The 138,750-nt window shown below is 35.4% G+C and overlaps 20 protein-coding genes, 2 long non-coding RNA genes and 1 pseudogene across 39 annotated transcripts; 8 read left to right on the top strand and 15 right to left on the bottom strand.

The window, feature by feature from the left end:
* Positions 1–5,851: 5,851 nt before the first annotated feature.
* Positions 5,852–11,484, bottom strand: LOC110011853 (uncharacterized). 3 transcript variants are annotated; one of them, XR_002286901.2, is made up of 5 exons: positions 11,078–11,484; positions 10,577–10,990; positions 10,399–10,492; positions 9,723–9,783; positions 5,852–6,087 (listed from the first exon to the last, which is right to left on the bottom strand). It is a non-coding gene; the product is annotated as an uncharacterized LOC110011853 (long non-coding RNA). The 3 variants fall into 3 exon arrangements; XR_002286900.2 differs by having other exon boundaries at positions 10,399–10,990; positions 11,078–11,483; XR_002286903.2 differs by having other exon boundaries at positions 10,399–10,982; positions 11,078–11,483.
* A 1,944-nt stretch (positions 11,485–13,428) lies between these two features.
* LOC148788470 (uncharacterized) lies at positions 13,429–19,511 on the bottom strand. Of its 3 annotated transcripts, none has more exons than XR_016065081.1 (4): positions 18,433–19,506; positions 17,781–17,893; positions 17,147–17,238; positions 13,429–13,775 (listed from the first exon to the last, which is right to left on the bottom strand). XR_016065081.1 is itself a non-coding variant. In XM_088879387.1 (4 exons), exons 3-4 carry the CDS (start codon positions 17,324–17,326, stop codon positions 13,587–13,589), a joined length of 369 nt encoding a protein of 122 aa, XP_088735513.1. In that variant the 5' UTR covers positions 17,327–17,893; positions 18,433–18,495; positions 18,947–19,511; the 3' UTR covers positions 13,429–13,586. The 3 variants fall into 3 exon arrangements, 1 of the variants encoding a protein (XP_088735513.1); XM_088879387.1 differs by having other exon boundaries at positions 17,147–17,893; positions 18,433–18,495; positions 18,947–19,511; XR_016065082.1 differs by having other exon boundaries at positions 13,429–17,893; positions 18,433–18,495; positions 19,100–19,509.
* Positions 19,512–20,587: 1,076 nt separating this feature from the next.
* LOC105160351 (pentatricopeptide repeat-containing protein At2g13600-like) lies at positions 20,588–24,176 on the top strand. Its single transcript, XM_011077681.3, has one exon. The coding sequence runs from the start codon at positions 20,707–20,709 to the stop codon at positions 23,263–23,265; it is 2,559 nt and encodes an 852-aa protein (XP_011075983.1). The 5' UTR covers positions 20,588–20,706; the 3' UTR covers positions 23,266–24,176.
* On the bottom strand, positions 23,105–26,215 carry ISI1 (binding protein). Its single transcript, XM_020693286.2, has 5 exons — positions 25,782–26,215; positions 24,728–24,933; positions 24,339–24,437; positions 23,787–23,860; positions 23,105–23,628 (listed from the first exon to the last, which is right to left on the bottom strand). The coding sequence occupies exons 1-5, from the start codon at positions 26,059–26,061 to the stop codon at positions 23,403–23,405; spliced, it is 885 nt and encodes a 294-aa protein (XP_020548945.1). The 5' UTR covers positions 26,062–26,215; the 3' UTR covers positions 23,105–23,402.
* Positions 26,216–26,829: 614 nt separating this feature from the next.
* On the bottom strand, positions 26,830–28,698 carry LOC105160315 (Yippee family putative zinc-binding protein). Of its 6 annotated transcripts, none has more exons than XM_011077640.3 (5): positions 28,609–28,698; positions 28,208–28,237; positions 27,996–28,027; positions 27,782–27,905; positions 26,830–27,251 (listed from the first exon to the last, which is right to left on the bottom strand). In XM_011077640.3, exons 4-5 carry the CDS (start codon positions 27,872–27,874, stop codon positions 27,024–27,026), a joined length of 321 nt encoding a protein of 106 aa, XP_011075942.1. In that variant the 5' UTR covers positions 27,875–27,905; positions 27,996–28,027; positions 28,208–28,237; positions 28,609–28,698; the 3' UTR covers positions 26,830–27,023. The 6 variants fall into 6 exon arrangements, with proteins under 6 accessions (XP_011075942.1, XP_088735793.1, XP_088735792.1 ...); XM_088879667.1 differs by having other exon boundaries at positions 28,193–28,237; positions 28,609–28,654; XM_088879666.1 differs by having other exon boundaries at positions 28,622–28,640.
* Positions 28,699–30,118: 1,420 nt separating this feature from the next.
* LOC105160314 (RNA-binding protein 1) lies at positions 30,119–36,919 on the top strand. 6 transcript variants are annotated; one of them, XM_011077634.3, is made up of 7 exons: positions 30,119–30,398; positions 31,100–31,221; positions 31,322–31,547; positions 31,618–31,679; positions 31,772–31,853; positions 33,547–33,666; positions 35,164–36,919. In XM_011077634.3, the coding sequence occupies exons 1-6, from the start codon at positions 30,311–30,313 to the stop codon at positions 33,648–33,650; spliced, it is 684 nt and encodes a 227-aa protein (XP_011075936.1). In that variant the 5' UTR covers positions 30,119–30,310; the 3' UTR covers positions 33,651–33,666; positions 35,164–36,919. The 6 variants fall into 6 exon arrangements, with proteins under 6 accessions (XP_011075936.1, XP_011075938.1, XP_011075937.1 ...); XM_011077635.3 differs by lacking the exon at positions 35,164–36,919 and adding an exon at positions 33,780–34,111 and having other exon boundaries at positions 30,120–30,398; positions 31,325–31,547; XM_020693353.2 differs by lacking the exon at positions 35,164–36,919 and adding an exon at positions 33,780–34,111 and having other exon boundaries at positions 30,120–30,398.
* A 2,434-nt stretch (positions 36,920–39,353) lies between these two features.
* OPT6 (oligopeptide transporter 1) lies at positions 39,354–42,484 on the top strand. Its single transcript, XM_011077633.3, has 6 exons — positions 39,354–40,010; positions 40,135–40,232; positions 40,317–40,886; positions 41,060–41,318; positions 41,436–41,618; positions 41,706–42,484. Exons 1-6 carry the CDS (start codon positions 39,549–39,551, stop codon positions 42,318–42,320), a joined length of 2,187 nt encoding a protein of 728 aa, XP_011075935.1. The 5' UTR covers positions 39,354–39,548; the 3' UTR covers positions 42,321–42,484.
* A 199-nt stretch (positions 42,485–42,683) lies between these two features.
* Positions 42,684–43,497, bottom strand: LOC148788469 (uncharacterized). The gene is made up of 2 exons (XR_016065074.1): positions 43,380–43,497; positions 42,684–43,216 (listed from the first exon to the last, which is right to left on the bottom strand). It is a non-coding gene; the product is annotated as an uncharacterized LOC148788469 (long non-coding RNA).
* A 4,400-nt stretch (positions 43,498–47,897) lies between these two features.
* On the top strand, positions 47,898–61,820 carry LOC105160311 (neuroblastoma-amplified sequence protein). Of its 2 annotated transcripts, none has more exons than XM_011077631.3 (12): positions 47,898–48,224; positions 48,316–48,364; positions 49,729–49,902; positions 50,786–50,987; positions 51,092–51,312; positions 51,877–52,861; positions 53,595–54,562; positions 55,549–55,631; positions 56,505–56,864; positions 57,285–58,482; positions 58,631–58,896; positions 58,970–61,820. In XM_011077631.3, exons 1-12 carry the CDS (start codon positions 48,138–48,140, stop codon positions 61,601–61,603), a joined length of 7,227 nt encoding a protein of 2,408 aa, XP_011075933.1. In that variant the 5' UTR covers positions 47,898–48,137; the 3' UTR covers positions 61,604–61,820. The 2 variants fall into 2 exon arrangements, with proteins under 2 accessions (XP_011075933.1, XP_011075932.1); XM_011077630.3 differs by having other exon boundaries at positions 50,783–50,987.
* Positions 61,821–62,693: 873 nt separating this feature from the next.
* LOC105160310 (F-box protein SKIP31) lies at positions 62,694–64,482 on the top strand. Its single transcript, XM_011077629.3, has 3 exons — positions 62,694–63,022; positions 63,596–63,755; positions 64,110–64,482. Exons 1-3 carry the CDS (start codon positions 62,944–62,946, stop codon positions 64,363–64,365), a joined length of 495 nt encoding a protein of 164 aa, XP_011075931.1. The 5' UTR covers positions 62,694–62,943; the 3' UTR covers positions 64,366–64,482.
* Positions 64,483–64,834: 352 nt separating this feature from the next.
* LOC105160309 (uncharacterized) lies at positions 64,835–68,352 on the bottom strand. Its single transcript, XM_011077628.2, has 8 exons — positions 68,027–68,352; positions 67,119–67,263; positions 66,866–67,034; positions 66,397–66,667; positions 65,972–66,237; positions 65,671–65,886; positions 65,436–65,538; positions 64,835–65,249 (listed from the first exon to the last, which is right to left on the bottom strand). Exons 1-8 carry the CDS (start codon positions 68,175–68,177, stop codon positions 65,191–65,193), a joined length of 1,380 nt encoding a protein of 459 aa, XP_011075930.1. The 5' UTR covers positions 68,178–68,352; the 3' UTR covers positions 64,835–65,190.
* A 2,184-nt stretch (positions 68,353–70,536) lies between these two features.
* On the top strand, positions 70,537–73,059 carry LOC105160307 (Rhodanese/Cell cycle control phosphatase superfamily protein). Its single transcript, XM_011077627.3, has 6 exons — positions 70,537–70,898; positions 71,017–71,063; positions 71,679–71,771; positions 71,902–72,040; positions 72,315–72,417; positions 72,811–73,059. Exons 1-6 carry the CDS (start codon positions 70,679–70,681, stop codon positions 72,923–72,925), a joined length of 717 nt encoding a protein of 238 aa, XP_011075929.1. The 5' UTR covers positions 70,537–70,678; the 3' UTR covers positions 72,926–73,059.
* A 1,237-nt stretch (positions 73,060–74,296) lies between these two features.
* Positions 74,297–78,784, bottom strand: LOC105160306 (vacuolar protein sorting-associated protein 26A). Its single transcript, XM_088879314.1, has 12 exons — positions 78,631–78,784; positions 78,344–78,388; positions 78,170–78,244; positions 77,750–77,824; positions 77,577–77,649; positions 77,284–77,328; positions 76,933–77,044; positions 76,504–76,570; positions 75,882–75,926; positions 75,610–75,665; positions 75,066–75,241; positions 74,297–74,987 (listed from the first exon to the last, which is right to left on the bottom strand). The coding sequence occupies exons 2-12, from the start codon at positions 78,344–78,346 to the stop codon at positions 74,809–74,811; spliced, it is 906 nt and encodes a 301-aa protein (XP_088735440.1). The 5' UTR covers positions 78,347–78,388; positions 78,631–78,784; the 3' UTR covers positions 74,297–74,808.
* A 1,063-nt stretch (positions 78,785–79,847) lies between these two features.
* LOC105160305 (AAA-ATPase At2g46620 pseudogene) lies at positions 79,848–81,895 on the bottom strand (annotated as a pseudogene).
* Positions 81,896–84,464: 2,569 nt separating this feature from the next.
* Positions 84,465–88,518, bottom strand: LOC105160304 (P-loop containing nucleoside triphosphate hydrolases superfamily protein). The gene is given in 5 exon segments (XM_020693576.2): positions 84,465–85,357; positions 85,857–86,152; positions 86,343–86,501; positions 87,282–87,582; positions 88,135–88,518. Coding segments are annotated over 5 exon segments (1,179 nt in total). The 5' UTR covers positions 88,336–88,518; the 3' UTR covers positions 84,465–85,135.
* Positions 88,519–89,614: 1,096 nt separating this feature from the next.
* Positions 89,615–93,404, top strand: LOC105160303 (metal-nicotianamine transporter YSL2). The gene is made up of 7 exons (XM_088879828.1): positions 89,615–90,959; positions 91,092–91,264; positions 91,362–91,459; positions 91,549–91,683; positions 91,775–91,964; positions 92,072–92,186; positions 92,278–93,404. The coding sequence occupies exons 1-7, from the start codon at positions 90,584–90,586 to the stop codon at positions 93,210–93,212; spliced, it is 2,022 nt and encodes a 673-aa protein (XP_088735954.1). The 5' UTR covers positions 89,615–90,583; the 3' UTR covers positions 93,213–93,404.
* A 1,635-nt stretch (positions 93,405–95,039) lies between these two features.
* LOC105160301 (protein S40-6) lies at positions 95,040–95,884 on the bottom strand. Its single transcript, XM_011077621.3, has one exon. It carries the CDS (start codon positions 95,798–95,800, stop codon positions 95,210–95,212), a length of 591 nt encoding a protein of 196 aa, XP_011075923.1. The 5' UTR covers positions 95,801–95,884; the 3' UTR covers positions 95,040–95,209.
* A 2,694-nt stretch (positions 95,885–98,578) lies between these two features.
* LOC105160300 (cytochrome b5) lies at positions 98,579–100,322 on the top strand. 2 transcript variants are annotated; one of them, XM_011077619.3, is made up of 4 exons: positions 98,579–98,739; positions 98,849–98,948; positions 99,765–99,831; positions 99,949–100,322. In XM_011077619.3, exons 2-4 carry the CDS (start codon positions 98,862–98,864, stop codon positions 100,197–100,199), a joined length of 405 nt encoding a protein of 134 aa, XP_011075921.1. In that variant the 5' UTR covers positions 98,579–98,739; positions 98,849–98,861; the 3' UTR covers positions 100,200–100,322. The 2 variants fall into 2 exon arrangements, with proteins under 2 accessions (XP_011075921.1, XP_011075922.1); XM_011077620.3 differs by having other exon boundaries at positions 98,589–98,705.
* A 266-nt stretch (positions 100,323–100,588) lies between these two features.
* On the bottom strand, positions 100,589–105,909 carry LOC105160299 (rab GTPase-activating protein 22). Of its 2 annotated transcripts, none has more exons than XM_011077616.3 (5): positions 105,425–105,909; positions 103,152–103,287; positions 102,969–103,018; positions 102,216–102,269; positions 100,589–101,974 (listed from the first exon to the last, which is right to left on the bottom strand). In XM_011077616.3, the coding sequence occupies exons 1-5, from the start codon at positions 105,610–105,612 to the stop codon at positions 100,774–100,776; spliced, it is 1,629 nt and encodes a 542-aa protein (XP_011075918.1). In that variant the 5' UTR covers positions 105,613–105,909; the 3' UTR covers positions 100,589–100,773. The 2 variants fall into 2 exon arrangements, with proteins under 2 accessions (XP_011075918.1, XP_011075919.1); XM_011077617.3 differs by having other exon boundaries at positions 105,125–105,438.
* Positions 105,910–108,805: 2,896 nt separating this feature from the next.
* Positions 108,806–110,596, bottom strand: LOC105160298 (putative 6-phosphogluconolactonase 4, chloroplastic). The gene is made up of 3 exons (XM_011077615.3): positions 110,379–110,596; positions 109,866–110,001; positions 108,806–109,449 (listed from the first exon to the last, which is right to left on the bottom strand). The coding sequence occupies exons 1-3, from the start codon at positions 110,537–110,539 to the stop codon at positions 108,979–108,981; spliced, it is 768 nt and encodes a 255-aa protein (XP_011075917.3). The 5' UTR covers positions 110,540–110,596; the 3' UTR covers positions 108,806–108,978.
* Positions 110,597–118,208: 7,612 nt separating this feature from the next.
* Positions 118,209–119,832, bottom strand: LOC105160297 (putative 6-phosphogluconolactonase 4, chloroplastic). The gene is made up of 3 exons (XM_011077614.3): positions 119,605–119,832; positions 119,386–119,521; positions 118,209–118,900 (listed from the first exon to the last, which is right to left on the bottom strand). Exons 1-3 carry the CDS (start codon positions 119,766–119,768, stop codon positions 118,421–118,423), a joined length of 780 nt encoding a protein of 259 aa, XP_011075916.1. The 5' UTR covers positions 119,769–119,832; the 3' UTR covers positions 118,209–118,420.
* Positions 119,833–122,423: 2,591 nt separating this feature from the next.
* LOC105160350 (6-phosphogluconolactonase 3, chloroplastic) lies at positions 122,424–124,202 on the bottom strand. The gene is given in 3 exon segments (XM_020693492.2): positions 122,424–123,041; positions 123,739–123,874; positions 124,045–124,202. Coding segments are annotated over 3 exon segments (774 nt in total). The 5' UTR covers positions 124,200–124,202; the 3' UTR covers positions 122,424–122,558.
* A 9,949-nt stretch (positions 124,203–134,151) lies between these two features.
* LOC105160348 (putative 6-phosphogluconolactonase 4, chloroplastic) lies at positions 134,152–135,389 on the bottom strand. Its single transcript, XM_011077679.3, has 3 exons — positions 135,198–135,389; positions 134,917–135,052; positions 134,152–134,780 (listed from the first exon to the last, which is right to left on the bottom strand). Exons 1-3 carry the CDS (start codon positions 135,353–135,355, stop codon positions 134,310–134,312), a joined length of 765 nt encoding a protein of 254 aa, XP_011075981.1. The 5' UTR covers positions 135,356–135,389; the 3' UTR covers positions 134,152–134,309.
* Positions 135,390–138,750: the final 3,361 nt, after the last annotated feature.

Here is a 138,750-nt window from a genome sequence, read left to right as displayed (position 1 = left end):
AATCAAGAACCGACAGGCCAACTCCAGTAGGACGAACCTACACTAGTTGATCTCGTTTCCAAGGAGAGGGCCAATCAAGAACCTCCATAAATCTAGCATTCTCTCAAGAAAGAAGTGGTGGAACTATGCCAACAGGTAAGGAAGGAGGTCTCGCTATTGGAGCGTGTATTCTCTTCAATGCAGATATTATGGCGGAAGAACTACTTGCTCACCTCAAGACGCCCTAGCACCAACTTGCTTATAAGGGCACCACACTCCTTGCTAAGCACATCCACGATAAACGATGGGATTATGAAGCCACCTCTTCTCTCAGTAATAGAAGGGAAACACGAGGAGAGTTGAATCCCATCGTCCCAGCACCGAGAATTTCACCCCACTTATTACTAGCTCAGCATGGATGCTGATGGCCATAAACAAACACCCTATTTTGTAGTGGTCCAAGGGTGCAGAGGAAGGATCACAACTTCCCACATCTAAATACTTTTCGAATACCATGGGGAGTACAAACATTATACAAATAGATATCGCCAACTGAGATAGGAGATAGAAAGGTTCATCCAAGCTGGTTACCTAAAGGACTACGTCTACAAAAATTAGCATTGTAACTACAAGAGAATGCTCTAGCCATAGATATTCCCGTAGAAACGAGGATCAACTTGTTGATCCCTCTAGGAGGTAGTGCCGAGCGCCATAAGGATAAGGCTCCTACTAAGGAGCAAAACACGAACACACACCGGCCAAAGAGGTGATCTACATAGTCGAAGACCTACTGATGGGACTCCTACGAAATCTAGGCGTGCACATCATCGTGCTGCCCAAATGATAAAAGAGATTGACCATAAAGCACCAGCAAGAGATCCCACGATCCATTTTAGACTCTTGCTGGATCATTAAGCCTATAATGGTGCTTTCGTTATTTCTATTGCCTATAATGGTGCTTTCGTTATTTCTATTGCCTATAATGGTGCTTTCGTTATTTCTATTGCCTTAGCTAATTATATGATTCAACATATTTTTGCAGATTCTGCAGCTCAATAGAGATCCTATTTTATGAGGTCTACTGACAATACGTAGTTTTTTTCCTCACCCGTCAGTAAAATAGAAGTCACATTTTGGGAATATATAAATACAAATTAAGAACGTAGATGACATGTGAACTAATTGTAATAGTTTCGTTTTGTGGTGTTTTATGCGAATATATATATTTATAATCTTGCAGATGAGAAATTAATTGTGTTTGTTGTAAAGATGAGATTACGTATCTATATTCAGCAAGAATTGTATTATGTGCATATTTTTATATATATAAATTAGGATTTACTTTAAGTATAATATTTAGGGGATATACAGTTGAGTACCATTAGAGGGTGCTACAGGGTGTTTTAAGGATAGTGCTAAACAAAGAATAAAAAACTCGTATTTTCACAAAAGTACAGTGCTAAAGATGTATTTTTCGAGTTTCACATACCAACATGCTCGTATAGGGTACGTTAAGGGTAATAGTGAATAAATTAACTTAAAAAACTCGTATCTTTTACTATAATTTTTTTCTATTTTTTACTCTTTCTGAAAAATAATATAACATCTATAATGCTAAAAATTAGATCATTATAGATGTATTTCCTTAATCCATACATTAACAAGCCCCTGACATGGTGTCAAGGGCCGCCGCACTCTCGGTACCCTTAACGCACATTCGGCTATTCAATCACTCAACCCAATCGACCAACAACTTTCGTCGCAGAGGCTGGACTTCCGCAGTCTTAGACTTTTAGGCGTAGGTCTTTTGTTTTGTACATGTTGTACGCTTGTAAATAGTTTTGTTTTCTCAGGAGGACGTTATGCCTCTTGAGTTGCGATGTTCAACCTTTTTTGTATCTATTATTGTCAATACAAAAAATCTTTTTAAAACTATTATAAGAGGGAATAAATTTTTGAAGCTTGGTGTAACCTACATACTAGTGTCCCTCTCAAGGCGATCCCCTTGCGCTAGCATCATTTGTACAATGTATATGCATTCCGCTATTCTTAAATCCACATTCTGAAACATATGTTCAATTTGCTGCTTATTGTTGTTGCAGATGTCGCATTCTATGTTGATATTCTTGTCGGCACGCGGTGCTAGTGTCGATGGGAGTTTTGTTATTGTGTTGCTATTAGGCAAAAGTAGTCATCTACTATGGACTGCTAGCCACATGGTGTTGTTTCCTCCGCATTGCGGAAGGCACCTCGTGAGAAGTGGTATCAAAGCCTCGGCGCCTTCATGTGATCGAAGCGGGTTGCTGCGACCCCAGCAAATTCTACTGTGAGAATGGCAGGCCAAGATACTGAGAGCCCGAGATCAACGGTCCTACCTAGTTGTCCAAGAAATAGTAGAGCATCAGAAACAGGTTTGATTTGGTAGAGATATATATGTCCGCACATGCTTGATTTGCCAACAGGATAAGGCAGACCATCAGAAGAAGGCTGGTTTGCCCAATCACTACCCATCCCAAAGATACTCTGGCAAACCGTCTCTATAGGCTACATTTTTAGATTACCTAAGGTGGGAGACTTAGGATTCATCATTGTTGTGGTAGACCGGTTATCCAAATGTTCCACTTTCTTCGCAGCCACAAAACATGTCACGGCAGAAGGGATGACTCATCTCTTCTTCAAGCATATGGCCAAATATTAAGGCTTGCCGAAGGATATGTTAGTGATTGGGACTCCCGTCAAACTAGCATTTTCTGGATCGAGTTGTTCAAACTCCTCGGATCCAAACTTTCAATGAGCTCGAGCTATCACTCGCAATCTGATGGCTAGAGTGAATGCTTCAATTCTATGCTGGAGAAATAGCTCCGACACTTTGTCCGCGATACACAGAAGGATTAGGTGAAGCTCTTGGATATTGCTCAACTGTGTTTTAATGCCCAAAAGAGCTCTTCCACCAACAAGAGCGCTTTTAAAATTATGACTGCAAAACAACTAGTCCTCCCTCACACCCTCGATTTTGCATAAGGTGTGAGATCCTCTCTCGCTCGAAGTTTTTCTCAGGAATGTAAACTGAATAGTTGACATCGCCAGAAGTCACCTGGACAAAACTCAGAAGTAGATAAAGAAGTATGGAAATAAAACCACCTCTTCATCGAGTTGAATGCAGGAAACCTTGTGATGGTAAAGGTCCCAGACCGGAGATTATAGAAGTCATCAAGGGGGAGAAATCCTTGGTGATGCAAAAATATATCAACCCATTACATATCATCAAGCGTATTGGAATAGTGACCTACAAGGTAGAGTTGCCTCCCTGGTGGAAAATCCATAATGTCTTCCATGTGAGCTAGTTAAATAAATATTCAGCAAACAAGGAGGACGACGCCCGCAATCAACCCAGATGCCCGTCACTTGAATTGACGAAGATTAAGGAGAAGATGGTTGAAGCGATCCTAAATCACCGAGTTACGAGGACCACAAAGCGCAATTATGCATAGTACTTGGTGAAATGGAAGGGATGCAGCAACGAGGAGAACACTTGGGAGTTGGTGACAAAAGAGTTGTTTGCTAAGTTAAACAAATGTGGGTAGATGAGGTAGTTTTCCATAAGACAAAATAGGCAAAAATATCCAACCCAAAACCCTCCCAAAAGGAGGGGTCTAGATCTATGTCCGAAGGCAGGACAAAAATCAAATGACCCCTCCCCTATAAAGGAGTCATACGGATGATAGCTGGAGGACCCAATGGAGGCAATCGCACCATGCCGAAACGCACGGATGAGAGAGGCACATGACATAACCGTGAACGAGGTATTGGATGTGGAGGCAATAAAGGACACCCCCTCATCCAGTTCGGACAAACTGAACGATCGGCCCCTAAAAGCATTCCACTATGATTCTCTGATCATCACTGAATTATTAGCCAACTATGAAATAGGGTGAATTTTTATAGATTCAGGGAGATCGGCACACGTATTATTTAAGGAAGCCTATGACCAGATGCAGTTGGGGGACATCTGCTTGATAAAAGTGAACACCTCCTTGTATGGCTTCGTGGGGGAGGTGGTGCACCCTCGTGGCATGATCTAAATCCCAACAGTTATATACATCAACATGCCCTCAACCTAGGGTAAGAATAGTGTTGAACCAATTGAATAAATCTCCTATTTTTGTGAGTTTGAGCTAGCTGCTTAGCTTCCCTCCACATACATATGGGAACGTATTTGCGTCCATATGGCAGCCACGCTAGCCTTTTCTCTAGGCCTATGGTAAGCCTCCCGACTCCTTCTCTAGACCTGGCTAAACGGACCTTCCTATAAGACCCTAACTTAAGCTCCTTTTCCTCGGGTCGAGTGTATTCTTAGGTTTCGACTACCCCTTCTCCATGATAGCCCTCTCCCTTAGGCCGTGCGAATTTTTGGGGTGTCATTTATAATAGGACAAAAATAGAACATAAAAAATATATTTTTCAAGTAGTGCTCATCATCACGCACTAAGAATGGGATATGACGTGTGACGTGTTGAACAAATTCGTATTTTCTAACTACAAATACATTTAGTTTTTAATTCACTTAAGAAAATAAATTATTAAAATATATAATGCATAATTAGAATGTTAAATATGTAATTTAAAAGCCTCGCACATCAATATACTCCCAGCATGGGATGGGCTCAGGATAGTATTCAACAAATAAACTAAAAAATACGTATTGCAAATTTCACTACATTTTACTCCTATTTAGAGAAAATAAATTATTAATGTATACAATGCAAATTATTAAAGTGTTAAAAATCAAATTTTCAAATTCTACACATTAACATACCACTAGCATAGGGTGCGCAGAATGTTGTGGTCAACAAATAAACTTAAAACGCTCGTACTTTTGATTATAAATTTCTCTATTTTTTACTTTTCTTTGTGAGCATAAATTAATGAAGTATATAATGTAAAAAGTAGAGCATTAAAGATGTATTTTCAAACTTCGCACATCAACATGCCCATAGTTTGGGATATGTCGAGAGTAATGCTAAACAAATAGACTAAACAAACTTATATTTTTTATCCTGCTTAGCAAAAATAAATCAAATAAATTCAACAATACAAAAGACTAAAGAGTCAAATATGTATTTTTCGAACTTCACACATCGACATACCCTAAACAAAGGGTGTTCTGATAGTGGTGTTGAAAAGAGAAATTTAAAAAACTCGTATTTTTTACTACAATTTTCTCTAGTTTCTTACTCTTTGTGAAAATAGATTAACAAAATATATAAATAAATATTAGAATATTGAAAATATATTTTACAAACTTGACACATCAATATGCGTCCAGTACAAACGTGTGCTAGGTAGAGTTGACAAACATATAGATGAAAAAGGAACTCGTATTATTCTACTACAAATTTTTTTACTTTTAACTCATATTAAATAAGATATATAAAACAAAGAAGCATTAAAGATGTATTTTTCCAATCTCGAATTTGTTCATGCCCCCATGCTGATGGTACTTCCGAACGAGTAAACTAAACAAGCTTTTTTACCATTCAATATTGTGAAACATATATAAATCGTACAATTAAAAACTTATGTATTTTCTATAATGTTATTTTATATTCATACCTTGTAAAAAATTAAAATATTTCTCAATTTTATTGATTTTTCTTTTATTTCCATTCAGTATAAATTAAATATTTCTAAAAAAATTTATGCTTAACAACAATGCACTTGCATTTTACTAGTTGATAGAAATAAGGAAATGTACGAAAGTTAGAAATTTTACTTCTTTGGACATAAAACGAATAACAATCTTTATGCTTTAGGTAGAATACAAGTACAATCTTTCATATCATACAAAGAATGCTGAAATTCTACAAACAACGAGTGCTAATTTACATTTAAAAAAAAATCTTCTAAAACCCATTAGGCATATTCAGAAGATAATCTGAGACAGGTTCGTCGCTATGAAACAACTCCAAGATAGGTTCGTCGGGCGAACTCTTTTGTTGATATCAACTTCAATGGTGTCGTATGATACGCCACTTCGACTACATCAGTCGATGACCGATATTAGCTTAAACCATGCTTCCGAAGGCAATCCTTTGCTCTAATGTCAACCTGAAGAAAACAAAAGGATGAGTCTTTGTAAGTAATACACAACGCAATTGTAACATGGAATCTATGGTCTATCCATACTCGTTTATTAAACCTCAAGGCGCTAGAGTCTATATTTGGTTTTTCAGTTCTATGCTTATCTAATAACACCGTTCACTAAGAATAGCGCGGAAAACTAAAGGTCGAAATAGTAATTTAAACACTCAACTAAAACTGCTTCACTTTGATTGATTAAAAAAATGCATTTTAACATCATCTAGAACCAAAGTACTGTATCTCTCTCTTCCCCCTTGTCATTTTCTAACAAAAAAAGCAACTGTTGTCCCTATCCATTCCCTCTACAAATTTTCCCCCCATATTTAAAATTCAAGAAATGACAAAACCATTGGATTTTTCTTTGTACACTACAAGAACTCAATATGTGACTAATTTCTACAGAACCTTCACATTCTCACCATTCTCATTTGGAAGACATAGGATTATGAATTTTGAGACAACTTTAAATGTGTTGGATGGGGGAGACATTAGAATTGAGGCCTTCACGGGAGATCATCCTCCACTACTTTTGTTGATTTATTCTTGATTCATAAATTGTGTTAGGTTCCCATGTTGCTGTCTCAAAACTTTTTGTTTGTCATAACATTTATGATTCTTGTATAAATTTTACAAAACCACCATATTGTTCACATTATTGACATCTGGACTTTGTAGGTGCATCACAACAAATTTATTGGAATGTTGTTATTATACAACCACAAATTAATTCACTTGTGAACTTAGAAAATAAAATAGCACATACTAAATTGATGAATATTTGTCTAGATGCCAAGTATATTTATTATTTTCATAATTCCTTTGACTACGTATCTTAAAAATCTTTTTCAACATCTTGATAAGTACAAGCATTAATAATACATATCTTTTGTTATCATTTATCACAAGAAAAATTAATTATTCACTTCTTTGAAAATCAAAAAATATATTTTACATCAATCCATTTTTCCAAAAATAGGAAACTACATGCATCTTAAGTTTTCAAAGAACTAAAAAAAATATTTTAAATCAGTTATTAGTTACAAAAATAAAAAGTTTAACACATTTATCAGGAAGTGAAAAATTACGATATTTCATGCATTTTAAAAAAGCAAGTAGATGAATAATGATTAAATGCATTCCAAACTTTGTCCATTTATACTTCGTTTTCTTTGAAGAGAAATTAGTACACACTTCATACCATTTTGAAAACTTCATTGGGTTAACAAAAAAACATTTGATATGAGAGAACAAATCTTTGAGTAAAAAAGAAAACTAAATTGTGGGTAATATAAATAAAAAGAAAAAAAGTTCTCCATTTTAATAATAAAAAGAAAAAAAGTTCTCCGTTTTAATATTTATAAAGTTACCAAAAGTTTGTGTTCCTTAAAAATCATTTAACAAAATTTGAAATTACAAATATTCACAAAAAATTACTCATCTTGGAACAGAAATTTAAATTTGGCATCTAGACAACCATTCAACATTTTAGCATATAGCATTTTATTTTCAAGGTTCGCAAATCAAATAATTTGTTGTTGTATAATATAAATTTTCCAACATATTTTTCTACGATACACCTGCAAAGATGACGATGTTACTAACATAAACGAATGTGATTTCTGTAAAATCACACAAGGATAATAAATGTATAACAAAAAATTTTGAAACCACCACATGAAGAATACCCAACTCAATAAATGAATAAGGAATAAGTCCAGGAGGTATGTTCTCCAATTTAAGTCTCAACCCAATGATTGCATCCTTCACATTTTGAGCAACCTCAAAATTCAATGATCCTATTATTTCCAAATCAAAATGGTAATAGTGAGGGATTTCCACAGAAATTAGTGCAGTAAATTCGAGTTTTGTAGTTTACAAAGTATAAAATCAATAGTTTCAACCTTTCTCGATTTAAAAATATGAGGAAAAAATCAGGAGAGAAGAATTAATTGGGCACTGGTTACCTTTCGTTAGAAACATGAAGAGAGGAAGATGAAGATACAACTACCATTAGGTTCTAGAATGTCGTCAAAATGCATACTTTTAGCAACCAATTAAGCCGAATTAAGCCTTTTATTTCCAGCACTATGCTTAATGAAACGAAGCCATTTAGCTCGCACATAACTTGCCAACCAATATATTCTAGCCCCTCTGTGTCTCAATAAACGATTATAGATCACCTATACTTACTTATATGCTTGGCTTGCATAATCAAATATTGGATGTTATATACTAACTAATGCTTCACGTGAAGAACCAAATAAATGCATGCCACATGTATTACTAGAAAATGATATACCAAGTAAGGTGAAACCCTTTTATAATTATATGCTACATGCGTTGGGAGCAAAAAACTAGCCTCCATAGTACATTTCTGGCATTCTTTGAAAGGCATAAGCAACAGAATTATGAAAAAACTAACACACGGAAAAAAAGAACATCGATAAATCATTCAGGCATTCTTTGAAAGGTATAAGCAACACATACTGCGTAAGGAAGAAACCTTTTTGGATGCACATCACAAAAATAATTATGTTGGTTCATCAACTAGGGGACTAGCAATTGGTTTACGAAGCTTCATCACAGTAGAGTTAAGATCTCTTAAAGTAAAGCTCAAATAGAAGAAACAGAGAGTAGAGGGATGGCACCTAGATTTCAGAGAATCACATTTATGCATCAAGATAATTAGTGCAGTAAATTCTTATTAGGTGAAATTGATTGGTATCAAAGATAATACTAGGAAAAGCATATACATTTCTTACTGCTCCTAAAATAGATCGCTGATTTCGTTACCTACAGAGCTTTCCAAAGATTTCAATAAAGACCAAGAGTGGCATGACAATGAAATCCATAGAAAGGGAGTTGCATTAACCATGATCACCTATAGGCGAAATAACCGACATTTTCCGACCACAAAATCATTTCATAGCTATAAATATAATAAATTCAAAAGAAAAGGAGGTCACATCCACAAAACTGATAGAAAATAGAGATTTTAAAAACTCTAAAGCTGTCGAGACAAAGCAAAAGCAAGCCAAAAAAGTGAGTTAAAGATTTCTCAATGTGAACTATCCAATTCAATTAGAAAGACAACTATGTGAAAACAGATTGGGTTCCGGAAAGTCATGGAATCAAAAAGGATATCATTAGTTGAGGCGTTACTTACAAGGACGAATGCACATAAAATATCATGCCTTATCTTTTCAAGATATTGAAACACGACTTGCCTCGAGGATGAAAAGTGTCAACTGCAATCAATCATCAGTCAACATACATAACTAATAGATGTAAGTGATCGTACAATGAATATTCAACTGTAGGGGCAGAAATTGTAGCTGATCATATATATAAGCTAAACAATCTTTCCCAAGTATATATGAAAAAATGTACATATGCATCACCTAATATCATATGAAAATATAAGAAAGTGCATATTCTTTCTCTTGTTTCTTTTCTTTTCTAATCTTCCTTTTGTTTTTCCTTTTGGTGGCTGGGGACTTGAAGGGTGTAGATACTTACACCTATGTTTTCAGTTACATGGCTTCCACCATGTCACATTTAAAAATCTGAAAAATATTTACTGAGACATAGTAATTATTTACCTGGCGATAGCGTAGGTGATGTATTCTTCATTTTCTCTAGAAGTTCTAGAAGCACTGGTGCCTGAAAATAGAAGAAATTAAATTATTTCCTGAAGTGAAGTCTGGTGACATAATCCACAAATCACCAGTAGAATCGTTGTTAAGACATAATAATTTGTTCACCAAAAACCTTTCTTAAACAAAGACAAAAGTAAGAGAAAGCACGCCAAACGATTAATAGGAAATTCAATATGAAAATAACAATGAACATTGCTTCAATGCAGGAATCTGCTTAAGTTACAAAAAGCTTGATATCGCAACCAGAAATTAAATCTCACAGAAAATGACCCAAAAACATGTAATTTTTCTTGAAAATTTCAGCACATATGAAAAGGAAAAATAGGGCAAACTTATGAAAATAAAGCCTCTAATTGTAGGAAATGGAGGATCAACCACAAAGGCCACAGCACATTACTCTTGTAAATAGAGCAATGTATTCAAGAATTTCTAAATAATACCAATGATTTAGCATTACCAGAAGAAAACATGAAAATATATATAAAAAAAGGGAAGGAAAAAAAATAGTTATTTCACCAAGAAGCATGCAACACATGAATTCACAAGAAGAGTAATCAGTTGTACCATATCAATAATCAAAATCTAAATAACAAAACTGAAAATAAGAAAACGGGGTGACCTCTCCGAATGCCAAGAAGCCAGGAACACAAGATGATGAATTAACGAGTCATTTTTTGAGAAACTCCAGTCAACCCCACCCACGTACTTGAGGACTGCGAAAAAGCAAGAAATTGAGTGAATCTTGGATTGTCTCCTGGCTGTAATTTCAGAACCTCAGGGTCCTCTGTCATTGTCACCTTCAATTCTTGAAATCAAGAAATCGATTTATGGAGTTTCTTGTTTGGGTTAATGAGAGACCATCAAAGATGGCTCTGATACCATGTAAAATCTTGAGCGGAAACGATGGAAGAAGAGGGAAGAGTGCTCATTGAAAACTGTAGAGCAAGAATCAAGAAAGAAATTTTGATTTCTGTAGTTTTCAGTTCAGTGTTCTTCAGAAGAGGCGAAGATACATATATATATACAGAAACTAACACGACTTCAACTAGTCGTTACGTTTACACTTATAAAAACGCTATTGCGTTGTCTTACTTAACAATCAGACTGAAGAAAACGTAAAAGGTGAACAAATTGCTACTTGTATGCAAAACGTGATCTGTCTTCTTCTTCTTCTTCTTCTTCAGGTCTCTGCACTGCTTCATTCTGCAATTCTTCACATGCAATTATATTAGTAAAAATTATAGGGATACAAGAAAGGAAGCAATTACAATAGGAAAATGTGGAATTGCCAAACTTACTCAATCAGAAGTTGGGGAGAGATGTTGTTATTTCCTGAAGTGGAAGTGTCTTCTTCCATGGAGATGGTGGAAGAACGAAATCAAAAGAAAAGGAAAGAAAAATGTGGAATTGTCAAACTTACTCAATCAGAAGTTGGGGAGAGATGTTGCTATTCCCTGAAGTGGAAGTGTCTTCTTCCATGGAGATGGTGGAAGAATGAAATCAGAAGAAAAGGAAAGAAAAATGTGGAATTGCCAAACTTACTCAATCAGAAGTTGGGGAGAGATGTTGCTATTCCCTGAAGTGGAAGTGTCTTCTTCCATGGAGATAGTGGAAGAATGAAATCAGAAGAAAAGGAAAGAAGAGAAGAAAGAAGAGACTGTTCTTCTACCGCCCACCAATGTCTTCTGATATTTATGCTTATATTCCCTCGGCCACACTTTTATTTACAATTTTCACTTTGGATCAAATCCAAGATGACGGATCTTAAAAAAGGTTTTCACTTTGGATCAAATCCAAGATGACGGATCTTAAAAAAGGCCTTCATCACAACCTAATACTTCGGAGCTCTGAGAGATAGCTGCAAAAAAGGACAAGAGATAACAGAAAATATGCAAAAAATAATATTTTATAACAAATTGAGTATGTCAAGTCAATTTTTTAATTTTTCAATTTTTCAATTAGGAGTCACTTAGTACCCATATCAGTTAGGTTATCTTTAGAACCGATTTTTCAAGATTGATGATTTCTTTTCTAACAAATGTCTCTAATGAAATGAAAAGATTGGATTTATAACAATTGGATTTCTGATAATTGGCTATCAGAGAAAACTATAAGTGTTTTTATTTAGAAAACTGAATTGTTTTAATAATCCTTCAAGCTAAATAGCTAAAGTTGTGATTTCCAGGTAATGCATGCTACACACAAAGTAAACATATAAGAAGTAGTTGATTTTCTTACTGTCCCTATCATTTGCATAATTGGAATTCACATAGCCAACTAATTTTGCACCTTTAAAGCATTTCGAGAATTAATACCAGAACTAATAGAGCCATTCAAATATCTAAAAAGCATTTAAGAGCTTCCTAATGAGGAAGGCCTAGATTTGACATATATCTACTCAAACAATTAACAACATATGCAATATCAGGTTTAGTACTAACTAGAAGATACATGACAGAGCCAATTGCATTTGAATAAGGAATATTTTCATGTGTTCTTTCTCAGAATCTGTTTTTGGAATTTGGTCTTTACATAGTTTAAAATGAGGAGCCAAAAGAATAGAGAATGTTTTGAGTTTGACATAGAAAATTTTTCGAGAGCAGATTTTACATAAAATTTTTGGTTTAAGAAAATCGTAGAATTTTTTCTATCCTTTTCCAAGTCATTCCCAAAATTTTTCTGGAATTACTTTCAAAGTTTTTGCATAAATTCTTTTGGAAACATTCAATCATGCTTATGCTAGGACTGACATTCAATATGTCATCCACATAAAGTAAAAGAAATAGAGGGACGAGATTATCGCATTTAAAGTACAGACAAGGATATAGGTGCTATTTTGGAATTTTGAAGAATGAATGAAATGATCAAACTTCTTATTCCATTGTCTAGGAGACTGTTTTAATCCATAAAGTGATTTTTTCAGTAAGCACACATAATCTGGGTTTTTTGTCATTAACAACACCACAAGGTTGACTCATGTGTATTTGTTTATCCAAATTTCGATGCAAGAAAGCAGTTTTAACACCCATTTGTTTGAGGCCAAGATGTGACGTATATCTACTGTACCAAGTTTGGAGGAAGAAGATTAAAATATATACTTTCTTCTGTTTTGGTATAGAAATCGAAAAGAAGATCAAAAACGTGAAAATAGATGTTCTGATCAGAATCAAACTCATATGCTCTGAAAAGAGGAAAAGCACAGAATTCTTTACGTATTTCTCACTTATTCTACAGCATGTGGACTTTGTTACACACACTCACCCCTTTCAACTTTTAGTATTTCATATATTTTTGGAGATGACAGTTTATGTATACGCGTGGTTTCAAAGGGGAGGACGTTGCCATCGTGGTGCAGTGACGAAAAGAAGGTGGAAAGAAAAGAGAAAATTAAGAGGAAATAGACAAGGAAGTTTCTCTTGTGTGAATCCTTTCAAAAATTTGACAAGTTTAATGGAGCAGGCTGCCTTGATTTTCTTGTCTGTTTTTGGCTCAATAGCATTTTATGTGGAAATTTGAAATTGATGCAGGGAATTAGTGTGCCGTCCGCATGGAATAGTTGACTTATACAGGAAATTAGTGCCTTTGCAATTTCATGGAATTTAAATACCTCTTGGCAGCCAGGCAAAAAAGATTGGATGGGAAATTAAAATTTCATCTCAACCAGCAACGTGGGATTGCATTTTCTTGGAGAAACATTCCTTTTACATCTTTCTAACTATGACTTCAAAATTCTTAGGCGCCTAATTTTAAATATCATAAAAGCTAAAATACTAACAAAATATTCTAATTTACAGTAGGCAAGACTCCTCATTTGTCCTCGAGAGCCTCATATTCAGAATCACTTGAACTCATCAGGTGGATACTGGTGCGTACAATTCGGAAAAGCTCTTGGGTTGAGAACTTGAGATCGTCTTCAGTAGCGTTAGGTGTTATACGGAAAGCCATTTCCCTCAAGTATGTCGACTTCCAATTGCAATCTTTCGATCTAATGTCAGCCTGTAAAAATAAAAAAGAAAAGAATGAAAAAAACATGCAATCTCTCAACATACTCGTCCATGAAGGCTGAGGTGTTTAGAGTCTTTATTTGGTTTGCAATATGTGCTTACTTGAATAACCTCATGTTCCTAAGAGTTGTGTGGGCGTTCAAAAGATTGATGTAAGAAACTTAAATACTAAACTAAACACACATTGGCTGGCTCAAAGGATGCACCTTGACAACATTTAAAACCAAATGATAACCTATGTAACTACACATTTCTCTCTCACTTTTCTTATTGAATAATAAGTCCATGTTCCTATTGGTTTCGTCTATGTCAATTTTTTTCTCATATCTGAAAATCAAGTAAAGTTTAATGCCATTGCATTTTTCTTTTGTAAACTTTAAAAACCAAAAGTCCCCGATATCTGTTATTAAAGCTCTACGTTCTCGCCATTATAATCTAGAAAGAGTGGGAATACAATCTTTTGAGGCCTTAGAGTATACTGCGGATGCAAGTTGGAGAGTTGAAACCTAAATTGGAGAACAATTCTCCACTAATGTTGCAAATTTATTCTCGATTATTCTTATGTTAAATTTTGTTCCAAGATTTGCTTTTTTAGAAATTTTTCGTTGTCATAAATTTAAAATTTTGTACAAATTTTACACAATATCATATTTATTCATGTTATTGACAGATGAAGTTTGCAAGTGCCCCACAACAAAGTTTGCTAGAAAATCGTTATTGTATAAACCACGACTTATTTTACTTGTAAACATCAATAATGAAACATCACATACTAAAATATTGAACAGTTGTCTACATGCCAATTTAATTAATCTATTTTCAAATAGATGTATATTTATACTGGCAAATATTAATATAGTTAATAATGTCTCTTGTTAATCAGCGTCTTCAAAAATTTATGAAACATTTAACACAAATGTGACATTTCATCCATTTAATCAAATGAATGATTTTGAAGTACTTTTTATGATTATAAAAGCTATTCATATTTAGTTTCAATACAACAAAAATAAAATATGATTTTTCTTGGAGGTCTAAATATGCGACCATATCATGCAATTACAGAAAAAGAATTATTAGATAGATTTTATACTTCATTACTTATATAATTATAGATACAGATCTATAGAGATTTTTTTAAAAAATAAATAAATACATTGTGCAATCTAATCTCATGCTGATTTGAAAACAAAAGAGTTGATGGTGGAAGAACATTTTTTCATACTAGCAATTGGACAAAATTCATGCATATACAAGTAAAAAGCTTGTAGTAAATTCACTATTTTAGAAAACAAAAGCATTTGATAAGACAAAACAAATTTGTGAAATATAGACTATAGTTAATTCCTCAAATGCAAATCATATAATTTCTCATGTATGAGACTATTATAGTCACCAAAACTCCATGTTCTTTAAAAAAAAGTTTCACAATTTTGCAAATTATATATAGTACAAACTACCAAATCTCGGTGGAAAAAAATAAAAATTAGCATTTAGACAACCATTCTATATTTTGATATGGTGTTCCACTATCAAAGTTCACAAATAAAACAGTACATGATTGAACAATAAAAATTTTCCAACAATTTTTTATGTGATACACCTGCCAAGTGAAAGATGTCAACAACATGAATAAACATGATGTTTGTGTATAATTATACAAAATGATAAATAAATGACATCAAAAAACTCCAACGCAAGCCCATGAACAAAACCCAACACAACGAATAAACCAAGATAAATTTACAAAAACAAATGGAGGTTTGTTCTTCAATTTAACACTAAACTCCTACACTTGCATCCTCATATTCTAATATGACCCAAAAATTGCAATTCCTATCTCTTCCAAATTACAACAATGATAATGTTGAACTTTTCACAGAAACCAAACAGAGCTTTAGGTTTTGAAGTTTACAAAGTATAAAAGCAATGGTTTCACCTTTATCTTGACTTTCAAATATGGCAAAAGAATTAACAGAGAAGAATGAATAGAAAACATGACTTACTTTTCAGTTAGAAAAATAGAAAGAGAAAAATATAGCCACACCGGCCACCATTAAGCTCTAAATATTGTCAAAATACATACTTTTGTGATTCCCACACAATTTTTAAGAATATGAGATTATTTTAGTTCGCACAACATTGACAAACCAAATTTAGACTCCAACCCTCAGCCTTCTAATAGACGAGTGTAGATCACCTATACTCACTCACATGCTTCACTTATACAATCGAATAAATGCATGTTAAACATATTACCGAAAAACGATTTCTCATATAAGTTGATAGTCTTGTGTAATTGCATGCAATATGTGTTATGACTCACCCGAAAAAAAAAAAAAAAAAGAATAGATATTGCCTTCGTATCATATAGTATGCATTAAGACAAAATTGTAAAGAACCTGAGATATGAAAATCATTGGGTGCCACAGTGTCCGCCTATGACTGAAATCATTGCTCATAGCATTCTCCAGTCGAAAGGCATAAACAACATGGCAAAAGTAATTCACGATCAAGAAACCTGTCTAGATGCACTTAAAAAAGTATGCTCTGTTGGCCCATCGATTCGGCCAGATTTTTAAACTCAAACTGAAAGACAACATACAAATGGCCCTTACAGTCCAATATATATACACACACATATAAAGTTAGGAGATAGGCTGAAACTGATGATAACAAGGATCATAGTTGGAAATAAAAACTTACTTATGTTTCAGAAAGTGACACATATGTTGATTAAAGTCAAGTTGTCACTACATGACTTCCCATTACCTTCGAGTAGTTGTAACACATAATGTCGGGTGTTTTGCTATCCTTTTCTGCAAACTGACTGAAGAGGGTTAACAGATGTTTTAAGGATGAACCTCAGGAGACTAAGAGCAGGCATGCTGCTCCTAACCAACTGGCGTGCATGAATTGGGGCACATTTTGAAGGTCTAGGACACAAAATAGAAAAGTACAACTTTTTCCAGCTTGAGGGCAGCAAGCAAAAGAATCTGCCAAATGTTACACCGTACCTCCCCTCGATAAAAGCATTCCTTTAGAGCACTTTTTCGAGGAGACCACGACATTCATGTGTATCATTTGAAAACAATAGTGAGTAATATTCATTTCATATTGATGGAACAATTATATAGGTCTCATCAAGGTTCAGAAATGCAGTCAACACCAGGGCATCAAATTTATACACACTCAATCATATAGATGAATAGTTAATTGGCAAGCTTCCAGTAACATAAATAAATCTATGTGGGTAGACAAAAGGATCTACATGCACATATACATACCTTATATAATATATATCTATATACCTATACATATATATATGTTAAGAGAAAACAATTCAACAAAATTCTGACATACCTTGACAACCAGAGTTCGAAACGAAAATATTGCAAATGCGTCTACACCATTCAGGTAAGCCTTAACCTCTGGTATACCTGAACCAGCAGCCTCTGGTGCCACCAAACCAGTGACCAAACTTGATAAAAATGTCAAGCCAAGATTTGAAGAAGCAAACACAATGAAAACAACAACAAACATGTCCACACATTTAAACCTGATAAATATACAGGAGTACACACATATACCATCACAACAAAATTGGGCAAGGAGACAAGGGAATAGGGAAGAAAATGTAGCAAGCCCCAGGTTGGGGCATCAGTCTAGATCTGAGCTAAATAACAGAACCAAAGATCTCAACCAAATATGAAATGGACCTTTTCCTTTCAGTTCAGTCTACAGACCTCCAAAAATGGAGCAATTAGTAATGCTAAAAGATATGCATATGAAAAGGCATGATGAAGAAATCAATAACCATAGACCAAGAAGGTTTAACTGAAGCTCAACAAGATAAACATATTTCAGAAGCATGTGAACTTAAAAAACAAGAGTTTTTCTTACTTTCTAGCCAACATCATATTAGACGTTATAACAAATTTCACACCAGCTATATATTTTCAATGGCAAGGTTGTTGAGGAACCCAAGGAGACTCACAATAACTCCAATAAGAAAACAAAAGTGTCCACTTGATAAATATATACTGAAATATATCAACTGTTCCCATAGCCCTCCACCAGTCTTGCTTGAAAAAATCATTCTCAATAATCCTGCAAATAGAAACTTCACTTCAGTTAGATGGCAAAAGCTGTCTGATGACTAAAAGCCAAAGGACAAGCAACAAGAGGTAGATGATTCTCAAATCAATTTCCCAGTTAAGGTAGGATCAATCTAAAATTGAACACGATTTATGTCCACTGGATTAATGGATAACTCAGACAAAAGGCTAAGACATGTCTATATAATCAAGTAAATAGAAAACAAGACCTCGATGACCATGAAAATCCACAGGTGGAGGACCGAAATTCCTCAACCATAAAATCATTTTGAGAGCTATATATAATCTAACAAATTTGCCAAGAGCCAACTTCATCCACAATCAATGGCAGTCGGCCCATAGAACATGGTTTTAGGGCTAGCCTAACCATTGATTAGCATTAAGAATAAGTGAAATTGGCAAAACGTCACATACATGACTGCAAGAACAAGTGCAAAATGTACAATTCAATTGTATTCACACATTATGAATCAGATACATATGATAAGCTTTAAGAATGATTGAAAAATATGAACTAAGGTAATTAGTCACCTGGGGATACAACGAAAGTGCCATCTTCTTCATTTTCTCCAGAAGTTGTAGAGGCACTGGAGCCTGACAATAGAAAACACTAGAATATTTCCGTCATTTTTGTAATAGAACCACAAGGCACTAGCAATATCATATCTAATTCACTGCAACCAAAAAGAGAAAAAAGAACCATATCTAATTCACAACAATTTTTCGACCGCAAAGTTTTCTTTAACCAAAGATGAAAATAATAGAAAAACACATCCATGAAAACAGGGAAATGAAAAGCAGAAACGACAGTGCACATCCTTTCAAAGGAAAATTAGAGATAATGGCGTAAAGTCTTGTAAACAACACCAATTCGTTTGTGGATATTTCCAAGATTTAACGTCTCCACAAGAAAACATGGGGGAAAAAACAAAAAAAGGGAACCGGTTATTTCATCAGACCAAGAAACCATGCGGCACAATGAACTCACAATTGCAGACCCTACATAACAGAACTAAAAACAAGAAAGTGGGTTCATATTCGAGACCTCCCTAAAAAGCAAGACGCGAGTAATATAAGGAATTAAAAGCCAAAGAATGGTGGAATCTCCACGCAAAACTTCAAGAAAAAATTCAAAACCACACGCGGCGGTTAACGGAACATTTTCAAGAAACCCCCAAAAAACACCAGCCACATATACACATGAATCTTGATCTTTCGATTTCCAGTTGAATTCGTCCTCCGGGACTAATTGAATTCTTGCATTCAACAATTCTTGGTAAAAGAAAAAGTGTCGAGAAGAAGAAGAACAGAAAAAGAAGTTGTAACTTGATGATTGAAGACATTGATTTATACATATAGGGAAGAAGGAAGAAGCAGTTTCACAACGGCTAGTAGACTAACAAAGTAAAAAGTTGCTATTTCACTAACTAAGGCGTACAAATCCTAATAACAACTCTTATAGACTGAAAAATACAACAATGTGTAAAAAGCGCTCTTTCACTTAAAAAGTTGTTAGTGTCAAGACCCCAGCTTCAGCAACTTCTACCATCCTTAGTCTCCAGGTTGTTGTTCATCATCTTTCAAGCTGTTGTGTTTCTGCTTCCGTGCATTATTACAATAGTGAAAGAAAGACAATATTTCTTTGCACCAGCGCAATAATATATAACACGTTACATATTCTTTATTAAAAAAAAAACTCGCTATAATAATCATTATCTAGGCAAGAATTATGAAAAGATGGAAATGTACGTTCATTTGACTCTTATAAAAAAGTCGATATTACATCTCAAATTATAGTAATATATAACACGTTACATATTCTTTATTAAAAAAAAAACTCGCTATAATAATCATTATCTAGGCAAGAATTATGAAAAGATGGAAATGTACGTTCATTTGACTCTTATAAAAAAGTCGATATTACATCTCAAATTATAGATATACTATGTATAATCTTGCGCAATGTATTATCTTGTATATAAACAATTATATATATATATATATTGAAAATATAAATATTAATATATAAATTTAAAAAAAAAAAAGGAGAGTAGGATTTGAGAGGAGAGGGTCCGAATGGGATGGGATTTGGAGCAAATAATAATTATAAATATTTTATAATTATTTAAAAAATTATCTCTTGCAATAGCTCGTTTTAAGGAGGTATTTATTAACGTATTTATAGTTTTAGAAGGGTATACATAATTTTTCAAATAACGATGAAATATTTGTAATCAAGACAAACACCAAAAGAGCCTTTTGTAATTTATCCTTCATTTTAATAAGAAAAATACATCTCCTAATTATTATTTAAATTACAAAAATATATTTGAGACATTAGTATGGCACACGAGAAATTACAGAAAAACACAATTGAGATTACAGGGGGGGTAAGGGGCTAGGTGGGGTAGATAGTTTTTTTTAATATATAATAATAATATATTTTTAAAATATTAAATAATTTATATATAATACAAGTTAAATAATTTGTTGAATATAAACCTTTTATTTTTTTAAAATATAACAGTTGAGATTAATTGATTAGATCTAACAATCAATATTTTAAAAACAGGGGAATTTTTTATTTTTTTTTTTTGTAGATTTTTTGAAATACAGGAGATTTTATTCATTTTGTCTCTATTTTGAGTCTTACACGTAATTGTCACGTGTAATTTACTGATTAAAACATCAATGATTCCAAATTCCTATCTTTCGTCTCATCCTCTACTGGATGACATGTAACTATAAGGTCTTACCCTCATTATTGCTACAGTAGTGGATTAATGAGATATTGACAATCGCGATATGTTTTCACAGTTTCAACCTGTCATTCACGCGCCGCCGGAGCCAAAGTTAACCACCCAATCTCGTGTTGAATTCCGCAAGGTCATTGGCCGGCTCTCCTTACAGGGAGTAGGGACGAAGAAGCAGCATCCGGAGCAATGCATTTCCCAGGCTCGGACCAGTCTTCCATTTCTCGATGGCAGAGTAAATTCCACTGCCTACGCTTCGGTACTCGATTCCTGCAGCTTTGCTGAGTTCGGAAAACAGGTGCACGCACACTTGCTGAAAAATGGGTTTCATGGGCGGGAATTTGTTCAGACCAAGTTACTGCAGATGTACGGGAGATGTGGGTGTGTCGATGATGTGACTCTTGTTTTCGACCAAATGCCTGACAGAAACTTGTACACGTACACTGCGATTCTCAATGTGCTTTTAGATGTTGGGCTCTTCCAGGAAGCTTTCATGTATTTTGAAAGATTGCTGTTTGAAGATGTCGATTTGGAGTTCTTCATTTTCCCTGTGGCGTTAAAGATTTGTGGTGGCTATGGTGGGGTTGAGTTGGGGATGCAATTGCATGGAGCTGCAATGAAGATTGGACTTTTGGGGCATATTTACGTGGGAAATGCTTTGATTGACATGTATGGAAAATGTGGGAGCTTGCACGATGCTCAGAAGGTTTTCAATACTATGCTGGAAAGAGATTGTGTTTCTTGGAATTCAATGGTTACAGCTTGTGCTGCTAACCGGAGGGTGTTTGAAGCACTGGATGTTTTGGAGGAAATGTCGACAGACACTTGTTTGATGCCGAATTTTGTTTCCTGGAGTTCTTTGATTGGTGGATTTGCACAGAATGGATACAATGAGGAAGCCATCGAGACGCTCTACAAAATGAGAGTCGCAGGATTTCAACTGAATGCACGAATTCTAGCAAGTGTTCTTCCTGCTTGTGCGAGACTGGGGAAGCTGAAGCTAGGCAAGGAAATATACGGATACATCACAAGGCATGGGTTTATGTCAAGTCCTTATATTGTGAATGGATTGATAGATCTGTACCGGAGGTGTGGTGATATGGGGAGTGCTTTTAAAGTCTTTTCTAAATTTTCGGTGAAAGATGAGGTCTCTTTCAATACCATGATAGCAGGATATTGCGATAATGGAGAAATTCTTAAGGCAAAGGAGCTCTTTGATATGATGGAATCTGAGAGCAAACCAAGGGATTTGATTTCCTGGAACTCAATGATCTCTGGATACATAGATAATCTCATGTTCGACGAAGGTTTGAGAATGCTAAGAGACTTAATGAACAAAGGGGAGATTGAACCTGATTCTTTTACCTTGGCCAGTGCTCTTGGTGCTTGCGCTGAGATAGGTTCTCTGAGATTGGGAGAAGCAATACATTCATTTTGTATAGTCAGAGGCCTCCAATCGAATCTGTTTGTTGGTGGAGCATTGGTAGAAATGTACTGCCAATGCAGGGACCTGGAGGCTGCACAAAAAGCCTTAGTTGAAGTACCTGAAAGGGATATAGCAATATGGAACGCTTTCATTTCTGGATACGCTCGTTGCAGCAGAATTGAAAGCATTCAATGCATTCTGGAAAGGATGAAAGGTGACGGATTAGAACCAGATATATATACTTGGAATGGAATAATTGCGGCATATGTAGAGAATGGCCACCATGAGTTGGCTCTGCAGTTATTCTCAGAGTTGCAGGCTTCAAATTTGAGGCCTGATATCTACACTGTTGGAATAGTTTTGCCTGCCTGCTCAAGGCTAGCTACTATCGAGCGAGGTAAACAGGTTCATGCACATGCGATCAGATGTGGATTTGAATCAGATGCATATATTGTAGCTGCTCTCATAGATATGTATGCAAAGTGTGGCATTATGAAGTCTGCTGAATTGGTCCACAATAGGACCAAAAAACATAATCTGGTCACCAAGAATGCAATGCTCAATGCATATGCCATGCATGGGCATGGGGAGGACGGAATTTCTTTCTTCCGTGAACTGCTGATTGAAGGCTTTAAACCAGATAACGTGACTTTCCTAGCAGTTCTTTCTTCATGTGTTCATGCAGGATCGGTTGATATTGGACTAGAATTCTTTGGTTTAATGGGGTCTTATTGCGTAATACCAACAATAAAACACTATACATGTATGGTTGACCTACTGAGTCGAGCTGGCCAGCTCAAACAAGCAAATACGATGATTGAGAGAATGCCCATGTATCCTGATTCAGTGATTTGGGGTGCCCTGCTTGGTGGCTGTATCATCCATGGGGATGTGGATCTAGGAGAAATGGCAGCACAAAAGCTCATAGAGTTAGAACCAGACAACTCAGGTAACTATGTCATGTTGGCAAACTTATATGCTTCTACAGGTAAATGGCATGAACTTCGAAAAATAAGACAGCAAATGAATGAGGATGAACTGCATAAAAATCCAGGGTTCAGTTGGATCGAGGATAAACATGAAAGTCATGTCTTTATGGCATGCGACACATCTCACAAGAGAGCTGAAGAGATTTATGAGGTATTGGACAATTTAACAGCACAAATGAGACTGGAGCAGGTCTAATATGATGTTTCGGTGCTGTAAATCTTATGTACAACAAACATGATACAAGAGAGCACAATCACTCACAGTCTGCGAGACATTTTAAGTGCTTGTGAGAATCATTGTGATGCCAACAGCTCCATTCTCGAAGTTTGCTTTCAGTAAAGATCAATTGACTCAAGAACCCTACGGGCTTGAATATGTAAAGCTGTCAATCGTTGATCCGGATCTAGGGTGGATCCAAATTGGCTTGCTGCCCATATTAAGGAGGCAGATTTTTCCCCCAGGAATCGCCTTACATCCTCGTGTATTGTCATCATTGGAGGTGTTTCCCTTCCATTTACATGTCCAATAAGAAGCAACAAAAATTCCCCGCATTTCAACCTGATTGCATAACGATACTATCAAGCATTGCAAGATGTGGATGGAAGTATATCTAAGCTCATAAACTTATGCTAATGGAAATTGCAGAAGCAAAGCACTCAGGCTGGAAATGTTTGACTTTCAGCAAGAAGTTGGAGATTATCACAAAACAAACATACCTTAGATTTTCCTCTACTTGTTTATCCCTTATCAGAAGAGCAACTTCCTCAATGCCATTGCATGCCTCAAAGTCCTGAGATGTTGAAGTAGAAGAATCAATGATCAAGCAACCAAACGCGTAAGTCCATTTTAGGTATAGAAGTGCAAATAGTACTCAGTGCAATTCAATGCCTCCTGATATTGCAATTATTGTTCTAAAATAAGCAGAGCATGGACACCAGGACAGTCCACATTAGTTTCATTTAAGCAGCCGGAAATGTAAATGAGAAAAACTCTTATTCTGGTGTTCTTCATTGTAGATGTAAAGGCATCCAACAGTAATGTTCTAGAAATGTAAGAACTGAAACATTTGTAAACCTGGGAAGAAATGAAAGCAAGGAGTAGGCTTAGATTGTATGTAGAATAGCCAAAGCAACACTCGAGGCTCAGATGAGATCTTATAGATTGACCTTATGTATTGCCAGAAGAACATTTTAGGGAAGAAAGGGTAACAAAAGAATGGTTAGAGTGTAGAATTTCTCAACCATTTGCTGGGATATACTGAGGCATACCATTTGATTGGAAGAGGAATCCAGCATAATTGCAATTAAGGCATCAAGACATGCACCTTGCTCAAGTACTCCGCGAGTTGATAAAATATTCATCAAAACCTGCCATACATTATTGCAAGTAAAATCTGTGATAGGCAAAACATCAAGAACTTGCCATAGCTGGATCAAAATCAATAAGCAGATCATAGAACTTAAAGTATGCCATCCCAAAAAAGTTTGAAGAGGGAAGCATCTTCAATATTCCCAACAAGAATCCCTGGACTTTTCACTTCCACTCATTTACCATTGATTGCTACGTCTCACATAGTTAAAATAAATGTCACAAAAAGCTGACAATGATGATTTAATATTATCAAGACAAATGCAAAAGAAGGTCTCAGTTCACATACCGTAATTGCCTTGTGTTGATGAGCCAAGATGGTGCTCTCAGGATGCAGAAGACAACATCCTTCAAGCAGTCGTAATGCAAGAGCCACTTCGTCATCAGTTGACGGACTAGTTATCTTCATAGGTTCCACAGTAAATATGTGACCCAAATTAGTCACAGTCTGATCCTCAACCTCTTTAAGTGAGTGTTGAAAAAGAACTGGCACCACTATTAATATAAAAGCAAACCATTAGTAGCCATATTTAGTTTAAGATTATGCAAAGAACAGAACAACATGAGTTCCGATAATATGGTCATCGTCTGGAGGCAATATCACAGCGAACATTATCACTCTAAAATCGAGTTATTAAAAGGGACCCGGTGAAAGGGAAGAAGATTTGCACTCCTTTTGAGTTCAGGATCAAAACAAGGAAAATAAGAAAGAAAAGTATACTGAAGCCAGACAAATCATCCTCCATTTTCTTTTTCCACTGAACAACACTAGAAATAAAAATAATTTCACATATATAACTGAATATGGTGACATTAAATGAATACTTCAAATATTTATAGTGAACAGCTCATTCGAAGAGGTACTTTAATTTATCATCATAACAAGCCAAGGCTCAATACCTTCTACAGTTCAACAACGAACGCCAGCTTGAATAGATTATGTGAGAAGTTGAGTGGTGATGAAATGAATCCAGATATAATGCCATGCATGCTTCTTTTTCTCTGGCTTTAACCTTGAAGTTCAGTTTGTTACAGAAACAAACTCAGTTTCCTCTATATAAGGAATCTTTGAGCAATGCTTAACCGATGGGTTTTTCAGATATTCAATCATTTATACCCCCAATTATGTAAAATCAACCACCGAATATACGATCCGGCATTGACTCCAAACTATAAAACAGATCTAAAGACCTCCATTACAGCTGAATAATTGAATCCCACACAACATTGAATAACTGCGTGATTATTGCAGCTTCTAAGATCAAATTAACAGAAAATCAAATTCAATTGTGGAACCTCATCTTACCCGCAGGAGAATAAACTAGAAAATTACGGAAAAATACCTTGGAGTTCGGGAATGGATTGCGAGTGGCAGAAGAGATTAATCGTCTCATCTGATTCAGCAACGGCTCGGAGGAACTTGAGAATGCTACGGAGTCCACGGATTCGGAGGAACGAGAACTCGGCGCGGGCTTCTCGGAGACCGGTTCGAAGTGCGAGTGTCACCTCGCGATACAGTCTCTGCTTGTCGAGCGATTTCACCAGCTCAAGAACCGGTGATTGCGGCTCCGCTTCCGCCTGCGAGTTCAAGGTCTCGCTCCAAAACGGCTTTTTCAGGTACATTATTATTTTCAATAAATCTGTTTTTGATTTTCTTTGGAGGGATTGGAGCCGGAATTAACCTGCCGCAGAGCGGAGAGGCGTCATTTCTATGCTAAGACACGACTTTAGATTGGGGAGTTGATGTCGCATTACTTTGCAGATGTTGGTTCAAAATACTTTAAAATAAATACCCACATTGGAATTTTCCATACTGAGAAGTTATATTTTAAGTAATTATATATTACACCAAGTTTTTAAACAAAACAATGTCTAAGCAAGAATCTAATCTTGAGATCAGTTCAAAATTCTGAATTCTACTCTCAGTAATTGCTGAAGAGTTCGGTTTCCCCTGTTATGAAGCTTCCAAGGATGCTGAAGATGCAATAAGGTCGCCCTGTTGTTGACACAGATATGCAAGAGCTAGATACCAAGTCATATATGCTCAAGAGTTACAGTATTTCCAGTGAAATACAGTTAAAATAGTAATAATGATGATAATACCAACAACCATAAAGCAGCTTCAGTGATCTAAGATGGCCCCCATTGTACGCTTCTGTACGAGGAAGAGGCGAACAACCACACCCCCAAGAGTTCTCAGTATTTATGCTGACAAGTTCTTCCACAGTTGATTCATATTAAGTCTGACAACCAATACCTTTATTTACAAAGGTAATACAGTGTATTTGTGAATTACAAGGAAACAAAGGATTAACAGAGCACAGAAGTATTCTATGCAAAGAGTGCAACTCTGCAGGAGATCGATCACTGGAAACGGTAATAGACATATGGTTAACAAAGAGACAACTTGTTCAATAAACTTGCAAATGTAAGATATCAAGACAGAACCAAAGTCTTTAATCCAACAAATCTTAAAATTTGGACAACTGCTGTACAGAATGCACACTTGAATGAATAAACTCCCACATGCGGGGTGAATTTATATTGCTTTATCAGACACGATCCCATCAGCTTACCACACAGTACTACCAGTTCTCCTTAACAATTTTCGACTTTTCAAATATGAATTTACCCTCTTTGTATTTCTGTGATGCCTCATAAGCACGTTCGTACTTCCACCCCAACACCTCATTGCAATCCGCACAAGAGATATCAGCAACTGTGTGGAGACCAGTCATAAGATGCCTGTCCTCCTTGACACCGACAACAATGTTCATGGCATGGGAGAATAAAAAGGCTCTGCCATGTCTTCCCTGGAATACAAGATTTTGTATCAAGAAAAAGATAAGAACCTCGTCCAACTAAAATACTAATAATAAAGCTTCTAATATATAATGAATAGTCAAAATTGTACTGGATTTATATCAATTACATTGCCTTTGCAAGAATCTTGAAGCTAAGATTCAAGAAATATCAACCCTGATTTGGGTAGAAGTATTCGTAATCTTTGTTCTAAGGCTGATTTCATTGCTTGCAGGCGCTGTAGAGGCACTGATTAACTAAATTCTAAATAGACCGTGTTCAGCTCTGGAACTTCACTCTACATGAATGCATGAGCCAAAATCTAATACATCATCATCACTACTAATTGACAAACAAATCGAATCATTATTTCCTATATTTAAAGTTGTTTTTATAAAATTCCTCATAGTTCTAGCAACCAAACACACATCATATCCAACTTGCCAATATTGGGAGCTACTGGTAATATAAGAGGTAGTCAATTAACAATAAGGGTACATATCTATAAGGGGAAATTTTCCGAACAGATGGAATGCTTCACCTGAAATGCCTTAGAGATTATGTCATCATGAAGTGAAACATGATTCCTGCATTTGTAGCAGCAATACAAGCGAGGACCAACTACTTCACCCATTGAACAAAAACTTCCAAGCCCAGAAACCTCACTGATTCCAAAACCACAATTCAAAGAAGCTTAACACCAACAAATAAAAGAAAAAGAAACCCATAGAAGGAAGAGACCAAATATCCTTTACCTTCACCGCAAACTCAAAGATGGCCCAGAAATCTGCATCAAGAAATATGAACTTCAGACACAGTATTATGCAAGAATATACCAGAACTGGAAACTTACAACACCTCACCAGTTCATTAAAAATGGAAAATCCAACTCAAGTAGAACAATTTATAAGAGGAAAGAACACAAGTTAGCCCATAAAAGAGATCCACATACAAGAAAATACTTCACCTTCAAGAGAATCAATGACGGCCCTCAAACCTGAACAAGAAGATGAGGGCACCAGTGTGTGTTAGGTCGGGAGATTATGCCAAATTGGATTGCATGATTTGGTAAAAAGGACAGTCAAGAAATAAGAAATTGGAAAGGAAAATCAAGCGGCTATGAAAAAGACAGCATTTTTCAAAGAGTAAACAACAAGCAAAATATATACAATAAATGAAAAAGAAACAGTGAGCGGCATATTATAATACTACACACAATATATCATCAAGTACAATAATTCAAGAAAAGAAACAACTTATATATTTTCACTGCTGTAATCTATGATTCTTTGCTTGGAATCGAGTAGAACTATTTTTACTGAAATGGGAATTACTGTTAAAATTTACATGGTATGTGGGAATACTGACCTGCCCACTTTACCTTGGAGTTGATAGCAGCCATTTCTAAGGTTCTTGGAGAGAGAAATGGTGAGTGGGAGGATTTTGTGCCGGGTTTTGAGTTTGATGGTTTTGTAGCTTCTGTGACAATGGGAAAGTTGGCTTCACGCGCGGTGTGGAGCGTGCGAGGTGAAGACAGGAAGATATTTTGTGATATTGGGCTTTGCTAATTTTGAGGTGCCTAATGCTGGGCTTTTGGGCCCTTTGCCTGTTTTTCAGGGTCTTTTCACAGAAAACTCCTACTTTAATGTTATGGGCTCAATTTTTTATATTTTTTAAATCAGAATATTATTTCTTTCTTAATTGTTAATCTTCTATGAATTAATAATAAATTCATATTATCAAACTTTTAAGTTCTGGAATAAATTCAAGTCCTTGTGTAATCATTAAACTGTGGAGATTTTTTGTGCTTTATATTTGGAAAAAAGTATATTTCTCTATGATTTAATAAATGAATAAGAATTCATTTCTCACATAATATTTTAATTAGGTTTACCATAATACATACAAGTTTGAACTAATGAACCCATAGCAAGACCATGTGAAGAACAACGTCATGCAATTTTATACACCATATCAGGACCACATTTAAATACTCTGAAATAATTAAAAAATACTTCGAGTATAATTTATATGTTTTAGATATATTTTAATTCCATTGCTACTACAGTATAATTCAAACTTGAGTATATAGAAACTCACAAGACTACATGATTAATAATTGTATTATTAGTTCATGTGAAATCATACAATTTTACCATATTTATAAGGGTTAATTACAACTGCTTCCCATAATGTTCGATATGATTACAAATACCCCTTGTGGTCTAAAAAATTATAAGTATGCTTCTCAAATGAAAAAGAATTATATATTTTTTAGATGGTGAAGTGGACATTACTATTTTATTATTTATATAATTTAAAAAAATAGAAATAAATATCTTAAAAAATATAAAAAAATTTGATCATGGATAAAAAAATAATAATTTATAGAAAATATTAGTTCATAAAATTATAATATATATATAAATTTATAATTCATACTTCAAAATAGCATTTTGGTCAATTTACCAAAAAAATTCAGATGAAAACTTAAAGGAAACGAACAGAATAAATCCGAATATTGAAATCAAGAATATATTTATAAATTTTTAAACAATAATAAATTATTTACAATTATATCGAATTTCATACGAGGTGATTTTAATTTATCATATTCATAAAATACATCCTATCTATGCTCCAAATATAATTTTTGCTACATTGGTTACTATTGGTAACTTAATTTGTTTATAATTTCACTGATTTAACACAAGAAGAGGGTATAACCAAAAGTATTTTCGGTAGTTAAAATGCGTATCATGAGAGAGCACAATCGATATAAGTGTGCAATTTAAATTATTTTTATCTAATTAAATATAGAAGAAAAAACTATATAATAAAAACTATAAAGAAGAGAGTGGGAAAAGAAAAAAAGAATGCTGTTTGGGAATTGGGATTGACGTGGGTATAAAAGGGCTGTCTACTCGTCATCTTGTCGAGAATGAAGGATGCGTTACACTCCCTTCCGGTCAAGCGAAAATCAGAATACAAAACCCTAACTTCGCCAATTGCTTGAGCTTGGCATTCTTTTCAATCTAATTCATAATTCTGTAATCAATCGAGAGTAAGAATGGGGGATGCTTATTGGAGATACGGCGACGGCAGGCAGCAGCCGGCGACGCTTCCTCAGGTGGCCAAGCGACCCCGTTCGGACTTTGGTAACTCTTCCCCCTCCATAATCATTTATCCTTTTATTGATACACGTGTGATGTGAATCTTTGGTGATTTTATTTGTATGGGCTAGGGATTGATATCTTGCTTTTTTGTATGCGAAAGTATCTGTATAATTGTTTCTGTTTCGGGTAAGCTGGGTTTTACGAGAACGATCGTCGAAGAAAAAAATTTTGTGAAGTTCTGATCCTGATTATGTGTACCTGGATTTATTTTAAATAGGCCGCTGAAGTATTTAACCTTAGTTAAGTCCTTATATCTGCAGATGCAGAGGAGGTTTCAATATTTGGATGATTTGTAACCTCTGATTCTTTTGTTGTGGTAAAAGCATGTCTACTGCAAATTTGTGTGTGAGGCAGGTCATTGAAATCTCCTTATGCAACTCTGCAGAAAATCGGCCTAAAGAATGTAAGTTCAGTTGGTGCTCAGAGGATAACGGGCCAAATTTAATGCATTTTTGCATTATGCAAGTCATAATTTTCTACTTAACACGGAGAGTGCAGTTTCACCAGAATGGATTAGCATATAGGATTCGTTGGTTAGATCACTTCTGAAGATTCTCTTGTTGTGGCTTCCTCACTGGTTTTTGGTTAAGGATTCTTATTATGATTTAGATGCTTATTTAATGTTTACTGAACTTTCCTTTATTAGTGAATTTACATGAACTTTCTATTTTCATGAATAAAAGAGATGCCGAGCGCCCATGACGTGCCCAGTTACTATGCTCGTGAGGAGGATAGGGCAGGACCCCGTATCATTAGAGATACTGAATCTGTCAATGCATCATATGAACGCTACTTGCGCAGCTCGGTATTCATTTTTTCTCTTGTTTCATTATTGGGATTGTGATTTTGTCTTTGCCTATCTATCTCTACCATATGCATTTGTAAAATATGGTGCAATCTACCAGCAGATTTCATCATATGGCGGTGAAGCTGGAAGATCTTTGAGTGGTGGACATCATCAGGTAGATGATCCACGGGGCATAGCAATTGGGGGATCAGACCCAGCAATGCCTGCAAAACCCCGCTCCATTGGAATGGGAGGACGGCCTGAAGTTCCACTCCCTCCTGATGCTAGCAGCACGTTGTTTGTGGAGGGTTTGCCAGCGAATTGCACCCGCAGAGAGGTTTCTCGTATCCTCCAGATTGTATAAGTTTTTCCCACTATTCCAGCTTCTTTTTGTTCCTTGATTTTAGTTTGCAGATATATTTCGCCCTTTTGTGGGCTATAAGGAAGTAAGGCTCGTGACTAAGGAGTCGAGACATGTGAGAATATGTCTTATTATGTATTTTTTGTACATGTAATGATGTAAAATTGTGTTCATTCTAATGATGCTGTTTGAAACTAATCTATGCAGCCTGGGGGTGATCCACTGGTGCTTTGCTTTGTTGATTTTGAGAGTCCAGCTCACGCGGCCACAGCAATGGATGCTCTACAAGGTGAGACCAGCACATGTTTTTATTTTATATCCTATGTAACTGTTGTTGCAACTCAGAAAGCCATTTTCTGGGTTAGTTTGAGAATGGTTCATGAATGTGGAATTCATTAAGAATTTAGTCCTTCATTTTGAATTTCAAATGATTGCCGCTGTGCACGAACACAAAGGGCTCCTTGTGCTTTTTGGGGGTTGAAGTCTTGATGGAAGATGGGGTGTATTGTGTTTCCCCTGAACAACTTGGCATCCATGTCTAATAAGTTCACAACAGTTGAAATTTAATAGCTGGCCTTCCTTTTCATGATGCAAATAATGACTCCAAAAGAATTTAGGATTCAATCCTTTTGCTGATAGGTCATAGGTAGCATCTCAATCCAGTATACACGTATTTACAGTTCTGATCTGTTTATTCATGTACACACTGGAGTCGATTAGAATTTTCATGATGTTCTAAAAAGAGCAATACACTCTGCAACCTTTCAGATGATTAGTTTTACTAGGAATAGGATGACCTCGACCGCTTGACGGCCATACTTATTCAAATTGGGCAGCGCAAGACCATCAGTTTCATTACTATGAGCACACTTATGCTTGTATAGAATTCCCTGTCTCTTCTATGATTATTGGTATGTGCTCGAAATAACACCATGCCTCTACCTTTACGTGTCTGCTGTGACTTCTCTCCTTTTTTCTGTGGAGAAATCAGAATACTGATCTTGTATCTAGTCTGAGGTGAGATTAGCTGCTCTTTTGGCTTGCAGTAAGCATTGTGAGTAATAGGGTACTGATTAGAGGTAGAGTGGGTTGTCCTTCTTGTCAGAAAGGAGCAAGTCTTGAAGAGATGTGTGTTCATTTTTCATGCATCCTTATCTTGGTGACTTGTAGTCATGGGATTGGGTGGAGTTGATATGTCTATTACATATTCACATGTTACAAATCACACATGAAGAGAAACTTTGTATTCAAAGTTAGTGTTGGCTTTTGACTTGACATTCAAGAGTGCTCCCAGGTTCTAATTATCAAAATTAAAATTTATATCATTGTTTTGGAATGTTATTGATTTGTTCATAAAAGACAACTTTATTAACTTCAATTAACAACAATTACAACTTAAAGCCACATTACCCAAGGAGCTGATGTGAGGTGAACATTTACACTTTTCTGTCATTGGGTAGATTAGTCATTAAAAGTTTGTTTAAAATTATGAACCAATTTTTCCTGAGAATTTGGTAAAACGTAAATAATCCACATCAGATTGTTGCAGTATGTTTACATTAACACTGAATTGTGATTTTTAATTAGCAAATTAATAGCTAGATAAGAATTGATGAATATAGAACTATAACTCATGAAATATGTCTTATTCATTACTCGAGTATTGGCCTCAAAGCTCTTAGTTTACTTTTATGCAACTTATTGGTATATGGAAACTCATAGTTCTTGTATCTTTATTCGCCTTCTGATTATGTTTGTGAAAAGATCCTATTGCACTGTTACCCGTGCTAGTACCAGGTTTTCTGCTTTGCTCATTTGGTAACTGTCTAATTTCTTGAACGGATATGTTTGATGAGTAAGAATTAACAATGAAGCGACCGTCGAAATCCTTACCATCACCTGTTCTCTAGTATACGTGGTTTTCCATCGCCAACTCAAACCGACGCCAGTTGCACGGTAAAATAGTCGAGCTAATCTTGCAGGTTACAAATTTGACGAGCACGACCGTGATTCAGCGCACTTAAGGCTCCAATTCGCTCGTTACCCTGGTGCAAGGTCGGGGGGTGGGCATCGTGGGAAACGTTGAGATTGTGATTTGACAGGTGAAGAATGCTATCATACGCTTGACCTTTATTATTAATAACCATTTAGGTTTCACTAAAAGTCGATGGTGGGCGATAAATTGCGCTGAAAATGGAACTACGCTTCTGTGTAGGACCCACTATATAAGGAGATTACGATTTGCGAGTATCGCAGCTTTGAAGTGTTGTGAAATTCTTGCGGATGCTTTGCTTAGGATCAGTGCGTTTGTGTCAATTGGATGGACGACTATTTGCATATACGGCTGTTGCCCTAACCTTTACCTTTATCTCCGATAGTTAAGAGACAACAGTGATGTTACGATATTTGAAACTACTTTGTAATAACTTCAAGTAATTTGGAACTACCTCCTAGGACTGCTGTTTTTATAGCCTCCTGCTGTAAGATTATCATTTCGTTGCAGTACAGATACCTTGGTTTCTTAATGCTTATTTCCCTTTATGTCCAGATTGATGTAGTTAGACGTGGTAGGCAGAACTGGTATCCTGTTTCATGCGCATATGTACGCGGTTTCAAAATTTCCCTTGAACAATTGAATGTCTTTTGGTATTCTTTCTACCAGAAATCTTGGGAATTCTTTAATTGGAAATATGTGAATTTACTGCAAAATTACAAAACACAAGGTGCCAAGAATTGTTGTTAATCAGATTTAACCACACATATTTGGTTGAAGAACTTGGTAACACCTGTGTGTTCTCTCACAAGTCTCCTAAAATATGGGATATCTTTCACTTTTCAGTGAACTTCAATTTTCTTGAAGATCTCACAAATATTGATTTATACTAGGTTATCTTAGCACTAAAGGAATGTCTAGATAACTTTGTATTTTTACGGAGTTGGAAAATGCTGGTCATGAAAAATATGTTTTCAAATGATTTGATGGGAAGCCTTCGGTGGTTTCTTTCTCTTCAAATTGCAACTCACCTCATATTAAAAATTTATTTTATTTACTTTCCTACATAAGAGTATGCTGTTTTGATTAAATAGTAATGGTCAACTTGTATTTCTGTCTACAGAAACCATATTCCAATTGTGTCAGCTAGTTATCCAACAGGCCCAATGTTTTGATTTGTGGAATGTGTTTCTGCCTTGTGAAACCATGCCTGGGGAAACAGTAAAAATACTCCATTCATCCTATGGAATCTCTTTATTCTGATTGGAATCATTCTACATGCATTACCGCCATTTTAGAATACTTTGGTAATTTATTCGGCCCGAACTGAGGAATCCCTTAGATATAATCTGCTACTTCAAGGGCAGTCCTTCCGTATTCACAACGGAAGTTAAATAAGGATTGAAATCATGTATGGGAATCATTTTAATAACCCCAGTTTAGTGGGCCTTTGGACTTGATATTTTTTATATAAACTTTGGAGCAATGTAGAATCAAGGCATTAAAGATGTGTCCTTGGATAGGAAAATTTGGTTATTCTGATTATGTTATCATCTTAAGATAGTCTGTAGTCAGTTCCTGACCTTCGGTTGGCTGTATTTTTCAGAAAATGAGAGGATGCATCATTCCTGAAGCTGACCATAGCACAAGACATCCTCCCTTTTGCCTTGCATTTGTCGTGATCACCGATTTGTTCAGTTCTGAAAATAGATAATATGCTATTGCTGTTTCTGCCTTAACTGTCCTCAAGCTGTCGCACTATTCTGGTTTTTTAGTGCCTTCTCGTATTTATAAGAAGTCATAGGCACACTGCTTCTATCGGATATTTTGCTGATGTAGAAAAAGGAAAGAGCATATGGAATCAGAAATTTCAGCTGGAAATGATAGAATGACTGGGCCACCTGCAGAGGTCAATTATGGATAATTCTTCACCATTAGCGATGCCCATGGTTGGCTCTTTCGTCAGTTTTATAGCAATTGAAACTTGCATCTGTATATCCGTACAGCTTTGGGTGGTGGATTAAAATGCGTAAAAGGTGGCCAACTGTTATCCCAGCTGAGCTTGAACGTTAAAAAAGAATCTAGCTTAGGTTCTGAATAGTCTAGTATTAGTTAGGGTCTAAGTATGGCAAGCGTTAATGCTCTGTAAGCTTTACAAATTTTAATGGAAGCAACATATGTCCTGTGAGAAAAGTGACCTGGTGAGAAACAATCATGAAATTTAATTTGTTTTCACTTGATGGCCTAGCTGGAAATCATCAATACAAGCTACACCAAGCAAAACTAATTTCAGATATTTATATACGTATGGAGTTTACTTACCATTGTTTCAAGTGCATTTTGGATAACTAGATGTCCCATGCTAAAAAAGAAGTACTTTTGAATGTCTGAGGAGGTGAATAGTCCAGTACTAGTTTGGGATTGCTTGTAGTGCATGGTTATTGCCTTTGTGATGTGGGTTTTTTCTTGTACATTGCGACCAGACCTGGACCTAGTAAACTTCTGCTCAAGGTCTTTATGATAGTTTATTTTCCAGTGCATTCTCATTGCCTCTGCATATATGCAAAGTATGTTACTTGCTTAGTTATAGAGGATTTTGATTATGGTTTTTTTAACTGTGGCCTGTGAGCACAAGTTCACCTAGTTGATTTCTCTTTTGAAAGGCCTTATTCGAAGTTATATTGCTTGTAGTACAGTGTTATTGCACCTATATATGTGGAGCCTCCCATTTGGTTGGACATATGTTTTCATGTTTAATTGTGGCAAAATTGATGTATCCATCCCCAATGCTTCCACTAGAGGAAGCATAGTGAAATCTGTTATTGACTCTTTAGAAGAGAAAGCAGATTAGTAGGGAAGGTAAAATGCAGCTGGGGATAGGTAAAGAAAGTGTAAAGGTACTGCAATGGAGTATTACAGGTTGAATAGCACTAAAATGGTTAGGTCATTGGAGGTCAAGAAAGCAAGTAATGTGAGGATGGCATTGGGGAGGATGACGGATGAATTGAACAGAAGTAGTCTCCATTTGGAGGATGTGATGAATGCTGTGAATTAGAACTTCTTCTCAGACATGCATTTGGATTCAGATGAATGTAACATTGTGTAAATTCGTTCATGAAAACTGGGTGAAAAATGATAATCCTGTCGATTGAAGTGATTGATCCTCTGTTGTAAAGCTAATACGACTTACTGAAGCAGTATATCATGAGCTATTAGATCAATTTTCGCTTCTTCTAGTTGGAATCATTCTTATGGAATTGTATGATATAGCGGCTGGCGCTAGAGAACCGCAGCTTCTACGATTTGATTCATTGTAACTCTTGCTACCTATGATTATGAAGTTTTACAATTATGTTGAACAATGGACTATGTGTACAGTTGGTGATTTGATTTCCTAGTTAGCAGGTTATAATTTAATATATGCTGGTTCTCTTTTTGTTTGGTAAAATATATGGTGGTTCCTGAAGATGCCTTACAATTGTATAAGAAAATAACACTATAAAATGGTGAATGGTATTGGCAATGAGTGGGCTTTGAATAATCGGTCACCATGTTTTATATTTTTTACAGTTGGACAAGAAAATCGCGCAAAAATGCAAGTGAATTGTAGATATTTGTTTGCGTCATATTTTGTATTATAAAAGTTTAATAATATACGACATGAAATTGAAAATAGTATAAATTTAATAATGGCACAACTAAATTCTAATTTTTGAATCAAACAATAAAAAAAATGAAACAACTGAAGATAAGAAATCGGTAGTGGGCCAAAAAAGAAAGGAGCACATAGAGTTCTATTGCACGTTGAATAAATTTTTTTTAATCAAATTATTTTTATATAATTTTTATGCGGTAACGTATGTAAGGAGGTATATTTTCATCTTTATAAGTGTATTTTGGTTACAAAAAATTAGTTTAACTTACAATAAGTGAATAATAAGTCGATTGGGGGTAATTGAATTTTATTCACTTTTTTTGCTATATCAGGAAATTTAGTAAATATTAACTAACGAAATGATTTTTTGTTAGATAAAAACAAACTTAAAGAGTATTAGATGCAATATTTCAAATCATTGAGGGTTTATGTGTAATTACATTAAATATCATAAAAGAGCGATATAAAATATTATATTCACTGTGTGCTTTTGAATATCCAACTTTGTCTTTTTATTTCAATTCACATATTCGAAAATTAAATTTGGTTATATGGCAACTTCATATTCTTTAGGGTAATGGGTAATCAATCACATCTATTCAAATTTGGCATAATTACAAATACGTCATTATAGTTTGAGAAATTATAAATATTTTTTTGATTTTAATGTTTGTCTAACAACGAGTTCATTTTGTTAGTTTTTGTTAGATTTTCTTCTAATTTTATGGTTAACTAACTAAAATTCTCTTTTAAAATATAAATAATAATTTTATATATTTATGATTTTTTAGAATATTTTATGACCTAATATTCTCATAAGAATATTTATCTTTCTCATTCAAAAATTTTGTTACATTTTTTCACATACTTTATTATTTTTTTTAAAAACTTTCAAAATTAAAATAAGATAATAATGTCCATTTTATGGTCTATGACTATATAATTATTTTCTACTTTAAGACAGATATTTTTAATTTTTCAAGCGAGGAGAATATGTTCATAATTATACCTTACCTTGTTTTTTAATATACCCACAATCAAAAATTTTCCTTTCCTACTTTACTCAATATTTCTTTTATCTCATAGTATTCTTTCTTTTCACGTTTCCATTTTTTATCCCCCTGCCATGTTTGTTGGTTTGTCGTTTTACAATTTACTTTTTATTTTTCCTCTTTGATTCGGTTCAAAATATGTTACCTTGATCTGGTTATGTAATTTCCTCAAATCTATAATGGAAATAAAATAGGTACGTTAGGCTTGTCGGGATCGTTTTCAACAAAAACACAAGTTACTTTGGATCGAGATAGAAATATGAAATCAGAAGTTAAAAAGTCAAAACAATAAATGCCAATTACCTCGAGTGAATCAGATATGAGGTATTTGACACTGTAGATCAGATCACGTATCTTCATATGGGCTTCTCTTAACTTCAATCTTCTGGTGTATAATCCTCTTTAGATTTCGGGTCAACTAGCGGGGTGGGTCCTGGCGACCCGACCTGCGACCTCATAAGCGGATCCTGACAAAATGTCCATTTTGCCCTTAATGAAGAACTTTTTTATTTTTTTAATAGATAAACCCCCATCACTCTTGACCTCACGCATGTCTCTTTTTGGATAGTACAAGGGATTGCGTCTGCAATGGCTAATAAAAATGAATGTATTTAAGCATTAAATTAAAAATATAAATATGGAAGTAATCCAAAATAAGAAGACTGTGATGAGTTGACAAAATTTTTGAACAACTAACGAAATATTGGGACCAGATGAGATTTTATCCGGTTTTGAAGGAATCCAAAATTACGGGAATCTAAAAATTTGGTCAAAATGGTTGCAATTCGGTTAAAGAATCCCCATCCAAAAAATACTTTACTATACACATAATAGATAGGTAGAAGAATTGTCAAACTCAATTTCCAGCTCATGCAAACTTTAATCTAATTTGGAAACATAATCTCATCCACTTGCATTATAACTCAAATTCACAAAATCAGATAAGTAGAAGACTAATCCACTACTCCCAACCAAAATTAACAAACTAAGAAGTATGATTATCTATCTCTCTCTCTCTCTCTCTCTCTATATATATATATATATATATAAAACAAATCTTAATTATGATTTGGATCACAATAACAAGGCTGAAAATGATTACAAATCAGGTTATGAATCCTCCAATCTGAGGAACTCTAATCCAACTAGGATTCTTCATGTCATATATATAAATATATCCATAAAACATAATGTATATTACTCATTCATGCAGAAACACCACTACATGTGAACAATTTGGATTCAAATCAAGAACGAGAAACTAAAGAGTCTGAATTCTTCTCCATGGCTGAGACTGCACAAGATTTTGATTTTGATGATGAATGTGTCATCAAACAAGTAGACGTAACCGTGCCGAAAACCGATGATCCTACAATGCCAGTATACACATTTAGAGTGTGGCTGCTGGGAATCACAGCCTGCATGTTGCTATCTTTTGTGAACCAGTTCTTCTGGTACAGAAGTGAGCCCCTGATCATCAGTTCCATCTCCATGCAGATTGCGGTGGTGCCAATAGGCCACTTGATGGCGCGAATGGTAACAAAACGATCCTTCTTGAAGGGGACGATGTTAGAGTTCACGTTGAATCCCGGGCCGTTCAATATCAAGGAGCATGTCATGATAACTATGCTTGCCAATGCTGGTGCTGGAACTGTTTATGCTACTCATATTTTGAGTGCTGTCAAGCTTTACTATAAGAAGAGCTTTGGTTTTGTTCCTGCCTTCATTGTCATGTTGACAACACAGGTACTTGATTTTATTGATTTTTTTTTCTCACTTTCTGGTTTCCTTTTGTTATCAGGTGACTGAATTTGATGTTTCATGATGGTTTTTAGATATGTTTTAACCCTATTTGTGCAATGTAACACAGTTGTTAGGATACGGGTGGGCTGGAATTTTTCGTAAATATTTGGTTGAACCAGGAGAGATGTGGTGGCCTAGTAACTTGGTTCAAGTCTCACTATTCAGGTATATTAGTGATCATGGCCTTAAAATTTCCCAATAAACTCCAGTTTTCTATAACTTTCTAATGATCCATTCTTGTTCTTGAAGGGCCTTACATGAGAAGGAGAAGAGACCTAAAGGAGGAACGAGCCGAACGCAGTTTTTCCTCATAGCCTTAGCTTGTAGCTTTGCTTACTACATCATTCCTGGTTACTTCTTTGTAATGTTGACATCAATTTCTTGGATTTGTTGGATTAACCCAAAATCTGTCCTAGTCAACCAAGTTGGCTCTGGCTTAAACGGCTTAGGAATCGGAGCCTTAGGATTTGATTGGTCGACAATTTCAGCATACCTCGGGAGCCCTCTTGCAAGTCCATGGTTTGCTTCTGCCAATGTTGCCGCAGGTTTTGTCCTGGTTATGTATGTGCTTACACCAGTAGGTTACTGGTTTAACCTCTACAACGCCAAGAACTTTCCTATATATTCGGCAAACCTTTTCCAGTTTGATGGTTCAAAGTACAACACAACTGCTATCATCAATTCCCACTTCAATCTTGATAAGGCAGCTTATGCAAAAGCCGGCCCGTTGTACCTCAGCACCATGTTTGCCTTGACTTATGGTCTTGGATTTGCTACTCTTTCTGCAACTCTGGTTCATGTGTTGCTCTTCAATGGAAGGTATTTTACTCGTTTCCACGTAATCGGATAGGCTGCATTAAGAGCATATACATGAGTTGCTGCTACTAGGTTGTGCTAGTCCTGGTCACTCTTTATTGTTTACTTTAAAAGTCTATTGTTTCTGGAAGTATTTTTAAGCTGATTATCCATTTACCTTACTGGATTGCATGCAGGGATTTATGGAAGCAAACGAAAACGGCGTTTAAAGGAAACAAGAAAATGGATGTGCACACAAGGCTTATGAAGGCATACAAACAGGTTCCAATGTGGTGGTTTCTAGCTATCCTCGTTGTTAACATTGCCGTTGTCCTATTTGCTTGTGCAAAATACGGAAGCTCGCTTCAATTGCCGTGGTGGGGTGTTTTGCTTGCTTGTGCAGTTGCGTTCATTTACACGCTTCCTATTGGCATCATAGTTGCTACTACAAACCAGGTACAAGAAATGCATGCTTTCTACATGTTTCAATTTTCAGTAGAACTCCAATCTCTTTTTCACATTCTTGATTTTCAATCTTTCCTTACTAATCATTCTTCTGTTTTGAGCCAAAAGCAACCAGGTTTAAACGTTATCACAGAGTACATAATAGGATATGCTTATCCTGGCCGTCCGGTGGCCAACATGTGCTTCAAGGTGTATGGATACATAAGCATGGTACAAGCTCTAACTTTCATAGCAGATTTCAAACTTGGCCACTACATGAAAATCCCACCAAGAGCAATGTTCAGTGTTCAGGTTAGTTTTCTGCTCCCTCAAATCCCTTTTCTTCATATTTCAAGAAACGTATACTAATGCTCTGCTAAAACCGATTGTTCTTTTCAGTTAGTGGGAACTGTTATTTCAGTAATCATATACACCACAACCGCGTGGTGGCTAATGGCAACCATCCCAAACCTCTGTGACACATCCTTGTTACCGGACGATAGCCCCTGGACTTGCCCGATGGATCATGTTTTCTACGACGCTTCTGTCATATGGGGCCTTGTTGGTCCACAGAGGATCTTCGGTAACCTTGGCATTTACCCTGCTATCAACTGGTTCTTTCTTGGTGGAGCCATTGCACCTTTGCTAGTTTGGCTGGCAGCAAAGGCATTCCCAAACCAGAAATGGATAGGCCTAATTCACATGCCAGTTTTGCTGGGCTCCACGGCCATGATGCCCCCGGCAACTGCAGTAAACTACACAAGTTGGGTTCTTGTTGCGTTTCTTTTCGGCTTTGTCCTGTATAGAAACCAGCCCCAGTGGTGGCAACGGTATAACTACGTATTGTCCGGTGGGTTAGATGCTGGGACGGCCTTTGTTACGGTGCTGATGTTCTTCGCTTTGCAGTCGAAAGGCATCAGTGTCCAATGGTGGGGAAACAACCTGGATGGATGCCCATTGGCTGCTTGTCCTACTGCAAAGGGGATAACAGCTCAAGGATGTCCTGTTAACTAGTGCAGCAATCGGTAACTTTAGATCTTAGAATCAGTTTTCTAGAAAATATTGGTCCGTAGTTTCTACTAACATACGTTGTTTACTAAAACATCTGAACATGTTAATTTCTGTCTTGAGTCTTGATGTGAATATGGCAAAGTAAGTTTCAACATTCATGGTCTTGATGAAGACAAAATCCCACATCATGAATTTCCACAAAATCCATTCGTTTGTTCTCATTCCACAAAACGTCTGTCTTCGTAGGTTTGGACCATTTCAACCAAGAAAAGAACAAACAAGTCAGTTTAAAGTAAGTTATGCTTTCCACCCTTTGAATATCAAACAAGTGGAAGAAGCACATCAATTCATGGTTGCACATCATACTTAAAACTATTTCTTCTGTTTTCTGCACATAATTTTGGTCATTTTTAATACTATTACACATAATACAAACCAAATTATTAATATTTCTACTAAGTAACGACCAATTCGTCTACGACTAACTCGACGATCGTGTTGTGACTGGAATATTATGCTTGTGAAATTCTTGCGCGCAAAAGGACACAAACCCCATCCACAAAATAGTCAAGGCAGCCGCTGATCCTCCAGAATGACTTTTCACATGAATAACAAAATGGAAAATTCTAACTCAAACCGATTTGAACAAACATGAACCAATTATATACTTATCGTATCATTTGTGTAACGAACTCTCAAATGGCATTCACTAATTATTAAATCAAGAAAAACATTAACATTGCTAGCAGAGAAGTTGCTAAAACAATCACACGACTCTCTAAATTCACAAACCAACACCAAATATATATATATATATATATATATAACAAGAACATTAGGATACTACATATGTATGGATTGACAGCCCTCCAAATCTCTACTTTCTTTGAATCCTAGAACTGTTGAATAATATGAAAGAAAATTAAACTCATTCCTGCCCTGAAAAAGGAAGCATGCTGGCTGTGTATGTGTGTGTGTGTATAGAGAGAGAGAGAGAGAGGGAGAGGAAGATTAAATTTGTAGCAGAAAAGCATACAAGAGTGATATTGATTCGGCTCATACCCTAAACTGCATATATATATGAAGGAATGAATGAATGAATGGTGCTGAGCCAAAGCAATATCACGCCATGTCTGCTTCTCAGAACCACTTCTGCAGCTTATAATCTATAATGAAGAAATGGTGGTGAATGAAGAGGGTGGAGTGCAGCCCCTCCTTATATAGGGCAGAATTAGATTTTTTAATGCTATAATATCAAGTGTGTGTGTGTGGTTGGTTCCTCCAAACAAGGATCCCAGCCTACTCTCAACATTACCCAAGGGGCATCATCACTATAATATACATATGTCCAATGAATAATATTTATATATATATATTATCATCAGGATCTAAGAATCCACAATACAATTTTTTTTAATTTTTTACAGAATTAAAAAAGGAAAATGTATGTTTACTGACAGTGGGAGATAATTTGGACACGTGAACTTGTACCATATTGTGCTCTTCTCTCTCTCTCTCTATATATATATATATATTCTATGCAGTATAGTATTTCGGCGTATGTTGTGGTATCCAGCCTTACATAATGATGTTTGTAATTCTGATACGTTATTTTTGTGTGTATATATATAATAAATGATATTTTATGTTTTAAAATATATTATAAATAAAAAAATATATATAAATCAACAGATCATATTTTTAAAAATAAAAGAAAGGAAGCAACAAATAAAAAAGAAAAGGGTATTATCAGTGTCATAACAGTCATTTATGAGAGAAAAAAGCATTTTCTTTTTATATAATATAGATATACGTACCCTATATAGGAAAATTTGTATTTTTGATATCATATGTTTGTTTGTTTTTTTAATTTAATTTTATTTGTTACAATTTTCTCATATTGTACTTAATAAGTTGCAATTTTTTTTTTATTTTAGTCTTCATCTTTATTTTCATCCAATAATTAATTGAGCCTTTAGCATTTTTCGTTAATTATTGAACGAGAAATGCACATAAAACTTAAAAAATTGATAAAATCTTCAACTTATAGAATGCAATATGAGAAAATTCGTAAGAAATGAGACTAAATTGAAAAAGACACTTTATGGGACCAGAAATGCAATTTGTTGTGGAAATTGTGTGATTTGTGTTTATTATCATATTTCAAAAAAACTTCATATATAAAATATCATTATATAAATTATCATAATTACATATAGTACGGAAATGAATGAAATAAATTTAGAAATTAAAAAAGGTGCAAGTTTTAACTGTTGAACATGCCTCCAGGATAAAACTCCAGGTTTTAACGGTGCTATGTTTGTCAAAACCCGTAAACTATCAACGCAAAATTCACTCTCTCAATGGCCAAATAAAGGAAGATAATGACTCGTTAAATAGTTGTAAGAATTTGACCGTTATAAAACATCAAATTGCCTAACTAAAATTCATAATAATAAATTCAATTATATAAATATATAAAATGTAACGGTCAAACACTTATTAAACCTCATAAAATTACAATTAGATCATTATAATGAAGGAGGATGGGGTCACATGCTCACACCTGAGTGGGGAAAAAGAAGGCAAGGGTGGCGGAGGAAGAAGGAAGAAGGAAGGAGGGTCGGGGCGGCAAAAGAAGGCAGGGGCAATGGAGGAGGAAGAAGGAATGAGGAGTGGCAGAAGGGAGGCGACGGTCAGGGGGGCAAAGGACCGGCAGGGAAGCAAGACAGAATGGGGGGAAGAAGACAGGGGGCAAGGGGGTAATTTTTGTCCTCTTAATCGATTTGGACCCCAAATTCTCAAAGTAAACAACTTGTACAACTCATCTTATTCAACCTAATCTTCTCAAATAAATAAGGCCTGAAATAATTAACATCTAAAACTTTAAGATATCATAGTGCAAATAAACTAAGTAATATTTTTGCGTAAACATTAAGACATCAAAATCCACCTTTTATATATATATATATATATATATACACTACATTATCAAGTGGAACAAGAATATCAACTGTTGTATTTCACAACAGGTAAAGAATCAGTTCGCAATGGTTAGAATTAGGAAAGCAGGCTTTTATAAAACTGTTTGGTTTTTTTATTGGTACCAAAAACAGAAACCAGAAAACATGGTGCAGTCTCAGCAGTACATATTAAGTAATTTGCAGTGGTCCTTCCCTCAATCAACCTATATACATATAATAATATAGTAAAAAGCTATAGAAAAGTGTGAAGGAGTGGCTGAAAAACACAGTCTTGTCCTTAATTAAAAAATTTCCTTGCATCTAATCCATAATCCATAACGTGGAAGGTAGCTACCTATTACTTTAATCCAGTCAACAATTATAGGGAAAATCTAGGCACCTTATCACAAAGATAGTCAGAATCTTTCTCCTCCAATCATAATCTTCAATATTTCCACCATATTTTTATACTTTTTCAGGTTTAATATAATTACATATAGACCTTATGTGGTTTAAAAAATCATATCTGACGTAATTAATATTTGTTTCTGTCTAACAAATAGAACCGTCTATTATTCAAGATTTAGTTGTACAAAAACATGATAAACCAAGTGTTGAAGCTCTTCACCCTCGACCTTCAATGCTTAAAGTTGTACGGCTGGTAACAAACTAGTAAAACAGATTGACGACTGTGTTAAGTGATGGTTGATTTGCTTTCACTAGTTCTAGCAATTAGGTGAGAAATGAAGATTTGAAGGGTGAATGGAAAGTGATCCTCAGATTCTTAAGACTGTCTTTTACGCTAAATAGTGCTTAGTAGAGACAAAAACACACTTAAAAAATCACCATCCCCATTAATCTAACTCCTACCTACTAATTCATTTAAAATTAAAACCGACCATCACCAATCAAAGGTTAACACTCTGTCTGCTTCAACTAATATTCTCCTCAACTCGCCTTCACACAATTAATTAGGAAGAAGAAAGATGAAAAATTAGCCGCCGCTTCACTGTAGATATTACTGTTATTTTTTTGTCACTAGCGACGGCGCCAAATCCCATTTTGATGTAGGTCGCGCGAAATTCGGATCGGATCCCGAGTGTATCCTTCTTTTAAGCTACCTGTTAGTGGATCTTGAGAACAAAGCAAACGTGAGACTAGCCGAGTAGCCCTCGGCGATGACCCTCCGACGCTTAAGTTAAAAAAGTGGGGTCGAAAAGAGGAGATCGAAAATAATTGGGGTCGAATTAGAACGGAAAATGGCGGTAAAGTAGTAAATAAGACGTGGTTTGAATAACCATAAATGAGACTATTTATAGTCGTACGGTATCGTCTAGGAGAGCGACACGTGTTTCCCCCGAGATGTTGCCACGTCATCCCAATCCAAGGGCCTTCCAAAGAAATGCTTTATTCCCTTGTCAAAATTGATCAAAATAATCAAAATAGTCAACCACAAATGTGTAAATGCCTTAAAAAAGCAGGGGTATTTAGGTAATTTGATAATCTCCCTCATCACATTTGTCAACTGATTTTATTATAATTATAAATATCTTTTTATCGTTTGAAAAATTATATATAATTAATAGGCTGTTAGACGGTTATTAATTGGAGGGGGGGAGGATTTTTAATTGTCTTAAACAAAAAAAAAATATTTATAATTATGCTAAACATTAGGAGAGTCCGTTATAGTTTACCTAATGTTAGATAGAAAAGAGTTAGGCTGCAAGTATTTGGTGGTGCATTACGAGTTTATATGTCAATTACCTAACTACGTTGGTGGATGGGTAGATTTTTACCATTATTTGGATAAAAATATTTTTGAAACATATAAAAATAGTTAGGACAAAAAAAATTACAAAAATGAGTTAAACAAGAATAAATTGTATTTAAAAACTAAAATAATTTAAGAGAAGCTTAAGCATAAATTGTATTTCCCGACTCCTTCATTTAACTTAGTTTAAGCTTTAATACGAATAATACTTAATTTAAGTATTTGCAAACAACCTGTAAGCTAAGATCCTAAAATATTAGATATGTAGAAGATTATGAAATATAAGGAAAGTCTTTGTTCGACTTGGGCTTAACTAGTTTAGTGGGTGTTTGGAGATCTTATAAGTTTTTCTAAACGAATCTCATAAGATGTTTGAAAGTTTATAAGATTCGATAAAGTATTTAATATATTTCTGGGAAAAGGAGTTATAAAAATAAGATGTAAAAACTTGTAACTTTTTTTTTTAAAAAAAATAAAAATCTATCAATTTATTTATAAGATCTTAACAAATTTCTTGACATTAATTATAAATTTATAATTACTAACATCATCTAAGTTTATCCAAACACTATATAAATTAAATATAATATTTTATAAGCTCTAAAAATATGAATAAGTGTATCATTTAAATAAGTTTAGCCCAAAGTCCTCTTGGTCGTGGACAGGCCCACTGCGCTTGTAATGGTGTAAATATGGGCTTCCATATGGGCCCATAAAGGGCCCAATTGTATTCATTTTCACCTCGGGCTTTTTCTTAAGAGGCCCAAAACTTTCTTTGTTGATGAACGTTTTAGGCCTACAAATTGAATCCGAATTCCGAACAAACCCGACATTGATTCCATTTCAAGTCGCAGTTGGGCTAGCGCGACTTCAAGTTGGTCTCTGACTTTACCGGCAGGAAAACAGTAAGGAACCCAGGAAGACGGTAAAAAGCATCTCGATCTTCTCTTCCCTGCATAAGATTCCGTGCGATTCTGAGGGCCTAGGGCTTCAGATCTCATCCCGAAATCACGAGGAAATTTGGCTGTTGCTGTTGAGCTTATATACTTGTGGAATTATTATACATATAGGTATTTATGAAAATACATGGAGGAGACCGTACATGAAGTTCACTTCGAGACGCGTCGTCACGCTTCGAGACCTTACTCATCCAATTATCCTCCGCAGCAACAGGTTCGCTCTTAATTGATTGTTGATGCTGCATTTAGTTTTGTTTTTGATTGAGTTTCTGTTTAGTTAATCAGTTATCTTTTGATTGGTTAAGCTAAAAGAAGGTGGCGGAGGGAGTTTACTTTCTTATCTTCCATTTCGAGGTACATTTGACTTTCTCTGTATTTAAGGATCCTGCTTCTATTTGGTTGAACTTTATATTAATTTGTGACGTCCCTGGTAATTGTTGTAAAATGTTGATTAAATTGAATGGCATGCGGTTCGAGTGAAGACTATGTAGGATTATATTTGTTTCTCCTCATGTGTTTGGTTATTAAATTGAGGACTGTTGTAGAAATGTGCTGAGTCTTAAGTAGTGACTTCGAGTTTTTTGATAAATCTGGATCAATCAATCAATTTTTTTTCACTGGTAACTTCTTGTAAATACATTGATAGTAGAACGTGCTTTGAACCTTCAAATCACTGCCATAGATTCACTGCCAGCATTACCCACTAGCCGCTCTTGTGATGCTTCCATGAACTTAAATTTCCACAAACCTTTCTGCAATCACCACATGACAGCAATCATTATTTCCAACATGTATTCACTTTGAAATCAGCATTGCAAGTGATACTTTTTTCACTAGGCATCTCCTAATTGTTCCATTTTTCTTTTTTGGTCCTGTCTTTCCCTTATTTCTTTTTCATAGTCATCAGATTTCATCTGATCATGAGTGCTCTCTAGTGTGAGTCCTCCCTTAATGAACTTTTATGGCTATGGTGAACCAGTTGTGGTTGTGATATGGGAATGGGGACTTCCCCTGAATTGCCAGATTGGTGGAGTAGTATTGGAACATTAAATATATCACGTTGGTATGGTAATTTTGTCCTGACATAAGGAAGGATCTCAATCACATCCCGGGGTAGTCAGAATGTAGAAGTCATCTCTTAGATTTCACATTGATATTGCATGGGAAGAAAGAATGTTGTCAATCCATCAGGTTTCTGATACTATAATCTAATAAGTTGCCACTGATCCAATTATAGTGTAGGAAGATTTACCCATCTTCAAGCCTTCAGCAAAATGATTAGATCTATGATCTATGTTTTCACTTGTTATATATATCTCTAGATATCTGAGTTGGATGTGTAGAGCTGGACACCAGCACATTGCTGTTGTGTTACACAGAACTCTTCATGTTGTTCCAAATCTTGTGCCAAGCATTATACTACAACTCTCATCTATGTTTGCCATCCTTGTCCCGTTCCAAGATGGGCATCATAATTTTTAACTTCTTTTGTCATGGAATTGCACGAGAAAACTGAAGTGTCTCCGTAAAATGTCTTAAAGTTGTCAATAGATACAGGGTATTACTCAGTTTATAGTGCCAGTACTGAAGTTCCTTTTTCCTTTTTCATTTTTGAATTTGTCTTAGCTTTTGGATTGTGTCACATTCTGAATTGTTTTCAGGAGTTGCTTCAGTTAACTTAATTGCTGATTTATTATTCTTTATATTGTATTGTGAAGGAATTACTCGACTTAAAGAGAAATGGAGCGAATATAGGCAACCAAGAAGATTAAGAAGATTAGTGTCCTTGTTTGTCTCTGCAAGAGGTGATTATGTTGCTGTAGCAGCTGGAAGTCAAATAACAATTTTGCAGAAGGATAATGACTACCAAGAGCCAGTGGGAACTTTTACATGTAAGGTGCACTTGTCTGACTGCAAGTATATGGTTCAGGGAATTGGCAGTTGTCATTTATGTTGTCTCCATTGTTTGAGTCCGTTATGTAGACTTGTTTTGCAAGTCAGGCTACTTATAGTGTAAATTATTGCTCATTATATCCTCTTCCTAGAAACTAGAAAATTGTTGAAAGGACATTGTTGATGTGATGTGTTGAACGTAAGCACAAGAAGTTCGAAATGTTTTGGAATTTTATGAGTAGGTGACCTTGAGTTATAGCAGAAGGTATGTGTCCAAAATCTGTTTGATAAAGTTGGTGGAATTATTAGTATCCATTTATGTGGGGCATAAATTTATTTTGGCTATGTTGTTTATTTGCTGAAAGAATTTATGTTAATCTCGGAAAATTTATTGGTCAAAGATTGTTTCTGTTAAGTTTCCTTATTAGACTCCTGCCATTGTTCTGGGAGGAGAAGTAGATATAGGAAATTTTGTAAATATCTGTGTTATTAAAACTTATCGCTATGGAAACTTGAAATATGAGTGTTCTATACTTCTCTAAAAACTTTAGTCTCTTTCTAGAGATATGAGTGTTCTATGAAAACTTTAGTCTCTTTCTAGAAATATGAGTGTTCTATGAAAACTTTAGTATCTTCTAAAACCGGTCTTGGTATATTCATAAGGAGCCAAAAGTTCTCCAAAGTTTTGGGTTTTTCTTTAAGAAGTCATTTCTAAGCCATTAGTCAACTCATTGGCCCCAAGGAAGTTTATTCAGATTTCCTTATGTTACCTTCCATGATGTGTTAATTAATTATTTATCTCATGGTATTATGTCAATCTATTTTCTGATGCTTGCATAATTTTGTGCAAGTATTTACATTCTCTGCGGGTTTGCTCAGTAGGTGGGAGTGCTGGCACATTCACATGTGGAACTTGGTCAGAATCTCATGAATTACTTGGAGTTGCTGATGATACTGATACCATCTACATTGTCAAGCCAAATGGAGAAGAAATGACCAAAATTACAAAGAAGCACCTGAATGCCTCCTCCCCTATTGTTGGCTTGATTGTGCTGGATGATGCTTCTGATAAGAAATCCTGCTTGTAAGTGTGGTCAAAGATTTTGTCTCTTTACTAATTGTACTTTCAGTTGCAACAGATTAGACTCTCCACATTCTTAAGCTTTTGAGATTTAAAATTTTTTGCAGGTGTACCTTCACTGTCTTTTTTTCAGATGGTTCATTTTATGACATTGAGATCTCTAAGGATCCAAGTGCATCCATTTTTTCAAAACAAACATTAAACAGTGCATCAACACTAAGACACTGTCCTCCTGAAATTTGCTGCTGGGACTATCATCAGAGACTTTCTTTACTTGTTCTAGTCAGTAGTGCTGGTGATACAAAATCTAGAGTTAATGGGAGCACTGGTATTTTCACTGTCTTCCTCTTCAACTTAATCACTTAATTTTGTATATAGTGGAATCTATTACCCTGGCAAGGGTTTATTCTGCGAAGAAATGGCAACATATATATTAGCAATACAAGCTTTCCAAAAGTATAATGACATTGTTTTATCAAGTTGTTTGACTTATCCCAAAAACTTGATTACTTTGGATTGTGCTTTTTGTCTTATCACTGAGAGGTAGCTCGTGTAAAATTCAAACTCTGAAGTATGGAGTTGCTTATCGATTGTACTGTCAATTTATTTTTTGTGGCAATTCAGATTCATTTGTCAGATATAAATTTTTGCTTCTTGAGAAATAGGAGAAGCAAAATCATTCAAATCTCAGGTGGTGTTAATTGAGATCCTTGATATTTAGATTCAGCCTTTTACAAAAAAACTAATAGTAATTGAAGCAGATATGCATTTTCTTTTTTTGGGAAGTTGGGATTCTAGTCCTTCTCCAAACTCATTGCTTTTTTCTTTCTGGTCAGGAAGCAGGAACATAGATATTGTCTAATATTTGAATGTTATGACTCTTTTCCTGCAGGATCCCGTACTATATCTATCTGGAGAAGGAAAGATAAGTTACAAATGGAACCATTGGTTTTTACTCAAACTGAAGGTTCATATTCCATACCAAAAGATTATTCTGGTCAACTGACATCTCCAAAAGTGCTGTTCTCACCTCGAGGAAACTTTGTTGCTTCACTGGATATGGAAGGATGCTTATCCACTTTTCAATTTGATGAAGAAAAATGTTCCTTCTCAAAACTTTCTGATGTTAAGAGCTGCAACTCAGAGGCGACAATTGATATTTCAAGCACTGGGACAGGGTTACATGATATTGTGGATTTTACTTGGTGGTCTGATGAAGTACTTACAGTCGCAAAAAGAAATGGCAATGTGGTCATGGTTGACATTCTTAATGAAGTAAATATATCAGAGAATGATCTTGCATATTCTCTTCCCCTTTTAGAAAGCGCACAACAGTCCCCTGGGCTGGTTTTTCTTCTAGAGAATACTTTAGGTGAGGATAGCTATAGATTATCTGAAAAGAAAGATCTGATTGAATGTGTCATGAGAGAAAGGCCTAATCAATTGGATATTTCCAAGCTGGAATGGAATTTAGTATCATTTACAAAAAGATCAGTTCTTGAAGTTTATGATAATCTGATTAGCAGTCAAAGGTATCAGGCTGCTCTCGGGTTTGCTGATCGTCATGGGTTTGACAAAGATGAAGTGCTAAAGTCACATTGGTTATCTTCTTCCCAAGGAGTGCACGAGATAAATACTATACTGCCCGCTATCAAGGACCTAGGTTTCATACTTTCTGAGTGTGTAGAAAAAGTAGGACCGACAGAAGATGCAGTGAGAACTTTACTTTCTTTTGGGCTTCGCGTAACGGACTCTTATAGATTTTCTGACTCAGAAGATAACGGCAATGGGCAGATTTGGGATTTTCGTTTGGCAAGACTTAAGTTATTACAGTACAGAGACAGGCTGGAGACATTTCTTGGGATAAATATGGGCAGGTGATATTCAAAGTCACGTTTTACCTCTCAATCAAATTGGATTATGATTTATTTATGTTTCTTCATCTTTGGGAGCCAGAGTTTTACTTGTGCTTCTAGGTTAGGTATTTTAGTTTTCTCACCTAGGATATTTTTTCGGAAGCATTTCCAAGTTGGGGTCTGCTTCACTTTGTGTGCAATTGCAACAATCAGCTTCTGGATTTCTTCATATCATCAACAGGATAGGTCTAAGTCTGCAATGGGAATTTGCATTTCAAAACATATTAATAATCCAGAGAATTTGGGAAGTCTCATTTATCCTCCCTTGCATTGTTTCATATTTATGGACCCTCAGATAAATCTCTGTGCAAGGGCTTGTCTGAATACTGAAATAGCTTCTCATTCATTAGTTATTATATCCTTTGGATCCTTTTGACCTGTTGTTGTCGCTCAGTGAAAATATGCGTCACCTTATCTTTTTGCTTCACTTAGTGCAATGTACTCGTGTTCAAAATTTAAACTATATATATATATATATGTAGCTCAGGTTAAAGGTGCATGTGTTGTGTGCATATTGAAGTAGGAAGAATTTGTTGGCATCTTTAGGATGAAAGATTTGGAGCATCAGGTTAAGGCACAAAATCAATGGTAACCTCAAGAACGGAGCTTAATGAGCTTCTGTTGTTCTTTTATACATGGTAAAAACATACTCATGATTTTCACTGACTTGTAGCTTAATGACTTAGCTTTGCAGGTTCTCTGTGCAGGAGTATGGCAGATTCCGTGATTTGCCCATCAGCAAAACTGCTTTGCTACTGGCAGAAAGTGGAAAGATTGGGGCCTTGAACCTTCTATTTAAACGGCATCCTTATTCTTTGATTCCTTCCATGTTGGAAGTTTTAGCTGCTATACCTGAGACTATACCAGTTCAATCCTATGGACAGCTGCTTCCTGCAATTTCTGCTCCTTCGAATATTGTTCTCAGAGATGAAGATTGGGTGGAATGTGATAAAATGGTGAAGTTTATCAACGAGGTCCATCAGAATCATGAGAGCAATATCCAATTCATGACTGAACCCATCATAATGAAACACATGGCATTTCAATGGCCATCCGTTTCTGAACTTTCTTCATGGTACAAAAAAAGAGCTAGAGATATTGATACTTTAAGTGGTCAGCTAGACAACTGCATGTGCTTGGTTGATTTGGCAATTCGTAAGGGAATTTCTGAATTGAATCAATTCCTTGAGGATATTTTCTACTTGCACCAGCTTATATATTCTGATGAAAATATAGATGAGATCAGCTTTTCTATGAGTCTTGATACCTGGGAACAACAGCCAGATTATGAAAAGTTCAAGTTGATAATGATGGGAGCCATTGAGGATAATGTAATTCCTAGATTACATAAAAAGGCTATTCCGTTTATGCAAAGTAGGTTTCACACATTGACTGGAGTTTATGCCGCCGTTGATTATCTTACACGAGATAATACTGTTGACTCATTTCTGGTCAGATGGCTGAAAGAACTTGCTTCACAAAATAAACTAGACATGTGCCTAATAATAATTGAAGAAGGGTGCCGGGACATGGCTAACCATCATTTCTTCAAGGATGAAGTGGAGCTCGTTGATTGTGCTCTCCAGTGTGTTTATCTGTGCAATGATTTAGACAGGTGGAGCACTATGTCCACCATTTTATCTAAACTTCCACAGATGCAAGGTAAAGTTTTCTGAAGACATTATTCTTGAATACTTAGTCAAGTGTATCATCTCTCTAATAACATTGGGTGGGTGTAAACTTTATCTTAGTCTTGAATCGAACATAACTATATCTTAATGTTGTTAATGATAACCCAATCTTTGTTTAGCATAATTTACTTCTTGTTTTCTTGTAAGCTGATGATCATCTACTATTTTTTAATCCAATATGCAATACTTATTGCATCTTGAACTACAGGCAGCTCTTGAGAATTTTCTTTGTTTCTTTTCATTTTTTCTCCTTTAAATTTGTTTAGTTACACTACTACTTATTTTATGTAAAAATGAAGTGAGAAATATGATTAAATTTTGTTAGTACTCTCTATCTGTTCATCTGTCTCTCTTGTGTGTGTGTGCGAACGTGCGCTGGCATTTGGTTACTTTCAGTGCATGTGCCAAATACTAAGCAGTTCCGGATGGTGGTATTTTGGTCCATTCATCGGGAGAGGTAGGAATGAGTGATTTTTGTATAATATTTGTTCCTGGAGTCCTGATACAGATGGTTACATTGCAAGCAATACAGGGATTATTTAGAATGCAGTTGCAGTGAAGATTCATAATTTTCTTTGTACCATATGTTCTTATTTTGAATTAATGATCTGAATTATCTGTGAAACATTTCTTGCTCGAAGAGAACTAAAAGGAAAAAAGATCAAGTGGAATTTATGAGTTATATTTTTCTGGTATCTTTTAATATATATAATCTTTCATATCATCTCCGTTTGATTTATTTTAGTTCTTTTCACATGGATGATCACAAATGAAAGGAATTTTAGAAGAGTGAAACTTGAGTTTGAAATAATGCAAAGATGTGTGTAAAACATGTTAAGGGATATTAATAGAGACAATAGAACTTATTTATAGTGGTTTCGGATTTCGTTATTTTGTGCAATGATTGGACTCCTAGTGTGAGTTGTAGGAATGTAACTGAATTTCGTGAATTGACAGAAATTGAGGCCAAGGATATTAAGCACAGACTTAAACTTGCAGAGGGCCATGTGGAAGCAGGACGATTGTTGACATATTATCAGGTAAATTCTGCTGCCTGCCTTAGTACTTATTTTCTGTATGATATATCAGGCAATTAATATTATGTTTCTCTCCCAGCTTTCAGGCAATTAATATCAGTGTTTTTTGTTTATATTTCCCTTAAGGATGTTTGAACATAGAGGAGCATCAGAAAAACCTGAAAAGTTCTCCTTGATGAGGAGTTTCCTGAGTGGATAGACCTTTTCTTCTACTGGTTGTCGGTGACTAATTCGGGATGAGCTTTGTGATAAAATGAGTTATTGTTGATTTAATTTTGCAAATGCAGTTTAGCATAAAGCATGCAACTGGACATGGTCTAGTCACAGGAAGTTATGTCTGCTGGATGTGATATGTTTAGCTAGTTGTGTAATGACTGAGAAAAGCTAATGTTCTGCACTTACATCACTATTTATTTTGGATGAAATTGAATAGGGGAAGAGTTGAAAAGGCTATTTTCTCTCTTTTCATTAGGAAACACTTAGATTCTCCTTCATGAGAACCTCGTTGGTTCATCCAGGATGCTTTTCAGTGGGTATTCAAGGAAGTGTCCAAATGCCTAAGCAGCTGTTTCTCTGTGAATATTGTATTTTACTTGATAAGCACTTAAGCTGCCACATGGACTAAGTTCCTCTTCAGGATGGCCTTTGACGTATTACTTGTCTCTGCACAGTCATCATATAGCCTGAAGAAGTTTTTCCTTTTTTAGTTTGTTGTGCTTTGCTTTTGAAAGTGATATGTGGGAGTGTGAGGATTATGCCAATATATTGCCTTTGCAGATGCATGTGCTTGTGAATACCCAGTTTGGGTTCATGTCATTTAGAAATTCATTTGGTGATTCATAGACTTGCACTTAATGATGCTTTATCTGTGTTCAGGTCCCGAAGCCCATAAGTTTCTTCCTGGATGCACATGCTGATGAAAAGGGTGTAAAACAAATTCTTCGTCTTCTACTTTCAAAATTTATCCGCTGGCAACCGGCACGGACAGATCACGATTGGGCAAACATGTGGCGTGATTTGCAATCTCTTCAAGAAAAGGCATTCCCGTTTCTAGATCTCGAGTATATGTTGATTGAGTTCTGCAGGGGATTGCTTAAAGCTGGAAAATTCTCACTAGCAAGGAATTATCTGAAAGGTACCAGTTCTGTTGCTTTGACAACAGATAAGGCCGAAAATCTTGTTATTCAAGCTGCTCGAGAGTATTTTTTCTCAGCACCAACTCTTGCTTGCCCTGAGGTAATTCTCGAATCTTAGCTCCATTTATCTTGACTATGTAATGGATCCTCTTGTAGGTTTATGTGGTTACTTGGCTTTTATGTCTGAGTGGTTAAGTAACATGCTTGTGTCGGGCATGAAGCACCCTCGGGTTGTCTGATGATTGAATCTTCCTCATTTATTCTGTTATGGGTTGTGTCTTGAAGTTAGTCCTACTAATGTTTATTCATTAGAAAACAATTGCAAAATCGCTTTCAATGACCTTTGTTCTTGGTTGCACAGAGTGCAAATCAGAATCAGGCCCACCCTCCTTATCTATGCTTCTTTTGTTTGCAACTCTTCTTTTACTATATTAGTCATGGGAAATTTTGGCTGTCAAAAATTTCCTTGGTTCATGTCTATGTTTAAATAATTGATCAATTTTCTGGAATTTGCGTTCAGATATGGAAGGCTAAGGAGTGTTTGAATATTTTTCCTAGCAGCAGAAATGTGAGGGTAGAAGCTGACATCATTGATGCTATTACTGTTAGACTTCCAAATCTTGGAGTCAACCTTCTTCCTATGGCATTTAGGCAAATAAAAGATCCTATGGAAATCATTAAGTTGGCAATTACAAGTCAAAGTGGAGCTTATCTAAATGTTGAAGAACTTATTGAAATTGCCAAACTTCTTGGATTGAGCTCACAGGAAGATATATCAACAGTTCAAGAAGCTATTGCGAGAGAAGCAGCATATGCGGGAGATGTGCAGCTGGCTTTTGATCTTTGTCTTGTGTTGGCCAAGAAGGGCCATGGTTCTGTTTGGGACTTGTGCGCTGCGCTTGCCAGAAGCCAAGCCCTTGAGAATATGCATTCAAAATCCCAAAAACTGCTTTTAGGTTTTGCTTTGAGCCATTGCGATGAAGAATCAATTGGTGAGCTTCTTCATGAATGGAAAGATCTCGATATGCAGGACCACTGTGAGACTCTGATCAAGTTGACTGGAAGAGAGCCAGCCGAATTCTCAGAACCAAATTCCTCAAACCCAGGGGAGTTCTCTGGCAGGATTGGTTTCAACTCCGAGGACCAGGAACCACAGGTTACAAAAGCAAAAAGTTTACTCTCTTTGGTTGCTCAAAATTTGGCCTCAGAGAATGGATGTGATGGGGGAACCCTCCTAAATGAGAATGGGAAAGTGGTCTCTTTTGCCGCCTCACAGCTACCATGGTTGCTCAAACTGAGTGAAGATGCAGATTTTGGGAAAAGATTAACTTCAGGTTCAGTGTCCAGAATCCAGCATGTTAGTATAAGGACTAGAGCAGTGATGACTATTTTATCATGGTTGACAAGGAGCGGTTTTGCCCCAAGAGATGATTTGATCGCCTCTCTGGCTAAATCTATTATGGAACCACCTGTTTCTGACGGGGAGGATGTCCTAGGTTGCTCTGTTCTGTTAAATCTTGTAGATGCCTTTCATGGAGCTGAAATAATTGAAGAGCAGCTTAAAATAACAGAAAACTACCGTGAATTTTCTAGTCTAATGAATATGGGGATGCTATACAGTTTGTTGCACAGTTGTGGCTTTGAGTGCAAGAGTCCTGCCCAAAGGAGGGAGCTGCTGCTGTCTAAGTTTCAAGAGAAGCACAAAACACTGAGTTCAGGTGATTTTCTTGTAATATAAGACCTTACAGCTTTTATATATCTTCCATAGAAGTTACTGTTTCAAAATGTGTTTTGCTAGGAATTTTTATTTTTCATTGACATGCTTTTCTTTTGAAACTTGCTGCGTTTATGTTGTTTCAAATCCAGATAAATGCACTGAAGTACCTGAAGCCCAATCAACATTCTGGAATGAGTGGAAAGTCAAATTAGAACAACAGAAGCATGTAGCAGATAAATCAAGGGTATTGGAGAGCTTAATTCCTGGAGTTGAGACCTCTCGGTTTCTTTCTGGAGACATGGAGTATATAGAGAGTGTTATCCTTTCTCTTATTGAATCAGTTCAAATGGAGAAGAAGCAAATCTTGAATGATGTCCTCATTCTAGCTCATACCTATGGTTTAGATCGCAGCAAGGTAAGTGTATCATGTAAGTTATGTTATCCATTTTGCTATGCTGATGGTTCTTAATTTATTGCTCATTTTCTAGGTGCTTCTATATTACCTCAATGCTATACTTGTTTCTGAGGTATGGAGTGTTGACGATATCATGGAAGAAGTTTCAGATTTTAAGCAAGAAATACTTGCTTGTGCTGGAGAAGTCATTAAATCCATTTCTTCATCTGTTTACCCTGCAATTGATGGCCATGATAAGCAGAGGCTTGCATTTCTTTATGATCTACTTTCTGACTGCTATATGCAGCTTGAAGAATCGAAAGAGCTACCATTTGCAACTGAGCATAATCTAGTACAAAAAAGTGCACTTGGGCTTGCACAGTTTTGCAAAATTGTTGGGCAAGAATGCAGCAGGATCTCTTTTATTAAGGGCCTCAATTTTAAAAATATTGCGGGTTTACAGGATCTAAACTTTGGTTGCTTCAACAATGAAGTATGTTCTCAAATAGATGAAAATAATGTGGAGGCTTTAGCGAAGATGGTTCAGAACCTTGTTCTAATTAACGATGATACTGCGCCTGAGGGTCTCTTATCATGGAAATATGTATATACACATTTTGTATCAAGCTCTTTGGTAATTTTAGAAGGTAAAATTGAAACCAAAATTCATTTTCAAAGCTCTGAAGAAGTTTGCTCTTTTATAAGTGAGATTGAGCAGAAGTATGATGTCTGTAAAAATTATATCAGATTCATGGAGTCTCCAGGTGTCCTGGACACAGTGCTGCGATTTTTCACTATCATCTTATACATTAATAAAAGGTTGAGGACCTTTCCTTGTGACTATTCTGGTAAGGAGTGCCTTGTGAAACTGATAAACTTCTGGCTCAGACTGATGACTGATATGGAGGAGCTGGTGTCTCTCGACATTTCAGGAGAAAGGTTCTATTCAGAATATTCAATGACATGTTTGAAAGTTCTCTTGGATTTGCTTGTCAAGGGGATAGTATCACCTAATCAGGGTTGGTGCACTCTCATTAACTATGTGACATATGGTCTTAAATGCAGTGTTGCTATTGAAACTTTTAATTTCTGCCGAGCAATGATATTTTGTGGATGCGGGTTTGAAGCTATAGCTCGCGTCTTTTCTGAAATTGTAGCACAGTTGCCAGCTGGATCATTGTTGATCACAACCATTGAGAACACTTCTGTTAATATCCAGGATCTTCCAAACCTATATCTGAGTATACTGGAAACTATTTTACAAGAACTAGATTCTGGGTCCCTTGGACAGCAGAGTTTACACTGCTTACTTTCGTCTTTGAGTAAACTGGAAGGAGATTTGGAGGATCTGAAGAAAGTGAGAAGTTCCGTCTGGGAGAGAATGTCAATGTTCTCTGGCAACTTACAGCTGCCAAGCCATCTTCGCGTCTACGCCTTGGAGCTTATGCAATTCATCTGTGGTAGGAGGAAAACTTTGGATGGGTTTTCTTCCGAGGGACTGGCTGACCTTCTACCTTGGGAAGGGTGGGATGACATGAAGAATACAATTGCAAATCAAGATATATCTGAAGACTCAACTGCAGAGGATGTGTCCAGTAGGTTTACGAGTACCCTTGTGGCTCTTAAATCTTCACAGTTGGTTTCATCTATGTCTGCTAGCCTGGAAATTACACCAGAAGACATAGTCTCTGTGGATTCTGCTGTTTCCTGTTTTCTAAGAGTATCAGAAGCAGCCACCACTACATCACATGTTGGTGCTTTGCTGGCTATGTTGGCGGAGTGGGAGGGACTCTTTACAACTGGAAAGGATGAAAATGCTCCTGTGGAAGTATCTGATGCTGTGAACAACAGCTGGAGCAATGACGACTGGGATGAGGGTTGGGAGAGCTTCCAAGAAGAACCAATTGAGAAAGAAACCAAGGAAAGCAATACCCCTTCAATTCATCCCCTGCATATTTGTTGGATGACGCTCATCAAGAAACTGGTAACCTTCTCCAGCCACAGGGACGTATTGAAATTGCTAGACAAAAATACTGGCAAAAATTCTAGAGCAGTACTGCTGGATGAAGATGATACTTGTGATCTGACTCGAACTGCGTTGGAAGTGGATTGCTTTTTAGCTCTTAAGATCGCATTATTGCTACCATACGAGGCAATACAGTTGCAGTGCTTGGATGCCGTTGAGAAGAAGCTGAAGGAAGGAGGCATACCGGACAATATTGCCAAGGACCATGTCATGTTTGTTCTTGTTTTATCATCTGGAATTTTATCAAGCATCATATCAAAAGCTTCGTATGGGTCCACATTTTCATGCCTTTGCTTTATGGTTGGTAACTTTTCTCGTCGTTGCCAGGAGGTGCAGGCATCTACCATGAAACATGCCGCCGCCACTGGAGGTGAGAAAAATAAAGAAAACCTCGATTTCCTCTTTGCAAAACTTCTCTTTCCATGTTTTATCACAGAGCTTGTGAAGGCTGATCAGCACATTCTAGCTGGATTTCTGGTCACAAGATTCATGCACACAAATGCTTCACTTAGCTTGATCAACATCGCGGAGCCCAGTCTGAGAAAATACTTGGAAATTCAATTCCAAGAGCTACAAGAAAGGCAGCCCTGGGAGAATATGAGTTTCTGTGAACCGCTGTTGAACACTGTTACCAATTTGAGAGACAAGTTAGGAAATTTGATACAATTGGCACTCTCGTTGATTCCAGCCGATATTAGGTGACTATCACTTTACCTTCACACATCCCTTGTATACGTTCCTGTAGTAGTTTCTACTAGGTCAAAAAATCTGTGTCTGAACGACAGCTGAAGAAATGTATTCTATTACGTTCTCTTACAGGACATTAGTATTACACATGGTGAGTCTACATAATCCTTAATGAATTATTTTGTAGAAATAATTCTTTTTGCAGAAGGCTTCTGATTCTTTTTAGTATAAATGTATTTCTACATGAAAGTTGGCAGTGGGTTTCTTTTTAAGGGTTGTTACTTATTGTTTTCTGGTGCCTTATGCGAAATACTTATTTGTTATTTGAAAAATTATAAATATCTCCCAAAAAGTGATAGATGTCTAATAAACACTCTCTTGTGACAGCCCATTATAAGAGTATATTTGATTTAAGAAGTTTGTAATTTTAAAAACAATGAAAAATATATATAGTTATAGTTAATTTCAGAGGAGACTCAGTTGTAATTTATTCTAAATTATTTGGAAGACAATGGCGCACACAGTAAATATATTTTACAGGTGAAATGATATAGGAATTTAGTTGAAGTGGAAGTGCAATGGAAACCACATTATTTCAGCACATTAGATATTATGCTCTTTTTCATCTTATAAAAATGATAAAACAATAATAAGCTAAGCTCCCTTTAAATACTATGCTCTATTTCTGTGAAAAGGGAAAAACGAATATTGATATGTGAGAAAAAAAATTTTATGGCATTTCCGACTGTCTAATTGCAGGTTATCCACCCCTTCAAACTGTACAAGAATCACCAGGAAACTTACATTATAGACACTCGAAATCAAAGGGATCTATTCTAGGATGCTACTATTGATTCTTATATGCAACCATTTATAATGGAAAACCCTAAAATTAATTTAGAGAAAGGGGAGAAACACAACTCCCTCTTCAATGTCCCCATGAGGAGAATCAAATAATCTGGATACAAGACTTATTTATGAGAGATTTCTTGTTCCAACTGTGAATACATGCGTGTGTGTAAGAAAAAAGAAAGAAAGAAGAAGAGGACATTTTTGTGGTTGAGAAAATTGGAGAAACCCCAAAAAGGAAAAAAGAAAAACAAAGTAAAAGAAGCCTACGGGTAAAACAGTTGACAAGGTGTACACGTGTCAGACAGAAGGGTCCTCTTGCTCATCCGAAAGAAGTGACACATGACGGCCAGCTTGGCCACTATATGCACATCAAATTTTAGACTTTCTCAGAAAAGTGAACGCTTCCGGGAGCAAGTAGATAGATTCAATCACGCAATCTCACTCTCACTCTCCGCCTCTGCAATTTTGGTACTCTCAGAAGCTGCTGCTGATGTAATTAGGACATGGAGAGTATGCCGACGGATCTTTGCCTGAAAATTTTCTGTTGGTTGGATCATCAAAATCTTGCAGCTGCTCAATTGGGTCAGTCTCTTCTTCTGGATTTGGAACTTCTTCAAGTTGATTTCTTGAATAATTTTATTCTTTGGGCTTATTTTTCGTTTCGGATGGTGAATTCCTGTTAAGATCTGAATATGGTCAGTTGAAACGTACTCCAATTGTACTTTTCTGGGAACAATTATTCCTTCTATTCATCTGGTTTCCTTAGATTTATCGATGGATATCAATGTTCTTACGTTATTTTTGTATAGCAGTTGTTTTCTTCATGAGCCATTTCTACTCTGTAGGAGCAGATGGAAAATTGAAGTCGTCTAAGTTCTATGATCTAAATGTATAGAGAACTTAGACTTTATAACTCAGATAAATCCCATTTGAATTTTGATTTTTGGAAATCTTCAAATCACACATACACATATATATAAACACATACAGACGTGAATACATATTACATCGATCTTTTCACAACAATACCATTCTAACAATATGCATAAAGACTGCAATCAATTGATCATATATGGAAGCAGTAGATTGCTCTTTGATGAAGGATATGGGTATCAGTAGATTGATGGAAAAAGATGCCTGCTTTTGTGGTTCAAGTGTGCAGGAAATGGAGAGACTTAGCCTCGGACGACATGCTGTGGTCTAATCTCTTTAAAGAAAGATGGGGGATTGATCGCTCCACATTTTATGCCCCTGAAAACTCTAAGTCATGGAAAGATGTATATATTGTTCAAGATCGCTGTGATCGAGTGGGATTGTAAGTCTAACTATATGTCTCATGAGCGAGCTTGCTAAAATTATGCTTGATTTACTGCTTCATAAACTACTATCATTTGCTTGACTGTTGTTGATTATGACACTCAACAGAGGATGCGCATAGCTTCCTACATTTTGCACATGTTTTGGTTAGTACAGAAATGACATAGTTCACGGGTCAGATTGATGGATGTTTCTGTTATTTAAGACCATGAATTACGTTATACTGATTTATGTGCGGACGACGTTTAAGTTCTGTCTGTGTATGCATCTCAATGTGCGCTCATGGACAATCTCATCATTCTTATTCAATTCTTGCACTGCTTTTGCATTGATGTTAAGATTTCGTTTTCAGGGGGTTGAAGATAATAAGGGAAGGAGATGACTATTTCTTAGTTCACCAAGGTCAAATTCAACGGCATTTGGGTTCGAGACAACCAGAATCACAAATATTCGGCTCATTTAACTGGCAAAATGGCAATAGAGGAAGGGCAGATTCTGTAGATGAAGAGCAACCATGTTCGAGTTCAAGTATTTTAGACAAAATCCTTTTCTTTATTGGGGACATGGAAGTTGCTTCAATTCATGCAAAACGAAGCCGGTTGCTGTAGATATCTCTCAACTTGTGCTGGATTTAAAATTTGTACTTCTGTTAATTTGTATTCGATTCAACTGAAGCAATTTATATGTACGTAATTCAGACAATACAACCATCCATTCACACTGAAGCTTGCGCCTTATTCTATCTTTTAACGGTCAATTATCTTTTAGTCTCATGTGTGCAATGAAGACTCGGAATCAGTGAGTTCTAAACAAAATTATTCCATTAAACTATCGAAATCTCTAAGCTCCAAAAATTCTTCCATGCCATGCATTTATGCCCATGTAATAGTGCTAATTCGATTAAATGCGTAGCATCATATGCAAATTTAAGCTTTTTTTAATTTCATTCTGGTTATCTTCAGAAAGAACCATTTGAGAATTCTCATAACCCAAAATGAAGGATAACAACCAATACACATAAGACCAATTAGTTGGGTCATACAGCTGAAAACGAAGTGCAGGAAATTTGTGCCAACATTAAGCAAACAAATGTAAGACTGTTAAACCAACATGACATTGTACTCTTACAGTAGAAATAAGTATCGAATACAAAACTAGGGCCGTCTCGACCAAGATTAGGAGAAAAGACATCAGAATTATGGGAAATATTGGACTACCTTTACAGCAAGGGACAGACCCAAGAGATGCTAGCATGTTTCTTAATCTTGCAATCTCGACAAGAGAAGAAAATGTTGATAGAAGCATTTTAATGACTCTCTCCCCTAATCTGCTGTATTGCCACCTAAATTTTTCTCTAACTTATGTGATAGTCACAATAAAATTAATTGTATACTCAACTACACAAGATGTTGTCTGCCGATTGTGGCAGTGAATTAAGCATTTAATGGCTCAGCCTCTGAACTTTTGTCCTTCAACATCCATTCTTCTGTCTCTGAAAAAATAAAAAGAGAGAAAGGAAGACAACCCGTTAGAATAATGCAGGCATCTTCCTTGAGTATGTCTAGTTACTGACTTCCAAGAAGATGTGCAAATTTAACCAGTTTGTTAATGTTACATTTAAAAATTTCACAGCATTAGACTTTAAGAAGTAATCAACTGTGAGCAGCGTGCCACTTACTTGGCTTATCTCCAATTGCTGAGAGCCGTCTCTGCAGGATGGAGGCGACAAAGAGGAAGATGGAGCACATACCGAACATAAAGGTCATGGGGAATGCACTAACCTACAAACGTTGAAATAATTGTTTAAAATCTTGCAATCACCCAGTACATGAAAACACTAATCCTTAAACTGGGAAGCAATTGTTCATGCAAAAACCCATGCATATAATATAGCAGAGATCCAGAAGACATACATTGTATAGCACAATGCAAACAAAGATGTTTAGTGGGATGCGGAAGAAATTCATGATGGTGCTTCGAGCTTCCTCAGGGATGTATTGGGATCTCATTTTCATAATGGATGGCCAGAAAATCCCAACACAAGCTTCAAAAGCGCAAAAGCCAAGAAGTTGGAGACAACCTGCAAATGAGATGCCACCCCCTTTCACCACTGAAGGAGGTATAAAGAACTGTCACAAAGCAGTAAGAAGTTAGATGTGGTCCAACTCCACCAAGAAGAATCAAGAAAAAGACCAAACAGAAACTTGAACATACATTTGTCAATATGGGAAGCAATAGAGAGGCCGAAGAAATAACAAATACAATCTGCATGTAGCTCTCCACTTTAACTGCATTGCGGGCCAATAAGCGAGCTGCGATTGAGCTTCCCAACATTGAAGCTAACATGAAAGTAGCAAAAATAAAACCATGGGGAATGTCTTCATCATTCGGACTGAGAGCAGGTGTCCAGAGGAACACAAATGTATACATTGAACCTTCAAACAAAGACTGGATTGCACCAAGCAATGCTATCTTCTCATCTGACCATGAAAAACATTACATCAAAAGGAATCATTGAGAAGTATCTGAACTGGTTAGACGGGAGCCTACAACTGCAGCCTTTAACTTATCTTTGCAGGAAGTAGATTATCAAGAACTTGTATCAGAGAGAATATGTTAATTACAAGAATTAGGACTACCTGAAGCAATTGCTACAGCAGCGCCCTTGAATTGAGTAAGCAAGTTCTTGTTCTCTGAAGGGTCTCCATAGTTCTCAGTCCATGATGATAATATTATAGCCATTCCAATAGCCAGAAATATTGCAGCAGCATCAAATGGAGATACAGGCCCAAGATTCAAGGAGTCAACAAGCGTATTCCCAAACAACCCAGCTAAAATGGCAACAAGACCATTGCCAAGGAATATTGCCTTGGAGAAAGTTAATGAGAGCCATTGTGGATCAAAGCCCCGCTGCAAATATGATAGAATGCAAGATTGCCATCAATAAATATTCTATATCGATTACCATAGTGGAAAGAGAAAAAGGACAAGAGATTATGCATGAAGAGGCCACATATATTGAGTTATAAGCTCACACAAAGGCATATGCAATACAAGATTTGAGATTGCGGAAGACAGTGAGAGCAGTTGTACATACGGAGACCTAACCTTGAAGTGTTCTGCAACAAGCCATGACTCAAATGCAGAAAACAAGAGAGATGTGGCAATACCACCCAAAACACGTCCAATCATCAGAACTTTGTATTGTGGAGAATGCTTCGTAATGCAGCTCAGTATATATGTGATGCAGTAAGTAACACATGCTCTCTTCCGACCCCTGCCATTTGATTACAGAACTCAGAATAGGAGAACATTTCAGAGTAAAAGTTAAAATCCCATTACTAGAGCAGGTTATTCTCACTGTTTATCTGCTAGAGATCCAACAATGGTTCCAAACAACATGGAAGACCCAAATCCAGCAATAAATAGCTGCCCAATTTCACCTTTCCCAAAACCATAAGTACTGTAAAGGTAGTACACATATGGACCCTGCAACCAGTCACCAGCTATTCCCACATGGAAAGCAAACCATCAGCAAATGCGAATATCATAGTTTACAAAAATTACCAGAATTAAAGGAAATTTGTGAAAGCTCTTCCCAAGAATAAGTGCAAACAAAAGAAGAGCAACATAACAACATATAAGATGGTGAACAGCTTGATTCATCAGAATGATGCATATGCTTATAGCTTAATTGATTACACACCACCCACACACTAATTATTAGACCCAACTCCATATAGCCATTGACATTATTCTAACTCTTGTGCAAAGAATCCAGATTCACCATTAAAGAATGCCCTCAGACCTTCTTTAAGGCCTTAATGAAATCACACCCACATTTCTCAGATCCAAAAAACAGAGCACTTAAATAACATAAGTTGATGCGTCAAACACATCAGATTGTACACAAACGCTTTCAATATACAAACAATAAGGATGAAGCAGCAGCGCGCATTCTCAAATCATCTGTCTCCAAAGGCTGCAATCGGAACAAAGATCTACTATATTGGACCAACATCGTACATACACGATATCCAAAAATTATGGGAAAAAGGAAATGAAATATTACGTAGAATCCAACAGATACTTGTCAAAATCGTAATGCAACAAACATTTTCCCCCGTATTTTCCACCGAAACCAAACAATAGGCCAATATTTCCCCGAGCATTTTTGCTCACACAAACTGAACTGGATCAAATCAAATTACGCAAACAATGCGACATCAAATACCCCCAGATCTAGGATGAAATCACAAATTTACCTACCCATCATGAGAGAGTAAACGAGCAAGTAATTATTCTTGAAGGAATTGAAAGCTGAAGAAGTATTTATCCGATCTTTGTTGCTCTTACTCAGCTCCAACCCTGCCACCACGGCGGCCAACGCCCCAAAAACCATATAGTAAAAGATCTCCATTATTCTCTGCAACACAACACTCAACTGTTTGGTTTCTTTTCTCCTCTCTTACAAAAGAGAGTTTTGAAATGCAGACTCTCTCCGTCAGATCTTTGAGTGTATTATTATTACGTTTACAGAGATGGGAGGGAGCGTGTGTATGTGTGCGTATATATGTGTTAGTGTTACGCAATGGAGTGTGGTTGTGTGTGTGTAAGAATAGGAATAGCTACGCGGCTTTGCTGTTTGTCTTAAGAGGACACGTGGCGGGCCATGTTGGTGTCGGTAGCTGGACTTTCGAGCGGGGTTACAAACGGATCTTGGGGGAGTAGGGGAACTGTGGGACGTGGATTTTCTCATCTGTCAATTTGGAGCGTCGGATTTGATGTATGGGCCCACCAATTCGCGGGCTTTCTGGGGTAGAAAACGAATTCCAACAGAATGAATTAGGTGGATGTTGGTTGCGAAAAATCAAAGATTTTTACATTAAAGTCGCTATTTACAGTTTCCACATTAAAATTGCAATTCAGAGAACCACCTTTTTAAAGAAAATATGATTGAATAGAAGAATTTCGTTTCTTCCATCAATGCCCTTACAAAGAAAAGAAGGAAAATGAAGAATTAATGGAAGAAGTGAATGCAAAAGAAAACACGATTTTAATATGATTGTTGGTAGAGTGTTTCCAAGACTGTTGCATGAGGAGGAGGAGGAGCAATGTATATGAAGAGCAGTAAAGTGGGTGCAATAAATGTCACATGGAGATTGACGTGACTAAATTCGGAGACCTAAGACGTTATGCCTATCTTGTTGTACTTGTACCATAATTTCTCAAGGAGGCAGGGACCTCCACACCTATACACTCATTTTTAACAATTATGATACGTCTGTATATAATAAATAATTTTTTTATATTATAAATAAAATTTAAATATATAAATCAACACATCATATTTTAAAATAAAAGTAGGTATATTATCAATACAATAAAATATAAGTGATTAAAGATAATTGAATTGGCTTGCATTCCTTCTAACTCACTTCTTGTTTCTTTTTTAATTATTTAAAATTACAAATAATATTTTGAATTCTGACCCATTCTGTTTATATCAATAACATAATAATAAATGAAAGTGAGAATGCAAATCATTGGATCACGCACGGAGTAATCAATGCCATTGGCACCATATGTCAGAATTTTCATTATTATAAATAATTTGCAGAAAAATTCAACTGGTTACCAGTTGAATTATTTATTATTATAAATAATTCAACTGGTTACCATATGTCAGAATTTTCATTATTATAAATAATTTGCAGAAAAATTCAACTGGTTACCAGTTAATTTATTCAAAGTTTGAAATGAGGAGAATAGATGATGCAACATGCCATGTGCTCACCTACTCTCGAGGCAAGTTTATCAACTCTAATAGTGATAACAGCATATGTATGTGGAGATATGGGAGAACAGCACCCAGGAACTGGGTCTGGGCGTAACAGTTAATCTAGTGGAAAAGAGCCCCATCAGTAATAATCCAAAATTGGGTATAGTTTCTCAAACTTGGGCCTACCTAATCAAAATAGTAATACACCACATATATCCTTTTTTTTAATTAAAAAATATAAATCATAGTGAGATAAATATCAACACGTGTTGTAAAATTCGAACTTATAGTTTTAAATTTATATTTAGATTTAGTAGTATGAGAAGGAGTAAAGTATCACAGCCTCAGTTATGATGCACAATTAACAGTAAACGATAACAGTAGCATTAATTTAAATGAAGGTGGATCTGCAAAGTCCAACGTCACCATTTATCTCATCGACTATAATTACAGGATGCAATGATGATTAGAGAAAATTGATTTCAAAGCAATACAAGGGAAATAGATATTTGGGTTGGACAAACAAGTGGCAGTAGTATTACTCACTCGTATGATTAGCTGATGTTTAAATGTGCGTGGAATTGGTACTCTTGCTCTTGGCTTATCCAAACCTAAGGTAATTTGGGTTTAAAGGAACAGACCATGAGTGCCTTGCACGTTGCACAAGGACTAAATTTTAGGTATCTTTATTTAGTACGAAAAAGGTTTGCATAACAATATTAAAACGTGTGTGGACTAGAATGTAGTTCGATTCAATGATTCAATCTACACTCATCAAATTAAATTCAAGCGCAACATAATTCCAAGATAAAAATATCTAGCAATCCAAAATAGGGTGAAATTTTTTATCCTTGAGCAGAAAAAAACAAATGGATGGGATGAAGAAATCCCAAGTGGAAGCAGACCTTGCATCATCACCACAAATTCAGATTGTGTAGAACCTAAAATATCTACCACTTCTCCATTCATTGGCCCACTCATCTCCTCACTGGACTTTCAAAAAATCTAAGCACAAAGAAAAGAGATCCAATGCCAAATTATTGAATCCAGAAACTTTAATCTCAACCAAAAATACACATCAATCTGGATCAAGATTACTTATATTGTTCTTAAAAGTTTTAGGAGCAATCTGTGGGAATATGGCTGCAGTTACTTCCATCAGCCCCCACCCCTCTTCGTCCCCCCTCTATCACAAATTTCATCCTTCCCCTCTTGCCTATAATTTGAACTCTAGTGTTGAACCTAACTCTTCTTGTTTTGCAACAAAAGCCATTCAATTATCCAACAGAAGAAAGAGCTCAAGCATCTATAGAGCAATCAGAATTCAAAATGCAGCAACCAAGCAAGCGAAAACACCAGGTCTCTGGTTTTTTTTCCTTTTCCATAATCATATTACTGCATATAATTTTACAACAAGCAAGATAATTTTAGAAAGATGTGTCCCTTAATGTTCAATTATTTCATTTGGAGGAATCAGCTGAAGAAGACTGGAAGATTAAACGACAAGTTCTGCTCGAGAAAAAGGTATTATGGTTCTGTATTAGTGTGTGGGTGGATTTGCCTGTGCGCATAATGCATGAATTTTGCAACATACGGACATACAAGCAATGCAATGACACCAAATAAGAAAGATAAAAAGACAACGGCAATAATTTGTTACAATAACTACTTGATTTTGGGAGCACTTGAGCCCTATCCACGTCAAGCTGATTATTTATAAGCTTCCAAAATGATTCCTTCAAACTGCAACTGAAGCACATGTAGTATCGTTGAAGAACAGATGGTTATGAAAGATCTATCTGTATTAAGATACTGGATGCTTGATCACCTTAATCATGTAAACAAAAATCTAACTGAACCAACCTAAAGCGTCTCTAGAAAGAGATAAATCTGCAAAAAGGAATTACTTCATAGTACAGATAATATCACAGTAGGGAGATCAATGTAGAATATTTCACCAATTAGAAGAGAGTTGTGATGTTCAACATTCTGTCAGGAAAAATATAGGTAAAAGAATGGTTAATTCATAACTGGACACTGCCTAGTTGGAAATCAATCCCGGAAATTAAAAATAGAAGTATATCTAACTGCAGGCTGCCTTGTACACAGTCAACAGGGATAACTGAGCAATTTTTGCAGGTAAGGAGTGTGGATGTAAAGGAAGCTTTGCGACTTCAGACTGAAAATAGATTTATCATTCTTGATGTACGGCCAGAGGCAGAGTTCAAAGAGGTAAGTCATATTTATTCAGCCTCTTTAAAGTAAATAAATTTGATTTCTCAACCGACAGCCAACACATCACTCATTTTGGAGGTCATTGCGATTTTGGATTTGCTCCGTCTCTAATTGTTTCTTGGTGTAGGCTCATCCAGCAGGTGCTATTAATGTGCAAATATACAGGCTTATAAAGGAGTGGACAGCATGGGACATTGCTAGGAGAGCTGCATTTGCATTTTTCGGTATATTTTCAGGAACAGAAGAGAACCCTGAGTTTCTACAGAGTAAGATTTATAGGTTTCGTTATACTACTAATACTTGCACTTGTTTGCCTATTATGCCCAAGCCTGGCTGAAGAAGAGTTACTGAGCGTAAAACAAAAAAAAAAAAAGACAAAAAAAATCGCTGATGGGCCGGGCATACTATGTGTAATGATTCCATCATTCACTGTAAATAATACATAAGAAGAAAAAGTCAGTCCATAGATTTATAGGATAATATATTCCTCTACCTGCCTCCAGAATATCATTGACTAAGTACTGCGAATTGCACAAGCAGGTGTGGAGTCAAAATTACCTAAGGATGCGAAGATTATAGTGGCATGTTCAGCTGGAGGAACAACAAAGCCATCACAAAATCTTCCAGAAGGCCAGCAATCAAGGTTCTCGTCACCTGTTCATTTTTTGCTGTTAATTTTCATATCCTGATTATTGTTAAAGGAATATGCTATAGTACGATACGATAACTGTTCAACATATCATTCTATGAGCACAAGGTAAATGTTGCGTTCATTAAAGGAAAGACAAAAGAAAGTGATCACGAGGTAGATGTACAGCTAAGGTATTACTGTATGGTTGGCAATCCTAGTCAGTCATACTGTAAGCAATTGTCGACTCTGGAGGTTCAGACTGTCACATTAAGTATAAGAAGACACCACAAAGAGGAATACTCACACACACACACACACACATACATATATATATACATGGGCAATCATACTGAGTAAAGAACAGGAACAAGCTGACACCTTATTGCTTCATAACACTTGCTGCAGGTCACTTATAGCAGCTTACTTGCTGGTCCTCAATGGCTACACTAATGTCTTTCACTTGGAGGGAGGGATATATAACTGGTTCAAAGAAGGCCTGCCAACAGAATCTGAAGAATGAAACCCGGCAAAAAAGAGGTGTTTTTGGATGACATCAAGCTTGATTTAATGGGTAGAGTGGTGCCTCCTAAATAGAGTTGTATGTGTAAATGGTTTCACAAATCAATTGGATGAAAATTTTTCCCATGTTCTAAAGGAATCCTAATGCTTACATGAGGGTTCGCATCAAAGATAGTATCAATCATCCAAACATTGCATCATCAACAGAAGACAACCAACACTGGCTGAATGGCATTGAACAGAAAATTTGTCATAGTGAATGGTGTTTTTTTGTCGATGAAAAATGATAGTATCTGCTTAAATGCAGTAGATACAGTAAGGTGTTTGAAGATTCACCAGCAAACAGATAGAGCATTCCACAGAGAGCATCAGTATACCAAGAAGCAGTCATTGACTAAATGAAAAGAGACAGTATAGAGATTGACTTTTCTTTCCCAAGCCCCTTTATGCAAAACCACCCAAACACAGTTCATTTTCTAAGGCTTCATTCATTGGAAAAGACCATTCTTTCAAACAATCAGAGAGAACGAGAAATTGCAGGAATTGGCAGCTGATAGTTAAATATGCAGAGTCATAACAAAAACCACAATCTTTCGCCAAATTAACACCACCATATGCAAACAAATAGGTTTAAGCAATACCAGGGGCTGACGACTGGAAATCATGCCAGCAGCGTCGAATCATGAAGCAACCAATTGCTGCATGATTAATCGGAATGGAAGCGTAATCATGAGCGCGGACTTTCTTTGAACCTCCGTAGCCGGCGGAAGAGGAAAGGCTGCGCCACCCTTAGTTGCGAAGATAATTAGAAGCCACAACATGGAAAAGACGCCGTGAACACGACAGTGGATGGAAGAAGAACCGTCTCATCCTAGGCTTCGAGCTCAAAGGCTGGCGCGGTTTTTGAGATTTATCAAATATTCACTTGCTATTATTTAATTAAACTTGTCATATTTTTAAAACTAAAAAATCTAATTACTTTTTTCTTAAAACTCATTATAACGTGACTCAAAACTATTGGAAAATTAATATTATAAGTTAACCAGATGTATAAAAAAATAAGCAAACAATCACATTTGCACCTATATATTTATACAAAACACCCATATTCTTTAAGCAATTACATTAATTATTTTTGACAGTTAAAAACTAAGATAGTTCTTGTAATGATACTGATATTCTAATAAATACATTTATAATTTTTAAAGGATAGTGGTAATTTGTCTAAATAAACCATAAATCAAGAATATAAAAGTAATTATTCCAAAAAATTAACATCATAATTTATTGCATATACAATTGTTTGCAGTAGAGAAAGCACCTACTGGTTGCTGGATATATTTGGTATTTTGCTTGATGACAGGATTTGAAATAAGCACAATAAAAGGTTAATAGCAAAATTGCTTTCTAACCCAGAGTTAGAACTACATCTCATGATTTGCCCGCACTCAATCGTAACAGAATGTTCGGCAGGAATCTCAGACTATAATATAGAAACACGACTAATGTTTCATGATACAAAATTATAACGAGGCAATAAGCAGAACACAAACGGAAGCCCACAGCGGATAAGTGTCGTTCAAATCAATCCTGACAAAGTACAACTGCGTTTGTTGGGACACTCGTTATTGCCTTATGAACCATTCCATACTAGAAAGTATCTGCAATCCCGCCAAAATATCGACCATCCATATACATAATTCTTCCTCTGTACAACTGTATGTATTTTGTATGATTGTATCAAAGATGGGTGACGACTACAATAAAACAAAGTTGTTCTTGCCTTTTCTGAGTAACATCTCAATTTCACAAGAAAAACACAAGGCTGCAAGACTTAGTAAACCTCCAGGAGGCCGTAAATCTTTAGTACTTTCGTAAGTTAAATCAGGATGTTTCTCCAAGCCGGTACATTGTGATCTCCTGTTGCTTGAAATATCGACGGTCCTCTTCGTCAACAAGTACAAGGTTTAAGTAGTACTTTACACTAAATTTATTATTGATGTTTCGATATGTTGGAGTCAGCTCATACGGGCTTAGGAACAATCTAATTGGAATAGATTCACCTGTCAAAGAAAGAGTTCACCAAGTAAATCATCTACCAGTGTACTATATCACAAAATAGAGAATAGTTCTTAGTGTACCTCTGACTGGAGCACCATCCATCAATTCGAACTTTGCAAGAGTCTCTGTCTCGACATGAGTGTTCGGCCCTGAACCTGTCGATTCTCGACGCCTAATCTCAAGATCCATATTCTTTATCTTGATTCTTACAAGAAGGAAGTATATTTTGCCTAAAATAACATCCTTTAGATGATACCTGGACATTCATAAATATCAATCAGCATAGCATTATTATCCACTTCTAACAAACTTAACCATTTAAGTTTGTATAAAGGACAGAACAAATAAAGATTTACTAGAGCATTAGAAAGAAAAACTATTATTTATCGAATTTTTTGTAAAGTGACAGGCTACTGATCCCTGCTACTTCAGCTAAGCAGGCCAGGAGTGCAGTTTATCAATAAGGAGTCTTGAGCTGAACTGACCCCCAAAAATAAAGGCATTACATTGGAACAACTAAAATTACTAGTACGGAATCTAGGCTTTTCCCAAATAACAGAATCCAGGTTATCCCCAATACAGAAACAAACCGAGCTAAAAGATTAAGCAAAAGTAGTAACATACTTGCTTTTATTGTACTCAAACTCGATATGAAGGCAATCCTCAATTCCAACTTCCATCTACAAGTTAAAGACCATAGATTAACAGCATATTCTCTATAAGTAAAGAATTAGGAAGGAAGAGAGAGGGGCAGGGGGTGTTCCACAGATGCATAGTCTATCAAATGTTATTGGAAATCATGGTTCAAATGTCCTCCATTCCAATTTCATGCAAAGTTGCACAACCATCAAACAGCACACCAATAATGTACAAACTAAGAATAAATAGCAACTCACCTTGATGCTGTTGTTGATTGATGGGGTAGGGCTGTAATTCCGGACCTGATCCACGAGAAAACAGACGATTAAAACTAGCACGACTAGGGTAAAACAACAAAGAGCTTACAAACCCCCCATAAATTAGAAAATGGATGAAACACTGCTTCCTGCCGTAACAACTGCTTAGTTTTGAACAAAAAATGTCCAAATTATTGTTTAGGTCCAGGTGCACTAGAGGATTGTATCAACTAGTAGAGATTAGACATCTCTGAGAATGGTACCTGGCTGTGGGAATTTAAAAGAGGAAAAATGGATTACCTGATAGAAAGCCAATGAAATATAACTTCCTGGACTATATTGAGGCAATTACTTAAAGTTCGCTTCTACCAAAATCATGGTGCGTGTGTATATGTATATATATATATATATATATATTTCCTAAGTTGAGATTCAAATAAGTGAACTATATGGTCCATAATTGCTGCAAATGATTTCATACCATAAACTGCAACTAAATTACTTTTATTTCTAACTGTATGCTCAAAAGATATGCGACCTGAAAAATGATTTCTAAATCCAGATGACATTCATGAGGACAATATGCATGATTTGTACTGTGAACGTGAAATTGCTAGCTCACCACAAAGTCTTGATATTCCGTAATGCTACCAGCATAACCCCGGCTTATTGTCACTTTTAGGACATACCTGAAACAAGCACAGAATTTAAAATAAAATTGCACTGATGTTACTCAGTCTAACCCCATACCATGGGCACTCCCCCAAGGTCAGAACCATCCAAGAGAAAAACAAAATAAAACATGATTCTCCAACTCACACCAATTAAAGCAATCCATAAAGCAAATATGATGGTTGAAATTGAGTTCAACAAGCTAAAATCCTAATAAGGAATGTGGGTAATGGACCAGATATATTGAAATGAATTCTTTTCTACTAGTTCAGCTTTGCCAAATTGCAGCAGAAACTGAACAAAATCTATTCCACAAGTACATGAACAGTAAAGACGAAACTTATAATGCATGGAACCATTTAAGATACAGACAACTCACCTGAGCCGCACATTTACCCCATTGTATGTCTCGTAAGGCATTTCCACAGTTGAAAATTCAAATGGAAATGTTTTCCTTTCATAAATTTCTCCAGGAACATCCAGTTCACGAACTATAAATATAAGAATAAAAGTATTAAACCTACTAAAAGAGGAACTATACCTGCTTAAGGATGGGAATTATGGTATAGGATGATATCATGCACCGTGTTTAAATTAGAAATCATGAAATGAAGTAATTTAAGATATCATCTTCAGTAGATGTTATAACAACCAAAATAGCTGGATATATAGTACATAGATAGGGTATATATAGATTTCATGAGATACAAAACCAAACATTTGTACTCACCCAGAGAAGTGAAATCATAGAAGTTGCCTTTGTCAAAGTACATTTCTGCACATAGAAAACAAAGTTGACAAAAGTGCAATCAGACAATATGTGTCAGTAGTAATATATTATTCAAATCTTTGAGTAATCTTCTATTCTCATTTGTACATTTGATCAGGTAAAAAGAAGGCCAATTACAAGGTTACTTAAGATCAAGTGCAAACCATATGATAGATGCACTACTCCTGGCATGATATAGAGTAAACCTAAACCTGGAAGCTGCAAATTACATCGATGATCATGACGAAACATACCTATCTGACCAAGAAGCTCAACCTTGATACCATTGTGTTCCACCTTCTTCCCTAAAATTGGTTCGACAGAAATCTGGAAAAAGACGCATGGATGTGCAACCTCATGATAAATAGACCACCCTGAGCTTAACAGAGACTTGGGACCTAAAGTGAAAGATGAGTGCGTAACATACCTTGCCAGTTATGTTTTCTTGACTTTGGAAGAGCGGAACCATTATTGTTTGACCATTCTCCTTCTTCAATGGGACCTATGTAAGCATAAGATGAACAAAAAAAAAAAAAAAAGAAAATCAAAAGGAAAATATTGGAATTAACTACTCTACCATTCAAAAACAAGAGTGAAGATTCAATACCCAACTTTAACATCACTGATCCAAACATCCAATTAATTACCAACGTATATATCACCCGAAGAATGATATAACTTTAGAACATTAGTGCTTCATTCAAAACAAACATTGGTGCAAAATAGAGTAATAACAGAACTTAATGCTCCCAGAGAAGTTCATATACTAAGCAACTCTAAGCATACTTGGTGAAAGAGCGTGACTAATGTGAAATTATGAAGTCCATAATAATTAAATAATGCATACCTGCTTTCGAGATTTTGCATCTGAAAATGCAACTGAAATGTGGCACGCCGGCTTAAAAGCCCCAATTATAAAATTCTGCAAACAGAAGTAAACAATTAAAATCCATACTAGAAACCATTGACAAACAGGAAAAATAGAAAATAAGCAGTGTTGCGGCAGGCAGTGAGACTTTACCATCGCTGAAATCTAGCCCTTACTCGAAATCCCCAATGGAAACACCTGAAACAAATTCATTTCACAGCTCAAGCTCAAATAACAACTGCATAGAACAATTAGGAGCAATCCAACCAAAGAACACGAAACAATACTTGATAAGCTGAAATGCCATACATCGTCTCACAAAAATAATACAAATGTAAAGCTCCCATACTCAAAACAAACACAATAATCAATCTTTTAGGTTCCAAAGAGAACCTGACAAAGGCAATATTATGAATAAATTCAGGAAAACCACAACTTACCCGAGTGGAATTTTGACGAAGATCGGAAAGCGAGTGGTCTGAGATGTCGACGAGAAATGCGATCACAGGCGAGAGTTTAGAGAGAGAAACAAAAATATTCAGCAAATTCGAAATGCCAACTAAGCCACTTTGACGTATTTGGTTGTGGGGCACAGAGTCGAAAAGCAAAATGAAATTACTTGCTCCTATTCAATCCATTTAATAATACATAAACATTTTGTTTTTTCAAAACAAAAATCCGTATTCAATTTGATCAAATTTTAATTTTGATTTACAAAAAGTACCGAATACCATAATATCATTTTCTTTTTTTAATATTAATTATTGTATATTATTTATTACAAAATCCAAAAAAAATTAAGGAGTGTAATTATATATTAAATTTCAAGTATTTTTATATTTCTTCAATTTATGGAATATCAAATTATATAATAAAAATAATAATTATTTAAACCGAACCAATTAATTTAATTTTGATTTTTGATATACCATTTTAACATATTATTTTTTTATTTTATTTATATTTTTATTCTACCTCAATTTTATTTATTCCGCAACTGGACTTTGATTATAATTTTGATCATTACAGTTATATATTTTACTTGGGAATAGTTTTTCTATTACGTTACTAAAAGTTAAGAGCAAGACAAAAAAAGTAGTGAGAGACAATTAGAACAAAGATTTTGCTTCTTTAACCAAATTATGAATTTTAATAAAAATAAATACAAATTAAATTTTGTTGAGTAGTATGAATTTCAACAATTAAATACAAATCATCTATGGTAAAATCACCTAATATGGGCCTGACACAAAGCCCATAAATATTTGGGCCCACTTGTTAATCCAGCCTCATATCATGACATGTAAGAGTTTTCTAGTCTTGTTTACATACTGTTATTACCAATTTAACACATTTGATTAGACAATTTAACAAAAAATGTCGCATGCTTAACATGTAGTCATAGTCGTTATGGCCTTTATAATTTTTTTATTCAATTAGTTATGGAATTGGCAAATAAATTTAAAAAAGAAACATTTTTTATTTTATGCACTTAACAACTATTAAATATTTAACGAAATGTGTGATTTAACCAAAAGTACTACTTTTCGATCAAAAATAATAATGATGTAATCAATAAGACCAAAACTTTAAAATATGAAATATAAAATATTAATTTACAATATTACAAATGAAATGTGCGTATGATAAGCCAAAGTTAAAACATTTAAAAATTATAAGTTAAAATTCCAGTAAAAAAGTATGGAGTTAAACTAAAAGAAAGAAGCATACATTGTGTAATCTAGAAAATTAGACCTCCAAAATTTTCCTATACCATAAAACTAAACATAGGTCTCCTGAGTCAAATATGAATTCTCCTTCTCATGCACATCAACATCATCCAATTTATCCATACAAGCCTTTCTACTACTCCTCGCCCTCAATAGCCCGTACAGATTCTTTATCTCTTTAATCGGATGTATTCCGTTCTGCCCTTCTCTCCCAAACTCACCACATTCCTCCACACCCCTACCCGACCCCAACCCCTTCATCATCCTCATCCTGACCCGACCCGCCAATTCACTCTGCAATGCCGCGATAACGGTTTTCAGAGCCCGGCTGGGTGAACCCCGGTTCGATATCATAATTTCGCAAATCTCGGCCTGGCTCAAACTCGCCCCGGTCTGAAAAATCTCCTCCACTTGTGGAAACAGTTTATGATCCTTGAGCCCTAGATGACTGTTGGCCAGACTTTTAAACGCCGTGAAATCGCATAACGGGAAGTTAATGTGGACGTCAATTCGACCCGGGCGGAGAATATTCGGGTCGACGTTTTCTTTATTGTTCATGGTAAAAACCATGACTCTTTCTTCACCGCAGCAGGAGAATATTCCGTCCATGAAGTTGTGGATTCCAGATGAGCTCACAGCCGTCGATTTCTCCCCCAAGTAACGGTCGAGATCCTCCATCACTATTAAGGACTTGTTTGTTGTTTGCAGCAAAAGGTACTTGAGATCCGAGTCGTTTGCGACTTTGTGCAGGTTGATTTCGTAAATGTCGTAGCTCAAGAACTTGGCCATCGCGGCTATGAATGTGGATTTACCCGTACCCGCTGGGCCGTATAACAAGTAGCTTCTCTTCCAGACTCGCCCTAATCGGTGATAGTACTGCCTGGACTTCTGAAAATTCTCTAAGTCGGATTTGATTCTGGTTTTCAGATCCGAGTCCATGACGATCGTCTCCATGGTTGCTGGATGGGTGAAAGAAGTTGATATCCACCGTCCATTTCTCTGCAGTTCGTTCTCCACGTTGACGAACAATCTCACTTCTTTTCTTCTCTGCTCAATGTCATCAAACACTTGGTGAATATGCTGCAGATAAGGAACCAGAATTCTGCGCTTGTCGTTCTTTCTGACCTTCAGGACGAGCGATTTTACGCCATTTTTCTTCTCGCTGTTTTCGATCCTCCAACGAAGTCTGGCGCCGAGGAACTTATCTACGATAGTTTGATTTTCATCGAGAATCAGATTGATTTCCGCAGATTTGGAGCTCGAGAATAGGTTCGCGAAATCGGAGTCTTCAACACAAGGGAGAGAATTAAGGTACGTATAAACCTTTCGATACAGTTGATTTTCCTGCATATTGTCGTTGAATTTGGGCACCTTGTAGAACTGGTGAACGTAGCATTTCTGTTCCAAGGAACGGCAAGTATTCTTCAGGGAATGGATTAAGCTTGTGTTGGACAAGAATCTGAGAACCGCACACAGCAAAATGATGGTAACAAACAGTAGGGTAAGATTGACGAGAAACATGGTATGATCTATGTGTGATGATTAGTGAACTAAAGGCAAAACGAAAAGGGGTCTGGGATTATAGGAAGAAATTATGAGAAGAAATGATGAAAAAATTGGGGTGCAAATGATTCGGAGTGGGGAATCGCGTTCGTCTCCATTAAAGCTGGGGCTGCTGTGATGATGATGACGCTGCAGTCTGCAGGATGGGGAATTTATTTTGATTTACTTTTCCCTTTTGGGGTTTGTTGTGGGCACTCGGGATAAAATATATATAAAAATAAATAAACCAAGTCAAGTTTGAAGGGCAATGTTGAAGGGGTTTATCTATATATGGTGTGTGGGTGTGGCATTTGGGTTTGAATTTATGTAGAGAAAACCATTTTTTGCCGGCAGAGTTTCACAAAACTCTGCTTAATTGGTCAAATATTCTGGGGGTGAAAGAGAAATATGTGCGTGGATTTTGAGCTGTATGACTCTGATTATTGTGTGCTTGACATAGAAAATATTTTGGACGGCATTCCTCACTAATACAGACATACATTAACATATTTTCAGCCTTTTTTTTTTGTGTGTGTGTGTGTGTGTGTGTGATTTTTTGTTTTCAGATGTTTGGTTTTGTTATGAAGACTTAGGTGAAGATAATAATAATAATATATTTAGAATCATTTTAAAGTGATTTTAATGATAAGATTCACTTGACTTTCTGTTATCCTGTATTCTTTTTAAAATTAAACAACTTATTCTTGGACGGGAGGTAAATTTATACCTTTTTGTTTTATAAAAAAAGTTTTGCTCATTTACAATATCACGGGTAAATTTATTAAACCCCTTATTTTTCTTGATTTCACAATTTTGAATGGACCACGTGTTCCGCACTCAATCCATTCACTAGTTTTAGGGATGAATTACACTGTCATTCCTTGATATTTGTATTTACACGTAAACCATATGTGATTTAAAAAATAATTTAATAGTACCTTTAAAGTTTGTTTCTATTTAACAAATAAATAGACTATTTTGATACTCAAAATGCACAGAATTTGATAATATTAGCCAAAAAAAATTAATAAAAATTTATATTTACCCCCAATTTATTCATGATTCCATAATTGAATCAATTCCCTATTGTTTCCAAATTAAATTAGAGGAATGTTATGGTAAAACTTGGTTTGAAATGATGTGATAGAAAGTAACGTGTGACTTGAAGGACACGGTCCGTTGTGGATTTTTACATCCACTATTTTTTATTTATCTAGGCATGAGGGAGCTCTTGACTCGACATTGTTTGTTCTGTTACACCTAAACCCTTATTTTTTGTTGTGTTGTAAATAGTTTGCGATGGAGCTTGACTTATTATCAACTTATTACAGGTCAAATAAATTTTTTTTGGCCAAAATATTCTTATAAAAGTGAAGATATACTTCCTCACATGTATAAGCGTGTGAAGATGTGTAAAACAGTTTGGTCATAAAAGATTTTTATTTACCTATAATAAAAGCTTAATAAGTTAATCGTGTGTAAAAAAAAATCGTTCAACTTTTTTTTTATATCAATAAATTCAATGAATTTTAACTAATCGAATGATTTATTTGTTAAATAGAAATAAATATCAAATGTAGTAAATGAAGTTTTTTAATTACAGGAGCCTATATGTAATTACACTAATTTTTAGGAAAGAATGGTGTAATTATCGGATAATTTTACTCTTTTATTTCAATAGATATTATTCACTACTCTTTAGTTTCTTTTAGTCAGCAATTACACGGATTTCAGCCTCATGAGTGAATGATCTTTGTAAATTGTAATTAATTATGAAGTTTGAGCAATGAGTGATTAGCACTATTATTTTCATTGTTTACTTTCTTGATTTGTTGTGAGATTATGCATAGACTGTAAAGCCCTATTCATGATTGGGAGTATTTCATTCCTTTATTAGCCGTTTAAAGCTTCTCCATTTGCACTCATGTGAAATATTTTCTACTGCCCATTTCTGCTATGCTTTTTTGGGTATCAAATAATTTGATGTAATAAATTTACTTTATTAGGTCTCCAATTATGTGAACAGTTTTATTTAGATGCTACAAGCTATTAAAATCTATATTTATTGGAACCTACTCTGCTGGGGAAACATGCCTTAATGATGAGGGCGTTACTTATCTCTGACAAAATTTCTGTATTTAACCTATGACACTTTCATATAGAAAGTCAAACAAGCGACTTTAACGTATCATAAAAAGTCAAAGAAATGGGAGTTCGCCCTCCCTCCCACTTCAATGATTCGGTGCTGTGGCATTGATGATTTCGGATGGCCTTTCTCACAGTCACAGGAAATAAAGGAAAAGATTGGGTAACATCATATTCATCTTAGAGCTCTGGTTGCCTGTCAGAATCCATTACCATGCACTTGCAGTAATGACATATAACGGTATCAATTTACACTGGATTTTGCACTTTGTTTGTGGTGCGCTCATTTCAAGCACTTCTAATACTAGGGGTTAAAGAAGTAACCACGAAATTTTCTTCCACATTTCAGAGCTCTCATTTGTTAATTTGTCAATAAATAGATTAGATTAGTTGAGTAACAAGTAAAGGAAATAAAAGGACTAGTTAGCCTGTTTGTTTTTTATTTTGAATTAATTAATAAGAATTTATTTTATATTAGACTATAGTATTAAATTAATATATTTTCAATAAAAATAAGTATGAACAAATATATTTTCACTTTTCAAAGATTGAAAACATTAATAAACAAACCGCAGGTGATTCGCATGGAAATATATCCTACTCAGGGGTCTTACTCGGACTAGAATAATGAAAGACATGGTAGTCAAAGGTGTTTGCTAAATTGACACTGAATCCACTTGTATAAGAATTATATATCATATTATCATAACTGGAGTTCTTAGCAGGTATTCAAGGTTGAAAATTGAAAACTCGGCCTCCACCGCATTATGCCATTTACACATGACAGCAATCCCTGACGGTGACAACAACCACAAAAAAAGTGGTCGGAACCAGAATCTCTTAATATCTCACAACTCTGAAAGGTGGAATATTCAATTCTTTTTTTTTTTGGTAGAATGACATTATTGTTACTAAGCAATTATATAAATACAACAATTTTGGTCGAATGAGTACACTACGGTGGTTGGGAAGCAACTTCCAATTAAAGTCAACAACCAAGGCCACCAGAATAAGCTATACTGTCAACTGCTTCCTTGCACATGCCATGGAAAACTGGCAAAGTCCTTGTGGGTACAAAGTTCCTAAATTACACAACAGCTGGAAGATAATGGAAGGATGGCAAAATCCATCTGGATGTTATATCAACTAACCACAGCTTACGGTCACAAAATTCTGCCAGATGATGAGTTCTAGTAATACAACTAAGAGAGTCTTCTCAGCAGTTCAATTAATCCTGGAAGTAAAAGAGAATGAGGGAAGAGGAAAAAGAGGGGCTTAGTAGAAAGCAGATGAGATTCTACCCAAAAAATAAAAAAGCAGGGAAAGAAGATGAGATCACGGAAAATTAAAAGAGATCAGAATTGGTACAAGTGAATGCAACGGTCCCAAGATGCTAAGTTGGTCAGCAGGAGGTCAAAGATTTGATGAATCCTAACAGTATATCTAACCCAATATAACATGAAAGAATTAAGACTAGTTATAGAAGCAATCAACCTAGTCTGAAGTTATATTGGCATATAAGAAATAGTCAAGGATCATGAGCAACTGACTGAATGTTCAAAATTTGGGAAATAACAAGCTTAGATAGCTCATTAATGGCATCTTGGACCTGATAATCATCTGATTCTCTATGCTGTGACCATCCCAACGTTTGCGAGCTTAATCTGCTATACTCACTTGCAGCAACATTTGTCTTTCTTGTTGTAGCAACGACTGTTTCCAAATCTAACTGCGACAATGGCCTTGGCTCCTGAAAATAGAAATGCAGAATAACAAATGAATGTTGATATCCTAACTTCTAGAACTGAAGCATGCATGATCATACCAACATGCATCATGTGACTGGATAACTATGCATTTATAAGCTCAGTCAATTACACTGGACACGTCGTGTTCTGTTCTTAAATTGACATCTGTATTGCGTAGAGACAGACAACCAACTGATCACAGATAAAGACAAGACATGCATCTCAATATAATTAGTGATCTCCCTGCAATGCATTACTGTCTCAAAATTTATATCATGAACAACATTTGGGGTGCGGGGTACTTTTGTTGATGTGAAGATGTCGAAATTACATGAGGTCCTTGGGTAGATGCAAGGTCAGTTGTAAAATATTCTTTCATAAAATTGGAGAGCATGGTCTAAAGTTTCTCTCCCCATATATAGTGATTGGAACATGTACATATTTCTGCTTAAGGCTAATAAACTTAAACCATATAAAGTTGCGAAAGAAAGAAATACTAACCTGAGATGCCCTTCCGGTTTTCTCATTGTTGAGTAGGTCCCTAATTGGAAAATAGGCGGCCTTTTTGCAGAGCTCAAGGATATCTGAACCTGTGTAACCATCACATAAACCAGCTATGTGATCATAATCAATACCACCTTCAACCTTCTCATCCTTCAATATAACCTTCAATATTGCAGTCCTCTCCCTGCTATCAGGAATCCCAATTTCAAATGCCTGAGGAAGACGTCGCAGAATTGCTTCATCAAGTTCTGATGGTCGATTGGTAGCTGCAAGCACCATTACCTGAGCATGTTCTGCATGAACAGGATCATGCCATTTCAACCAAAAGACTTCTTTAAGTACAAGAAACAAAGAAATTAGACCAAATTTGGCTCACTGTAGCTAATGTTAACTGGCTACAAGACCCCCACTTAAAGACAGATAAAAACACACATCGTAGGGCAGAAAGAGGCTATCCTCAAGAGATATTAATAAAATACTTACGGTCTGTGGTGAACCCATCCCACAAAGCCATAAATTCAGTTTTCATGTTAGTTAGCGCTTCATGGTCTGTAGTCTTGCGTTGGCCCAAAAAACTGTCCACTTCATCAATGAAAATAATTGCTGGCTGGAGTTTGTATGCCAAGGTGAATACAGCAGTCACTGCAGAAGAATTTGAACCAAAGGGAAATAAAGATATATCTATAGATGTCATGTACATATTCAACAGCTTTTGTGTTCAAAACTTATCAGCACATACACTTCTTAGAAATTCAAGTTAAAAGCATACAGTAAAGACTAGGATGGAGAATCGGAAAAATATAACAGCCCACAAATAGGAAAAGAGACAACCTATTATCACAACTTTCCTTAATAGTGCTTGACTGATTTGATCACCTTAATACACAATAAATAATTAAATTCTTGAACACAGAAGACAATTCATCCAGCATCTGGTCATTAACACACTGAAAAAGGATTACTATCTTTATCAACTTGAAATTAGAAAAGCACAGCAAGGCTTGCATCATAGTAACTAGAACCCCAAGGATGAGGTCAACTGTCCAACCACTGAGTTGAAAATCCTTAAATCGACAACCACCAACTGCCCACCGCTCTTTCTTCTATGAGAACAACCACTCAGATCAGAAAATAAACTTGTCATTCATGACCATTAACCAGTATAACAGTAATGCAGGCAATCTTTCCTACTTGGAAAACAAGGAAGCTCTTGTTCCATGTTTTCTTCAGACATCATAAAGCAAAACCATGCAAAGTCCATTTTGATATGTACTCTCTCATGAGATCGCTATATGAACGATAATTCCCAAGTCAAAAGATGAAACACGCGATAAGGAGAGAAATGTCTCATCTCAGAATGAACAACAATGCAGAAGATGTGATAGGGAGAAAGAGTTCTGAGGCGAAATACAATATATGCACCTAGTTTCTGTGCATCCCCAAACTATTTGCTCATTAAGTTCGATATTCTCACGTTAATAAAAACAGCACCAGACTCTTTTGCTATTGCTTTTGCAAGCATTGTCTTGCCAGTGCCTGGTGGTCCATATAACAAAACACCTTTTTGAGGACAAAGAAGCTTCCCATGAGAAAATAGCTCAGGTCTCCGTAACGGAAGAATAACTAATTCATATAATGCTTGTTTAACGGCATCCAATCCTCCAACAGAGTCAAATTTGACATCAATATGGTCAGGGTTGATTACATCACAAGCTATAACATCCTACAAAAATTGTAACGAATTATAGTAAGCACATTATATATGATATCTACCTCGTAAATAATCTACACAGTCCACAAATCTAAACATTAAACCAGGTAACTCAAACTCATCATCATTGATGGATTTATTTGCTTAATTCCAACCAGGCAATCAGTAAGAAGATTCTGACTTAAATTACAGCTAAAATTGATTGCAGCAGAATAAGCATTTCAACTAATACCTAAACATCCACACAAGAAAAACGCCCATTCTGACCTCGCAAAACTTGCCATTGCATTGAAATCAGAAGAACTCTAGTCTCCTACCAAATACAAAGCATAAAGCAATAGCAGTAATTGCTAGCTTAATATCATCACAGTCATTAATCGTCGCATTACAATCATCGCGCCACTCCCTTAGTCAATTCAAACCAAACTCACCAAAAATGAAGTATATCACCGGAATACTTACGACTATGTTCATACTAAAGCTACAAATCAATCAAATAACAGAGCTGATATAAGATGACGCGAGGCAAATCTATCCGTTCCACAAAACATAAATAAATCGAACCTCATAGGGATTAGTTTGAATGAGAGGTCTTCCTAAACGCTTTGCGATTTCCTTCTTATGCTCTAGGGCTTTCTTCGAAGCATCGCGATTGGGGTCCAAATGTTTGAGCCCCACGAACAATACCAAACAGCTCAGAGCGGCGCTCGCCGCATACAGAATCAATTCTTGCACGAATTTCGTCTCCGACCGACCGCTTTTCATCTTCTTTTTTTTTTTTTTTTCTTTCAGATTTTTTGGGGTGCGTGGAAATAATTTTTCAGTTTAATTTTGGAAAAAGAAAAGGAATTATTATTGTTTTTGGAGGTTTGGAGACTGGAATTCCAAGAGGAGAAAAGCAGAGGAAACGCTTAAAGAGGCGGAGGGAAGTCCGCTAGCTGCCTTTGATAATGGATCTGAAGTTACTGATATACCCTTTAGTGGTTAGTTTAGGATCAACGGCAACACTAACGGTGCCCGTTACTTGGTTGATGGGCGCAACATCATTACTGGGCTTATGTTTATTCGGCCTAGTGCAATAAGCCTAATAACAAAACTAAACCCGTCGGGGCTGTCGGACTTGACCCGGATCCGATTATGAGATCCATTCGACCATTATTCTCTCTCTTCGCAAATATTCAAAGTTGGAAATGAATATCCCACTTCAAAAAGCTTATGTCATATTCGATTATCAAATAAATTATACAATGAAAGAGGGGAAAAAAAAACCTAATTATATGTGCTGAATCACGTGGTCGTAGAAAAGGCCAAAAGCAAAGGCATAGTCGTGGTCAGGTGGTCGGGCATAAATACTACTTTTGAGTACCTTTTGCAAAATGCGCTTTATGTTCTGGTGATTCTTGTAAAATGGCACCACCCTTTGGCTTGTGCTATCATTCTGCCACCAACACTAGTTCAGGTTCCTTAGGATTGAGTGATACGATAAAAAGTATCACCAATATATATATATATATATATATATATATATATTACTATGAGCTATAATTTTATTTATTTATCTATTAATATAGTAAATAACTATTATAATTATGGTTAAAAATAAAAATTAATATAAAACCTTAGATCATTCAGAAACTATTTTTCACATGATTTTTAATCATTACAAATATTTTAATCTTACTCATAAAAATTATGATCAATAGTTAATTATTTGTCTTTAGTCATGAAAAAATTATGATTAAATATTAAATTTATTCTCGTACGTATGTATAAATACTTGGCTAATAAAACCCCGAGGAGTGCGTGTGTGGAGAAAGAAACTTTGTTTTTTAAAATGAAAAAAGCACTTGAATAATATCATATAAGTACATATACGCAATATTGAATTCTCTATAGAAGCTATATTATTTTAATTCATTTAATATATGTAGCTCCGGACATAAAAATATATTATGTATTTTTATTTTAAAAGATTATATACACTTAATATGTATAAATAATAGAATAAAACAAAAATTGAAATACAAGCTGAGATGTAGTATTAGTTGAAAAGTTGATCTTAAAAAGGAAAAAGGGAAGAATCAAATTATTGTTTGTGTGTTTCATCCCCGGTTCCTTGTTTTAATGGCCAACACAAGAAAGTAAATCAACAAATCATAATTGAAAAGAAATGAAATGAGAACGCCATTATTAGCGTGCATGAAGAAGGCACAAATTTCAGAAAATGCGCTGCCCATTTGGATCAAAGTTTTCAATTTTTCTGTCAGCTGTTCTGAGTATCAATAAATCCACTCATAAATCTCTTACGTCACTCAATTCTCAAATTCAATGCAACAAGAACACCCCCTTTGATTTAAAGCGAAGTTTCCTCTAACGCACAGCCTTTCTTGTACTGCAAAAGTGAGCAATTCTCAATTCTTTTGAACCTTCCATGGTGGCTGAAAAAAGGTAGAAGAGAGACGTGTCATCTTATTTGTGGTTGAAAGGAGAAAGTGTTTGTAAAGGAAGTCAACGAGAAGGGAAGAAAGGGAAGGCGCAATTTGAGTCCACCATCTGTTTAACGATAATCCCAAATGGCATTTGCTTGAATGGCCGTTGTAGTACAAAGGAAAGCTAATAATGTTTGTATCTCTTGTACTATTACACTCCGAGTAGTACATGCAACAGTTTGTTCATGATTTTCAACGTTGATTGGTTAGCATTTCTGGATTCCATGCTATAAATTCGGAGAGTTATAGCCATGCTTGACATAATTCTTGTTTGGGAATCCCATTGGGATAGGCATACTTTACTGATTTTGATACCCTGATAATTGGAAGAGAAAACATAAATAAATGAGAGGTTTTCTTGAAGAATAGAGATAGATAAGATTTATATATTGTGGCTTTTACAGTAACATCATTTTTCTGTGATCATCTGGTTCAGGAGAAGGAAAAAGCCCATCTGGTAAGAAAAGAACTCTCTGACCCTGGAAATGAATTATTTTCATTTATCACTTTAAGGCAACCTGCTGATGATGAATTGCTTAGGAATGAGGGCCAGTGACAGGGGAGAAATGATGGAAACTGAGAAGGAGGATTTGGAAGAAATAAGAGAGCAGCCTGACGATGTGAAGAGGATTCCTCCATGGAAAAAACAGATTACGATACGAGGAATAGTTGCAAGTTTATTGATTGGAATTATTTACAGTGTGATAGTAATGAAGCTCAATCTTACAACTGGCCTTGTCCCAAACCTCAATGTGTCAGCTGCTCTTCTTGCTTTTGTGTTTATCAGAACATGGACAAAGCTTCTTCAGAAGGCCAAGTTCACGACGACTCCGTTTACAAGACAGGAAAACACAGTTATTCAGACTTGTGCAGTTGCTTGCTATAGCATTGCTGTGGGAGGTTAGAAAACTTGAAATGTTGAACATACTTCGTGTTTAGGCTTTATTTTCTTGAATTTTTCAGTTCTTGTGTAATTGAGTTGTTGACTTCTAGTAATGTACTTGGTTTTCTTGGCTGATATGGTGTTATCAGGTGGCTTTGGGTCTTATCTTTTGGGATTGAATAAGAGGACATATGAGGAGGCAGGAGCTGACACAGAAGGGAATTCACCTGGGAGTTATAAAGAACCTGGGCTTGATTGGATGATTGGCTTTCTTTTTGTAGTTAGCTTTGTTGGCTTGTTGGCTTTGATTCCTCTCAGAAAGGTGGGCTTACACTACTTGATCGGTTATGTCTTTCTTCATGAATTTCAATGTTAGAAAGTCTTCATTCTCATTCATGCATTTCTTATCTTTTTGGCAGATTATGATCATAGATTATAACTTACGTTATCCAAGTGGAACTGCAACTGCTGCTCTCATCAACGGATTTCACACTACTAAAGGAGACAAGATGGCAAAGTAGGCACTTCTTGGTTCTTGCTATTATTTGTTGAATTCTTTCAAATTTTAGTGGAGTGACCAAGTTCTTTGTACTCTTCAAACTTCAGGAAACAGGTCCGTGGATTTATGAAATTCTGTTCATTTAGTTTCATATGGAGTTTCTTCCAGTGGTTCTATTCTGGTGGAGAACAATGCGGATTTGTCAATTTCCCCACATTTGGGTTGAAAGCTTGGAAACAATCGTGAGCACAGACTCTTATTCTTTGCAAGTTCAGCTCCTCTAAGTTTGATGTCTCCCCAATAAAAACTAATTTGAAATATTGAATTCTGCAGATTTTACTTCGATTTCAGTATGACTTACATTGGAGCAGGAATGATCTGCTCCCACCTTGTAAACTTGTCATTGCTTCTCGGAGCAGTGCTTTCTTGGGGCGTCATGTGGCCACTAATAGGTGCAAAAAAGGGAGATTGGTTCCCGCAAAGTATCAAGGAAAGCAGCATGAAGAGCCTTAATGGTTACAAGGTATTTTTATGAAAGTTCCTTTTGATACTCGTAAAAACAACTCAGTTCAGTGTTTTTCTGTTCACGTCATCTCCAAATTAAACTATATGATTCATGTTCATCTGCAGGTTTTCATTTCAATCGCTCTTATTCTAGGTGATGGTCTCTACAATTTTATCAGGACCATTTTGTTTACCATTAGAAGTATGTATTATGCATTCAACAAGGAGAATCTGAAAGCAGGTGAAAAAGCAATTTGCACGAAATGTTGTCGTTGGCCTTTGTAAACAAATTGATTATCAATTTTACTGAAAAAATCTGTTTCTTACAACAGTTTCAGACGACAAGAATCAACCCTTAGATGATATTAGAAGGAATGAAGTATTCATAAGGGAGACCATTCCTTTCTGGGTAGCTTGTGTTGGCTACATGGTTTTCTCCATTATCTCTGTAATTGTCATCCCAATCATGTTTCCTCAGCTGAAATGGTACTATGTTCTTGTTGCATACATTCTTGCACCATCTTTGAGCTTCTGCAATGCTTATGGAGCTGGTCTAACTGATATGAACATGGCATATAACTACGGAAAAGTAGCTCTCTTCGTGCTTGCAGCTTTGACCGGGAAAGACAATGGTGTGGTTGCTGGACTGATTGGATGTGGCCTCATAAAGTCGATTGTTTCCATATCCTCTGACTTGATGCACGACTTCAAGACCGGCCATCTCACCCTAACATCGCCACGGTCCATGCTTGTCAGCCAGGGCATTGGGACGGCCATCGGCTGCGTGGTGGCTCCTCTCACATTCTTCCTCTTTTATAAGGCCTTTGATGTGGGCAATCCGGATGGGAATTACAAAGCCCCTTATGCAATCATATACAGAAACATGGCAATTCTTGGTGTGGAAGGCTTCTCTGCTCTGCCTCACCATTGCTTGCAACTGTGTTACGGGTTTTTTGCATTCGCTGTTTTGGCCAATCTGTTGAGAGACATAATGCCGGAGAAGTTTGGGAAATGGGTTCCTCTACCAATGGCTATGGCGGTGCCTTTCCTTGTGGGAGCTTACTTTGCCATCGATATGTGTGTGGGGAGTTTGGTTGTTTATGTTTGGCACAAAGTCAATAGCAGGAAGGCTAGTTTGATGGTTCCAGCAGTTGCATCTGGTTTGATTTGTGGTGATGGACTCTGGATTCTCCCTTCTAGCATTCTTGCTTTAGCTAAGATCAATCCTCCAATCTGCATGAACTTCTTGCCTACAAAGAGCTCGTGAGTCATTAAAAGCATACCACAACAGTAGTTCAAGTTGCGAGATCTAACTGGTAAGGATTTGACATGTCTAGAAGTTAGAGCATAACATAATTAGATATTCAGAAATAAAAATGCAGTTTTGGATTTGACATGTCTAGAAGTTAGAGCATAACATAATTGGATATTCAGAAATAAAAATGCAGTTTTAGTACAATGACGTTCCAAGCTAGTGCAAGCCTTAACCTATGAAGGTCAGTGTCAACATTGTATCTTTTCAGCAACAACAGTGATTATACGAGAGCGAAATTTTTACTAACACAGATTTAGTTGGAAAAGAAACACCGAAGACAATCTACCATTTAGCATGCGCTATTAATCAAAAACAGTAAAGGAGAGAAAAAGTACCATGTGAGGGTACCCACAACCTCTACCATTTAACATGCGCTATTAATCAAAAACAGTAAAGGAGAGAAAAAGTACCATGTGAGGGTACCCACAACCTCGGTGCCGCATCCCATAGATTCTCTGCTTTATCTTATTTTCTTCTGGTCCGGCCCTGCCAGAAGCAACTATCTGAATACGAAATGCCAATATACATGATGAACGTGATGCAAGTTGAAGCACCACTAGGATTCCATAATGACGGTGATCGCTGATGAATTGTAAGGCCACACTCCCATTTCGGCACAGATACTATCAACTCAATGTGTGGTAATGCATCACCACTCTTGGTGCCAGTTGTTTTCATTGCACCAGTGCTAACTTTTAAGATTCATGCATATCTATATATGTCATTTTCAGCACAAATTCTTTTTCTAATAAGACCAAAACTCAGTTTAGACACAAATGAAAGAAGATTAAGCAACGTAAGATAGGACAAAGCAAAGATAAGAATAAAATACAAAAGATGAGGATGGATAGAAAACACTTCTCTTCAAAATAGCAACCACGAGTAGAGGTGAGACATTTCTCACACAAGTCCTCCCACAAATAAGCTTTAGCCTAAATTGAATTCTGATCTTAAATATTAACGATCCAGGAGCAACCTGCCTTGCCAAGATTACCATCTTCAACACTGATAAAACCCTGAATTGGCTATAACATTATGCACAGCACAGTACATGCATAAAGGTTGGCAACATGGTAATCTCTTTCTTAAGAGAAATATACACTAGTTGGTCCTAAACAGGTGTTGCTGCTGAACTTTTTTTCCCAGTTAAAGCATACAGTTTAAAAAGATATCGAATAAGCACAATATGCAGGTTCAGTCTCAGGTTGAACTGCCAACGGTCCAAGACTCCACCACAACTTCAAATTCAATGACATAGCAACAATTTGAGATCATATCAAGGGCATTTTACGATTACATCTGATACCTCATAGCTGGAAAAAGAGCAAGGTTGACTTCTGCAGTGCCAGAGACATGGTGAAAATATATGCTATTATTAATAATTCAGTCAAAGAATTCCTCCAAATACAGAGGCAAAACGTTCACAGATTGCAAAAGATAAAATATCAAGACAACTAGAGTTACTTGACTGAACTCTGTAATTTCGTTCTTCAGCAGGGTTGAAGCATTCCGGAACTTGCTATAACATAACTTCATGTCATTTTTCAAAAGGCTGGTGATATTACCAGAACACCTAGTTGCTGTCAGAGAACTTCCAAGAATTTCCTAAAATGGCTCATAACCTTAGTTCAAATTGTTAGGTTTGTGATGATTCATACAGCATATCTCTTTTCATCCAGTCCCATCTCTTCTTTCTTAGTTAGTGTGAATTTACCAAAGCTCCATTATTATAAAATGTTGACCAGAACGACAAATTCACGCCCATCAGAACAATCATAGTTAACTCTGAAATTTTCAACACCATATATAGATCAGTACAGTGCTAAAATGGTACTCCATTGCTAAACAAGACTCACAGAGAAACAGGACAAAAGAGGAAAATTACTCAAAGTTACAACAGAGATTTGTCATCAAAATCGTAGTTATGATTTTTCTTTTTTTGTCTGATTTCAATCAATGAAACCTGTTTTCTGAAACACGGCGTTGCGGACGCGGCGCAAATCCCGGCCCTTCAGCGTCCTCCCTGCTCCTTCAAACACCGAGAACGTGACGTGCGACCTGGCAACAATCACGTGTGGCGGCACCATCTCTTCTTCCCCTTCAACCTCATGATCATCCTCCGCCTCATCAAACCTCCCCAAGTTGTCATTTTTATATCTCCCGCGAAATTCCTTCGGCCACAAAGGGATGTTCACAGGAGCCGAATGGTTAAACTTCGCCAGAATATCCTCCTGCCGCGTCGCCGACGGAATTATCTTAGGGTTGAGGCTGGACTTCCGGCGGATGAGGTGATGGACGTCATCGGAGAGGGCATCCGCGAGACCGGATTTCGCCGGATTGAAGCGGTGGCGGTCGGACGGCGGAGACGGGGACGGGTTGTTTGAGTAGGAAGAGGGGTCAGAGGAGACGGCAAAGGACCAGACAACGTCACTCTCGTGGAGCTCAAGCGGGTCCGGGTTAGGGGTGGGGGCGGATTCTGGTTGTTTGATGAATCCGAGGAAGCGGAGAGTTGAGGATGAGGAAGGGTTGTTGCTGGCCATGGGGATTGACCCACTCCCCCTCTCTCCCAACAACTCCTCCCCCTCTTCCTCAACCAGCACAATTTCATCTTCTTTTTTTTTTTTCTTTATTATTAACAACTAGATTATATGTATAATTGAATTTTGTTATCATTTATATTTAAAGTAAAAAAAATATATTTTTAACCCCAACAGACTTAATGCAAGTTAAATAAAATTTTTTATAACTAAATTATTTTCATGCATTGTCAGGAAGTATATTTTCATTGTTATAAGGATAATTTAATTTGAAAAAAAAATAATTTTATCTGCAATAAATAAATAATAAATCTAAATATTAATCTTTTATTTTTATTAACATCAACAAATTTAATGAATTTAAATAAAAAATTTATTTATGCAAATCTCAAATATGCTAAATGTAATATTTTAATCACATAAAATTTAATTTAATCATACCAAATATAAAAAAGAAGAGTATAATTATATATATAATAATATGAATTTTGTTGTGAATTTTTGTGGTGATGGGAATGTGGAGTATAATAATATGAGTGGTGATGGAACAAGTGGATGAGGAGAATTGAGGAATGAGGTGTAATCTAAGTGGCCACCGCTTATTTGTTATTTTATTTATGTACAAAAAATAGGTAAGAAAAGTATAAACATCCATTCCTAATTAATACCCATACCAATTACCAGCCTTCACCATCTCAATACACCTTTCACCCCCATCAATTTTGAAAAGTGGGAAAACGGTTGTGGGCTTGGGCTTTGACAAGTCTCCACGTTTTTACCTTTATCTACTTAGCCCTTAGCTTTGTCCCCATGGCCTGCTTACCAAATGGGCCTATGTTTAGTACTAAAATTATAGGCCCGGATTCCAACCGTTTCTTTTAATTTGATAAGTATTATGCGAGAATTACATTCACACTCCATCATTTATGATCTATTTATATAAACTTCCCACATCTTTTGTATAATTGCATATATACCCATAAAAATATCAGTCTTATTTATATAAATTATTTCTATTTTTTAAGAAATTACACATATACTCCCTAATAAAATATCTTTACACAAACTACCCCTACAATTTGACTGTTATAAATGACTTTTGTAATTATAAAAAAATATAGGAGTAATTTGTATAAACATACCATAAATTAGGGGTGTAATTGTATTATTCTATCGAATATAATTAATTAGTCAAGTAAAACAAATTATATTCCATTCTAATACAACATAATTGAAGGAGTAGTTGGTTTGAATAGGTAATATTATCTTAATGTTGATTTTTTTTTTTAAGACAAAAGATTCATTTTTCCAATCTTAAGGGGTTAAAGCAGAAAGTCAATTCAACAACCACTTTAGGTCATACCACAATTTTTAGACTGATAAGGAGTCATTTTTCCTAATAAATTTTCCTTAGAATCATAAGAACAGGGGATAACTATACCCTTTTTTTAAAATTTGATATAATTACATGTAAATTCCTATAATTTAAAAATTTATACCTGATACTTTTGAGATTTACTTCCGTTTAACAAAAATGAGATAGAAATTCATGTTTACCCTCGATTGACTTATTGCAGGTCAAATAAATATTTTTATGATCAAATCACCCTTATACATCTTCATACGTTAATGCATATGAGAAGATATATCTTCATCATTATAAGAATAGTTTAGTTACAAAAGATTTTTATTTAATTTGTAATAGGTCAGTAATAAGTCCATTGAAGGTAAATATTGATCTTGATTCAATTTTTTTTATCGATATTAACAAATTCAGTATATTTTAAATAATAAAAAAACATATTTGTTAGACGAAAGCAAACATAAAAAATATCGAACATAATTTTTCAAATTATAAAATATCTATACGTAACTATACTTGAAAAGGGGAGTGTAGGAAGAGTGAACGGATTTGTTTGTCTTAGTTGAAATATCACACATCTTTACTTTTCAATTCAAACGGTCTCTAATAAAGCCTTTAACCACAAATGACTACAATTGTATTCCTTTGAAATGTATGAGACTTACACTTAACAGTTTGTACATGTGGTGGAAATCCGTGTACCAATGATATTTCCTGTGGGCTGTATCTACCCAGTGGTCCCACTCAACACTTTGTTTTTTTCTAAAGACTACCTTTGAAGTACGTTGTTTCTTTGGCGTATGATAAATAATATTTTATATTCTTAAATATTAATTAGATAATTATGTCAATATATAATTTAAAAGTTTAAATAAATTAATTTAGTTTATTAATTGATAGAATAACATCCTCAGAAGTTGGTGGATTTCGACTTATAAACTTAAAGTTTTATGGAGCCTCAACTTCACCAATAAAATTAAATTTTATTGGCGTATCATGTTTGTTATGATCAGCACTTTATACTCCTTATTTATCATTTATTTATACAAATTATTAATGTCTTTTTTGCATAATTACAGAAACAACTAGCCAAAAAACAGAGATAGTTTATGTAATGATACTAATATTTTTTAGAATGTATGTAAATTTTTTTAAAAAGTGTTGATAATTTGTATAAATAATATTGATGTTTTTAATAAATATATTATATAAAAAAGGTAGGAATAATTTGCCTTAATTTATATATATGCAGTCCAGATAAATATTTTACGTCTACTTGCACCCGTATAAGTTTGTTTAGCTGAACTTTGAGATTAATATATCTCAGTGATTGTGATACAACAATTAATTTAGAGCCCTAATAATGATTTCGAACTTTCGAGAATAAGGCAACAATCACGACAGGTGGGTTTGGAGTTGGAAACATAAGGGCAAAGCCCCGTGAATTTCTTCGAAGTTGGGGGTATTACTACAAAATCTGCATATTTATATATCATTCGTCATTCCATAGTCTTCACTCGCTCTTTGGTCAAAACGGCAAATTTGGTGAGAGGGGGGAATTCTCGGTCTTCTCTCTCTTGTGAGCTCTTACGTTTGTTTGCATAATCGATTCGAATTCTATATGTGGTGATCTTCTGTTGAATGTTAATCGTGGAGAATTTGTGTTGATCGTTGAGGTTTCTGTGCAGTTCTAAGGAAATAATGGCGTCAGATCCGAAAGTTCACCTGTTTGAGGAGGTTGCCAAGCATAACGAGGTTAAGGATTGCTGGCTTATTATTAATGGAAAGGTAAGATTGTTTTCCTTTTTTTACTGGAAAGAGTAGTATTGTACTCTTACTACTGTTGAAGCTTTTTTGTTTGCTATCCTATTATTATTGTCATGTCTTTTGAATTCTTAATTGATGATTACTGTCTTTATTAAGTTTTAAGTCCTGATTATTTTAAGTAGCATGCGTTTCATTTTCAACTTTTATGTATCAATCGTTGGAGTATGATGGAGTTGCTATCTAAATTCATTCTTGTTTGTGTTTCTTGACTCGGACTGATGTGTGATACTCTCAGTATTGAGTTTATCAGTTGGTTCTGTATTTTTACGAATTCAGTGAGTCATGTTATTGTCGGGGGAGGATAAATGAGATGATACATACACAAGATTTTGAGGCGTAATTTCAGTTGGATAATTGGTAATCAGATGCTATTCCTATTTACAGGCAAAAGTTGTCCCATTGGATAAGAATTGACTTTTATTCTTTGCATGCACAACACAATCCTTTCATCCTTCTATTTTCCAACTGAGGAGCAGATAGTGGAATTACTTTTGCAGGACTCGTTTCCATAAAAGCAGTCTCTCTCGCTGCAGCCCACACGATCCAGGAATTGCATTTGATTTATTAAGTTTCATATATGCTCTTCTGGAACTAATTAGGGTTTTAGATGGAAAAATTCAGTTTCTAGTTCCTGACTCGTACACTTTAGAGGGATATGTAGTTGGATATATATGTTGACTTACGGGTTTTTCTTTGAGCTTCTTGTCCATAATTTCCCTTTCCTGAAGTAATATTGAGTTGGTGAATATTTGCTTAGAATTTTAATTATGCTTTCAGGTTTATGATGTGACTCCGTTCATGGATGACCATCCTGGAGGTGATGAAGTATTGCTAGCAGCAGTAGGTAATGTTGGACTAACCCTTTATAAACACTCCTCTTCATTGTATAATTGCTCTTTCATGAAAAGACAATGTGCTTAATTACAGGCTCTTCATCCCTGATTATGTTTGCAATTTGCAGGAAAAGACGCAACCAATGACTTTGAAGATGTTGGCCACAGTGATTCTGCTAGGGAAATGATGGACAAATACTACATTGGGGAGATAGACATGGCAACGGTTCCCCTGAAACGAGCTTACGTCCCCCCAAAACAAGCATCTTACAATCCGGATAAGACGCCTGAGTTTGTGATTAAGATTTTGCAGTTCCTTGTCCCTCTCTTGATCTTGGGTTTGGCCTATGGTGTCCGACACTACACCAAAGAGAAATGATCAAGTTGAACTGGGATACACTTCATTATTGTTACTTTTTAGAATTCCTCTTCACAGTTGTGAGAAAAATCTCAGTTACTTGGGAATAAGCTGAATTTCAGATGAATTTCCTCTTTAGACAAATCCTTTTCCCCTGCAATGAACCTAAGATCCTCCTTACCAGTTTTGTGTGGTTTTCAATGAACGTCTTAACAGAACAGTCAGAATCCTTCAAAATTATCCTTTCTTATCAAACTATGAGTAATCCATATCCCCATTTCCTATAATCTGGTATAACAATTGAGTTAGCTAGACGTGACTCTTTCGTTTTATTTTGGGAGAGGAATTCAGCACGAGCCGAGACAAATAAGGTGCAGATGAGATTTTTCAATCTGTAGTGTCCATGGGCAGGATAGAATTTCACCAATATTTTGTCATCAAACATAACATCGTTCACAACAGCCTGTCATATTAGCTTTGCTACTTTGCGCAAAGCATGTCCCTAGTTTGTTTGCGGAGAAAGATTTTAGGAACATTTTTTTCTACCATACTTAAAATGAATAAATTAGCTGACTGAAACCTTTTACGACACACATCATAACGGAGTCTCTATTTTGTCATGGAGGGTCACTACCAAGTCGTGTGCATCATCAAGGAGCTTCCACACATCAAGATGCCCAGCCATTGCGTTGCACTCCCTTAAAATCTCATCCATGCTATTATACTTTTCTATAATTTGTTTCCTCCTTTGCAATACGGAAGCTGCAATTGCATATAACAATAGATCATCGGTTGGGGGTGCTCGTAGCCTTATCCTGCTCCAAGCAGACTTCCCAATTCCCGCCCTAATTGCAGCCTGATCAGCCCAAACGACTTCCCAAAGGCACAACGTCTGGTCAAACGTAAGTTCCCTTCTAAATAATACTACCACCATTCTGTACACGAAAAAACAATCCTCGGCTTGAAGTTTTTCCAAGTGCCTGTAAAGATGCGAGTCCTTGTACTTGATGATTTTAGAAACGATGTTCAGCTGCCTTCTGATTCCAACTTCATCGAGCCTGAAATTGTGACGGGCCTTCTTCATGAAACCCACAAAACACCAGAAAGCTTCGTGGTCCTCTGTCATCACAGAAATTATGGGAGAAAGTAGATCACTCATTCCCTGGCAATAGCCAATTTCAGGATCATAGAGCGCGTAGGCCTCAAGAACAGCAACTAAGCGAGCAGCATGGAACATCCTGCCAGGATCGAGGTGATCATAATCTTTCAATCCAACGACCTCAGCAGCACGACGTGCTTTGGCATCCGATACTGCAGCCTGTACTGGGGAGTATGTTTGCCATTCTGCATCAGCTCGAATAGCATCTAGGCGGATAATTCGCTGCCAGGTGGCAAAATCTTCTCTACTGCAGGGTTCTGACTGGATTTCCATTTTCGAGGGAGACAAATCCTCCTTTAAGGGCAGGTCAGCATCATTATCCTCTGCGCTTACTGTAAAGTTGAAAGTTTGACTTACTTCAGGGTCATCGGAGGAGTCAGAGTCCAAAGAATCTGAGTCAGAAGCAATATTTGAATCTGTAATTCGTTTTGACCCTGCATATCCATCCATCATTGAGCTGGTAGGCTGGTCTGCTTCCTCATTATACTGTAACCCTTCCTCACTGGAAAGGGATTCTCTGGCACTCACAACGTCTTCAGAGTCGGGGGAACCCATGCCTTCCGTGAGACTTCCACTACCAGGACTCCTATATTTAAGAAGTCGCCTACATTGTCTCCGTAATTTTTCATATTCCTTTCTGCATGCATTATTAGAATGCCCATAGGAAGTCAATATGTAAGAAATCTAAAAGAAAAACATCTGATAATCTAACTTGGATGAGGAAAGGAAAAAGGAAACAAGAAATCCGAGTGCGGACCAGGCACTTCTTTCTCTTTTCTTTTTTTATTTGCGCATGTGCATGTTTTTATGAGGAGATTGTGGTGGTATTTTGGTGCTTCAAACGCTTAAATAAGGGGAGCTGAAGTTTGTCGCCTCACCTTTTCTGAGTTGCAATGATATCTCTTTCTTCTTTAGTACTTGTCAAGTCATAGCTGTGAAAAGAAAAGAGTCAGCATCATTAGGTTTAGAAAAAGGAGAAAAGAAGAGAAATTGGTATCTGGATTTTTTTCAAGTACCCAATATACTAAAACAAAATAACAAGACTTGAAAACCAAATTAAAAGACATTAATGCATCCACAAGAAGCTTTATGAGTGCATTGTTCCCTCATGAGTGAAAAGGATTGCTGGAAAATCAAGTTGTTCACATATACTGATATATAAATTTCAAACTCTGAAACAACATTTTTGATGACTACTGTGAGTGCAAAAAGCAAATTAATTTCATCCCTAAGACCATAAAAAAAAGTAAGACAAAAATAAGGGGGAAGCAGAAGGTGCCAAAGAATAAAGATGAGGCTCAAAGGAGGGGAACTTTGTGATCATGACATGTCGGAAATTAAATGGTTGTTACAAGAAAAGATGAAGTTCGGAAATATAGAAGCCAAGTAAACACAGGAAAGTATTCCTGTTTTGAAATGATCACCTTGAGTCGAACCAATCCTTTGCCTTCATTATCTACACTAAAGCACTTCCAATAGAGACTTTCAGAAGTACAACAATGTTGGGTGTTTTATCAGGCATAAACCCAGAAGCATTTAACTATTAATGGAAATTCGAGAAACAAATGCACAATGCATTACAAGGAAAGTACTGACATTCAGATGCATACTCCAAGGGTGAATCAACTTACACTCCAAGAAGAAATGGCCAAACCTCAGCACGAATACTCGGATCAACACCCTGCATGAAACAAAACACAAAAATTACATTCAAACAGCTACTAAGAAAACTAGTCATTCAGATTTACAGAAAGCAGAGTCATATCCTAGAAAATATGAAGAAGAGCTTTAAGTTATGTGAAAGGGCAACTTACTCCACTGCGGACTTTCTTCAAGAATTTAACTCCATTGTCACGGAGTTTTCCATCTGGAGTGAACAAACTTCTCCATTGCTGAGGTGAGAGTACGCGTTTCCTTTTTCTGCGAGACCACGGGGATTTGAGACGACCCCTGAGAATTGACAAAAGCACTAATTATTCATCCAATAAATGAGAAGCCAATGTCAACAAAATAAAACGAGTCTCAGACATCACAAAGGAGGTGTTCATACAGCCTACGGACAATTTTTTTTAAGAACAAGGACTAAATAACAAACACTGGTTATCGAGTTTCATCACATGATAATTAGAAAGACAAAATCCAGTCAGATATGAAAAACACGTTTCTAGCTTATGGACCACATGAACAACTCAAGAAAAAGTCAATTTCCAGAAGCTTTCCAGCAGATTAAAATGAAGAGTAGCTTCCTAATTTTATACAAATATGAACAACTTTGAACTAGAGAATTTCTTTTCTTTCACTATAAACTGGTGCTTGAATATGATAGATATGCAAGATGTGATACAACAACAAAAGTACAGGTTTTCCAAACTCTGTCATACCAAATTCATATAGTGCTATACAAAATATCTAAATACTCAACCTGAAAAATCTACTGGTTCTCAGTGTTTCGCCACATCTATTTGTTCTGAAATACAGTATAGAACACCACTGTTTACAAGCAAGCCCAATCAAATTGTTTTTTTTACAGTGAAATCATTGAAAAATGACCATTTTATTGTTCTAAAGGTGCTAATTAAATTACAAGAAATATTAGCTCCGGAATGATATAGTAAGTTTCTGATTGAAATTTGAGAATCACAGCCTTATCTGCTGCAAAGATCACAAAGCAAATGAAAAAGTATGTGAGCACTAGAAAATGGAAAGCTATGTTCCTCTTCAAAAACTTTGATCCTGTTCAATCATAAATATCGTACCACTTGACTGTTACTGCAAAAGTCGCATCCATTACTAGGTAATGGAAAAGGAAAATCATGACATGTGTAGAAGGAAACCACATGGGGCACACAAAACACAAGCCAAATGAAATGCATAAATTGTATAACATACATTGAAAAGCAGTTTTCCAGAACATAAAATCACTATAATCGGTAATCCTGATATCAGATCATCCATATGGTCATTGAACAACCTATTCAATCATTACCTTGAAATATTAAGCAAGGCAGAGAATGGGATTAAGATATCCAGGAAAAGGATGTTTATGGGCAGAAATATTCAACTTTCTTCCGAGCATTCAACATCTGCAAGTCACTTGTATATTTAAAGTGTAAAGCAGGAGTTGATACAAGCTATTGACCTCCACCTTGCTTGAGGAAATTTGAGGGGAAATGGAAAAGATTTAGTCTCCACGAGAGAAGGTCAACCAACAATTTCCAGTTCAAGCAAGAATTTCTTTCTCATTTCGTTTCCATTTCCTCATTGGATTAAAGTGGAAAAAATAGATATCCTAACTTCATGAATTATTCTCAGCAGTTTTCCAATTCACTAGTACTAAAGCTCAGTACGTCTGTTAGACGCTGCATTACTCTTTACCCTACATCCAAAATGAGGACACAAGGTCTTCTAAGCTATCAAATACAAAATGAATTTTTCAAAGTCCTCAGCTCATCTTTGACCACCAATCATATGAATGCTACTAACTTACCTAGTTAACTTAACATTAATCTTCCTCATCCACCCAAACTAAACTGAGCTTAAACGCCTAAAATCATTGCGAAAAATGAAGAGATGTGAGAAATGGGATTGGGCTGCGTGAATTAAAGATTGAGCTGAAGAATAGGAGGAAATATAAGAGATTAAAGAAAGTAATTCTTCGGAAGTATAAGATTAAGATCTGAACTTAAATCACCAAACTACACCACAGAATGAGACAGGAAAATAAAAACAATGACAAGGGAGTAACTTCAAATAGAGTAATTTTAAAGTGGGGAAAGAAGAGACTCACCGATCAGAAGAAGAAGGACAAGAAGAAGCTGGTGAGGAGTTGGAGGAGGCTACTACGAATAGAACCGATCTCAAATGAATCCACGATGAAGATGGCGACGACGAATTTGAGGATGATGATGATGGCGAAGATTTTGACGATGACGAAGTCTGACTTCGTCTTAAAGCTCTCATCTATAAACTGTCTTTTACTACTACTTGGTTTTCTTTTTACTAAATAAATACTGTGCCTAGGGTTACAACACCTGATTTTCAGAAATTTTCTGCGATAACTTGGCACATATTTCTCCTTTCTTTTTACCTAGCGGTGTAGAAGACAACGGCAGCTAATGCGACGCCAGCAAACACCGTGAAACCGAGGATTACGGCGCCATTTGCCACCGCATCTTTCCAGACTCCTCCTCCGCCACCTCTGATGAACACCGTTCTGCTTAGCCGACTGATGGTGCTGCCGATGGCTGCAACCGGCGCGGCCCCGGCGGCAAGCATGGGAAGGATGCCGGATTGACTTATTTGCCCCTGGGATGCCGCAACACGCCAAGTGGATTTTCCACCATCAACCAACTGAAAACAGCAACTGCTTTAATGTTTTTTTCCCACTTTATAAACTTTGCTTCCCTTTCCTTTTCTCACTTTCTTGTTTTGTGCTATTTATTGGTAGTTTCTGTCTTTTCTCTCACTGATCTATCTACTCATTTTCTCTCTCTAGAGAGAGCGTTTAGAGAGAGGGAAAGTAAAGTAAACCCAATGAAGACTAAAGCTACTCTCCGCCAAATCCAATACTTAAATTGAAAATTGTTGGGTAAAAATACTCTCCCTTGGCAGTTGCGACGAAATAATTGAGACTCAGGTTCCCAGGCACCACGACGCCGTATAACTCCAAGTTGGTCATCACCAAGTTTAAATAGTTATCATTATTATCAACAAATAATGATACTCGGGATATTCTAATATACTTTATTTCACTTCACATCTCCTTAATAATATTAATATTCTACCTCATCTCATATTAATAACATTCACCCCACCTATCCATTTTCTATATACATACACATAAAATAAGATTTATGATAATTTTATTTATTTTTTAATTTTGATTCTTTATAAAATTACAATTACACACCCTGATGGGATATCCATGAAATTCAAACTCAAGAGTTTTTGTAAATTAAAGACTGTAGATGTAAATATCCGATATTTCTTTATTTCCCAAAAAAAAAAAATCAAAATCCAATCATGTGCATGTGGTTTAAAAAATGGTAGGGTTAGGCATGCATGTCTCACAAGTTATTCTATGATTCCAACTCCAAATCACAAGCTAAGAAGTCCAATTTCCGTAGACTAAAATCACAATGCTCCTAAGGAAAACAAGTTGTGAGTCGTCTTTCTTGTTGAGTATGAACAAAAATGAAGCAACTCATCATTTCTGTGTATAATAACATTTTCGGACGCGAATTGTAGTTCTATGATGTTAGAGGTTATGGGTTCAAACCCCCACTTTATGCGTGTGACGTTGTTTCTACTGAATAGTAGATGGTATTTCTACTATAATAGTAGACATTGGATTTGATATAGTGTATTTGATATGGTATATTATAATGATTTGTTAGAGATTAATATCCGATAAAAATAATTATAATTAATAATAATTTATCACTCTTATTCGAAAAATGAAAAACTTTACGGGACAAAATGATTTGGAAGAATTTGGAATGCAATACTCATTTACTTGAAATTCAAGCGAGATACGAATAATTGCTAGTTAGGATCATGTGTTGATGGTTTTTGTCGCATCTAGCTACAACGCTTTCATCCTCATAATAAAAGTTAGTTTCAAAGCTAATCAAGTATTTACTTTAATTTATTTATAGCAATAATTACATCATTCTCTCTTAAAATTTGTTGTAATTATATATTGATTTTGAAAAATTATATTTAATACTCTTAATATTAATTTTCATTCAACAAATACATAAATCAGTTAGTAAAAATTTATAGAACTCGCCGACATAGTGAGAAAATTGAATGCAAGTATTGAGGATTAAATAATTTTTTTCTAACAAACTATCTTTATATAAATATGTACCTCATCACATGTATTAATGCAAAAAGATGTATAAGGGAAGTATGGTGAGAAAAAAATTACTTGACCAGCAATAAGTATGTAATTAGTCAATCGAGAGTATATATAAAATTTTCATTCATTTTTTTTTTACGAATACATCAATAATATAGTAAATTTTGACCAATGAAAAATCTATTTATTAAAAATAAACAAACCAATCATTGTAAATATAATTTATTAAAAAAATTATATATAAGTACATCAATTTTTTTAAAAAAAAAATAAGGATGTAATAAGTATCCGTATTTATATCTTGAGAAGGGAAGCGTGGACAAGTGTTGTTCTATTCTCTTATTGTTTGTTTATGTTCCAATATCCAACCCTTATTGTTTTAGTGATAGGGCGCCCCATTTAGTTGACCACTAGTCCACCTCCACCATCATCAATTTCTGGACTTTAATCATTGCTCCCATTCTTGCTTTTTCTATTTTCTGCTGTTAATCCCTCAAATCTGGGAAATTTCAATTTCAGCATATAATACTTTATTTTACCAAATCAGATCATGATGAATATTTCAAATCCCTATGTTTATTTATGTTCAATAAATGCATAAATTTGAGAATACTTTAAAAGATAGTAATACTGTTTGTTTGGATTTAATTTAATAATAAAAAAATAAATAAGAATGGAATTATGAAGTCATGTAATGTGGGTTAACAAGGCCAGAAATGTGGGGAATGCTTAAGCTGTCATGAAATGTTATTTCATATCATATGCCCTGTTTGATAATCATTAAATAGCCACCACTAATTTCCTCTATTTTTATCCTAAACAATTTGAATAAAGAAAATTCACACAAACAGATCACTGGAAACTGGCAAACACAATCATTGGAGTTGTACACATGAATATAATCTGGTAAAAAAGCAATATCTTTTGGCTTGCACTGCACACTGATGACGGAAAGAATGATCAATTTTCAACAATTTAGACTTGATGTTTATTTTTAAAAGGAAGGAAAAAAAGAAATAAATAAAAATTAATTAAGTATTAAAGCAGTATCACTATTTCCAGGGTCTATTGTATTAAAAAATTATGGACGCTCATTTAGTATACTAATATGTGAAATTATTTTTCACTATACTGATATGCTTCTCTATTGTAATAGTAATTATGAATTCACAGTGGATTTTTCTGTGTATTTGTGGTTGGTAAGAATAGGGAGAATATGTCAGATTTTGGGGAGAGTTGGCAATTGTTCTTTCAACAGTGGATATTTAGAAACTCGAAAATTGGGCCTAACCCAAGGAGATAATGGACAACGTTGAGAAACGCACTCAACCGTGTTCTATTTGTTAATGTTGTCTACAATCAGAGAATCCCAGAAGATGATAAAAGTTAGCTGTGCTCCAACAGAACGTTGGGCTCACTCCTTCTGAAAAGCAAAAAAAGAAAAGCTGTCTATTAAAGAAAAGAAAGACCTAAATTTCGGTATCATTTGTAGTGGATGGTGGCCTAGCCAATGCAAAAGGTGGTAGATGATGATCAAACTACAATGCTCTGCCACGAGCAAGACTTGGAGCTAAGAACAAAATAACAGTCCACAAGCCTCAGAAATATCGAGTAGAGATTATTATTGAATTCAACAAGTCAAGCATGTCCATGTTTAGCTATTCATCATGGAGATTATTAAGGAGCTAATAGTACAGACAACAGTGATGTAGCAATGCCCTAGCTTCCTGCAATAGGATGTTTCATACTAATGATTATCCATCAAAGTGCACAGTATTTTACAGTTTCGAAGCAGCATCCTTGTCCAAGAACCATGTAAGCTCTCCTTCAGCCGAAACTTCACAACAGGGCAGGGGAGTTGAACCTGGAGTTTGTCCATCGCCCAATGCTATCTTAGTTGTATCAGCCAAATCAGCCCCAGTGATCACCATTGCAATCTCTGAAGCTGAGTTAATAACTGGAAATGTGAAGGTGATCCTCGGTGGAGGCGGTTTGGGAGAGTCAGTAATGAATGTGACCCACCGCTTCTTCTCATAGCGATGCTGGCGTGACGGGAACAGAGAGGCCACATGCCCGTCTGGCCCCATCCCAAGCAGCATAAGATCGAATTTTGGGAACCCAGTGACATCTGAAACAGGTAAAATTTTGCTCTCAACCAAATGTTTGAGACGCTCCTCATAGTCATCTGCTGCATCCTCAGGAGACTTCTTGTCATTGATAGCATAAATGTTGCTAGCAGGAATAGGTACCTAGCAGAACCAAGAAAACTGATGCTTTTAACGCTGTAAAATCAAGACAAACATTTTGTCATCAAGAAAAGTGAAAATCGGCTAATATCAGAGTTTAATTTTGTCCGTCCATTGCATCCGTTTTCCATTCATTAGGATTAACCATTGAGAACCTCTTTCATCTCTTTATTTCCCAAGGAAACCTATTCCTAAAGCACTAACCACGCCAAAGTATCAAAACTGGGAATTGGCAGTTCGTCAAAACCCCGCCTGCTTGGTACCTTGTCCGGTTTTCGTTGTGCTTTTAATAAAACTAATACAGGAATTGTGCTGGAAGAATAAAACTGATATTGTTGATGCTTTGATTCAGCAATCTGATATTAGTGTAAAGACTTCCAATTTCAATAGAAAAGTAATGTTGACATGATCGATCTTACCTTGGACAGAAAACCCCGGTAGGCAAGCAAGTAATTGCTGTCTTCATGATCCAGAGGAACCACTCTCTCATCCACCCAAAATATCAGCCATTTCGACCAATCAACAGAATCCTTGTATGGAGACTCTACTAGCTTCCTGCAACATCAGGAAAATTACAATAACACCTCAGAAAATGAGGCGCAAACTCTGACGCACGTACATACGATGACTAACATTGACCTACATTTGATAATCATTCTACTAGGGCAAAAACGGCGAGAAATTCAGGTTTACATACTCAATTCACATGCAAAAACTTTGGAAATCTATATAAAGGAAACTGCAGGAACCAGTTTCACTACTTTCCACCAAAATTAAAACATTAAAAATTAAATAGAACCCATCTGATTCAACAAATTTAAAACTTCTAAATAAGAACGGCGAGCCCATTTTACCAAATACGTGAAGTGCATCACAGATTCATAGAAACTGAGGTACCTTTTCTTTTTTGTTTTGATCAAGAAACTGATTACCTGAGTGTATCTATTAGGGTGCCGCCGGAAAGAACAACAGAGAAAGAACCCTTTTGTTTTACGTATTTTTCAGACAGATCGGCGGTGTATTTTGCCAGAGCCACGGCCACATCTTCCTCGGAGTCGAACTTTAGTACTTTTGTTTTGGTTTTGGCTGCCATTGATGCAGTTGGAATTACGAGTTCAGTAGCTACAATGAACGAGGAAAGCGCTGTGGAATATACAACGAGATACACGTTTTACTCTCGGTCCATTCAAATATTCTACAGGCCTATTAAACTCATTGGCCCAATATACTTAAGCTCAACTTATTGGGCCTCATTTATTTGAAGGCCCAATTGGATTGTCGAGAGAACATTTGTATTTTTCTCATCTTGCTCAAATTATCATTATTATGTTTTGTAATCTTTATAGAAATCTACATATTATAGTTCATATGGACGATCACAATATCAAAATAGACAAAATATTCCCTCATAATTTACATTAATTTTTTTTTACGGTGAAAATACTCATATTATTTATACCCCTAAAATATCTCTATTATAATCATTCTCCTAAATATAATCTGCATTATTATAAAATTTTTACTATAAACACTGCCCTAAATTTATGATTTTTATACTGAGTATAAAATATGTATAAACTTTATAAATTTATAATTCTTATATTTTTTAAGCATCTGATAAAAAATTAAATAAAATTTGCTTCTTTTGTTTTATATATTAAAAATATATTATCAATAAAAGTTTTAAATATTATATTGAACATATATATATTGTAAATATGCAAATCTATAATATAATAAATATAGTATTCTATATTTTTTAAATTAGTAATGATATGATTATTTTTATTATGTTGACATGTAATTGAATAAAAAATTATAAGTTATATAACATACTTTTCTTTAAAATCCATTATAGATTTTAGCCCTGGCTCTCCAGCCAGAAAAATTATTTCAGAAGAATTTAAAGACGCAGGTTATAGCCAATTCAGAGAATGGTTTTTTCAAAGCTTTGATAAGCAAGAAATGTTATATTTTCAAGATGAATTTTATAAGGTTTGCAAAGAAAAAAATGATTTAATTCCTTTTGTGACATGGTTTATTGATACATATGTCAAAAACTATATTTCTGTTATAGAAAGAAATTATAGACTAGAATCAGGGAAAGTTTATCAAGGTCTTTACCCTCCACAACAGTCTTTTCATATTGAAAAGAATGGAAAAATTTATAATTTTTCAGCCTTTTCTAAATTAATAGAAACAGACACTCTTACAGTAACCTGTAAGCATATTAATAATATGTTTGAACAACAAAATTATACAAATTTATTCCTTAATATTTTAGGAGAACAAATACAATCAATTCATAATAAAATTGAAATGATTATTAAAGCTATAAATAATATACAACCGGTCATAATAGAAACAAAATCTGAGGAAAAAGAAGCATCTCCTAGCTTTCAGCCTCCTCCAGTTATATCTGATTTCAAAATAAGGCCAATACATGAATTAGAAAAAATGCTTGAAGAAAAATTCAGTAAATTAAGTATAAAAACTCTTGATAAGGAATTACAGTATGAATTGATAGAAAATACTAATCATAAACAAGTTTTTAAAAACCAAATCAATAAAATTACTAACAAATGGGCTGATAAACCTATCCAAAGTAAATTCTATTATAATAGACCAACACCTATGGATGTTTTACATGAAGAATATACTGATACAATAGATATTAGTTATTCAGGTAATAAGATTTATGAATGGAACATAGATGGATATTCTAATAAACAGATTTATAATACGGTACATAGAATGCTTATGTATTCCACTATTTGTAAAAATAGTAATAATTCAGATAAAACTATTGCAGCAATGATTGTTGCTGGATTTACTGGACAACTTAAAGGTTGGTGGGATAATTATCTATCTCAACAAGATAAAGATAGTATTATCAATACTGTTAAACAAGAAAATAATAATTTAGTTGAAAATGCAGTTTATACACTTGCTGTTAATATTATTGAACACTTTACAGGAAGATTTAGTGATAATAGTGATACTATTAGAACTTTACTACAAAATCTAAGGTGTAAAACACTTTCAGACTTCAGATGGTATAAAGATACTTTCTTAAGTAGAGTAATGGAATTACCAGAATGTAATAATATACACTGGAAATCAAAATTTATTGATGGTCTACCTAGTCTATTTGCAGAAAGGATTAGAAAAAAATTAAGAAAAGACCAGATTAATATTCCATATGAAAGTTATACTTACGGAGCTCTAATAGATACTTGTATACAAGAAGGATTAGCTTTGTGTAATGAAATAAAGCTTAGTCAACAAATTAAAAAACAAAACCTTGATGAGAGGAAACAATTAGGACAATTTTATCAACAATTTGGTTTAGAAAATCCTACTACTAGTAAGGACCATAAAATTAATAAGCCTTATAAGTCAAAACATAGAAAATATTCTCAGAAGCATATAGAGAAAAAGAATAAAAGAAAAGAAGAAAAATCTCAAAGAAAACCGAAATATTCGAAATATAAAAATAGATATTGTAAGATTTGCAAGAAATCAGGTCATACTGCAAAATACTGTTGGACTAAAAAGAAGATTAATAATCTTGAAATATCAGATGATATAAAGAATATAATAATACAAACTTTACAAGAATCAGAATCTGAAAATACAGAAACAGAATCAATAAGTACTTCTGAAACAGAAGAAGAAGAAATATTAAATGTGTTAGAAAATGAAAATATTTCAGAATCAAGTTCAGAATGTGAACCTTGTAGCCTAGGACTAGCCTGTCCCAAAGAACTAAATAATATTAATAGTAAAAATGATATTGAAAAATCGGAATTGTATAAAATACTCTCCCAATTCTCAGAAATGAATATTAATGTTCTTACTTCAAATCATGCTTTTGAATTATTAAAAGCAATTAAAGACCCGAAATTAAGAATGCAAATTATTGATGAGATTAATACTGAATCCAGTACTTCTACTTCTTATAATACAGAAGAAGACTTAAATGGAACAATTATAAACCCAAAGAGATCATACAATATGAATGAGGTAATGAACCAACTTAGAAGTAAATATCAATATAAAGAAGATAATATATCTCTTCAAAATTTATATAAAGAAATAAATAATCTAAAAGAAGAAATTAAAATATTGAAAGATAAAAATACTATTCAGGAATCTAGAATTTCTGACTTAGAAAATATTTCTAGATTAGAAAGTAGATCTCAAAATGATAATAAACTAAAAATAGATGAGCATAGTATTTTCTCTGAAAACTTTTTATCAACCATAGAAATGGTTATATCCCAAAAATGGTATATAAAAATATCTCTTTTGATTGATAATCATTATACAAAATCATTTACAGCTCTTGTTGATAGTGGTGCTGATTTGAATGTTATTCAGGAAGGATTAATACCAACTAGATATTTTCATAAAACTAGTCATACTTTATGGCATGCTGGAGGTGATAAACTCCAAATACAGTATAAAATTCCTAAAGCTTTTGTCTGCATTGATAATAAATGTATTTCTCAAAGTTTTATTCTTGCTAAGAATATAACTAACCAAGTAATACTTGGGACTCCATTCTTACATAATATTTATCCAATAAAAAAGATTGATAGTAAAGGAATTATAGGAACTTTCCAGAATGATGATATATTTCTTGAATTTATTGTTGAACCATTTAGTAAAATGTTGCATAATATTTATGATAATATTAAAGCAAAACAGAATCAAATTAATTTCTTAAAACAAGAAATAAACATTATAACAATTGAAGAGCAATTGAAAAATCCTAAATTACAGGATAAAATTAGTTTATTAAAAAATCAATTTTCTTTGGAAATTTGTAATGATCATCCTAATGCTTTTTGGGGTAGAAAGAAACATATAGTTTCTTTACCTTATGAAGATTCTTTTGATGAAAAGAATATACCTACTAAGGCAAGACCTTGTCAAATGAATTCTGAATACTTAGAATTATGCAAAAAAGAAATTGAATCCCTTTTACAAAAAGGATTAATAAGTCCTTCTCAATCTTCATGGTCATGTACTGCTTTTTATGTTAATAAACATTCTGAAATTGAAAGAGGTATTCCAAGATTAGTTATAAATTATAAACCACTTAATAAGGCATTAAAATGGATTAGACATCCTATTCCTAATAAAAAAGATCTACTTGATAGATTTTATGATAGTTTAGTATTTTCTAAATTTGACTTAAAATCAGGATATTGGCAAATACAAATTAATAAATCTGATAGATATAAAACTGCATTTAATATTCCTATTGGACATTATGAATGGAATGTTATGCCATTTGGTTTGAAAAATGCTCCTTCTGAATTCCAGAAGATTATGAATGATATTTTTACTCCTTATAGTACTTTTATAATAGTATATATTGATGATATATTAGTCTATTCAAAAACAATTGAAATGCATTTTAAACATTTAAATATATTTAAACGTCTAATTATACAAAATGGTTTGGTAATCTCTAAGTCAAAGATGGAATTATTCCAGACAAGAATAAGATTTCTAGGTCATATCATTGAAAAAGGAAGTATTATTCCTATTAATAGAAGTATTGACTTTGCAGATAAATTTCCAAATGAAATAACTGATAAAACTCAATTACAAAGATTTTTAGGAAGTCTAAATTATATTGCTCCTTATTATAAAAATTTAATAGAAGATACGGCTATCTTATATGATAGACTGAAAAAGAATCCTAAGCCATGGACAATTGCTCATACAGAAGCTGTTAAAAGAATAAAATCTAAAGTTAAAACACTTCCTTGTTTAATGTTAAGTAATCCAGATTGGAAAAAGATCATAGAAACTGATGCATCTGATATAGGGTTTGGAGGAATATTAACCCAGATAAATCCTGAAACAAAACAAGTATATCTTGTTAGATTCCACTCAGGAAAATGGAATGATTCTCAGAAAAATTATGCAACTATAGCAAAAGAAATTCTAGCTATAGTCAAATGTGTTTTGAAATTTCAAGATGATTTATATAATCAAAAATTTGTGATTATGACAGACTGCAAAGCAGCCAAATTCATGTTTCAAAAAGATTTTAAACATGATGTTTCTAAACAAATGTTTGCAAGATGGCAGGCTCAATTAGCCCCATTTGATTTTGAAATATTCTATAAAAAGGGAGAAGATAATAGTCTTCCAGATTTCTTAACTCGGGAATATTTTAACAAATGACAGGCATGAACTCCCGAGGTCGGGGATCTTCCTCTTATAGAGGAAGAGGTGGTCGAGGCAAAATACTTGAGATTATATCTCAGAATGGAAAACAAAAGCTCATAGCTATGGATTTATCACAAGATCCTGAATACCAGGCATTCTTGGAATATAAGAAAGGTCAGCAATCTCAAACTGAAGGGAATGATAGTCCCTCGTATGCCAAAATAATTGGTGATGAAGAATCTGAATCCAATAATATTGGATTTTCATTATATTTCTTTTGGAAGAAAAAGATTTGAAATGGAAAAATGATCCATGGGTTTTAATGCAAAGGTATTTGGATAATTCATCCTTACCAGCAAGGACTTATAAGTCCAGATATTTTTATGAACAAATACTTGTTCAAAATGGCTCATGTGAAATATCACATTTTACGAGCACAAATAAAGAAATTTATAATTTCAGCAAAATGATTATCAAGAAGGTTATACCTTTGGAAGATTGGGGAATTTCTCCTATGAAAGATAAAGAAATTTTGATCAATAAATCAGCAGTAAAATATAATTACTGGGATTATTGTGATGCCTTTATGAAGGTGTTAGATTATGAGAATGATAAGCACAAACATTCCTGGTTTATAAAGGTTTGTGCCAATGTTTATAACACTGATATACCGCACTGGTTTATACACTGGTTTTACTATTTTGGTCCCACTCCAAATATTTTACCTGAGAAAATAAAATTCTTTTTTGATAAATGGGTGGATATTTCACCACAATTGATAAAGAAACAAGAAGCTAAACTGTTCATAGAGGGAATAGCCTCATGTTTCTTCTTCATTGAATTTTCAATACCTTGGATTTGGAAATGGACGCCAGAAATTGGTCAGACAGAGGCTGGAATTCCTTGCTTATACAGAATATCCCATATAAAATTTTGGGATAAGATGATGAAAACTGATCCTAATACAAAGGAAATATTTGGAAAAGAGACAATGGATCTCCTCCAGACGAAAATTAGCGTCTATGAAAATCAAAAGGAAGATATTGCTACCCCATCTCCTTTCGATCATATCTCAAGGAAATTCAAAATGAAGTCAGAATTTCTGACTAAGGAGCAGATGGTTGCTGCATATGTGGAAGAGATGAAAAATGACCTTATGGCACATTTTGGTGAGGATAATAAATCCACCAAATCAGATTCAACCATGGCATCCGAATTCATGCAAGATGCTCAAGATCCAAATGATGTGGAATTTGAGGATATTTTTGAAGCTATCAAGGAAACCTTGGTAGAAAAAATTCATAAGAAGGATATGGAAGAATCTTCCTCAAACCAGGCAAGAACTGGGAGAAAATCTGATTAAAGAAGGTATCAATGCATGATTATCAGTGTCAAATGACGCATTAATAAGCAATTAATAAGATGACGTAATCAATGACGTCAAAACAGACAAGAGGCCGGGAATCTCGGCTTTTCTACTATTCATTTTTGACTTTTAGTTTAATTATTATTGTAACTGTAGCACTTTTTCCAGAAATATCGGTCTTATACTGTGTAATACACGGTTTCTACTGTAGTTTGTAGGGCTAGACCCTTGTAGAATAGGATCCCTTGTATCCTATAAATACAGGTGTTTAGAGTGTTAAGGGCAGAACCTTAGAACCTTGGAAGAAATCTCTCTTTTTTGTTTTCTCTCTTTCTCTTCTGCTCATGTGTTGAGCAATCTTTTCTCATTGTAAATCTATATATTGAAATAAAAGAAGTTTGCTACATAAGGACTACTGTAAGTTTTACTCGCTTTATTTAATTTCTGTATTTTATTTATTATCTTATTTTATTGTTCATGGATAGCCTTATAGGCTAACCGATTCATGTGTTGATTCCTAACTGTTAATTACACTAGCATGAATTTGGCATCATGAATACTTAGGACTCATCAAATTTATAGGTTGGATAATAATAACTGGCCTTGACATAAAAATTATGTTCTAAATATATGGCTCCTGGTAAGACCCCGGTCATAGCCGTGTTGAAGGCGTTTTTAGGGGCAGTTTGGAGTATTATATTTGGATATAAATTTTATGAAAGGTTGCCGGTTATTCATTATCTTGTAAAATTATCCTATCCCTGCCTGAGAATAAAAAATTATAAGTTATATAACATACTTTTCTTTAATATTATATACATTATGTATTGACACATATTTACATGTACTTTTAACATAATTTATTTATTTTGTAAAATATATTTACATATATTGAGCTAGTAAATATTAATTTTTTGTGTTCCATTATTTATAAAATAATATAAATTATAAATATTATTTTTAAAATTTTAAATCACTAAAAAAAGTTTGAGGGAAATATTTTAATAAAATAAATTTAAAAAATAAAATAAAATAAAATATATAGAAGTAAGTGAAAATGGCATTTTTATTTTATCAATACTAAATTATATTGTTAGAAATGCCTTTATTATTTTTTTTGTACTTTAAGGACGTAAATAAAACAAAGTATATACATAATTTAATAGTGCGAAATATATCTAACCCTATATAATATGGAAAGATCTTACAAATTTATATTTTATACATGAATGAGCATGCATGTCATATAGCACGACAATGACATGCTCAATTTTATTTTATTATAGATCACACGACAACGTTCAAAGTGAGTAGGAACCAGCAAAAGACGACCAACGGTCATGATCCTTTATTGACATACTATCTGGGATCATGAGCACTAATTATATTAAGACAACATATAACATTAGAAGCTATCTACTTATTACATTTAGGAGCAAGTTTGGAGGCAGCATCCTTGTCCAAAAACCAGGTCAACAGCACCTGCGCCTTCACCTCAGAGCAAGGCAGCGGCGGCCTAACCGGAATATTCTCCAGAGTAATAGCGACGGCGTCAGCTTCCTCCTTGTCCGTCACCACCATCGCGATGTTGTTGGCGGAGTTGATCACCGGAAAAGTGAAGGTGATTCTCTTCGGCGGTGGCTTCGGGGAGTCGTTAATGTATGTCACCCAATCAGTTTTGTCGTAGCGCTGGGGGCGGTTGGGGAAAAGAGAGGCGACGTGGCCGTCGGGGCCGATTCCCAGCAGCATGAGGTCGAACTGGGGGAAGCCGGTGGGCGATAATGGGAGGACCTTACGTTCCACCAGTTTCAGCAGCTGGAATTGGTAATCTTTGGCCACAACTTCCGATGAGGGGCAGTAGTGGATGGGATAGATATTGCTACTGGGGATTGGCACCTGTACAGACCAATGAATCACTACCCAATTTTTGGGGTAAATGTGCTATTAAGTTATTTTTTGAGGGGCAAAAGATTAAAATAAAATGAGTTCCCAAGTAAAAATTACTTTGAAACATCATGAAATGAAATATTTATAAGTTTATGTATTGATGTAATTTAAATTAAATTAAATTGTATGTTTTCCAACGACATAGACAAATATGTTTCAAATGTCTTTGGCTATCCTTTAGATATGGAGAAATTAAAAGCCAACACAACATGCACGATATTCTTTCATATTGGTTTGGTTTGTGAATACGAAGATAATTAGACGAAATCAAATTTCAAGAATACTAAATATAATCTTTCAAGCGTCGACGTTCGATGTGTAGCTATAAAACACTTAATGAGAGAGAATTATAATTAGCCCTAATTAATATTAATTAGTGTATTAAAACTAATATGTTTTTGTCTAAAATGTAATCTTGATCATTCTGATCTTACCTTGGAAAGAAAGCCGTTCCATGCAAGAAGGTAGTTACTATCAGGATTATCCAGAGGAACCACCCTCTCGTCCACCCAAAATATAAACCATCTCGACCAATTCACAGTTTCTTTGTACGGAGATTGAGTCAGCTTCCTACAACATTAAAACACATATGCAAAAAACAACTATATCGATCAACGCTATATATATATATATGTATGTATATGAGCAGATACCTAAGTGTCTGTATTAGGGTTCCGCCGGAGAGAACAACGGTGAAAGAACCCTTTTCTAATATGTTTTTTTCAGAGAGTCCGGCTACGTAGGGCGCTAAGCCCATCGCCACGTCTTCCTCTGTGGGCAAAATTATTACATTTTGATTTCGCATTTTGGGCGCCATTGCTGCAATATCTCTCTCTTTCTATGGCCTATATATGTTTGTTGTACATGCACATGATTCTACTCTCCTCTGTTCTTGGCTATTTATAGCCTCATTTTAGGGTTTAGTGTTGAGAATATTAATTAGTGTGATGTTGGGTGGGCCTGGGAATCATTATTCACTTAACCTTTCTCATAATCTGCATGCGTCTTATCGAATCAAGGGAAGGCGACGTCCACTAGAAATATACGCATGGTATCCGGTTACAGAATTTCGCACTTGTAATAAAGTTGGATTCTTTTCAGAAATGATATTCATTTTTCCTAATGCAATTTGGAAGGCAAGAGAAAGACGGGGTTCTGTGTTTGAAGCGAGCGATTGGAAGTCATCGACGGCATCATCCACCTCTATAAGGGTGTGTTCTTGGATTCATGGATTTGGATTTGAATGAAATATTTGGATAAAGGATTTCAAATTAATTTAAAATTTATCCATATTTCACCTAATCTCAATATGTGTCAAGATAAATTTACCCTATACTTAATTAAGCTAAGGGATAATTACACTCCACTCCGTTGAGGTTTGATGTAATTACACCTAGACCTCCTGTGGCTTGAGAAAATGTATATAGTACTCTTGAGGTTTGGTTCTATTTAACAAATAAGTCTCTCGTTTAGTCAAAATTCACTGAATTTGTTGATATTAATAGAAAAATTGAATGAAAATTGATGATTTAACCCCAATTGATGTATTACTAATTTATTGTTGCTCAAATTAATTTTTTTCGGATTAAACAACCCTTATAATGGTGAAGACATACCTCTTTATATGTATTAATACGTGAAGTCAGTAACAAGTTAATTTATTTAACTTATTACTAAGGATAATTTGATCATAAACAAATTTATTTAATTTACAATAAGTCAGTAATAAGTTAATTGTGTTTAAATATAGATTTTTTTTATATTTTTGTTAATATCAATAAATTCGATAAATTTTAACTAATTGAGTAACTTATTTGTTAAATGGAAGCAAACTACATAATATTTACGTATAATTAATTACACTAAACCTCAAGTTAGGAAAGTGTAAGTATCCCTTAAGTTAATTACATATACATAACTACTATATACATAAAGGTAATTATTGAGATGCATAAGATAAAATGCAAGTATTTCAACTTAAAATATATACACAAATAAAAATATTTTACAAATCAACATTAAAACAAAAAGAAAAACCCAATTACAAAGTGAGTGAAACATAAAATAAGATAAATTACAACTAACTCCTACGACGTTTGATATAATTATAAATATTTTTTTTTATTTGAAAAATTATCAATACTTTTTTTGATTTTAATTTCGTCTAACAATTAGCTCATCACATTAGTATACATTTGATTTCCATCACTTTTATGATGTAATGACCAAAATGTTCTCTAGTTATGAATTATAATTTTACATATTTTTTTATATTTTTTTATGAATTAGAAGGACCATAAGAAAAATTTTACCTTGTGAGTGTTTTTTATATTTAAAAATTTTCAATTTTTTGAGAAAATGAAAAGATAGATGATATGAATGTGGGGAGTAGGATAAGATAAATATAAGAAAAGGCAGGCAAGCCCAGATGGAGGAGGCACCATATCATTGGTTTTTCTACTATTATTGCTCTCTTTTATCCACGAAATTCGCATAAACAAAAGAAAAAGGGGGAATCTTGATTTTATATATGATTAAAAATCTACTCTTATTCTTTTGACCATTAAAAAGAAAAAGAAAAAGAAAATTGATTCTTATTCTTATATATCTCCCAACTTCACAATACCATTATTTGTTTCAATAATATGCCTTGTAGATTGTCGCAAGGAAAAGGAAATAAATTTCAAATAAAAATCATTTGAAATCATTCATTTGGTGCAGACATGCTTGAGTAGTTGGGTTCATTTTGTAAATTGCACAAGAGGCAGCTTCTGCCCAATACTTATTTGGCATGTTTCTGGGTTCAATGACGATTGTGCTATAGATCCACAAACATCCGAGTCTATTAACTTCAATGGATATTGTCATTGTCATTAATTTCTTAGAAAAGCTCTTTCTCGTTTGTGTATCATAAAGGTATCCTTCATAGAGTTGATTATGATAGTTTGGCAAGTAATTATTTCATCATTCTTTCTTTGCTCATCATTTTGAAGCCATCAAACTTCAAATGCTCAAATCTCAGATGTCATAAACAAGATTGTTCCTTGAAACTTCAAACACATATCAACTTCATTTTGAATATTTAGCAAAAATATTTTTATAATGTTTGAATTCGTTTTCTGAGTGTTTTGTGGAAATAGAGAAAGAAAAATAAAAATAAATAAGTGTGTGTTAAAGATAATATGTATGTTTGAAAGTTTTTTAAAATAATTTAAATTAAGTATTGTATGTTTGATGTTGTATTTTGGAGATAAAAATTACTATTCATTATCAAATCATATTTTTTTTATATATATTTATATATATGTATGTGTATATATACATATATGTAATTATTTATGCTAAAATAATTTAAAATATTGAGATAAAATATTTTTTAATTATGATAGACCTTGGATATATTTTGACTCGTAAATATTTCTTGCACATTTTACATGGTTATTATCGAATACATGCCCAATTTTACAGTGGATTCAAGCAAACCAATATCTCATGCATACAAGAGTTACAAACCAGCAAAACGACCAACACTCATGATCCTTTATTGGGACACTAATCTAGGATCATGATTATCCCTCATATTACGACAACATATAACATAAGCTATCTATTTTTTATTAAAATTAGGAGGAAGCTTGGAGGCAGCATCCCTGTCCAAGAACCAGGTTAAGGACACCTGCGGCTCCACCCAAGAGCAAGGCAGCGGCGGCCTAACCTGGAGCTTCTCCAGAGTAATAGCGACGGCGTTAGCTTCCTCCTTGCCCGTCACCACCATTGCGATGTGCTTCGCGGAGTTGATCACCGGAAAAGTGAAGGTGATTCTCTTCGGCGGTGGCTTTGGGGAGTCGTTAATGTATGTGACCCAATCAGTTCTGTTGTAGCGCTCCGTGCGGTTAGGGAAAAGAGAGGCGACGTGGCCGTCGGGGCCGATTCCCAGCAGCATGAGGTCGAACTGGGGGAAGCCGGTGGCCGATAATGGGACAACCTTCTGCTGCACCCGGTTGCTCAGCTGGTATTGGTAATCTATGGCCACAGCTTCCGAACAGGGCGAGTAATAGATGTGATGGATATTTTTACTGGGAATTGGCACCTGTACAGACCAATGAATCACTGTGCAACTTTTGGGGGAATGTGCTATTAAGTTATTTTTGAGGGGCAAAAGATTAAAATTGGAAGTTGAAACCAATTTTCTAAGTGCACCCAACAACATGAGCTCCCAAGTAAAAAATTCTTTGGAACATCATGAAATGAAATATTCATATGTTTTTGTATTGATGTAAATTAAATTAAGAAAATTAAATAGTATGTTTTGTAATGATATAGACAAATGTTTCAAATGTTTTTGGCTATATATCTTTTAGATATGGAGAAATTAAAAGCAAACACAACATGTTATTCTTGATATTAGTTTGGTTTGTGAATATGACGATAATTACACTCATCTCTCCTAAAATTTGATGTAATTATATGTAAATTCCTTATAATTTGGAAAAAAATTATTTGAGTTGAATAAGTCGGTAATAATTCAATCGAGCGTAAATATCAATTTTCATTTAGTTTTTCTATTAATATCAATAAATTCAAAAAAATTTGATTAATTGAAAAATCTATTTATTGGACAAAACCAAATATCAGAGGTATTAGATGTAATCTTTCAAATCTCATAGGGTCAATGTACAATTAAAAAAAAATTATGGGAGGAAAGTATAGCTATCCCTAATTAATATTAGTATACAAAAACTAATTTATTTTTGTCTAAAATGTAATCTTGATCATTCTGATCTTACCTTGGAAAGAAAATCATTCCGTGCAAGAAAGTAGTTACTGTCCGGATTATCCAGAGGAACCACCCTCTCATCCACCCAAAATATAAACCATCTCGCCCAATTCACAAGTTCCTTGTGTGGAGACTGAGTCAGCTTCCTACAACATTAAAACACAGCACCGAAAACAATCAAGTTTTCTTTTATAGCCTAAAACATTTTCTTCTCTTTATTTTTGAAAAATTCTAATGATAGCGATTAATGATGATTAAATGTTAAATTTCTTCATGTGATGCATGCCAAATTATATATATATGAAGACATATATACCTAAGTGTATGTATTAGGGTTCCGCCGGAGAGAACAACGCAGAAAGCACCCGTTTCTGATATGGCTTTTTGAGAGAGTTGGGATACGTAGGGTGCTAAGTCCACCGCCACGTCTTCCTATGTGGGCAAAATTACTACATCTTGTTTGGGCGCCATTGCAGCAATAGCTGTCTTTTTCTATGATCTATATATGTTTGTTGTAGATGCACTGACTCTACTACTTCTAAGCCTCAGCTATTTATAGCCTCATTTTAGGGTTTAGTGTTCATAATATTGTTAATTAGTGTGATGTTGGCTGGGAATCAATGATCACTTAACCTTTCTCATATCGAATCAAGGGGAGGCGACGTCCACCAGAAACATATGGTATCCAGTTACAGAATTTCGCACTTGTAATAAAGTTAGATTCTTTTTTTCGAAATAATGCAAGAGAAAGACGGGGTTCTGTGTTCGGAGCGAGTGAATGGAAGTTATCAACGGCATGATCGCCATCTATCATTTTTTTTGTTGTCTTTAATTCATGTTTCCTCATAGGAGTTACGCTATGTGTAACTAGTTTTCTTTTCTAGTTCAAGGGAAACACCGAACCCGTTTGTTATGTTTTGAAATTTTCCATTCCTTTGATCTCGCCAAATATTTCTGTCTTGATTTTATTATTTATGATATTATTATTATTAATATCATGATAATTGAATTTAGTATTAATTATTCTATTGATATCCATGAGTTTAAGGGTCAAATTCATTTTGACCCCCTGTGATATATGTAAATATCAAAAACCCCCCTATGAAAATTTTAATATCAAAAACTACCCCTGTGTTATGAATAAAATATCACACTGCCCCCTAGTCAACGATTTTAGTCCCATGAATTTCAGAAAATTTTGCACATTTAGTCTTTATTCATCTCTAATTACGTGTTAATCCCATAGCCTAGAAAAATGGTATCAGAGTCTAGGTTTATTGAAGAAATATATGATTATATTACATTTTGATATTATTTATCCACTAATGGAGGAGACTTTTCAAGATAAAATGGAACCGAACGAAAGTTCGAGTTATTGTAAAAATAGGGAATATTTCCAAATTCTGAAAATACAAAGAAGAGAATTTCTCATGGAAATTCTTGACAAATGTGATAACGGTCCCAAGAGGATTGATCCGAAGCTTCTCACGCCGGAAGAAAAACAAGAGTGGCTGAGAAATTTTGAAGTTTGACACGTACTATCGGGAAATGCAGTGAGACGTCTACACTCCACTAAAGTCCATGGTAGAATCCCAAGGAGAAACGGAACGGGTAAATTCCTACATAATTTCAATTCAAAAAATTATGACTGATTGGAAAGAACTCGAGCCGGATACATCAAAGATCTCCCAAGATCTGAGGGAGATACAAAAGACGGTTCAAGACTATGGACATAGGTTAATACATATACCTATGAAAATAGAATTTTTGAGCCAAAAGGTGGACGAGGTCCTTAAGATCCTTCCCGATCTACACAAGGGTCTCACAGATCTGAAGGCAGAAACCACAAATTTGAAGAAAAATCAACGAGAGAGCCCTGAGACATCTAGATCCAGACAGGAGCGAATCAGGAACGCCTTGGAACAGTACCTCTTCTACACCAGAAGGGGAAAGCCACGGAGATTCCAAATCCAAAGTCAAGAGAAGATCTGATCATTGCACCTATTAGATCCATAAAATAATGGAGATAACAAGAGCGGATCTATCAGATCTACAAGAATTGGCGGAATCTTTCTCCCAACTCGGGATTGTGGATTTAGTCAATATCCAAACAAATGAGATCACTCCAGCACTACCACCGCCGGAGGGAAGTACATGCTCTAATGATCCTCCACAGGATCAATCGATGACAGAAAGTGCAGATTTCCACACTAATGCCACTCCAACGTTTATGGGAACCAGACTAAAGGAGAATCCAGGAAGAAATCCAAAAAGAGTGCCGGGGAATACACCTTGGGCAAGGACCATGCTCCAGCCCTTACATCCATATGGGTCATACTAAACCTGGATATTATTGATTTTCGAAATACCGAGAAATTGATAGATGAATGGGTTGCAGCAATCAAGATAGCAGCAACTACCCTATAATTCGACAAAGAAAACTTCATGAAGCTTGTGGAGTTGAGTTTAGAGGGATCTGTAAAGATCGGATGGGATAATACCCAGAAGATACCAAAGCCAGCATCCTTGCCGGAGATTCAAAAGGTGCGATTGCAGACCGACTAGGAAGGCTTATCAAGATACATTTCATTGGAGATGGATACTTCGAAGGAAGTAGGGCAGAAAAGGCTAGAGAATATGCACAGGCCCTTTTCAGCCTTGAACTAAGAAGTATTTGCGCAGTAGATGAATATATCTATTGGTTTCGCAAGTATTTCTTCCAAAGCGGAGTAGCAACAGAAGTAGCAGCTCCAATGTTCTTCATAAAAATATGCAATCCATGGAGGGAAATGTTGATCCAATCACACAAAGTACTGGAAGGACAATTACATTCAGTTGCGCGAAGAATGTCTTTCCTTAAAGACAAACTGAAGGATTGGTGTTATCAAGCATCCATTTAAAAGAACATGAAAAGAATGAGAGGTAAAATCAAATGAACTCCTCTCTGTTGTGATAACAATGATTTTCCAACTATTATAGGAGAATCAGGAGAATCAAGGAAAAGAAGGAAGCAAAGTAGCGACTCCTACCCTAGGAGTTCCAGAAGAACCTTTTTCCAAACGGAGATCATGGTGGTCCAAATCCAAAGCCAAAACATTTAAAACTGGACAAAGATCTGGACCAACAAGGATTTCATCCCAAGGATCTAGACGAACAGAGGCAAGATCTACCGGAAGAACCCCAACAAGAAGAACTTTCAGACGAGCCCATACCCGAGCCAATGAAAGTTTCAAAGACTGCAATTGTTGGACCTGCAGAGCAAAATGACATATATCCCCCGACTGCCCGCAGAAACGTGGTGAAATAAGAAAATTTGAATCCACAGAAGACATCTTGGATGCAGTCTACTATGGTGACTTGGTACCCATTTACCAATTCGAAGACCTTCCATCAGACGAAAGTGTATATGAGGAAGAAAATAGAAGCTGATTTGGATGGATCTTCAACCGAGTCAGAGTAATTACAACGAGGGAGATATGCTTCAAACAATCGAAAGTCTATCAGGATTCTTTTTCAGAATGACGTGTCAAACAAAACTATGGAAAGAATCATGCGACAAGATTCTAACCTCAGCCCATACGATGGATTCAGGATTGGAGGAATTGAAAAAGTCCTGAACCAGATAAGACTGAACCAAAAGAAGCATCACATAATCTACAAAGTAAGTTCAGGTGAGTTTGCTATATCTATGGAACTTACTGGTGATGTGATGGAGATGCAGTTAATTCCTAAAGAAGAAATTCTTGAAAAATTGAGTAAACTTAGAGAAGAAGTAGCTATTACTATGAAATGGATCCACATAGGAACTATTGAAGTAGTAATAAAAGCAACTTTTAAGGAAGGAATTGATTCAGAAATACATTTATCAATAATGGATAGAAGAATCAATAACTTAAGAGATGGTTGTCTTGGAACAATGATAGAAAATTTGTATGCAGGAAAACTTATGTTTGATATTCATCCTAGGATTGCATACAACCTAGCAGACCAAGATTTCAGTAGAGTCTTAACCCTTCATCAAGATTTTAAAAGAAAAGATCTAATGAAAGAAGGAAATAGACCATATTCTATAACCTATAGAATTGCATATGCCCTTTCCAATACCCATCATTCAGATTTGTTTCTCAGGAAAGAGTATATTGAGATTCCTAGAATTTTCAAAGAGTTCGCTAAGGTAATGACACCAGACCCTATTAGGATACCTAGAATAGGGGGTGTTGATATTATTATAAAAGATCACCCAGTCTTAGATCGGACACATAGCTCTAGGACTGAGTTTAGTAGTCGAATGTCTTTTTCAGAAGATAGAATTACAGGCTACAAAGGAAAGGAGAAAGAATTACTAAAAGCTTTAACTTCTCAAGAGATAAGGGTAGATAACGTAAAACTTAGATGCCCTGAAGGATGGAAAGAAATACAAGTTATATTTGACATCACTAAGAAAGAGAATTATTTCCCTTGCGATGACTTATATCATTTGCAGCAACCTGTTGTTGGAAAATATGAGGGCATGCTAGAAATAGCAGGCCATGAAATTTTAGTTGCAGGTGTTGCAGGATGAGAAAATGAAAGTATGACTTTGAGGATAAGTTTCCTCGAAGATCATAAACCATGGGGAAGAAAAGGTAACGGAATGGAATTCAGTCTTGATGGTGTTACCATAAGGATTGAATGACGAGCCCCTTTTCTATATACATATCTGTTAGTATGTTATATGATCAATATAAGACAGAATATTTTGCAGCTTATATTGATTCAGGATTAGGAATTTGCATGACAAAACCTGGAGTATTTCCTGAGGAAGCAAGGGAAGCCTTACCCGGTATTGCAGGAAGGGATTTTTCACAAAAAAACCTGATACTCAATAAAGGAATACGAGAAGCCAAAATCATGATTGGAGGAGCATTTGGATCACCCTAGTTTAGGGTAAAAACACCTCTTATATACTTTAATGATACAGGTGCCGATATCTTGCTAGGTAACAATTTCATTCAAACATTTGCAAGATATATACAAGATAATCAAAGGAAACTGTTAATCTTTACTACTAACTGTAGTAGTGAGATATAGGTGTTGCGACGAGAAAAGGCATTTAATAGGATAATGCCAATATATTTTCGCAGCAAACGTGGTGATTTTGATGCCAAATTAACTCATCCAAAAATGCAGGATAAGAGAAAATTTGGTAAGGTTCTTTTGTCTTTCAGGCAACAAGGACTCATAGACAGCGATAGCTTCTATAAGGAATCCGAGGAAGAAATTCTGAACCTTAAAGAAACACTACTGGAAATAAAATCGCTAGATATTAGCGAAGAGAGCAGACTCTCTCTTGAGAATGTCAAGAGGCTCATCCAGACGAACTTCAATGAAAATCCTCTGGCCTGGTGGGATAAAAACAAGATCGAATCTACTCTGAAGATCAAAGATGAATGCAAATACGAGTATGTTCGATACAAACCCATCCAGATGAACATGGAGGATAAGAAGGATATGCAGATGATAATCAAAGAGCATATCATTCTTGGACTCATTGAACCTGGAGTCTCTACCTACAATAGCCCTGGATTTCTGGTAAGAAACCATGGTGAGATTAAGAGAGGTAAACCTAGATTGGTAATTAACTATCAAGGTATTAATAAGATATTAGAATTTGATGGTTATTACATTCCGAGTAGAGAACACTTAATTGATTGCATTAAAGGAGCAAAAGTATTTTCTAAATTCGATTGCATATCTGATTTCTATCAGATTAAAATGGAGAATGAATCAAGAAAATTTACTGCATTCTCCACACCACAGGGACAATATATTTGGAATGTGCTTCCAATGGGCTTAGCTAACGCACCTCAGATTTTCCAAAGAAAAATGAATAATCTTTTTAAAGATTACTTCGAATTCATGTTTGCCTATATTGACGACATATTGATTGCATCAAAAAATATGAAGGAACATATTAAACATCTTGAAATATTTTCTGATGCATGCTATAGGAAAGGTTTAGTACTTTCTGAAAAGAAAGCTACTATTGCAGTCAATAAGATTGAATTTTTAGGAATCCTTATTGATGAAACAGGAATTGAGTTGCAGGACCATATTGTGGAGAAAATCCGCAATTTTCCAGATGTACTTAAAGATAAGAAGCAATTACAAAGCTTCTTGGGAGTTGTTAATTTTGCAGGAATCTTCATTAAGGATCTTGCAAGATACAGAAAGGATTTCCGACCACTTCTGAAAGAAACGGAGAGTTCAAAGTGGAAATGGGAAGAAATCCATACCAAAAGGGTTCGTGAGCTGAAATAAGTCTGCAGTGACCTTCCAAAGCTTGTTATACCGCAAGACGAGGATTAATTGATAGTCTACACAGACGCCAATGATTACAGATGGGCGGCAGTGCTCATGAAGAAGATAACTACAGGGGAAGAACCCTGTAGATATACCGGAGGGTTGTTCTCAGAGCAACAAGCCAAAGTTTGGCACATAAACGAGAAAGAATTCTTTGCGGTTTGGAAGGCTTTCAAAAAATGGCCTTTATTCTTACTTGCTAAAGAATTTACTTTAAAAGTTTATAATACTAATGTAAAGGCTTTCTTAAAGAATAAATTAGAATAAAAAATAGAAAAAGCTCGTATATCATATGGCAAGCAGAATGCCAATATTATTGCTATAATATTGTCGTTATAAAATCTCATGAGAATGTTCTTGCAGATTTTCTGACGAGAGATGGAGGCATCTGAAGCAAACTCCATCATGTTGAGACTCAGACACTTTAGGGAAAACCTCGAGGAGCTTGACAGAAAGTTCGGAGAGCTAGCGGTTAATGCCTAAGTTGCCGGACAAATCCAAAGGGCTGATCTGGACACTGTCCAGGTCGCGATAAGGAGTTCCTTATTAGCATCCACCTCGCTATGGAACGACTTACGAGAACCAATTCGGAAGGCGTCACCTTCGGGGATGACTCACGAGTTGAGGGAGCATGACCCAAAACATGCCTTTAGAGTACAGGGCTCTACACTTGTAGCGTCGGATTCAAGTACCGATTGCACAAGGCTCACTAGACTCTGGTGAAACGGCAAGAATTGAATCACAGGAAGTGCAAACTCCTGTAGGTTCAAGTCAACCCAGCACCTCTAGGGTTAAAGAGGGAGAGATTAACCTTAGACCAATGACAGACACCTGTAAGGCTAATACTAACGAATTAATATCTTCTTCTGCTTGGCAGGATTATCAGCGTATGTGGAAAAAATTAATTTCCCGCAAAGGGATCAATCCAGGCAAGACCATTATCGAAACATCCGGAAAATATAATAGAGTCTCGATGTTAGAAGGGTCTAAACCAGAAGATGTCAGAGAATGGTATGATTTTGGAGCTCTGGCTTCAGTTCATACTATGTCACCGAGTTTTCTGGAAATCTGAAAACTTTCGGAGTGGATTAGTGGGGCGGTCTTTGATTCATGGCAAAACAACCCCCACTTGAAAAGAGGCGATGTTCTGGGGATAAAATTTGTTTCAGTAGCTCCAGAAACTGTAGGAAAAGGGTCTCATCCAGCATTCCATTTCATGAAGCTGCAGAGGCCAGACATGGTAGCTTTCAACAAAATCAAAGCTGCCTCAGGAGAAGCTCCCTTGGTATTAGCCATTAGTGAAGATAGTATCTCAACCAGGAGAGCTTGGGGACTATGGGTCTGTCTCACAGAGATGGACAAAGTCAAGTATCCATTCAAGATTTTCTCAAACAAAGTGAATGGATCATTCCTGTTAAATTTCATGACAGGAAAAAACACGGAGTTTGCTGAAAACTTATTCGAAAAGAAGAGGATGTTAATCTGGGAAAATAAGCTGCCGGCAACCGAAGCCACAAGGATGAAGACATGCAACATGTTGCATGTTGGGCAATGGCACAACCATTTGTGCCCTTGCTGCGAGAAACAAGAAAAACCCCTATTCGGGACAAAGATTCGGGTCACGAAAAATAAACCCGAACCGAACCAAGATAAGGGAAAGAGAAAATTTTTTACAAAGAGAAGTAAAAGTTAAACAATGAGGATAAGACTGTCGGCAGAAAATAACAAAAGCCAACAGTCAGCAAAGCAGCCAGCTGGAAATCAGGTGACCGACAAACCATTATGACATACAGCTGAAAATCACAAGGCGATGACGAACGCAATGACGTCATCACAAAAACAAGTTTGGAGTCCGAATTTCAAGTCCGGGGACGCCTATAAATAAAGATGCAATGAAGCAGAAGGGGATCATCAGAAAAACTTCTCCTACTCTTCAAAGCATTTGAGTTCTAAGTCTTTTTCAATATTCTATAGTGTTTTAATTTTTCAGTTTATGGGGGTTTCCCCAACGAGTCAAGCCCTCTATATCATGAGAGGCTAAACAGTTGTCTCTTCCAACGAAGGTATAATATCTATGTAATATTTTCTATATTTATTCAATAAAAGTAAGGCCTCTGTTCAATTTGTTTGTCCAAAATTTTATTAATTCCCTATATTGGAGTCCTTTTACGCCCTAAGGTAGGAAACAAAATAAGGCTGTGCTATTTTGCTACTGAAGGAGCCAAGTACCTGCGAACCATCTATTGCGATAGTGTGGTTGGGAGAAGCCTGTAAAATCTAGGACTTAGAATACCCGGAAGCAAGGCGGTCAAACCAAGGTATGAATTTATGGGGTCTTAATTTATTTCGGAAGCATGTTGGGCCAATTTTTTAGTGTTAGGGGTTGGTTATTAGAAATAAGCAAGTAGATATGAATAAGAGACCAAATACTGTTGAAATTTTGAAAAACTTTGGAACCATAGGTGTACTTTAATAGCCCACTCGCAGTCAAACCGCGTGTGGTTCAAATGCAGTGCGGAGGGGGTTTTTTTAACATTATTTTATATCACAAGGGAGGTACTTGATAATTTAATTTTCACAAGGGGTTTTTGAACATTTTCATTATCACATGGGAGATTTCTGGATTTTTCCCGTGAATTTAATGATTAATTACTTATGTGATTTACATAATTTATTTGTAAGGGCAAGAAAACTAGATTAGGTAATTAATGTTATATATCTCAATCAGATAAGGCACCAAGCAAATAATTTCTATCAAAAGCATATGGATGAATCAAAGTGAATACTTGATATAATCTATCCTATTTCAACAATACATAAGAAAAAATATTTTTTTCGTCCTTTTATTTTACCTCCTATTAATTTTAATACTATAAGTATATCTTTTATTTATGTAGTCCAATAAGTTATAAAAATAAAGACAAATAATCCTTCGGCCATTGGAAGTTTAATTTTTTGAAGATGGCATGGCCCCCGTCATGGATAATTTTTTTTTTTTTTTTGGGGGGGGGGGGGGGGTTGAGGGGGGTTAATCCTCCTATAGAGTTTTTAATTTCAGTTAAAATTAATTTTGATAGCATTTTTTAATGAATAATTTGATATGTTTAACAAAGTATATTGAATGTATATACTATTATAAAAGTAATATTTAATTATAAAAAAATAGTGAAAAAGAGACGAAATTTTCGGCCACTTTGTCAGTATCACTTTTGACAAGGGTTTTCATCACCTTGTGCCGAAAAAGAGAGAATTTCTCACTCATTTGCTTCATCTTCTCTCTTTTTCTTGAGTTTGATCAATGATGGAAATTATAAAGAAACGGAGAAAAATAAGATATATAGTGAAGAATTACAAAGTCATTATATCCCTCCATAATGCCCAAAGCAATAATCTTATCTCCTCTTCTTCAGTTTCTTACTCTCCATACTTTAGTAGCTTTATTTTTTTATATATTCACATCGATAATATCGATATTATCGGATACAACGATAATATCATTGTGTCTATGATAATAATAGCTGATATTACCAGCGATACCAAATCATCTTTAATAATATAAGGTATCCGACATTTTTATCGAATCGACATTGACCAATTCGAATATGTATCAACCAATATTATTGGATATCGATTGATAATTTGAACCATTCTCCATACCACTCTCCCTCCAAGGAAAGGGATAGTAAATGAAATATTGATGTCTTGGCTAAGGCAAATGAAATATTGATCTCTGGGCAACTTTAAAATTAACTCTTGACTTTTTCTATAATAAATTATTTATCTATATTAATATAAAATGAAAAGGCCCTCCACATTCACAAACGTCGATTAATGACATCATCGCACCTTTTTTAATTAAGCAAAAATATCCTTCAACTAATAAAATAATGAACTCATTTAACTTTTAAAATTTTATATTAATCGACAAATTAGTTTCATTTTTTATGTAATTTATTGTTTATTTATTTTACTTTTATTTATAATATATGCAGGTATGAATAGTGTGTGGCAATGGCTAGTTTATATATAAATGAACATGTTTACAAGACATGCCCAATTTTACTTTCGACACAAAAAAATGTAAAAGCAAACCATTCTCTCATGCATAATTGCATGAGGTTTTATTAAAAGTAGAGAGAGCAACATACTACGTAACAAAGAACATGATCCTTTATTATGACAGCGGTCCTGGATCATGATCATCGCTTGTATTAATTAAGAGAAGTTGCGCATGATAAATTACGCATTAATAGGTAGCTTGGAAGCAGCATCCTTGTCCAAAAACCAGGTTAAGGACTCCGCCTTCACTTCACCGCAAGGCAGCGGCGGCAGAATTTTAACAGGATTCAGCGCAATAGCGACGGCATCAGCTTCCTCCTTGTCGGTCACCACAATTGCGGTGTTGACGGAGGAGTTGATCACTGGAAAAGTGAAGGTGATTCTCTCCGGCGGTAGCTTAGGCGAGTCGGTAATGTATGTGACCCAATCCGTTAAGTCGTAGCGCTGCGGCCTGTTGGGGAAAAGAGAGGCGACGTGACCGTCGGGGCCGACTCCGAGCAGCATGAGGTCGAACTTAGGGAAACCAGTGGGTGATAGAGGGAGAACCTTTCTCTCCACCAGGTTTCTTAGACGGGCTTCGTAATCCTTGGCCACGGCTTGGGGTGAGCGCGTATAGTTGATGGGGAAAATGCGATCTTTTGGAATTGGCACCTGCACTTATCAAAAAACGAAATATAAAGGTTATTGGTAATGTTAATATTGAATTTTCCATTTCAAATTACGTTACATCTTTTATTTATTGTAATTAATATATGTATGATCGGTGATCTAATGATTTTGATTGGACCTTGGAAAGAAACCCGTTCCAAGCAAGCAAGTAATTGCTGTCTTTGTTGTCAAGAGGAACCACTCTCTCATCAACCCAAAAGATGAGCCATTTCGACCAATTCACAGTTTCTTTGTACGGAGACAAAGTCAGCTTCCTACAATATTAAACATCGATTGTACGAAAATATGATATATATATATATAACTTGATGCAAAACAAAGGAGTAGGTAGAAATGAAACATTATGTGGATGAGAACAAAATGAATATATATGTTATTATTATATATATACATACATACCTAAGTGTTTGTATAAGAGTACCGCCGGAGAGAACAACAGAGAAAGAGCCCTTTTCTTGAATGGTTTTGGCAGAGAGTTGGGATACGTAGAGTGCCAGACTCTCCGCAACATCCTCCTCAGTACTCAAAATCACTACATTTGGGTTTTGTTTGGGCATGGTTGTAAGAGAATGAGATGGATATATATATATATGTTGAAGATCGATGCACTATTTCATCCATCCACGCTCCACTATTTATAGGGCCATCTACGTACTCTAGGGTGTCCAATTGTGATCGTTATGACAATGGACTAGTAGTGGACTGGATTATCAATCAATTCAACTTTATCATCATATAACAAATGAAAGAATATTTGTTTAAATTAAATTTTTATTTCACTCCATCAATCATACTACAAGTACTATTATATTATCGGTCCTTTTAGTGCGAGGTACTAGATGCTTCACTAATGCTCTGATATGGAAAAATACTTAACTAGAAGTAGGATACGTTCGATGATTTTGAAAAATTAAAAAAAAATAATAATACAAGAAGAAGAAGAAATACTGATGTATTTGTGAAAAAAAGAAGAAATAATTACTATTTTACTCTTGTTGGGTTTTTTAAAAAATTAAAAATATGATAAAAAATGTGGTGCATAAAATAAATAATCCACAAGGCATATTAGTCCATAAAAAATATTTTATAATATTCTAAAAATATATATGCAAAATCTAAAAAGAAATAGAGAAAGGAATTCTTTTTAAATAAATAAGAAAGCTAATAGTCACATGCAAGCTTTGAAACAAATATTTATTTGATGTGCAATTATTGATTGTGGAGCTTGAGATTCTAATTTGCATAAATTTGTTGATTCACAAGTTTAATTTTCTTCGGTATCAAATTAATATTATTACCAATTAAAATAACGTCTACAAAAACATCACTTTTGTTGAACATATAAAAATTCACATGAAAATATAAAATGTAATGGGGTCTTTAAATAATAATTATAATTTAAATTGATTCACACTTGATGAGGAAAAATACATAATTACAGGAATACCCCCCTATTTTTAGCACTTTTACATGCATCCTATGACTGCACCCTATGACTGTGCAGGTGGGGCTCAGTGCACAGGTACAGCAGCGGCGGTAGCAGGCTTTACAGGGGGTGACGTGGCCCACTTTCATTAAGCCACGTGTCGCACACATAGAGGGTACCGTACAAGTATAAATAGCCTCATTTATGATTATTCAAACACGTTTTCACACTTATTTTTACCGCCAAATTTGTGATATCACTCGATCTCATTATCATATTTTCGACCCCACCTTTTCTAACTTAAGCATTGGAGGGTCATCGCCGAGGGCTTCTCGGCTAGTCTTACGTTTGTTGTGTTCTCAATATCCACTACAGATAACTGGAAAGAAGGATCCAGCGATCCGATCTAGCGACCCGATTGAAAAATTCTAATTTCACGGAACCTACATCTAACACTCAATACCAAAAAAGGAATAGTAATGAGAAGTGGAGGTTATTACCAGAAAAAGAATAAAAAATTTGGCTTACTTTCTTATATTTGTCTTACGTACCCTCCCTTGCCTTTATTTACCAAAAAAGAATAAAATAAAAGTTGGTCTACTTTTTTATCATCGGATTTGAATGTCCCATTCACTTCAAGCGGTGGGATTGTTGAGTACAACAACCTACAAAACATAGGTTAGTACGTTTGGACGATCAAAATAGTGTGGATGGAGTATTTAAAACTTTTGACCAAAAATGAATAAATTAAAGCTGGGCTTACTTTTTATATATTTGTCTTATCCTCCCCACTTCTTTTTTTTTATTTTTTTAATGTTTTACTTCCCCTCATGTATAATACAAATAAATATATATTTTTACTTAATACAATAACAATACATATCTTTAATATTAGGTTTAATGCAATTTACTCCTTGTGATATTATAATTACTATAAAAAAAAATAGTAATTTATCCCATTGGGAGTAAATTATTGTATTTTAAAAAGTATAAGGAGATAAATTATTATTATTTTTAAGAGATAATTAACTTATTTTACAATATTACAAGAGAATTACTTATATTTTATTCTTTTAATATAATATATTCTGATTAAACTAATCATTTGTCAATTGTGTGTATATCGAATTTGTATGATAAAAATTAAATTAATTTAAAGCAACAACTCCCACAACCAAGAAAAAATAAATAAATAAACAAAAAAGTGGAATCGTCACATAAAGCAACGACTCCAACAAAAAAAATTAATTAAATTAAAAACATAAGTGTTGAAATTCAAAAGAAATTGAATACAGAAAAAGGAGAAGAATTGGGGGAGAACGTTGATCTCCATTTCAGCAAAATATCTCTGCAATTTCGGTTACAGTAAAGAAAATGAAGAAGAGAGATATATATACACAAGCCACATCAGCTAACTACCTAGTAACAAACTAACAGCCTAGGCAATGAGGTGGCCCAATGAAATCAAGAATAAATGATGTAACAACCCACGTAGGCAACTCAACAAAATACAAAGAAAACGCATTCTCATAATGCGCTTTGTCCTTCACCCTGTATCCAAGAGTTCTTCAGCGTCTGCTTCATTTTCATCAAGGTGCTGAACATGCTGCTGCTGCTGCTGCTGCTGGAACTTAGATTGATGGTGAAGGTGATGACTAACTCCAATAGCCCCCCACAAGTGGGACTGAGATCGAAGGAAACCAGGCCCAACTTGAAAATAAGCGACACGAAGGATTTCAGAGGTAGAGATTTTGTAAAAACATCAGCCAACTGTAGAACACCAGGAACAAATGAGGGGGAAATAAAGTCATCCTTGTAAGCGTCGCGAACAAGATTGCAATCCAACTCAATGTGCTTAGTACGTTCGTGGAATACAGGGTTTGCCAAGATGTGCAACGCGGCCTTATTGTCACAAAATAATTCAACCGGTAGAGAATGAGGGACATTGAAGTCAGATAGTATATAAGAAATCCAACGAAGTTCACAAACCGTCGAGGCCAAGCTCCTGTATTCAGACTCAGCTGTAGATCGAGAAACAGTCGACTGTTTCTTAGTTTTCCAAGACACCAACGCATCCCCAAGGAATACGCAGTACCCGATAAGAGATCGTCTAGAATCCAAACACGACGCCTAATCGGCATCACAAAAGACACGAAGATTGAATGAGTTAGCAGCTGGAAATAGAAACCTTTAGAGGGACATCCCTTAAGATAGCACACCACATGTAACGCTGCCTTCCAATGTGATTCACAAGGTTGATTGAGGTATTGACTGAGTTGTTGGACGGAGTAGGAGATGTCCGATCGAGAAAATCCCAAGTAGAGTAGCCGTCCAACAAGTCTCTTATAAGAGCCAGGATTAGAAAACAGAGGACCAGATGCTGCAGCCAACTTCAGTCCAGGAGGAAAAGGACTCGACGCAGGTTTGGCATGAAGAAGTCCGGTGTCCCTGACGATATCCAAGGTATATTTTGTCTGAGCAATGTATAGACCAGATGAGCCACGAGCTATCTCAAGCCCAAGGAAG

This window comes from Sesamum indicum, linkage group LG4, assembly GCF_026168435.1.
Source record: "Sesamum indicum cultivar Baizhima isolate 11 linkage group LG4, ASM2616843v1, whole genome shotgun sequence".
NCBI classification, from domain to species: domain Eukaryota; kingdom Viridiplantae; phylum Streptophyta; class Magnoliopsida; order Lamiales; family Pedaliaceae; genus Sesamum; species Sesamum indicum.
Note: the sequence above shows the minus strand (reverse complement) of the source record. Positions and strands in the feature narration are given on the sequence as shown.

Coding starts and splice junctions, on each gene's coding strand:
- OPT6 (XM_011077633.3), top strand. CDS start 39,549: ATGGCTGAGACTGCACAAGATTTTGATTTTGATGATGAATGTGTCATC. Junction 40,887..41,059: donor GTGTTGCTCTTCAATGGAAG/GTATTTTACTCG, acceptor GATTGCATGCAG/GGATTTATGGAAGCAAACGA. Junction 41,319..41,435: donor TAGTTGCTACTACAAACCAG/GTACAAGAAATG, acceptor TTGAGCCAAAAG/CAACCAGGTTTAAACGTTAT.
- LOC105160306 (XM_088879314.1), bottom strand. Junction 77,825..78,169: donor ATGCAAAATCTCGAAAGCAG/GTATGCATTATT, acceptor ATGCTTACATAG/GTCCCATTGAAGAAGGAGAA. Junction 77,045..77,283: donor CTATGATTTCACTTCTCTGG/GTGAGTACAAAT, acceptor TTATATTTATAG/TTCGTGAACTGGATGTTCCT.
- ISI1 (XM_020693286.2), bottom strand. CDS start 26,061: ATGTACCTGAAAAAGCCGTTTTGGAGCGAGACCTTGAACTCGCAGGCG. Junction 24,934..25,781: donor ATCCATTCCCGAACTCCAAG/GTATTTTTCCGT, acceptor TTATATTAATAG/TGGTGCCAGTTCTTTTTCAA. Junction 24,438..24,727: donor ATCAACACAAGGCAATTACG/GTATGTGAACTG, acceptor AATGTATGGCAG/GTTTTGATGAATATTTTATC.
- LOC105160301 (XM_011077621.3), bottom strand. CDS start 95,800: ATGGCCAGCAACAACCCTTCCTCATCCTCAACTCTCCGCTTCCTCGGA.
- LOC105160300 (XM_011077619.3), top strand. CDS start 98,862: ATGGCGTCAGATCCGAAAGTTCACCTGTTTGAGGAGGTTGCCAAGCAT. Junction 98,949..99,764: donor GGCTTATTATTAATGGAAAG/GTAAGATTGTTT, acceptor TTATGCTTTCAG/GTTTATGATGTGACTCCGTT. Junction 99,832..99,948: donor AGTATTGCTAGCAGCAGTAG/GTAATGTTGGAC, acceptor TGCAATTTGCAG/GAAAAGACGCAACCAATGAC.
- LOC105160309 (XM_011077628.2), bottom strand. CDS start 68,177: ATGGAGATCTTTTACTATATGGTTTTTGGGGCGTTGGCCGCCGTGGTG. Junction 66,238..66,396: donor TGCTGTAGCAATTGCTTCAG/GTAGTCCTAATT, acceptor TTTCATGGTCAG/ATGAGAAGATAGCATTGCTT. Junction 65,250..65,435: donor AGCAATTGGAGATAAGCCAA/GTAAGTGGCACG, acceptor TTATTTTTTCAG/AGACAGAAGAATGGATGTTG.
- LOC105160311 (XM_011077630.3), top strand. CDS start 48,138: ATGGAGGAGACCGTACATGAAGTTCACTTCGAGACGCGTCGTCACGCT. Junction 51,313..51,876: donor TAGAGTTAATGGGAGCACTG/GTATTTTCACTG, acceptor CTTTTCCTGCAG/GATCCCGTACTATATCTATC. Junction 52,862..53,594: donor CTTGGGATAAATATGGGCAG/GTGATATTCAAA, acceptor TTAGCTTTGCAG/GTTCTCTGTGCAGGAGTATG.
- LOC148788470 (XM_088879387.1), bottom strand. CDS start 17,326: ATGTTTGTTGTTGTTTTCATTGTGTTTGCTTCTTCAAATCTTGGCTTG. Junction 13,776..17,146: donor TTCGAACTCTGGTTGTCAAG/GTATGTCAGAAT, acceptor TTATTTTTACAG/GCTGACATTAGATCGAAAGA.
- LOC105160351 (XM_011077681.3), top strand. CDS start 20,707: ATGTTTTCACAGTTTCAACCTGTCATTCACGCGCCGCCGGAGCCAAAG.
- LOC105160315 (XM_011077640.3), bottom strand. CDS start 27,874: ATGGGTGAAGTAGTTGGTCCTCGCTTGTATTGCTGCTACAAATGCAGG. Junction 27,252..27,781: donor TAATCTCTAAGGCATTTCAG/GTGAAGCATTCC, acceptor CTTGTATTCCAG/GGAAGACATGGCAGAGCCTT.
- LOC105160303 (XM_088879828.1), top strand. CDS start 90,584: ATGATGAATTGCTTAGGAATGAGGGCCAGTGACAGGGGAGAAATGATG. Junction 91,684..91,774: donor TTGAAAGCTTGGAAACAATC/GTGAGCACAGAC, acceptor TGAATTCTGCAG/ATTTTACTTCGATTTCAGTA. Junction 91,965..92,071: donor AGAGCCTTAATGGTTACAAG/GTATTTTTATGA, acceptor GTTCATCTGCAG/GTTTTCATTTCAATCGCTCT.
- LOC105160310 (XM_011077629.3), top strand. CDS start 62,944: ATGGAGAGTATGCCGACGGATCTTTGCCTGAAAATTTTCTGTTGGTTG. Junction 63,023..63,595: donor TCTTGCAGCTGCTCAATTGG/GTCAGTCTCTTC, acceptor TTGTGGTTCAAG/TGTGCAGGAAATGGAGAGAC. Junction 63,756..64,109: donor CGCTGTGATCGAGTGGGATT/GTAAGTCTAACT, acceptor TTTCGTTTTCAG/GGGGTTGAAGATAATAAGGG.
- LOC105160314 (XM_011077634.3), top strand. CDS start 30,311: ATGGGGGATGCTTATTGGAGATACGGCGACGGCAGGCAGCAGCCGGCG. Junction 30,399..31,099: donor GCGACCCCGTTCGGACTTTG/GTAACTCTTCCC, acceptor CATGAATAAAAG/AGATGCCGAGCGCCCATGAC. Junction 31,222..31,321: donor AACGCTACTTGCGCAGCTCG/GTATTCATTTTT, acceptor GCAATCTACCAG/CAGATTTCATCATATGGCGG.
- LOC105160307 (XM_011077627.3), top strand. CDS start 70,679: ATGGCTGCAGTTACTTCCATCAGCCCCCACCCCTCTTCGTCCCCCCTC. Junction 71,064..71,678: donor AAGTTCTGCTCGAGAAAAAG/GTATTATGGTTC, acceptor CAATTTTTGCAG/GTAAGGAGTGTGGATGTAAA. Junction 72,041..72,314: donor GAACCCTGAGTTTCTACAGA/GTAAGATTTATA, acceptor TTGCACAAGCAG/GTGTGGAGTCAAAATTACCT.
- LOC105160299 (XM_011077616.3), bottom strand. CDS start 105,612: ATGCTTGCCGCCGGGGCCGCGCCGGTTGCAGCCATCGGCAGCACCATC. Junction 103,288..105,424: donor GTTGTCTTCTACACCGCTAG/GTAAAAAGAAAG, acceptor GTCAATTCTCAG/GGGTCGTCTCAAATCCCCGT. Junction 102,270..102,968: donor TGGCCATTTCTTCTTGGAGT/GTAAGTTGATTC, acceptor TTCTTTTCACAG/CTATGACTTGACAAGTACTA.
- LOC105160298 (XM_011077615.3), bottom strand. CDS start 110,539: ATGGCAGCCAAAACCAAAACAAAAGTACTAAAGTTCGACTCCGAGGAA. Junction 110,002..110,378: donor ACCCTAATAGATACACTCAG/GTAATCAGTTTC, acceptor CTGATGTTGCAG/GAAGCTAGTAGAGTCTCCAT. Junction 109,450..109,865: donor ACCGGGGTTTTCTGTCCAAG/GTAAGATCGATC, acceptor TGGTTCTGCTAG/GTACCTATTCCTGCTAGCAA.
- LOC105160348 (XM_011077679.3), bottom strand. CDS start 135,355: ATGCCCAAACAAAACCCAAATGTAGTGATTTTGAGTACTGAGGAGGAT. Junction 135,053..135,197: donor ACTCTTATACAAACACTTAG/GTATGTATGTAT, acceptor TTAATATTGTAG/GAAGCTGACTTTGTCTCCGT. Junction 134,781..134,916: donor GGAACGGGTTTCTTTCCAAG/GTCCAATCAAAA, acceptor TGATAAGTGCAG/GTGCCAATTCCAAAAGATCG.
- LOC105160297 (XM_011077614.3), bottom strand. CDS start 119,768: ATGGCGCCCAAAATGCGAAATCAAAATGTAATAATTTTGCCCACAGAG. Junction 119,522..119,604: donor ACCCTAATACAGACACTTAG/GTATCTGCTCAT, acceptor TTAATGTTGTAG/GAAGCTGACTCAATCTCCGT. Junction 118,901..119,385: donor GGAACGGCTTTCTTTCCAAG/GTAAGATCAGAA, acceptor TGGTCTGTACAG/GTGCCAATCCCCAGTAGCAA.